Raw genomic sequence first — 144,179 nt, 5'->3', positions numbered from 1 at the left:
TGTTTTGGATTAAGAATATTTTATTTTTGGCAGTTCCTTTAAGCTGTGATATGTAAATAAATTCCGATAGTTGCCATGTTTTGAGATGATCATGCTTGATTAAAAATATTTTCCATGCTCTGATTATTTTGCTTTGATATGTTGATTGGAAAATATTTTCGAATATTTTCAATAGCAACTTCTTGAAGCATCAAAAATATTTTTGGTTGATATGTACTCAATTGCTTTTATGTTTGAGGAGAAAATCAATTTTATGATAACAAATGAGTTTTTCTTATCACTCAAATTCTGCTCATAAATCAAGCATTCAACATTACAAAATTTCATATGTTGAATAACATAGTTGCCTTAAGCTTGATTTCAAAAGTTACAGTTAAAGCTCCCTTGGGAAAATAGCATACATTGAGGGGAAGCCTTGTAACAATTGGAAAGGAAGGAATCCAAGTATTCAAAAGGGAGTACTCTAAATTTTGAAGCTCTTTCCATTTCAATTTTTAATAATGTTTGTCATTAAGGGGGAGATTGATGAGTTTGGAAAACTCTAAGTTAATATTAGTGATGACTAAACATTATTAATATAATTATTTACAAAATTATTAATTTGATCTTAATTCATACTTGTTTAATTAATAATTTTGTTGGTGCAGATTTTGCCATTGGACCGGAAAAATAGCATGCCCAAGATGTTGGAAGTGAATCAGCCTTGATTTCAAAAATTGTTAAGTGTTGTGGCTGAAGCAATTTTTTATTATTGGGTCAGATTGATTTAAGCAAGCCCAAATTAAAATTAATATTTAGCATTGATACAAAATTCCTTTTATCCTTATGGCTGAATTGATTGTTATGTTATTTGGGCCAGAATTCAATCATTACCGTGAGCCCAAATTATTTTGCTTGCTTGGTCTAAAACCAATTGAGAGAGAAAGCAAATGTTTTTTGCTTCATGCTTCCAACAGATTCCATTTCCATCATGTGGTGGATTTCAAAATTTTCTTTGCTTGAGTTAATTACCTTGGAAACATGAAATAGAACATGTCAAAGTGATTTGATGGCAATTAAGTGTAGCTTACACGCTACTACATAAAGCATGGAGAGTTGCACCTAATTAATTTATTTGTGATAACACTCATAGCTTTGCTTTTTTCACTTTCTTCCCTCTCTACTATCTCTTCTTCTCCTTCGGTCATTTCAATAGAGAAGTCATGGAAGCTAAAGCTAGCTGCCGAAAGGAAGAAGAAACAAGCAACAAGACCATTGTAATGATGGCAAGAAAAAGAAAACAAAAAGTATGTTGTTGCTAAGATCTTCAACCAAGAAAGATAAGATTTGGTGAAGAGATCTCAGCCTCTCCATACCAAAAATGGAAGAGAAGATCTCGGTCAGAGGAAGAAGATCCTTGAAGGGATGGCTTGTCTCTGATTCTGCTCAACCACTATAGGAGGTAGCTACAGTGGCTACATGATGGAAGAGGCAGATGATGGAGCAGATGAAGCTGTCATCATCATGAAGCATCAAGGGTTAGGAGTCCATCTTGGAGTGCAAGGTAAGATGGAAGGCTCGGATTCATGATTATTGGTGACCAAGGAAGAACTAGAGGTAATTGCATGTTGGTTATTGCATTCGATTACTTCTCCTCTCTCTCTCTGGCCGAACCAGTTTGCATGAAGAAGAAGAAGATTAGCTTGGTTCTTTTGGTTTCAACTGTGGAGGCTTCTCCCTCTATAAATAGGGAAAATAGCCAGGGCTTGAAGCAAGGAGTGAGAGTGCAAGGCACAGTGTTCTCATAGCTACCTAAGCTAGCAGAGTTTCTTTTCCTTCAATGTTCTTCATTTTGTATTTTTCTTTTTAATTTTGTCTGTCTTGAGTCTCATGGAAAAAGGCAAACAGTGAGGTTTGTATGAAAAAGCCATAGAGCGAAAAAAGGCAGAGTGTGCAAAATTAAAAGAAAAAGCCATAGATGTCCTAGAGGTCCTTTTTACATCTGTGTTGTATTTCATGATTCTGTGGGAATCCCCTTGCAAGTTGGGTTAGCACTTAGCAGTTGAAAGCTTGACAGTGACCAAGTCAAGTTCAGTCTTTGAGTTTAGATTCTGGAGTTGTCCCAAATAGGAAGGGTAGTTCCTAGGGAGAATTGGTGTTTGTAATAAAAAATGATTATAGTGAAATTCCATCATTTTTGTGATGGAGACTGGATGTAGACTGCACTACACTTAGCAGCTGAATCAGGATATATCTGGGTGTAATTTTCTCTCTCTTCTACTCCATTTCTGTTTCTGCTATACAGGAGATAAAACTGAAAAATATCTCGTACCAAGTCACGAGATAAAAAGAAAAGTCTCGTGGCTATGTACGAGACAAAAATAAAAATGTCTCCAGAAATTATTTCAAAAACCAGCAAGTGTTATTAAGTAAAAAAGGGGCTAAGATTCAACTCCTATTCTCTTAACTACTCAAACCATCATAAATTATTGTAACTTGCTTTGACTTAAAAATATTTTAAAACTATTTATCTTAAGGGTAAAAACATGATGACATTTTAGTGATGACTAAAATGCATTGCTATCAAACCATGTAGTTATTTTCTTTAATTTTATTGAACTAAGAAAAAATTTGAAATCATAAAATAATATTCTATTTGTTTCAAAATATATATCTAAAAAAAAGTTGATATTTTCAACATAAGAGTTTATTTCTAATATCAAAATATCATTGATTAATATTTTCAATAGCATCTTTACTTAATTTGTAAAGTAGATATTTTAGGATTTTGAGTATATTCTTAAAATTTTGGTAATTCTATAAACTATAATTCATTTTTTATGATACAACGTCATTTTTTTTATATATAGAATTGTTTGCATTTTGAATATTTAAAAGAATAAATAGTAGTTTATGAATAAAAAAGTTACTCAAATAAAGACGTCTAAAACATCTTTTTTTAAATATATTTTTTAGTAATTAAAATTTAACACATATAATCGATTAAACCGTATTATTTTTATCAAAATTAGACCAGATAAGTTAATTTGACAAAAAAAATAGTGAATTAAACTTTGAACGGGTCTAAATTAATATTTTTTTGTAAAAAAATAATTATAATATATTTATTATAAAAAATAATTAAAACTCTTATTATATATATTAATTTTGAAAATCGTAAATTCTAACTCTTTACTTTTATGTTATCATAGAATTAAAATTTAGAATTTTTAATATATATATATATATATATATATATATATATATATATATATATATATATATGAAATAGAAATATTTTAGTTATTTTTTATAAAAAAATAATATTAATTTAAACTGATTTAAAATTTAGTGATAAATTTTAATTATTAAAAAAATATTTTTTTAAAATAATATTTTAAACGTTTTTATCTAAATAAATAAATAAAAATATAAAATATATAATAAATAAGTGACAGAAGAAGGCGCCAAGTAAAGCATTATCTTCAGGGTATATGAGAGTATCAGGTATCAGCAAAGAGATCAGGTATCAGCAAAGAGCAGAGCACCCCGTCCCCAGCACCACTACCATTTCCTATCTTAGTATGTTATCCATTGAGACATAGCATTTCATAACAATAACAACACTTAAAGGAACACTTTTTGCTTTACCCTTTCGAAGCTTCAATCCTCCGCGACCCCCAAGTGATGAAATTGCACGCTCTAACTCTCATATATCACCTCTTGTGCCCACTGTAGCACTTTTTACCCAAGTGGGGGGTTTCATGTTGTTTTCATGGAGCTCATTGCTGAGCTTGGTTTGATGCACCATCATCATCATCATCATCTTCACTACCGCCACCAGCACCTTTTTCGCTGTGCTAGTAGTCCTTTTTTCTATACCCCTTTTGTGTTTCCTCCAAAGAGGTTCCTCTCACTGTAAGTTTTTTTTTTTTTTTCTACACACCACCTGTTTGATGTGTTGTCTCTGAGGGAGTGTGTCATTGTTTTTTTTATAATTATTGCTGTGCTCTTCCTGAATTTCCCTTGATTATATATTTGTATCGTGGGATGGTATATCAATTCATGTTGTGGTGCCTTGTGCATTTTAATGTTATTATCAATCTCTTGCATGTTGTATAGAAGCTTTCTCTATTTCTTCCAGATTTTGAGGAATACTGTAGCTTAGCCTATATTGGAATGGTTTGTGTTTAGTTTCCAGCACAAGGTTTATGCAGTCTTTGCACAATAGTGTTTTGTGGGAGGTTTACATGATTTTTACCTGAGAGGGAATTATTACTTTCCTATGCATGTATGAGATGGAAATGTGGAAAACTGAGAGCAGAGACAAAATGGGGCTAGATGAAAAGGGTTTAGATTTTCACTCATGGTTGCTTGGTTAAGGGTGGAAAACGAATTTGAATTAACTTTGTTCTATATGGAGTTTCTGAGTTGGAATGTAAACGTCTTGTGCTTTCCCTTTCAACATTACTGCAATTTTGTAGTATGAAGCAATTTGAAGTGTTTTCTACACTTGATTTTTTGCACTTTTCATGTCCTGCCTACTCAAACATGCGTATTTTTTGTTGTAGTTAGTTTGCTGTGGAAAAAAAAGGGGAAAAGAAAAAGAATATTGCGATGGATGTATTTTAGGAGAGGCTTTCCTTTATAGTTGACAGAAATTGATGCTGATTGCAATTTCACCATCTTAGATACTTGGATAGTTATAAGCTTTAGATTCTACATGTGTTGAATTAGAGTTGGTCTCATTGTTTATATTTCATCATATGATTAATGTGTTGAAAGAAAGCAGTGCTCTTGGTTACTAAAATTCATTACCTGTGTCACATCACTCATAATTTTGGCTGAGCACAGCAAATAGTTATGTTGACCACTTGGTAGTTAATTTAATCCATATACCCGACATATGGTTTACATTAAGAACTGAATGTGTTTTAGGGTGACCTACACTCTTGACATATGTACGCTCTTTAAAGCGTCAACACCATGCTCCTTCTTTTCTTTTGTTAGATCTTGGTTGTGCTTATATATCATATTATTTGGACAGGGACATATGCCATACCATACCACTGCATGGCGTATACAGGATCATATACTGTATGAAGAACCACAAATCAGTGAGAAGATTAACAGCATTGCCAGCATCAAAAGGTAATTCAATCATAATTTTTTCTACAAGGAGTTTACGGATATATATCAGTGGAATCTATTTTGTGTTTGGCTTGTCACAGAATCACAGGGTCACAATTCGGATTATGTGCTTCATGTTAAGATATTGTACTTTTTGCAATATAAACCACTAGGTGCTTTACTCTATATAATGGAAGGGTACTGTATTTACACATGTTTGCGGACTATCAAATAAGGGATCTAACAGCCTTATGGATTCTGTGCGGGTGCAGCATCTGCCTTTCTGCATTTATTTGTGATTTCTCCTCAGCATAGAATAAATAATGAATCTTGACAATCTGATATCTCAGGGAAGCAAACCAAAAATGTTGATGAACTATGCAAGATTATTTGGACTGTAGAAGCTGATTTAGAAGATGGTCACCTTCTGTACATAACCGGTGACCCAGCTGTATTGGGCTGCTGGAAACCAAAGAAAGCTGTTCTAATGTCTCCTACAGAACATGCAAATATATGGAAAGCTGAATTTGAGGTAATTTAACTGTTTAATCCTGTTTATTTATTTTTTCTGCTTTTGTGTCAGTAGAAATGTCTGAGATTTGTTGCAACAATGATGGTGGGTTTTAATTGCCACTAAGTTTTGTATCGTCCAGATCAATGCCCCTTGTGTTTATATATAGGTTTATATGAAACTACAATCTTCTTGAAATCTGAATGAAAATTGAAATGCATATTTTTTATGAGTTAGTAACTCGACTATAACTTTGTGCTCACAGATTGCTTCGGGCTTGAACTTCAAATATAATTATTTCATTAAGGGAAAATCGAAATCCTCAAGCAATGTTATTTGGAAGCCAGGACCAGCATTCTCTCTGTCATTACCCCTTACAGTCCTTGGTGAAAATAAAGTTATGGTGAGGGATGTGTGGATTAGGACTAGTTCCCATGTGTCTTCAGCTCATACATGGTTCCCCTGGATAGAGGAAACATATTTTCCGGAGCATCCATCTAGTCATTTACCAGTCAAAGGTACTTCTACATCTTTTTGCAATACTATAAATATATTGGATTTTGCAAATATGTTTTCTGAACACTCAAATGCTTCCAGTGGTTTGACAGATGATGGAGAGATTGCGAGTCTCTTTAAAAATGACGTGTTAAAGTCAGATATATTCAGTTTGGAAGATCAATTGTACTACGACGATGACAATATGGACATGGAGAGCATGGATGATGAGGATTCACATTCTACTAATATTCTTTCTGAGAATTACCAGCCTCTGGAGGAACCCTGGCTACTCCTTTCACCCCCTTTTTCTGTCTCTAAGGATAGAAAGGAATCCAATGAAGTTGAAACTGATAACACTGTAGAAGAGCCAGTGAAGTTGGTTGATACAGAAAAATTATTACCTGAAGACAGTACTAATGTAACTTCAAAAGATCCTGTTTCTACTGTTATACTTATTAACTCTTCAATATGTACTATGCAAAGAATTGCAGTATTGGAAAATGATAAATTGGTTGAGTTATTATTGGAACCTGTCAAGAGTAATGTGCAGTGTGACAGTGTATATGTTGGGGTAGTCTCAAAACTTGTTCCTCATATGGGTGGGGCTTTTGTGAACATTGGGAGTTCTAGACCTGCCCTTATGGACATTAAGCAAAACAGGGAGCCATTTATATTCCCACCATTTCGTCAAAAGACGAAGAAGCAAAAACTTGATATCAAGGATAAAAATGATCATGAGTCTCATGATGCTGATGTCTCTGATGGAATATCAGACATCTATTCTGAGGATGGTTGCTTAAAATCTGTACACAATGCCTATGATGAGCATGAAGGAGAGGATGATTTTTATATTACAGAAGTTCTTAAGGAAAATGTGAATGGTAGCTTGATTGATGATGAAGTAGAAGCTGACTTTGAGGATGACATAGAGGGAAGTGAAATCCATATAGACGAAACTAGCAACAGCCTTCTTGGTTTTGGCATGAATGGTTCAGTCAACTCTCATATATTACAAACAAAAGATACAGAGAAAGCAGCTCATGTGGCTTCTGAAGAAAACAAATGGATCAAAGTTCGCAAGGGAACCAAAATCATTGTCCAAGTTGTTAAAGAGGGCCTTGGTACTAAGGGTCCCACTCTGACTGCTTATCCTAAACTAAGAAGTAGATTCTGGGTATGTATGTTTTTATGCATCCACCTTCTGTAAAGTTTGATTCTATAGCATTCTTGTTCTTTCTCATAATTTTTATTTATCATTTCATGTATTGCTTAATTAAACTCTTTCACCTGCAGGTGTTGATTGCACGTTGTGATAAAATAGGAGTCTCCAAAAAGATCTCTGGTGTTGAGCGAACAAGGTTGAAAGTTATTGCAAAGACACTGCAGCCTAAGGGTTTTGGTCTCACTGTAAGAACTGTTGCTGCTGGTCATTCTTTAGAAGAGCTGCACAAAGACTTGGAAGGTTTGCTCTCAACATGGAAAAATATAGTCGAACATGCAAAATCTGCTGCTCTTGCTGCGGATGAAGGTGTGGAAGGAGCTGTTCCTGTTATTTTACACCGGGCAATGGGTCAGACTCTCTCAGTGGTTCAGGATTATTTCAATGAAAATGTTAGTTATGTTGCTAATTTTATATCACTTTCCAAAAGATCTTATAGCTTTTTAATTGTATCTATGTATATCAGAAAGAAAGTCCGGGTTAGCACTCTGTATCCTGAATACATTTTATGATATACTTCAGGTTAACAGGATGGTGGTTGACTCTCCAAGAACATTTCATGAGGTAATTATTCTGCTAATTGCAGAATGTTAAGTTTCCATGTAGCAGATCAGTTTGTGCATTTAAACAAAATTGGCTTTTTCTTCCTCCGTTGATAGAGGTAATCTAGAAGAGTTGAGTAATTATCTGCAACCAATAGTTTGCAAACCCAAATGTAGGATAGGCTGTCCTAGATTGGTCTGTCATCAATTGCTAGTCAAAGCCTGGAAAACGAGAAGAACTCTATCATTAGCATGCTACTTCTATATTAGTATGATGAACCAGTTGTTTAATCTTATAGTGCTACTTCTATATTGTTAGAGATATAACCATTTATGTGGCTCCTCCTATCAACTTAGCTTTTGCGATAAATGGTTCATGAGCTTCTATTACCAAAAGGTTTAGAGTTCGATATTTGTTATTCCCGAAAAAAGAAATTCAACATAAGGCAAACTATAAAGGAAAAAAAAAGGTTTATGCACAATCATGCTTCAAACCCAATAGTGCCTTTTGCTAAGGGGTGTGTTAGAGATATAACTATACATATGCCTCCTTTTATCAGCTTAACTTTTGAGATAAGTGGTTTCATGGCATATATGAATAGTAATATCTTTTGCGTTGCAATTTGCAACACTTGTATTGGCGACTAATATAAAATTCAGCATACAAACGGATATGATAATTCTGATTTGGTGATTTTTACCTTTTCCATTGAGCCTCAGGTGACCAATTACCTGCAAGAAATGGCCCCTGATCTATGTGATCGAGTAGAGCTGTATGATAAAAAGGTTCCCCTTTTTGATGAATTCAACATTGAGGGAGAGATTGACAATATCCTTAAGAAAAGGTGAAATATTGTTACTTCTCTTCTTACTTAATATTAATCATCATGTGTGGCTTCTAGTGTGTTATTGTTTATTCTCTTTCCTTCCCATCTTCTAGATATGTATTTTGACTCCTCATATGAAACTAACCTAGTGACATACAATATTCTAGAGGATTATTTGGGAAATTTTTAAGCTGATGATAAAAAGTAATGGATGTTAATCATGTAATCACTGATTTTATATGAGAAAAATCATAACTGAGTTTTGTCAATAGCCAAATACAACTGCTTAAGAAAATTTGGTTTTGATTTCTAATGAACCTCCTTATTTGAAGGGCACTGCAAATCCTATATGCTTAACTTAGAATTTAATTAGTTGAATTTTGGGGGGGAGGAGGATTTGACTGTTGACTATGGCTGGTCATAAAGGCTCCAATATCATGTCAAGACTCAAATGAATCCAAAAGCATAAGTGTCTTACATAGGCCAACCTGGTTACGTCTTTGGACTGGCAAATAGGAATTTGCAGATGCTGTACTATAGCTTTGTAGCTATAGTTTTAATCTAATATTTATTTAATTTTTCATTACTTTAAGTCTTTTATCAAACTGAACAACTGCAGTTCAGAGGATATGACTTTCAAAAAACTCGTAAAACAAATAAACCATAAAAATGTGCAAGAGTAGCCTTCTAAGTTCCAGACTTCAAGTCATGTGAATTCCTCTTTTAAGAAAATATTCAGAAACAACAAAGGCAGAACTCTATAGCAAGTGAGTTTATAGTGAGTAAAAAAATGTTCTTTTATTTCAAAATAATCAATTGAAAAAGTGTCTTTCCTGCCTTTAAATTTCTCCTTTCTTGAATTACTTTTCAGTGGAATATTATAAGAAACGAAAGCGAAAGCCCAAACCTTGAACGACATTCTCTTAGCCAATATTCTTATATAAAATGACAAATGTGAACTGATTTAGGCATCCTTGAAAAGCTTAATGATAACATTTCTAACTTGTATTTTGATCATTTTATAGGGTTCCACTTGCTAATGGAGGTTCTTTAATCATTGAACAAACTGAGGCATTAGTTTCTATTGATGTGAATGGAGGACATGGGATGTTTGGTCATGGAACATCACAGCAGAAAGCTATTTTAGATGTCAACCTTGCAGCTGCAAAACGAGTATGTTAGATGTCATTCTATTAATTATTATTTATCTGTACTTCACAAATGCTTTAGGATGACTGGCAGTACATTTAACAATTGTGGCACAGAAGATTTAGATAATTCTATATTTACATTGAAAAATAATATAGGATTTCTTTTCCTTTTATCTTGAGACATTATTTCGCATAAACTCTGCAGTTCAAGCTCTTAATGAAAACAATGTGTTACAGATTGCAAGGGAGTTGCGATTACGGGACATTGGAGGGATCATTGTAGTAGATTTCATTGACATGACAGATGAAGGTAAATAGAAATCTCCCACTTTTTGTGCAATGGAATTATACATCAAGTCATACAAGCTACGAGATCTCAAATATACTTTAGAATATATTTAATATCACTGACTTGAGTACCAAATCATTGCCTAAAAGATTTCTGTCTGCTTAATCCTTTTTTTTTGTGTTGTGCCTCACTATGCAAAATTTGCCAACTTATTCTGTAGGTCATGAATGTGTAATTCATATATGCATAATTCTGGATTGTCATAGTTAGTGTTTCAAACTTGTAAGCAAATGGAAAAACAATGTAAGGGGAAATATTTTGCTGGGAAAAAAAAGTAAATTGACACTAGTAGCTGGTTGACCTAAGCTTTGCATTCCGGTATGTGGTTGCCCTTATACCACAAATAACAGACATCGGGTTATTTTGGGACTTTCTAGTTAAAATGTTACTAATGCCACAAGAGATATAAAGTTTTTTCAACTGTTGCTCTCACAACATACTTTCATGGAGTGATATTTTGAAATTTCAAGTAAAGCAATGATATTTAGATTAAAGATGTTCACCTTTTGTGCCACTCGGAATTGGCATTTCCTGTTGTTAATGTAGTCCATACAAATAATATATTTCTTGAATTTGCAATCTTTATCAGCAAATAAAAGATTGGTATACGAAGAAGTCAAGAAAGCTGTTGAGAGAGACAAATCCATGGTGAAAGTCTCTGAATTGTCAAGACATGGACTCATGGAAATAACACGAAAGAGGGTATGGCGTTGTATTTTAGTGTACCATGATGATGATTCTACTTTGATGTTGCCACTATGCCATAGTTGATTTTTCAAAAAGGAAAAATAATTGACAAATTTAGAAATAGATAGATCGTTTCATGATTCTTCTAATGATTTATTTATGGTTTTATTTAATTTCTCAAACAATGTGACAACTTCACTTCATTTGTGTTATTTTACTGAACATGATCCTTTGTAGTTGACTCAAATCCAAAAAAGAAAACAACTATGGTTTGGAAAAGAATAATGCATAGATTACAACTTCTCAAAGTTTGTTGTCCTCTAATTCTGATTATTGTTTTATTCAAGGTTATTAAAATAATTTTTTAAGGCTTTACTGATGTTTGGCAGGTTCGACCAAGTGTGACATTCATGATTAGCGAACCATGTGCTTGTTGCCATGCCACAGGCAGGGTTGAAGCTTTAGAGACATCGTTCTCCAAAATTGAACAACAAATCTGTCGGTTTATTGTAAGTAGACATTTTCAATCCGAAAATTATGTTTCAGCCTTAAGATGATGCAAAAAGAAACAGAAAGAGAATTAAAAAAAAAAAAACTTTCAAAAGCTCTAATTTATATTATAATTCCTTGAGCACCTGGAATCAACTAGGTTTATGTTTTCTGTCAGATGGATTTCGGCATCTCCTTATGAATTTGTCTTAGTGCATGTCACTTGCTGTAATATTTTATCTTTGTACTATTTCTCCTTATAGTTACTGGCGAATCGTCAATCATTTACTTAGATTTTAACAATGTTTTATCCACTTCCCCTAATCTTGTTAGCTTGTTATCCTTGTAGTGAGTGTGGTTTCTTGTTTCTACTGTGATATCTCAGGCAACAATGGACATTAAGGCAGACAGTATAAGCCCCAAGTCATGGCCAAAATTTATTCTGAGAGTTGACCATCATATGTGTGAGTACTTAACTTCAGGGAAAAAGACAAGGCTTGCAACATTGAGTAGTTCCCTCAAAGTCTGGATTCTTTTAAAGGTATAAATGATCAACAAATTTCTTTTTAATCATTTTTGAAGCTTACTTTATTAAATAACCTGCTATTGCTTAAGGAAATGGATTTACATCACAGTGTGGGAGGAATGCCCTCACTGCCCACTATTTACAAAACAAAACATCTTGTCTTTTGTTTATCACTTTAGCGCCGGTTATTTATACAAAATTGATTCGATGAAGATAAATGGGGTGAGTTTCAGCAAAATGGTAATGTTGCATTGTGACATCTGGTCTGGGTTCAAAGTCTTGACCCAAAATAAGTTTCAACATGGAAATATAACATGTCTCTGAAAGGGTGCAAAACTAACTATGAAGCTGTAGAGTAACCTTTTAAGGTATACGAACAAGCGCTTAAATGACAATGACTTAACCCCAAAGTTGATCATGTAAGGTTTAAATGAGAGCCTGTAGGCAATACTTGTGACATGAAAAACCGGCAGCCGTACAATCTTTTTTGAAATAAGGGGACAAGTATGTATAGTCACTGAATTGCACATATGTTTATGCAAGGTAGTTTAGGTTTGATTCTGTACTAGATATACATTTAATGATGCATGTACCCTCCATGAAGCAAAGAGGGGAGGACGGCCCTGGCACAATAGTAACGTTGCTGCCTTGTGATCCGGAGGTTACAGGTTTAAATTCTTCTGAAAGGGGAGTGAACTCTTTGACCCGACTAGGCAGGTGGCTCGTGCACTTGCTCACTCTTTTAATAAGAAACGAGTGGTGAATTTTTTTAATTTTCAGAAGTTACAAGCCACTATATCTGAATTAAAATTTCATCAATTAAGTGGATACGAGCAGGCTGCAGTCTGATGGGGGTTCATCTACAGTCTTAAGTCAGAAACTCTTTGAAGGACTAGGAATTAAAAAGCTTTTAGTTGGATCTTTTATTTGATGGGCCATTTCTTTTTCCTTTGTTCCATCTATGATATTTGTGGTAAATCCTATTAAATATGGTTTTGGGTAAGATAAAGAACTGCTTTGCTTGCCATTGATGTATCAATTATTTTCAGATACATATATAACATTGCTGAAGATTACATTGACAGGCTGTTTTTAATCCTTCAGGTTGCTAGAGGGTTCACGAGAGGAGCGTTCGAGGTTAAACCATTTGTAGATGACAAAGGAGAGAAAAACCAGCATCAAGCTCCAATTTCAATGCTGAGATCCTCAGAGGCCAGTACCAAAAAACCTGGCCAAAAGTTGACAATTGTTCCAGTTAAGAAATCAAAAGCTAGGGGAAAATAAATATCCCTTTTTTCCCCTGGGGTGGTTCTTGAAACAGGCTTATTCTTCCCCTCTGTACACATTTTTTTTGTTTATGCTATATATATCATGTTAGGATGAAGGAAACCGCAGCTGCAGGTCGAAGATCGGAAACAGATTTGGTTAGACCTTTGAGGGTGAAGTTACAGGGAACAGCTTTGAGGCAGATATATACCATCTACATGTGAGAAAATTTTGGTTGTAAATTGCAATTTGTAACGGTTCATTTCATGAGTAGTTTCTAGCCAAAGTCTAGGCTTTCACTTCACTAGTTATCTACAAAAATAATGAGAAGATTAACTAGAAAAAAAATCAGATTTTGTTCAGGGCTGCTGGCCTTTTATCATAATGAACAATAGCTTGAGTAGAGTCATTCAATGGCATGGCGTTTGTAAATTTGTATAACTAACGAAATTTGAAGACCAGTTACCTTGTCAATGTTTTTTCTGTGCCATCTTTTTGTACATTTTTTTTTTTCAAAAATAGTAGGTTATATTTCATTAATTATTGAAAAATAAAATACAAAAATATCTAAAAGTAGGACAGTATAATAAAAGGTGGAAATTTTCCAAAACAATACATTGAAGATATTCATCCAACGGTGCATGGTTGAATAACGAAGAAAAATCTTAAAGAAAAAAGAATGATAAATCAAATTGAATGAAATTAAGAGTTTATCTCATGGAGATGACGATCTAAATTAGGAGTTCTTTGGATTTCACGGAGTAACTTGACAGAGCTTGCTAGAATGGCAGACGGCATTGAAGTAGAACTTTCAAAAATTAACTGGTTGTGAGCTTTCCAATAGTTCCAACAAATGATGGCAAGCAATTGAGGATTACGGTCATCATTCTTCAATGGGTTAAGCATCTCTGTTATTGCAGTCCACCATGTCCAAAAGTCGTTAGGACTCTGAGGGGGAAGACAGTCACGAAGATAACTTTGAGACCATACTTCTTTAATTCTAGAGCAATCGATCAAACAATGAGTGAGTGTTTCTGTTACTTCATGACAGCAGGGGCATATTGGCGATATAGATGGGATGCGGTGATAAATCTGAGCAAGCACCGGAAGCCGTTCATGGAGAGCTTTCCAGATAAATAGCTTAATTTTGTGAGACAAGTTCAACTTCCATAGATCAATCCACAGTTTTTTCTGCTGCATATAATTAAGGCAAAGCTCCAGAGGCAGATGGTAAAATAAATAGCCAATTCTGTAACTTGAAGTTGTATCATATTGCTTGGATTTGTTCAAATCCCATTGCAATTTGTCCATACTCTGCTGAATTTTAACTGACAAAATTCTGTCTGCCGTCTTGGAAAAATAATTCTTGAATGAGATTCTGATTCCAATTTTTATCTTCAATAATTAGATCTTTAACTCTTAGAACCAACTCAGAAATAGCTTGTTTGTTTGGCATGTCAGAAATCATTAAAGGATACGGAGGAGGCAGCCAAGGATCCTCAAAGGTTCGGATATTCTCTCCAGTACCCAAAGCCCAATTAAGACCTTTTTCAACAACTTTTTGGTCTTTCAGTATGCTCCTCCATCCCCGAGAAAGTAAGACTCCAATTTCTGCCGTTATAGCATTACCATTGCTAAAATATTTACCTATTACGATTTTGGATAGTAAGAAAGTAGGCTGTGTTATGAGTCGCCAAAACTGTTTGCCTAAAGTGCCAGATTTTGGATTTTGAGATCTTTAAATCCGAGGCCTCCTTCTCTTCGTAGGCGAGTCATAGTATCCTAACTAATCCAAGCTATCCGCCTTTCAAAATCTTTTTGCCCCCACCAGAACTGTGAAAGTTGAGAGTGAATTTTCGAAATTAATCCATCAGGCAACTTGAAGCAAGACAATATATAAATAGGAATAGCTTCTCCCACTACCTTAAGCAATACCTGTCTACCACCTGATGATAGAAGATTGCGCTTCCACCCTTGGATTCTTTTTCGAACATTCTCTTTGATCATACTAAAAGAAGCATTTTTCGATTTAGAGACTGTAGAAGGCAAATCAAGGTATCTATCCTGATCCCCAATATGATTAATATTCATAGAGTTAGCCAGTAGTGTACGAGTAGTGGAGGGAGTGTTGTTGCTAAAGAATACAGCAGATTTATTAAGATTTACCCTCTAGCCACTGATGCTCTCATAAAAATTCAATAAATGCAAGATGTTTGAACATGCTTCAGGATTAGCCTTACAGAATAAGATAGAATCGTCAGCAAAGAGGAGGTGATTGACCTTAAGACATCGCTTATATATCTGAAGACCCTAAATTAGTCTGTTTTGTTCTGCCTTGTGTAGTAAGAAGGAGAGACCTTCTGCATAGAAAAGAAAAAGATAGGGAGATAGAGGATCTCCTTGTCGAATACCTCTATTTGGTTTGAAGAAACCATAGGGTTGTCCTTCCACAATGATAAAATAGGAAACAGTTGTCACTAATTCTCGAATTCACATGATCTATCGGGAGTTAAAACCAAACTTCTCCAATATAAACCAAAGAAAGTGCCATTCCACCATATCATATGCCTTACTCATCTAATTTTAGCGTCATTTCATTTTCGAGTCCCTTTTTTTGTTCTTCAAGTAATGCATACACTCATGAGCAATTATGATATTATCAGAGATTAATCTGTCTTTTATAAAAGCACTCTGTGTAGGGCTAATTAGTCTACTCATCATACCCTGAAGTCTATGTACAAGTACTTTAGAGATAATCTTGTAAAAGACTGAGGATAGGCTTATTGGACTTACCTAAATCATATCTTTAGCATCAAAAATCTTGGGAATAAGACAGATTTGAGTGTGGTTAAAACCCTACAAAATTCTGCCCCCTAAAAAGAAGCTCTTAACTGCTCGGAACACATTACCACTAAGTATGTTCCAGAAGCTTTGAAAAAAATTTGCTATCATACCATCATCTCCTGGAGCACTTTGAGGATGAATGCTAAATGTTGTACGTTTCACTTCTTCCATAGTCACTGGTTTTTGAAGCCTACGGTTCATGTGAGCTATAACCTTAGGTTCAAATTCGGTAAATAGAGGTTCAGGGTTCTCATGACAAGTGGAGGAGACGATGTCCTTGAAATAAGATTCAGCCACAGAAGCAATACCAGCATTTGAAGTAGCCACTTCACCATCACTGCCAGTTAGTTGCCAAATTTTATTCCTTCGGATTCGATTTCTAAATTTCGGATGGAAGAAAGTTGTATTCTAATCACTGGATTTGAGCCATTTGACTCTAGACTTATCTTTTCAATAAGATTCCTCATTTTGCAATGCTTTTTCAAGTTTGTCCTCTATTTCTAAAATGATGTCGCCTCCATGAATTCCTGCTAAACGAAGTTCCTTTAATTCAGATTGTAGTAAATCAATCTCCACCTTCAAATTAAATTTGTGTTCTTGCTACCATCTGACAATCTGATGCCAACAGTACTTTATTTTTTAAGTTAGAATATACATGACTGAACCATCAATCTGTTCGTGCCAAACTTCTCTGACAATCTGCCTTATTTCATCATTAGCCACCTTTCTGTACATTAGTCTTTCAATTTCTCACAATTTTATGGTAATGTATAAGTTCTCTGTCCTCTCATAACTATTGGTCTATTGCTCCAATAACATTAGTGTTACCGTTCACACAATGCTAAATACCCGCCTCTTTCTTTCTTTCTTTTTAATTTTTTGGTTGATTGGTCAATACCGACCAATTAAAATAAACAAATACCCTGCTTGCCGCAATAAATCAAATACGAAAATTCAGTTTGATAAAATTTTTAAAATATAATTTTTTAAAAATTGTAGCATATATATTTAATAAATCAAATTAAAAATAATTTTCAATAAGCATAAGTAATAATAATTATATTTGGTAAAATAATTTTTAAAATTTAAAAATACTATAATAATATACGAAATTATATTAGACTTTTTAATTTCGATAAGTACAAGTCAATTTTAAAAAATTCAATTTTTAGTGTTTTCAAAAGTTCGATATCTTTTTAAAACTATAAATATAAATATATTATCTTTTTTATTTATCAAAAATAAAATGAGAAGTTTGTGTTTTTAAAAAGTATAAATACTTTTCCAAACCAAGACGAACTCTTTCGCTTTTGGTTGATGACTTGATGTTGTTGTCCAAGTTTTCTTGGTTTATTTCTTCCGTAAATGTATTGTCCCTTTTGATAGTGTCCAAAGGAGTAAAGAGAGTTATCAAGAGAGCAATTATTTTGTTAAAATACTTATTTTGCTAATTACTAATTAGTGATCTAAAAATATTTTACTTTTTTTTGGTTGTGGGGGGGGGGGGGGGGGGGATTCAACTTTATTCATAGCTAGATCTAATTATATGTTGCTTAGAGGGATAGCTGAAAATGGGTAGGACACTAATTTCTTAAGGTTATACCACTTTTAGATCTTTGCTTTCTTTGGAGGTAGATAATCGAGTTCGTTTTAACTTTTGGAAGGACCCACTTAGTGAGAGATTCCTCTTCGAGTTCTAGTTTAACTTTTCTTCGTCGACGTAATTTATGAAATTTCCCTATATAATTTAGTATTTTAGTTTAACCTTTTCTTGGGATGGAACTTGGTGCCTGCATCTACTTTGTGGATCTTTTTGCCCTTTTGAATTTTTAGCTTTATTCTTATCAATTGCCCAGTTTTCTTATAAATAAATCATAAAATTGACATCAATAGTGAAAAGAGTAGTTTGATGAAAATTGATGTTTTGTGTGCATTTAGTTCACCTACCCCTTAAGATTTCCTTTTAGTATTATAGTGAAAGCTTAACTGACACATGATTTTCTACATATAATCATCAACCTACCCTGCCTGTACCCACCACAAACCTCAGCCAAATATTGAAAAGATATATGTCATAATGGTAACAAGAATACTACTATATCCTTAGTTTCTATGTTGTCTTTTATGATAAATATTTTTCCAAAAAACCACTCAACAACTTTGAAAAGTGCTGTTTTCAAATCATTGAATATCCAGAGAATTGGTATGGATTTAGCAAGAGGAAAAAGAATGAAAATATGATAAAATTGTATAAAACAAAGGATTTACTTTGTATCTATTCAATATAAATATAAAAAATACTATAATAGTATAGAAGAGTTTCACCATTTACGTGACACTTAAACTTCTCAGATGAAAGATTTAGGCACCAAAAAGACTTCAATTTAGATCTATAGAGTCAACGAAAGAAGGTGAAAAGGACTTCAAAAATCTCCAAGTAGAAAAGTAAACACTACTCTTACAATACAAAACGTTTTTACCCCTCATTGCTAGGGACTAGTAACTGTGGTTACAAACTCTCAAATTCAACACAAATAGCAACTAAAAGTACAAGTATATCTCAACCAAAACATTGGAATCTCAAGTTTCTCAGATATTTTAGTTTGTTTGAACATTACAGGTATTGATACCATCCTTGCAATCACTGGTCAAATCGTTGAAAGTTTCAATCTGCTTTTTACCTCTCAAGAACACTTCTGTATCAATGGAGACTCTCATGTAACCATCGAATTCTACCGGAACACCGTTATTGAGCTTTGTTGTATCTGAGTTCCATTCACTGGTTTCATCCCAAAGATCCTTATATTCATCAAGAAAATGAGTGGTATACTTATCTTTCAGGGGATCAAAAAAGGAAGTATCGGGTTCATTTGTTGCGATGTAAAGGTGCCTTCCATCGTCAATCTTGTCCCGCAAGGTTGAGAGAAGTGCGTCCGGGGAGGTATGCGCATCGAGATTTGGCCAAAGCTCTTTGTTCCTCGCCTTTTCCCCTCTCACAATATGAACAGCATCATAGTCCCAGTTCAACCTTGAAGCTATTGCGGACACTATATCCATCAACCTCTTCGATTTCCATATCAAATGCCACGGCCTTTTAACGACAGATTCTGTCTCTCCCTCACAGACCCTGTACCAATAGTTATCCGGTTCAACTTCACCGAACTTCCTCATGATCAAAGAATCCTTCACTTCCTTGAGCTTCATCGGTGTGATTTTGTAATCCTCCACAAGATGAAGACCCATCCCATCCTTTTCGTGCCACTTATTCCAATCTGTCCAAAACTGTTCCTTGTCCAACACAGATGCTGCCTCCTTTAAATGCTCAAAATCAAAGTAAAATCTGAAATCTTTGCCTTCCTCGTCCTGCTTCGACGAAGTGTAAATCGAAGATAGGCAAATGCTCAAATCCATAACCAATGTTCGATTTAGGTACTGAGCTTCCCCAAGAGCACACAAGAAACTCCACAAGTAATGATTCATGCTCTTACACCGATCTCCACCTCCAACATATATCAGGTAATTACCATGACTAAATGAACTCTCAGACTCAACCACGGGGAGGCTGTCGTTAACATTAGTCTCACCAAAAACAGGTAATGCAGTCACCTGATCCACCTTTGGTGGAGCCTTCTCAAGCCCAGGTTTCTGATTCTTCTTCCTCTTCCTAGCATTTAACCCACTATGATATTCACCAATGCTAACAATGCTAAGCGAGCAATTCTCGGCCCTCTGAATAACAAACCTCCTATAATCCTTATAAAATGCAGCAGCCTTCCCTTCCTTTGGCCTGAACCGCCATGCCATATCGCAAGTACTATCATTAGAGCCAGGAACCGCTTTCCCGAACCGGTAGAAATGGATATCCTTAAACTTCTCAATTGTGGCCCTCATCAACATATGAAAAACCTCAGGGTCCCTACAATCAATAGGGCCAGTGGTCTCACATTCAGAGGCCACGGTAGCAGCCTCGCCCCCGGATTCAGCATTAGCCGAGTTATTAACATCCTCCATGTTAATAATCGAGCCGAAAACAGTCTCGTTGGCAGCAACAAAATCCTCCCCGGTCTTAACAACAGTGTTATCGGACTTGAAAGTGGCATTGGATTCAGAAGTGAGGAATGTGGTGATCTTGGTTGAAGGGTGGAACAAAGGGTCCTCAGGTTCATAAGTTGCAGCTATAATTGTGAAAACCAAAACCCCAACAACAAAGACAGAGAAACAAACATTCCCAATCATGGCCAATGCACTGTGACCCAAATTCTCTGGCCTGAAGCTTCCAGGTCTGGAAAACACAGACCTACCCAACATTTCTAATGCCTAAAAGATCAACCCCAATATATGTATCCTACACAAAAATCAACAAACAAGAATACCAAGTTAACTAGAATACAAGAATACAGCACCCAAAGGTTCAAAGTTCTCATTTTTAATTTTGTTTACGCAATGAAGAGGAACAAGAAGTAATGGATCTGAAAAAGCTAAAAAGAGAGAAACATTTTAATCTCGAAATTTGCAAGATCTGAATGCAGATTATGGTGACTAACCTGTTTAGTGTTGCTACCTTGAAAGACGAAGAATGGAGCAAAAGCGCATCACTGAAATCTATCGCGCTATGTTATGTGGCTCACTCACTCACACGCATAAGGTCAAGGTCCCTTGCCTTCATGAGCTGTGTCTTCTTCTTAGCTCAAAATCAGATCTTTATAGATCTAACATTAAAGATAAAAAAATGGTCGTAGAAAAGAAAAATGAAACGCTGTCTTTATACTTTAATAGTAAAAATGAGAAAAGAATAAAAATAGGTACTTGACCCACGGATATTTAAACACAACCATAAGAGAATTTTTAAAATGAGACGAATTAAATTCAAAAATTGATATGTCTAAATTTAAAAAAAAAATTAGTACTTTAAATGTATTTTAAAATTTTAAAGAATATAAATATTTACAGGCCAAAAGATCAAACACTTATTTATTTTTTTTTTTAAATAATTATCAACATTCTTTTATATGCACCAAAATTATTAAATCACTTACTAAAACCAATTATTAAAATAAATATATATTAAAATAAACTAAATTATATATATATTTATATATAATAATTATTTTTAATAATTAATTTTAGTATATAAATAATATTTTTAAATAACTAAATAATGACTTAAAAACCAAATCAAAGTGTTCAAATGAAAATTAACTTATTTAGTATAAAATCACAAGACATAGTATTTGAATTGTTTAAACATCTAAAAATATTACGTATACACAAATAATTAATCATAAAACTAATTATATTTTTATATATAAATATATTTTTAATATATAATTTATATTTAATAATTAACTTTTACTGTATACGTACCATAGTTATTAAACATCCCATGTCTTCAGTTTTCATAGAAAGTGTGTATGTAATATATTTTACAGTTTTTTATACACCAAAAAAATGAATTTAGTTGTGAGAATTTAAATTTAATGACTTAAAATTATTTAATATAAAATATGGATATATTTAAATGTAATACTTTCAACTTGATTTTTTTTTCCTTTTATGACAAAAATTGATTTAACTATAATTTAATCGAAACTTGATTATATGTTTAACTCGACTCAATAACTGGTTTCTAAGATAAAATTATTGGTAAGACTTAAAAAGGTAAAATTATTGCTACTTGCTAATTGAATTGTAAATACAAATTTATTAATGGAAACGTTAGTACCAGAAGAAATCAAACTGATATTGAACATGAGTCACATTAACTAGATTTTGATGAATTTACTTTCAACTGTTGTTTTACGCTAATTAAACACAATTATTTTCAATACTAAAATACATGTTAGGAAAAAAATTAAATTAAAAAGTGTGTGAAGAGAGTAAGATAGAGTAAGCAGCGAGCGAAATGCGCACCATGGAGGCATTGGGATTTGGAACAATGAATCTAAAGGTAAACAAAAATATTACGATTATAGTTAAGGAAACTTTTCACGTGTACTTTCTGGAATATGGCTATTCCATTTGTTGTTACCACCAGATTTAATATAAAAAAATACAGATGATCTAGATTTAAGAAAAAAAATTTTGTAGACATTCACAAAGAAAGTGTATGGTGGGTATGCAACCATTATATCTTTTGGACAGGTTATATATTATATGTATTTTCTATAATTAACATCAACAATTAAAAATTACTAAAATACTAATATATTGATACACTTAAAATTTTTTCTATATTATATATATTAAAACTGCATCATTGGATGAGTTAAGTCGATGGTTTTTGTTACGGTGGGTAACCGGAGATTGATGGACTGGATGGAATTGGATGGCCCAATCGTCCGCGGAGGGTGACTTCTGAGCTAGTCTGCACGTTGGAACCTCCTTCCGACTTGTATTCGTGGATGAATGGGGGGTGGTACCTGCAAAGACACTCCGATGCCTAAGTTAGTAAGGGTGTGAGCAGGTCTAGAGAGTATTGGGCTTAGAGATACCTGAGGGGTGTCAGTGTATTTATAGTGGTGAGCCAATAACCACCGTTGGAGTAGTGCCATATTTTTAGGGTGTTAACCGTCCCATTATCTTAGGGAGGTTAAGATATGGCTCGATTAAAGTAGTTAGAGAGATTTTAGGGGCAGTTACTCATTTGAATGAGTGTTTATCTGCCAACTATTCTCCGTCCCGACTTCTTGGGAGTAAGTCGGGTTTGACACCGACTTCTAAGTGTGAAGATTGGTATTTAGTAAGGCTCAATCCTCTGGACTAGGCCTTTTATTTGGACCTGAGCCTTTATTATTGGGCCAAGGTAGGAACAGTTTTGTTATAAACTTTTTTTTCATATAAAAAATGAGCTTACATATTTGTTTAATAAAAAAAAAGTTGTTTAATAGAAAATGATACTATACTAGTAAATAAGGGTTATTAATTTGTTTCATTGGAAAAAAAATAAGATATATTGACTGGAATTATCACTAAATATATTTTCTTTAAATGCATAAAATAATAAATAAGATAATTTTAATATTAGTATAAATTAAATTTAATTGTTTAAGTAAATACTACTGTAATAACATTAATAAAAATTTGTGCATAAATAATATTATTTATATTTTAATTTTATTGATTAAACTCATTTCAAAGTATGAGTATTAAATTTATTGTGCTAAAATTTTAAGGATAATATAAAATTTCACAATAAATTAAGTTTATCTAATATTCATTAATTAAATAAATAAATTTATTAAAATCTTTTTTAACTAATTAATTAATGATAAGTCTTAGAAAAAAACACCAATCTCATCATTCTTGTTAACTAAATTGTAATATATGATAGTGGATAGTTTTATGAGCAGAAATGATCAAGAAATAACATAGAAATTAATAATGGATAAGTAATAAGGGATTGATAGAAAAAATAAATAATAATTTTGTGCATGGTTAATATTATTTGTGAGAAATATTTATTAAGAAAAATAAAATATTAATTATTAATTAATATCTTTAAGTGAAAAACATATGTAGTCAAATTAAAAAAAAATCAGAACTAGACTCGCGAATTTTTTCAGTTGCCTACGGTATTATCAATGTTTTGAAAATCGGACCGAATCGGCCAGTTCAATCGAGTTAATTGGAAATCGGTCACCTAGTCAGTCCGATCCACCTATAAAATTGTCATGTAAAAATCGGTAAAAATCGGTCAAACCGATGGTTAATTGGCAAACCGAACGAACTGGCCAGGTTTCAGCAAGCACCGGTTCTCCTCCCTAAATAACGAAACAGCATTGAAAGATATAGCATTATCAGTGTATATTAAACTTTCATCATATGACGGTTCCATGAAACCAGGTCCAATTGCAGCAATACCATCCAATGCAAGTTGAAAGTAAGGTGATTGAATTGCATTGAAAGGAATACGTGCATCAACAATCCATTTGGCAAGTCCCAACTTAGCCTTGTGTACAATTTCTTTACTAGCCAAAATATTTTTCAAAGTCGGTTGAGATCGTGGAGTAGTCCTTTCTTTAAAGTAACTTCCAATTTGTGTAGCTACTATAGCTCTTCTCTTTCCTTTGTCTTCCGTTGTTGTAGGAACAGCAACTTGTACAGGGTTAGGCAATTCAGGCTCTTGTGCATGTGTTTTTCCACCATAAGACTCCTCTTCAAATTTTCTTTTTTTCATCTTATTTTTTTTTTTGTTTTCCATCAAAATCCTTTTGAATTGAAGTTCAACTTCTTCATGGACTTTGCTACATACTTTAATTTGTCCATGAATTTTCGCAAGATGATATTTCATCCTATATATCCCCCCTCCATTATAAGTATTCAAACAAAAGATAAATGTATATTGTGCCTTATGATTTTTATCATACTTCACAATGAAATATTCCCAAGCCGGGTCAGATTTTTCTCGAGAGAAACCTGTCTGAGATTCTTGTACCGCATTATGTTGTTGTTGTTGTTGATCATTTTGTGACTGTTCCATCTAAATTCATAATGCCAGAAATCCAGAATCCAGACCAACGTATCAATTCATAGTTCATACAATTCATATGGCATTCAACATAATTAAATTCAGCAATTTATCTAGTTAATTCAATAGAGCAGAATTGAAAAATAAAAAAATTGAACCCACATCAACATAGCATAATTCTAAAATTGAACATATATCAAATTTATTCAACATTACAGAATAATTAATCATATAATAAACAAAATAAAAAATTAAAAAACAGAACAAGAGAGCAGAAGAACTCTGCATCTGAAGAACATGAACCTACTTTAAATCTGCCTTAAATTCTTCCCTGAATAAAAATTTAATTGAAAAAACCACAGTACTCAAAACAAAAACTCAAAAAGATTGAAAAAATGAAAAATAGAAGAACAGAAGAAGAGCTAGAACTAACTGCAAAAGAGCACAGAAGGCCAGAGCGACCCGACGACGCTTCAATGACGGTGACGACAAGAAGCCGACGACCCGCGACAGTGAGGCTTCGACCCATGACGGTGAGGCTTCGACCTGCGATGGTGAGACCTCTTCCCGCGGCAGTGGCGCTTGGCTCCGGCGTCTGTTTCGTTTGACGGTGGTGGTTGTCCTTCGTAGGCAGATGGTCGAAAAGATTAGGGTTGGAAATGGGAGGTGACCAGGAGTCTTTTTCGAAGAGATTAGGGTTGGAAGCTGGCTACAATGCATTCAGACTTCACTTCAGTCTTCTTTTTTTTTTCAGCGCCGCCGTTTCGTTACTTAGGGAGGAGAACCGGTGCCTACTGAAATCCCGCCGATTTATCCGGTTCGTCGGTTAACTATTGGTTCAACCAATTTTTTACCAATTTTTTGCAGAACAATTTTATAAATAGACCGAACTAATTAGGTGACCGATTTTCGATTAATCTAGTTAAATCGGTCAGTCCGATCTAATTTTCAAAATATTGGTTTTATGCATCTTCTAAACAAATTTTTTTTATGAGACTTCACAAACAATATAACTTATAATAAATAAGAAATAAAATTTCTGCACATAGTTTTATTGTGCAAGTTTCTTCGGACTAATTATGTTACCTTTTTGTCTTTTATTCTTTATAATTAAAGGACTATTTTTGTCTTTTTATAAATAGCTACAAAACAAAAAATCAATTTATAACTTAATTTTACATAGAACATTAAAATTCCATTAAAATAAATAAAATACTTAAAAAAATTCAATAATTAATACTAAAAATTAATTATTATATATTTTTATATAATAATATATATTATTTTATTTATTTTTAATATATATTTTATACAAATAATTAATTATTATTAATTTTTTATATATACATGACATAGTTATAAGTAACCTAAACAATCGACGCGAACATGTAAAGCAGTGGCGTAATGCGCAACCATCGCCGGTGCCCATGGAAATGAATATTTTTCTTTTTCTTTTGGTCGAAATATGGATTATTAAATCACATTGATTTATTGATGTCACAGTAATAGTCATGGACATGGACATGCGTATCGTTCTTCAGAAGATAATGACAAATAATCAAATAGAATATATATTGGTCACCGACAGTGGCATCATGGTAAATTTAGATGTTAATTTTTTTATCATTATTTAGATATTAATTAAAAAATATAAAATTTACTAAAATATTATTTTTAATTATTTATTAGTTTTAATATTTAAAATTTATGTAACACCCTAACCTTTAGCACGTCATGATCGTACCAAAAGTAAGGAGTTACTAACCTGTTTTCCTTATTTATTACTTAATATTGAGCCTTTAGGTCGATATCGCGTTTCAGTTTATAAGAAAATACCAAAAAATTATTTGTAGTAATTCAAATCACACAATTATTAATAATAATAAATGCTATACAAATGAATTCAATATAAAACTCAAATACAATACATATCCCTCTGGATAAAATAAAACTTAAAGCAACAAGGGCGAGAGAACTCTATAAAAATAACAGGAATCACAAGTAAATCTACTAGTCGTCTGCATCTTCTAACTGAATCTTCGAACCTGTGTCACTGAAAGGGTGGAAGATTTTGGGGTGAGAACAAACCACACGTTCTCAGTAGAGAATAGAAATGCCGTAAAAGTAATGAATTTAATGCAAATAATTAACTTACTTAGTAAAATTATTTTGTTAACCCTTTGGAAATACTTTTATCTCTACTCTAGATAAATAATTACTTTTCTTTAAATTTCTAAACTCAAAACAAATTTTAAATATAAAACTAGTCACATTTTCTGTCTCTCAGCCACATAGTTAATCCTCAGTCAAATGTCAACTCGTAATCACTTTAATACACTCACAAACAAATAGTGCAAGCAAGAGATTCAATTCAATGTACAAGCAAGTCACAACAAGACAAACAATACAATCACAAAGTAATAAAACAAGCAACCGCAATCAAATGCAAATGTGCAAACAACATGATGCATGTCTATCCCTAACGCAGGCCATGAGCTCATGTGTCGGTTGCCTACCCGCTCCCGACATTACCCGGGCACAAGTCCCAGATATAACTTTCCAGATGCATCAGTGTGCTTATAAGTCGTACGGCTAGGCCGCATCAGTGTGACTTTCCAAATCAATAAGTGTACATCTGGAAAACAGTTCTCAGTGTGTGGGCGTCCCCACTTTACATTTGGCACTAAGGCCCAAACAATGTCACATCTGCTCTCCTGTGGCAGACGCTTCATTAATTAATATATTCCTTTAATCTTTGTTCTCTGCTCTCCTGTGGCAGAGATTCCTTTTCTTAAAAAAACAAACTCAAAACAACACTTAGAACAAAATCTCTCCTTACAAAATTGAATTTAAAACATTATGTTTTTCTTAATAAATCTAGTTTAAAAATAGAATACACCTTTTCTCAACTAAATAAATCTCAAATAATTTAATTTTCCAAAACCAAATCTTTTAAAATAACTTTTCAAATAAAACCTCATATTTTTATAAAATTTCGGCAGCACTTCCCCTAAAACTCGGGGTTAGCCACCCTTTTTCGGGTCCCAACTGAACCATTTTTAACCTCTTTTCAATCGAGAAATCAAATACATATTCATCAAATTCAGTCACAAACACAACTCAAACTCATTATTCAGTCATTTCAAACAATCATAAATTATTTACAAATACCCACTAGACTTCCATGGCATTCATAGTTTAAAAACAGTTAATTTCAAAACAAAATCCCCTACCTCCGTATGAAATCAAAATCAACGAAAGCTCCGGAAAAACTTTCTGACCGAACTGCTGAAGAGGAAAGCTTCAAAAATCATCTGTGCCTCCTAGAACTCCAGTTGGCCGAACTCAAGGGGAAGAAGAGCTACGTCACTGTCAACTTTCACCGATCAAAAGTGACGCCAATACGTAGAGAAGGAGGATACGAACACTTTTACCAGATTAGATTTTTTATTGAAGTTACAGATCTCAAGAAATCGAAGTCGGAAACCTTATGGTCATGGAGGTTCTCTCTTCTCTCTCTCTCAGTTCTTTCTTTCTTCCTTTATTCAAAAATGAAGCGTGCAAAGCCGGTTAGGAGCTAATGATCATGCTTTAGGAAAAATGTGACACGTTAGACGGGTTTAGGTGTCATGCTTACTATGATCCACAGTTCTCTTTTTGGCTTTGGCAAAAAGAATGAATAGAATCAAGGAATGATAATAATTAGTATTATTAATGAATGCAAACGGGGAGGTAGGTGTCACATTGTGTATATATATACATATAGAATCCAAGTCTTAGCTTTCTTTCTTTACTTCCTTAAGGCCTTCGGCCACTTTTCCCCCATTTTTTTTAATAATAATAATAATAATAATAATAATAATAAATTTAATTTTTGTTTTATTAAATTATTTTTGGATAAATAATTTTAAATTTAATGAATAAATAATAATTAAATTAAACTTCAATAATTATAAAATTCTATTTAATTATTTTTGTTAAAAATAGTTTTCTTAAAAATTACATCTCAATATAATATATTAGCTCATAAATAATTAATTATTTAATTTTTAAAAATCTGGAATCTTACAATTTAAATGGTAAAATTTATTATTTTTAATTATTAATTAGTATTAATATTTTAAAATATAAAATAAAATATATTACTAAAATATTAAATTAAAAAATTAAATTAAAAAATAAATTAATAACTAACAAATACTTAAAATTTTAAAATAATAAATTTTGATACTCCTAATATTTTTTCATAATTATTATGATATAGTCTTTTACGGTGGTGTTATAACTTATAACTTCACTTTTTATTTTTATTATTGAGATTGTGGTGGTATTTTTAAATAATGTAGAAAATTGGTATATTTTTTTTGTATGGATGATCACAAATCTCAAATTTTTAGTTTTAATTGTTTTTTTTTTTAAAATTTACAAATCTGATCTTTAAATTTATGCTTTAACATTAAAAATTTTTTGAAACATGTTTGGGGATTTTAAATTTTTTTTTTATTTTTTTACTCAAAATTTATCCTCAATTTTCTCTCCCTACTCAAAACCGATACTTAATTTTTTATTCTACTCAAAATTTGACCCTCAATTTTCTACCTCTACCCAAATCTAAACCTTCGATTTATAATTTTTAATTTAAAAAAATAATTATTTCTATATCCATAAAAAATACACTAATTCTCTATAACTATGTATAACACATCTCTCCAATTCATTGCCAAAAAAATTAGCCCTTATAACTTTTTCTGGTGCAGCTGCTACTTAGTGGCATACTTGTCTGTACATTTTAAATTTGTGCAACGTAGAGTCCTAGGCTATCAAAATAGTAATTAAAATTTAAAAGTCTCTATACATAGTCAAGTAAAAAATTTAAAAAACATACATAATACATAAATTCCCAAAAAACTTTAAATGGGATAAAAATAATAAAACGTTAATTTGTAAATAATAAATTATTTTTATATTTAAAAATATCTTATTTATTTACTTTGAATTTGTATAAAAACTTTTAAATAATTATTTAAAAATACAAATAAAAAATAGATAAAAGTTTTATATTTAAATTTCTTTTCAAAATTTTTTTAAAACTCGATCACTTAAAAAAAATATTCACAAAAATTCATTTGATATAAAACAACCAAATTTTAAAATGAAAATGTCTTTATTTTTTTAATAAAGTAGTACAATGTAATAATAATAGCTTCTGTTATTAATCGAGAAAATCTTAATGATAAAGACAATTTAACACATTTAAAATACTAGTTACTTAAATACAATAACAAATTTAAAAAATTTTGACAATAGAAGTGAAATATATATAATATGATAATTTTTATAATAAAAATAATATGTTTATATAAAAAATTAGTTATCGAATTATTTACTATAAATTTATATATAAATATATTATTTAATTTATTTTTAATGTGTATTTTATATTTTAAAATTTATTCTGTATAAGTGACTATTTTTAGGGTTAATTGTCAAATTGGTCCTCAAAAGATCACGAGATCGTCATTTTCATCCCCGAATAATTTTTTTAATCAAATTAATCCGCAAAAGATTTAACATAAGTCGCATTGGTCCTTCCATTAATTGTTTAACCCATTCCGTTAATGTTATTTCCTGTGTAGCGTTAAGTGAAACGACGCCGATTGTGGTAATAGTGGGTTATGCTTAAAACATCGTCGTTTCTTACTTCCTGAGCCCCCATTACTCTTCACTAAAAATAAACGAAACAAACACAGAGAAGAGGAAGAATCGACGATCGTAGGAACGACAGAGGCACCCCTTCATCGATGACGGTTCACCAACTGCAACTGCGTTTGGGCGGGTCGGTCTCTAGGCCACTGTTGCTTGGGTGTCTCGGGCTCGGTCTTCTCCTCCCAGTCAAGAGAAACAGAGAGAGAAGATGAAGAATCGACGATCATTGAAAGGGTAGAGGTGTTGTCATCGGCTAAAATCATGTTTCTTGATAAATTAGTATTACTCACATGCATTATTTATGATAATTGATTTGTTTCCCTAGCCTTGTACAAAAGCTTTATACCTGACGAGCATAGTCAAATTGGTCAAATTATTCTGCACATATCCATGGATTAAAATTAATGAACATAGCCAATTAATCATGGATAGTATTATTTCTTTGGTCGTCACAATCTATCGTCACTTAAATTAAAAAAAATATACCGAATAACAAAGCAAAAAAAACAAAAAACAGAAAACACAAATTTTAATCAACTTGTAACAAATTAACCAAATAACAAAGAAAATCAATCAAAACCCTAACATTACCATCATGCACCAGCAAAAAAAAAAACAACCTGAAACCCATTGAAGGAAACACTGATTATCTCTCTCGCAGATGATAGTGCCTTCCACGACGGTGAGATGGTAGCCTCTCACACACAACGAATGCAATCGCACTACTCACTGCGTTGCCGATGATAGCACCGTCTTCTTCCCTTTGATCGGAGCTTTGTCGTCTTCTTTCTTCATTCTTTGAGTGGTTAAAGAATAGAGAGTGACAAAGTGAAGCTATAAATGGAAGGAAATGAAACTCTACTAAATGCTAAACGACATCGTGTTTGAACCAGAGACTTATAATAATCAAAACGGCATCGTTTTAATGTCACTGTTAGTAACTTAACATCCACGTGGCCAAATGTTAACGGAATCTGTTAATCCATTGACAGAAGGACCAACGCAATTGATTTTAAATTATACGGGGACTAATTTGATTAAAAAAATTATTCAGAGACGATTTTAAAGAATGACTTATCTTTCAGGAACCAATTTGACTATTAACCCTTATTTTTTATGTATATGTAATATAATTGTTATTATAATTATATTTTGTTATTATAAAATATAATTAATCTTTAAAATATCTAATTATAAATTAAAACACTAAAACAATAATTTAAGTAATCACATATAATTTAGAATTCTATATTTTTATATTTTATATTTTAAAAAGGTTGAATAATCTTTTTCTTGACAATATAATTAAAATGTCTTTATATATATATATATATATATATATATATATATATATATTGTTAAATAATTATTTAAAAATTCACCATTTATATAATTAGTTCTAATCTTAATGATATTTATAGTTGAAAAAATTCATTCAATTAGTGTAGTTATTGTAAAGAAAATTAAATCTAATTTCAAATAAGAAAACATCAATAGATAAATAATATTCTTTCGAGTTAATTTTTAAAAAAGAACAGTAATTTCATTTAAATTTGAGAATTGATCGTTATAATACACATCTAATATAAAATTCTTAAATTGACTATAAATATCAAAAGTTAAATATCAAATTTAATAATTTAATAAAAATAACTGAATAAATAATAAAATTATTATTATTATTATTATTATTATTATTATTATTATTATTATTATTTAAAAAAATTTTAAATTATAATAAGAACAAATGCCTCCAGTACGATCCAAGTAAATCCATCTCTACCTAGATGAGTTTACACATATTTCAGATGATGTGCATTTGAGATGTGCTCAATTTTATAAATGTTTTTCAAACTCCTCGCCAAATCAATCATAGTCTCTCTTTTAGAGAATATCGAATCTTTTTTTAGTTTTTCATGATATCTCTCAACTTAGCAGGTTAAGGACTAATCTATCACAGTATTGAGTTCTATTTAAGCGCATCTATCCCTTTCAAGAATTCTATTCTCAAACTTATCTTTTCTGTAGAGGTTTTTTTCTTAAGTTTTTTTCCCTTATATATTGGAAATGAAACAAAGTGGCTAAGAGAATATAGAGATTGTTAGATTATGCACACCGAATAACGCAATTAAAATTTGTACATAAAAAATAGATAAAATTAAACTAAATAATTTAAATAATAATAAAAATAATAATATAATTAAGAGACAAATATTACAATATTTAATTTCTTTTCTAGTCAAAATACATCTTAATTCTTAACACAAATCCGTTTCTTTTTCATAGGTTTCATATATTATTTTTAGGATAAAACACCTAAATAAATAAACTAAGGAGCTACTAATATTACTCAATAGTTCCAAAATAAAAAACGTTACATAAATGTCCTAATGCATATATTTATGTAAATCGAATTGGTTTAATTCGAATTACACATTCTGGTACTAAATCGAAGTTATTTGATTCGAATTATCAAGGATTGATATTCGAAATATAGTCAATGAGTAGTAAATCGAATAAACTAGATTCGATTTACCATTGAACAATCCATATATAGTAAATTGAATAAGCTTAATTCGATTAGTATTGATAAAGATTATTGACATTTACTACTTTTATTAACTTTAAAACATAAATATCAATAAGAAAATACTCCCATTTGGATTCAAATAAAATATTAAAAAAATCAAAACGAATAAGAATAGGAATCCAATTTTTGTGTTTTAGTTCAAATTCCAAAAAATCTAAATTTTTATAAACTTATAAATTTAAAACGAAACAATAAACAATTTCTAAAAATTCACTAAAAATCATTCTTTGGCTCATTAGTATCTAAAGAATTATTACCGAGACAACTATATTTATACAATATGTAATTTAAAACTTTAAATGTACCATTTCTCAAGGTTTAAATATATTTATACAATATGTAATTTGAAACTTTCAATTAATTTTGAGAAACTTTGAGAAACTTTAAATTTAAAGTTTCAAATTTACATATTGTATAAATATATTTAAACTTTGAAAAATAATATATTTAAAGTTTTAAATTACATATTGTATAAATGTAGTTAGTCTTTTTATATTGTATAACTATTTGTTATTTCTGATTCTAAAAAAAATTTAAGTTTTAACCCCTATGCCACTTTAGAGAGCTATATTTTATATTAACTTTTTCAACATAAAAAATCTCGGTAATGATTCTTTAGATGCTAATGAGTCAAATAATGATTTTTAGTGAATTTTTAGAAATCGTTTATTTTTCCGTTTTAAATTTATAAGTTTATAAAAATATAGATTTTCTGGAATTTGAACTAAAACACAAAAATTATATTTCTATTCATATTCGTTTTGATTTTTTTGATATTTTATTTGAATCCAAATGGGGATATTTTCTTATTGATATATTAACTTTAAAGTAACAAATGTCAATAATCTGTATCAGTACTAAATCGAATTAAACTGATTCGATTTACTATATATGGGTTGTTCAATAGTAAATCGAATCAACTAGATTCGATTTATATAAATCGAATCTAGTTGATTCGATTTATTACTCATGGGCTATATTATGAAAATCAATCATTAGTAATTCGAATCAAATAACTTTGATTTACCAATAACTCTACTAATTCGAATCAAATTGATTCGATTTAGTACCAAAATTTATAATTCGAATTAAATCAATTCGATTTATATAGATATATACATTAACACATCTACGTAATATTTTTTATTTTAGAACTATTAAGTAATATTGGTGGCTCATTGATTTATTTAAGTGTTTTACTTTTATTTTTAGTCATAGCTTTAAACTTGGTACACTTTATAGTTGTTATTGGTCCAGATCTTGTAGTACAGATTATAATATCCCAAAATATATAAATAAATTCATTCTCTTTTATATGATGAAAATTTATTTTAAAAGATTATACATATGAGTAATCATATTAATTTTCTTTTTATTTTCACTCACTCATTTTTATACATACTTGACATCTAATAATAAATATCTTAGTTACTTATATATAGTTTGCTAAAAATAATAATAAAAATAAATAAAATATAATTTTATTAAATTTATTAAATTATATGACAAGCTGATAAAATATTAATTTTTTTATCAAAAAATAAAATATCAACTTGAACCTTTTCATCTAATAAATTATGAAATTGATTAAAGTTAATTATTATTGATTAATTATCTGTATAAGATGTAATGATTATGGTTTGTTCTACTTATTTTGGATTAGGATTTGAGGCACCTAAATAAGATGTAAGGATTGTAATTTGTGCTACTTATTCCGAATTAAGATTTTAAACTCCTACCTAGATAAGATGCAAAAATTGTGGCTCTGTCCTACTTGCTCCGAATTAAGTGGAGATGGTAGTTTCGTCCCGTCGACAGTGAGGATTGTGGTGTTATTCCGTTCACAAGAAAATATAATTGATTAATTAAAAAAGAATTTGGGTTAATGAATCTAATAACTTGTAAAATTGATTAAAGTTAATGATAATAGCTGATTGTGGTCTCGACAAAGATGGAGGTTTGTCCCGCTTGTGTGGCAAGGTTGTGGGTTTTGTCTCGCTTGCGTATTTAGTTTGGCGCCTGCACCCGATAAGGACAGAGGTCTCATTTCGTTTGCTCATGGTTACAGTATGACGTGGGAAAAGTGACAAGGTACTCTTCCTCTGAGACAAGTGACAGGACACTCTCCCTTTGAGACAAGTGATAGGGCACTCTCCCTCTAAATCCAGCTTGTCATAAGCTTGGAATGCTCCTTTTAGGGATGTGGTGGGTTGTTTTGCTCACGTTCTCTCTTATTATAAGGTGACAGGGCACTCTTCCTCTGAGACCGGCTTGTGATAAGTTCAGATATTTTCCTCTTGGGATGCACAATCGAAAGACAACGTCTTGGTTAGCTACTGGATATGTCGGGTTATGCTAGTTTAACCGACATATGAGCTCATGGCCAGTAAGAGCAGCATGTATCGTGTGCATTTGTTTGTAATTGCTTGGATGTGCATAATTGTTTGGTTTGCCTACTTGTTCATCTATCTGCTACTTGTACTACTTGAACTAATTGCATTCTGTTTTAATTAACTTGGATGTTTTGATTGTGTTTGATTCTATTGAGAATTTGACACTAGAAATACGAGATGGAATACGAGATGGATGATGAGACGAGATTTATGAATTTGAATCGTGGCCAAGTTTGTCGAGTTGATAAATGTTAAAGATTGAGATGATTAACGGATGGAAAAGATATTATGGTGGCGTTGGTTTAATGCTAATGAGTAAGTTGTTTGATTTAAAGTTATTAGTCTATAACTGTGAGAGAATTGGTATCACATTAAGAATTTCGTTAATAAATGGCCCGTTTGGTTACTGTCCATGTCTATCAAAGATATAGATACATTGACACACGTCACCTGTTTGTTGTATGAGACACAAAAAAGTGAAAGACACGGTTACACACAAGAATACATGGAATACGTGTATTTTGTGTCTCTTCCAATGGTCAGACACTGATTTTTAAAGGTGGACACAAATTATATCATTTTTTGGACAATTTTATCCTTACTAATTTTATAAAATTCCTAACATTACCCTCCTTCCTACTTTATCTCCTTCCACTTCATCTTTCTCAGTGAATCTGAACTCTTCTATATCCTCACTTCCATCTTTCGCTTTTTCTTCATCATGGTCTATTTCTTTTCCAGAATAGCTACACATTTTTCTCTTCCTCTTTTTCATCTTTGTCTATTTCCCTAATCTCTTTTTTTTTTATTTTTCTTCTTCTTCACCTATTTCTCTGCCTCTTCTACTTCTTGTTATATTTACCTTTGTTTATGCCCAAATCCGTCATTATTACTGCTCCATATTGCATCTATCATCGTCTTTAATGTCATTAACTTCTAGATCTGCTATTCTTCTTCTCCTTTTCTCAATTTGCTTCCACCTTTGTCTCTCTTGTTCAAGAGTTTCATCGTTTTCATCATTTTTGAAATCATGGTTACAACAATGGCTACTGGCCTTGCTGGTAGATCTTTAAACCGAAGACAGAAGGAATACTTTGGTGTTGTTGGAGGCAAATGGTTAGGACTATTTGTTGATGGACTGTTCTTTGCATTTTTAAAAATAAATTATATTTTATTGGAGACTGATTAGGACCATTTGTTAAATATCTTGGGTTATTTTATTTGATTAATTTTTTTATTAGTTCAAGAGTTGTTAATGGTAGTAAAAAAGTGGAGATGATTGTTTAAACAATGATAGAGAAAAAATGGTGATGGTGGTGGTGATATTTTGTGGTAAGGACAATGTTAACATTTTCTGAAGAGTTAATTTATTGTTGTGTCTTGTGCTTACTTATCAAACAAATTAAAAAAAATACATGTATCATTATGTTTATGTCTTTAATGTCTATGTATTTGTGTATATGTCTCAAACTACACTTGAACCAAAAACAGCCAAAGTGACAAGTAAGAGGATTAAGTGAGTTATATCAAACTTAAAGTAGCTATAATATACTTTTTCCTAAACGGATTAGAGAGAATCCTAGGCTTGAATTTGTGTGTTTAGAGACTAGAATTACTTAGAAGGTTCATGTAGTTTTATATAGTCTTTGTTTAGAATTATTACCTTACTGGGAACTTTCAGGTTCTCACCCGTTGTGAAATTTGTTGATTTTCATATACAGGTCGTGACGCTTCTTGTTGAGTGTGTAGGAATTCCTTGTGGCAAGCAAAGAAGACTTATCTTTTGTTGAGATCTATTTACCAAGGTTGCGAAAACTGAACCGGTCATCGAACCGGTCAAGTAACTAGTTCAATGGTTCAATGGTTCAACCGTGGTTGAACCGGTTTAGTTAAATATAGAGTGAAATTAAAAAAAATTCAATACATAATCATAGTTCATAGAATTCATATGGCATTCAAGTATTCAAGAGAGCAGAATTGAAGAAATAAAAAAATTGAACATTGCAGAATTGAAAAACCCAGAATCCAGACCAATATATCAATTCATAATTCATAGTTCATAGAATTCATATGGCATTCAAGTATTCAACAGAGCAGAATTGAACATTAGAGAATTGAACTAATGGAGATTGAAAAACCCAGAATTGAAAAACCCAGAATTGAAGAACCCAGAATTGAAAAATCCAGAATTGAAGAACCCAGAATTGAACAGATTCAAATTTTTGAACATTGCAGAATTAAAAAACCCAGAATTCAGACCAATATATTTCATCATATGGCATTCAAGTATTCAACAGAGCAGAATTGAAGAAATCAAAAAATGAAAAACAAAATTATTCAAGTATTCATTATTGAACAGAGCAGAATTCAAGTATTCAAATTCAAGCTGCAACAAATTTATTCACATTTGATTAATCATATAAAAAACAAAATAAAAAAATTAAAAAAATTAAAAAAACAAGAAGAACAGAAGAACTGAAGTCTGAGGAAGTGAGGAACACAAAGCCAGAACCAAAAATGAAAAGTTGAAAACAATGCCAGAAAGTAGAAACCCAGAACTTACCCGCGACGTGAGTGACCCACGACGTGAGTGAGTAGTGACAGTGAGTGGCCCGCGACGGTGACTGACCCGCGACGGAGAGTGCCCGCGATGGTGAGTGCCCGCGATGGTGACTGGCCCGCGCGACGGTGAGTGGCCCTAGCGCTGGTGTCGGTTTGGATTCAAGGAGGTTGTTCTTCGATGGGGAGTGGGAGTGTTCTTACCTCTTGGCTTCTTAGTTCTTGGCGAGTGAGGAGCGCTGCTGGAATCTGGAGCTTGGTGGGCGGTGGCAATGGTGGCCTTGGTGGATGAGGGGGGAAGAAAGGGGAGGAGGCTGGGAGCTTCGGGGGTTTGGTGGGTGGCTGATTGATTAGGGTTAGGTTAGTTAAGGTTAGTGGTTAACGCGTTCCCTTTTTTTTTTTAAAAAAAAAAAATAGCCAAAACGACGTCGTTTGGCTTCTGAATTTCCAAACCATTGAACTGCAAAAAAACGGACGGTTCTTCCGGTTCGCCGGTTCGACCGGTTTTTTCCCCGGTTCTTTGCCATTCGGTTTTGGAGGTTACCCGGACCGGCTAGGTAACCGGTTCCCAATTTTTCCGGTTGAACCGACCGATCCGGTCCGGTTTTCAGAACCATGCTATTTACACATAGTTTTATTCTCCATTTTTAAAAATATTATTGTACATCCCTCTTAGAGGTTTTATTTTGGAGAAACAGGATTGTATTTTATACTTCTGGTTTTGTAATATTTTCTAGTCGACCTTGTCTTCGCAGGTCGAGACTAGTGATTATTATGTATCTTATTTTGAAACCTATGTATATATATACATTCTGCTTTGGTATACGACGTTCACTCATATTAACGATTTCCATGTGTGAGTATCGGTCATTCAATGTTTTAATTTCTTCAAGGGCTCCTAATTATTCTCTCTCTCTCTCTCTCTCTCTCTATATATATATATATATATATATATATATATATATATATATATATTTCTTTTAGCTGTCGTAATATCTAATCATCTTTGATTTATGACTTAAGCAATGTGTGGTAAAATGCTATAAAATACATGACTTCTTTTTTATAGGGAATATCCATAATTTTCTTGAGCAATCATATGTGAAAGAGACAAAATACTTTACCTTGAGTGATAATTTTAGTGATTCCCATATATTAGAACGAATTAAGTCAACTATGCGCTTTCTTCTATCAATATAGATCTTTCAAACTTCAATTTATGTTGCTCACTGGTGCACGAAATTGTGATCAATACTTTTCAAAACATAAACAATCCCTAGTAATGGCTCCAAAGACTTGGTGCTCAATACCATGGCATAAACACAACTTCGCACAACTAACCAGCAAGTGCACTGGGTCGTCCAAGTAATAAACCTTACGCGAGTAAGGGTCGATCCCACGGAGATTGGTGGTATGAAGCAAGCTATGGTCACCTTGTAAATCTCAGTTAGGCAGACTCAAATGGGTATAGTGATAAACGAATAAAGCATAAAGATAAAGATAGAGATACTTATGTATATCATTGGTGTAAGAGCTTCAGACAAGCGTATGAAGGTGCCTTCCCTTCCGTCTCTCTGCTTTCCTACTGCCTTCATCCAATTCTTCTTACTCCTTTCCATGGCAAGCTCGTGTAGGGTTTCACTGTTGTCAGCAGCTACCTCCCATCCTCGCAGTGAAAGCTAATGCTCACGCACTCTGTCACAGTACGGCCAATCACCGGTCGGTTCCCGCTCCTACTGGAATAGAATCCCTCTTTTGCGTCTGTCACTAACGCCCAGCAGGTTAGGAGTTTGAAGCACGTCACAGTCATTCAATCATTGAATCCTACTCAGAATACCACAGACAAGGTTAGACCTTCCGGATTCTCTTGAATGCCGCCATCAGTTCTTGCCTATACCACGAAGATTCCGATTAAAGAATCCAAGAGATATTCACTAAGCCTCAGATGCTTGTAGAACAAGAATGGTTGTCAGTCACCTTGTTCATAGGTAAGAAAGATGATGAGTGTCAATCATCACCTTCATCAAGTTGAAGAACAAGTGATATCTTGGACAAAGAACAAGCGGAATTGAATAGAAGAACAATAGTAATTGCATTAATACTCGAGGTACAGCAGAGCTCCACACCTTAATCTATGGTGTGTAGAAACTCCACCGTTGAAAATACATAAGAACAAGGTCTAGGCATGGCCGTGAGGCCAGCCTCCCAATGATCTAAGATAGCATAAAACGAAGATAGCTACCCAGATGTCAAATACAATAGCAAAAGGTCCTACTTATAGAAAACTAGTAGCCTAAGGTGTACAAAGATGAGTAAATGACATAAAAATCCACTTTCGGGCCCACTTGGTGTGTGCTTGGGCTGAGCAATGAAGCATTTTCGTGTAGAGACTTGTCTTGGAGTTAAACGCCAGCTTTTATGCCAGTTTGGGCGTTTAACTCCCATTTAGGTGCCAGTTCCGGCGTTTAACGCTGGGATTTCTTGAGGTGACTTTGAACGCCGGTTTGGGCCATCAAATCTTGGGCAAAGTATGGACTATCATATATTGCTGGAAAGCCCAGGATGTCTACTTTTCAACGCCATTGAGAGCGCGCCAATTGGGCTTCTGTAGCTCCAGAAAATCCACTTCGAGTGCAGGGAGGTCAGAATCCAACAGCATCTGCAGTCCTTTTTAGTCTCTGAATCAGATTTTTGCTCAGGTCCCTCAATTTCAGCCAGAAAATACCTGAAATCACAGAAAAACACACAAACTCATAGTAAAGTCCAGAAAAGTGAATTTTAACTAAAAACTAATAAAAATATAATAAAAACTAACTAGATCATACTAAAAACATACTAAAAACAATGCCAAAAAGCGTATAAATTATCCGCTCATCACAACACCAAACTTAAATTGTTGCTTGTCCCCAAGCAACTGAAAATCAAATAAGATAAAAAGAAGAGAATATACTATAAACTCCAAATTACCAATGAAACTAAGCTCCAAATTAGATGAGCGGGACTAGTAGCTTTTTGCCTCCGAACAGTTTTGGCATCTCACTTTATCCTTTGAAATTCAGAATGATTGGCTTCTTTAGGAACTCAGAATCCAGATAGTGTTATTGATTCTCCTAGTTAAGTATGATGATTCTTGAACACAGCTACTTTATGAGTCTTGGCCGTGGCCCAAAGCACTTTGTCTTCCAGTATTACCACCGGATACATACATGCCACAGACACTTAATTGGGTGAACCTTTTCAGATTGTGACTCAGCTTTGCTAGAGTCCCCAATTAGAGGTGTCCAGGGTTCTTAAGCACACTCTTTTTGCCTTGGATCACAACTTTATTTCTTGCTTTTTCTTTCTTTTTCTCTTTCTCCCTTTTTTTTTTTTGAATTCACTGCTTTTTCTTGCTTCAAGAATCATTTTTATGATTTTTCAGATCCTCAGTAACACGTCTCCTTTTTCATCATTCTTTCAAGAGCCAACAATTTTAACATTCATGAACCACAATTTCAAAAGACATATGCACTGTTTAAGCATACATTCAGAAAACAAAAAGTATTGTCACCACATCAAACTAATTAAGCTAGTTTTAAAGATGAATTTGAAATCCTGTACTTCTTGTTCTTTTGTGATAAAAACAGTTTTCTTTTAAGAAAGGTGATGGATTCATATTCATAGCTTTAAGGCATAGACACTAAGACACTAATGATCATAAGACACAAACATAGATAAACATAAGCATAAAAAATTTTGAAAAACAGAAAAATAAAGAACAAGGAGATTAAAGAACGGGTCCACCTCAGTGATGGCGGCTTGTTCTTCCTCTTGAAGGTCTTATGGAGTGCTTGAGCTCCTCAATGTCTCTTCCTTGTCTTTGTTGCTCATCTCTCATGATTCTTTGATCTTCTCTAATTTCATGGAGGAGGATGGCATGTTATTGGTGCTCCACCCTTAGTTGTCCCATGTTGGAACTCAATTCTCCTAGGGAGGTGTTTAGTTGCTCCCCATAGTCTTGTGGAGGAAAGTGCATCCCTTGAGGTATCTCAGGGATCTCATGATGAGAGGGGTCTCTTGTTTGCTCCATCTTCTTCTTAGTGATGGGCTTGAGGTCATGCCTTCTCAGTTGAACCGGCTTTGGATGCCATAAATGGTTATGGAAAAACAAAAAGCAATGCTTTTACCACACCAAACTTAGAAGGTTTGCTCGTCCTCGAGCAAAAGAAGAAAGAAGAGAGTAGAAGAAGAAGAAATGGAGGAGAGAGAGATGGCTTTGTGGTTCGGCCAAAAGAGGGGGAGAAGTGGTGTTTAGTTTGTGTGAAAATGAAGGAGTGAAGAAGGGTTTATGGGGAAGAGGTATTAAGGTGACTGGTGAATGAGTGAAGAAGAAAGAGAGAGTGGTGGGGTTGGTGGGGATCCTGTGGGGTTCACAGATCCTAAGGTGTCAAGGAAAAGTCATCCCTGCACCAAATGTTGCTCAAAATCACGTTTTGAGCTAATTCTGGCGTTAAACGCCGGGCTGGTGCCCATTTCTGGCGTTTAACGCCAGGTTCTTGCCCTTTTCTGGCGTTTAACGCCAGTCTGGTGCCCCTTTCTGGCGTTAAACGCCCAGAATGGTGCCAGACTGGGCGTTAAACGCCCAACTGCTAGGCTTACTGGCGTTTGAACGCCAGCAACATCTTCCTCCAGGGTGTGCTGTTTTTCTTCCTGTTTTTCGTTCTGTTTTTGCTTTTTCAATGGATTTTGTGACTTCTTATGATCATCAACCTTCAAAAAAAACATAAAATAACAAAGAGAAATAGATAAAATATAACATTGGGTTGCCTCCCAACAAGCGCTTCTTTAATGTCAGTAGCTTGACAGAGGGCTCTCATGGAGCCTCATAGATACTCAGAACAATGTTGGAACCTCCCAACACCAAACTTAGAGTTTGAATGTGGGGGTTCAACACCAAACTTAGAGTTTGGTTGTGGCCTCCCAACACCAAACTTAGAGTTTGACTGTGGGGGCTCTGTTTGTCTCTGAATTGAGAGAAGCTCTTCATGCTTCTTCTCCATGGTGACAGGGGGATATCCTTGAGCCTTAAACACAAAGGATTCTTCATTCACTTGAATGATCAGTTCACCTCCATCAACATCAATCACAGCCTTTGCTGTGGCTAGGAAGGGTCTGCCAAGGATGATAGATTCATCTATGCACTTCCCAGTCTCTAGGACTATGAAATCAGTAGGGATGTAATGGTCTTCAATTCTAACCAAAACATTCTCTACAAGTCCATAAGCTTGTTTTCTTGAGTTGTCTGCCATCTCTAGTGAGATTCTTGCAGCTTGTACCTCAAAGATCCCTAGCTTCTCCATTACAGAGAGAGGCATGAGGTTTACACTTGACCCTAAGTCACACAGAGCCTTCTTGAAGGTCATGGTGCCTATGGTACAAGGTATTGAAAACTTCCCAGGATCTTGTCTCTTTTGAGGTAATTTCTGCCTAGACAAGTTATCCAGTTCTTTGGTGAGCAAAGGGGGTTCATCCTCCCAAGTCTCATTTCCAAATAACTTGTCATTTAGCTTCATGATTGCTCCAAGGTATTTAGCAACTTGCTCTTCAGTGACATACTCATCCTCTTCAGAGGAAGAATACTCATCAGAGCTCATGAAAGGCAGAAGTAAGTCCAATGGAATCTCTATGGTCTCATTTTGAGCCTCAGATTCCCATGGTTCCTCATTGGGGAACTCATTGGAGGCTAGTGCACGCCCATTGAGGCCTTCCTCAGTGGCATTCACTTCCTCCCCTTCCTCTCCATATTGAGAGCCTTGCACTCTCCTTTTGGATTTTCTTCTGTATTGCTTGGAAGAGTACTTGGAGGGAGTTCAGTAATTTTCTTGCTCAGCTGTCCCACTTGTGCCTCCAAATTCCTAATGGAGGACCTTGTTTCAGTCATGAAACTTTGAGTGGTTTTGATTAGATCAGAGACCATGGTTGCTAAGTCAGAGGGGTTCTGTTTAGCATTCTCTGTCTGTTGCTGAGAAGATGATGGAAAAGGCTTGCCATTGCTAAACCTGTTTCTTCCACCATTATTGTTATTGAAACCTTGTTGAGGTTTCTCTTGATTCTTCCATGAGAAATTTGGGTGATTTCTCCATGAAGAATTATAGGTGTTTCCATAGGGTTCTCCTAGGTAATTCACCTCTTCCATTGAAGGGTTCTCAGGATCATAGGCTTCTTCCATGGATGAAGCATCCTTAGTACTGCTTGGTGCATTTTGCATTCCAGACAGACTTTGAGAAATTAAATTGACTTGTTGAGTCAATATTTTATTCTGAGCCAATATGGCATTCAGAGTGTCAATCTCAAGAACTCCTTTCTTCTGATTAGTCCCATTGTTCACAGGATTCCTTTCAGAAGTATACATGAATTGGTTATTTGCAACCATTTCAATTAGTTCATGAGCCTCTGTAGGCGTCTTCTTCAGATGAAGAGATCCTCCAGCAGAGCCATCCAAAGACATCTTGGATAGTTCAGAGAGACCATCATAGAAAATACCTATGATGCTCCATTCAGAAAGCATGTCAGAAGGACATTTTCTGATTAATTGTTTGTATCTTTCCCAAGCTTCATAGAGGGATTCTCCATCCTTCTGTCCGAAGGTTTGGACTTCCACTATAAGCTTACTCAATTTTTGAGGTGGAAAGAACTTTGCCAAGAAGGCATTGATTAGCTTTTCCTAAGAGTCCAGGCTTTCTTTAGGTTGGGAGTCCAACCATATCCTAGCTCTGTCTCTTACAGCAAAAGGGAATAGCATCAGTCTATAGACCTCAGGGTCTACCCCATTAGTCTTGACTGTGTCACAGATTTGCAAGAATTCAGCTAAGAACTGATGAGGATCTTCCAATGGAAGTCCATGGAACTTGCAATTCTGTTGCATTAGAGAAACTAATTGAGGCTTAAGCTCAAAGTTGTTTGCTCCAATGGCAGGGATAGAGATGCTTCTCCCATAGAAGTCGGGAGTAGGTGCATTAAAGTCACCCAGCACCTTCCTTGCATTGTTGGCATTGTTGTTATTTTCGGCTGCCATGGGTTCTTCTCCTTTGAAGAATTCGGTCAGGTCCTCAGCAGAGAGTTGTGCCTTAGCTTCTCTTAGCTTTCGCTTCAAGGTCCTTTCAGGTTCAGGGTCAGCTTCAACAAGAATGCCTTTGTCTTTGTTCCTGCTCATATGAAAGAGAAGTGAACAAGAAAATATGGAATCCTCTATGTCACAGTTATAGAGATTCCTTGAGGTGTCAGAGGAAAAGAAAAGTAGAAGACAGAAGTAGAAAATTCGAACTTATCAAAGAAGATGGAGTTCGAATTTTGCATTAAGGAATAGAGTTAGTTCATAAATAGAAGGATGTGAGAAGAAGGGAAGTAATTTTCGAAAATTAAGTAAAAGATTTTGAAAACATTTTGAAAAACACTTAATTGATTTTCGAAAATAAGAGTGGAAAAGAAATCAAGTGATTTTTGAAAAAGATTTTGAAATTAGAAATCAAAAAGATATGATTGAAAACTATTTTTAAAAACTATGTGATTAAAAAGATTTGATTGAAAAGATATGATTTGAAAACAATTTTAAAAGATATGATTTGAAAACAATTTGAAAAGATATGATTTTAAAAATTAATGACTTGCCTAACAAGAAAAGATATGATTCAAACATAAAACCTTCCTTAACAGAAAAGGCAAAAAATGTTCAATCAAATCATTAATTGTTAGTAAGTATCTTTGAAAAAGGAAAGAAATTGATTTTGAAAACATTTGATTGAAAAGATATGATTTGAAAAAGATTTGATTTTGAAAAACTTTGAAAACTTGAAAAAAAAATTGATTTTGAAAACAAAATCTTCCCCCTTTGCCATCCTGGCGTTAAACGCCCAGAATGGTGCACATTCTGGCGTTTAACGCCCAAACTACTACCCTTTTGGGCGTTAAACGCCCAGCCAGGCACCCTGGCTGGCGTTTAAACGCCAGTCTGTCTTCTTCACTGGGCATTTTTGAATGCCCAGCTTTTTCTGTGTGATTCCTCTGCAGTATGTTCTGAATCTTCAATTCTCTGTATTATTGACTTGAAAAGACACAAATAAAAAATATTTTTGGATTTTTAATAATGAGGAAAAATCAAAATGCAACTAAAATCAAATAACAATGCATGCAAGACACCAAACTTAGCAGTTTGTATATGGGAAACAACAAAACACTCAAGTCAATAGAATTCAAAGATCAAAACAAGAAAATCATCAAGAACAACTTGAAGATTAATGAAGACACATGCATGAATGCAGTAAGAACAGAAACATGCAATTGACACTAAACTTAAGATGAGACTCTAGACTCAAACAAGAATATTTTTGGATTTTATGATTTTGTAATTTTTTTTGGTTATTTTTCGAAAATTAGGTGAAAAGGAAAATAAAGGTATCAAATTCTTAATGAGAATTCCAGGAATCATGCAATGTTAGTCTAAAGCTTTAGTCTAAAGGAATTAGACATAGCTAGCTAAGCTTCAGCAAGACATTGCATTCAAGAGCTAATTGATGATGATCAATCAGCTTTGGTGATGATAAGAACATCACCTTGAAACACTAGAATTCATTCTTAAGAACTCTGAAGAAAAATAATACCTAATCTAAGCAACAAGATGAACCGTCAGTTGTCCATACACAAGAACAATCCCCGGCAACGGCGCCAAAAACTTGGTGCACGAAATTGTGATCAATACTTTTCAAAACATAAACAATCCCTAGTAATGGCTCCAAAGACTTGGTGCTCAATACCATGGCATAAACACAACTTCGCACAACTAACCAGCAAGTGCACTGGGTCGTCCAAGTAATAAACCTTACGCGAGTAAGGGTCGATCCCACGGAGATTGGTGGTATGAAGCAAGCTATGGTCACCTTGTAAATCTCAGTTAGGCAGACTCAAATGGGTATAGTGATAAACGAATAAAGCATAAAGATAAAGATAGAGATACTTATGTATATCATTGGTGTAAGAGCTTCAGACAAACATATGAAGGTGCCTTCCCTTCCGTCTCTCTGCTTTCCTACTGCCTTCATCCAATTCTTCTTACTCCTTTCCATGGCAAGCTCGTGTAGGGTTTCACTGTTGTCAGCAGCTACCTCCCATCCTCGCAGTGAAAGCTAATGCTCACGCACTCTGTCACAGTACGGCCAATCACCGGTCGGTTCCCGCTCCTACTGGAATAGAATCCCTCTTTTGCGTCTGTCACTAACGCCCAGCAGGTTAGGAGTTTGAAGCACGTCACAGTCATTCAATCATTGAATCCTACTCAGAATACCACAGACAAGGTTAGACCTTCCGGATTCTCTTGAATGCCGCCATCAGTTCTTGCCTATACCACGAAGATTCCGATTAAAGAATCCAAGAGATATTCACTAAGCCTCAGATGCTTGTAGAACAAGAATGGTTGTCAGTCACCTTGTTCATAGGTAAGAAAGATGATGAGTGTCAATCATCACCTTCATCAAGTTGAAGAACAAGTGATATCTTGGACAAAGAACAAGCGGAATTGAATAGAAGAACAATAGTAATTGCATTAATACTCGAGGTACAGCAGAGCTCCACACCTTAATCTATGGTGTGTAGAAACTCCACCGTTGAAAATACATAAGAACAAGGTCTAGGCATGGCTGTGAGGCCAGCCTCCCAATGATCTAAGATTGCATAAAACGAAGATAGCTACCCAGATGTCAAATACAATAGCAAAAGGTCCTACTTATAGAAAACTAGTAGCCTAAGGTGTACAAAGATGAGTAAATGACATAAAAATCCACTTCCGGGCCCACTTGGTGTGTGCTTGGGCTGAGCAATAAAGCATTTTCGTGTAGAGACTTGTCTTGGAGTTAAACGCCAGCTTTTATGCCAGTTTGGGCGTTTAACTCCCATTTAGGTGCCAGTTCCGGCGTTTAACGCTGGGATTTCTTGAGGTGACTTTGAACGCCGGTTTGGGCCATCAAATCTTGGGCAAAGTATGGACTATCATATATTGCTGGAAAGCCCAGGATGTCTACTTTCCAACGCCGTTGAGAGCGCGCCAATTGGGCTTCTGTAGCTCCAGAAAATCCACTTCGAGTGCAGGGAGGTCAGAATCCAACAGCATCTGCAGTCCTTTTTAGTCTCTGAATCAGATTTTTGCTCAGGTCCCTCAATTTCAGCCAGAAAATACCTGAAATCACAGAAAAACACACAAACTCATAGTAAAGTCCAGAAAAGTGAATTTTAACTAAAAACTAATAAAAATATAATAAAAACTAACTAGATCATACTAAAAACATACTAAAAACAATGCCAAAAAGCGTATAAATTATCCGCTCATCACTCACTTATCACCTAATACTTACTGATTGGTAGATTCACTAATTTGAGCCTTGGAAGGAGATTAGGTTCTTTACCAATTTGAACCTTGAAAGGAGATTATATTCTAAAGAATATGTAGATATGTTGTGACTTGTGGTATATTTTATGATGCAACAATATCGTCGTGTCTTCTGAATTTGCATATGCAACCATTATCTTCATATCTTGAATTAAATTTCTAAATTTTAAATATTGTGATCATATTTCTAACACCAATTTACTTATTTACAATGGAAGATTAAAAAAATAAAGCTCTGATACCAGTGTTGGATTATCTGAATTAATAAGATTAAATAATGCAACTAAAATTTATAGATGAAAAATAGATAGAACTTAACCAAATAATTTAGATAATAATAAAAATGAGATGACTAATTTTCAAATATTACAATTTCTCAAAATATAAAGTTTGTAATACTCTCTTGTATATTATAAATATTCGTAGAAAGAAATTATATATATAAGAAACTTTACTAATTTTTTCTCTAACTTTCACTCACTAATTCTTATAAAAAAAATTATCATTCAGTAGCAAATGTCTTAATCACTGATGAGCGGATAATTTATACGCTTTTTGGCATTATTTTTAGATAGTTTTTAGTATGTTTTAAGTGGTTTTTATTAGATTTTTAGTAGTTTTTAAGCAAAATTCACATTTCTGGACTTTACTATGAGTTTGTGTGTTTTTCTGTGATTTTAGGTATTTTCTGGCTGAAATTGAGGGACCTGAGCAAAAATCTGATTCAGAGGATGAAAAAGGACTGCTGATGCTATTGGATTCTGATCTCCCTGCACTCGAAATAGATTTTTTGGAGCTACTGAAACTCAAATGGCGCGCTCTTAATTATGTTGGAAAGTAGACATCCAGGGCTTTTTAGCAATATATAATAGTCCATACTTTGCACGAGTTTTGATTATGCAAACTGGTGTTCAAACGCCAACTTCCTGCCCTATTCTGGCGTTAAACACCAGAAACAGGTTACAAGCTAGAGTTAAACGCCCAAAACAGGCTGCAAACTGGCGTTTAACTCCAAGAAAAGTCTCTACACATGAAAGCTTCAATGCTCAGCCCAAGCACACACCAAGTGGGCCCGGAAGTAGATTTCTGCATCATTTACTTATTTCTGTAACCCTAGTAACTAGTTTAGTATAAATAGAACTTTTTACTATTGTACTCACATCTTTGGATTATCCTTAGATCCTCTTTGGACGATCTTTTGGAAAATCTTTGAGATCATTTTTAGTCCTTAGACATTGGGGGCTGCCCTCACGGCCATGCCTGGACTATTATAACTTATGTATTTTCAACGGTGGAATTTCTACACACCATAGATTAAGGTGTGGAGCTCTGCTGTTCCTCGAGTATTAATGCAATTATTACTGTTTTCTATTCAATTCAAACTTATTCTTATTCTAAGATGTTCACTCACACTTCAACGTGATGAATGTGATGATTCGAGACACTCATCACAATTCTCACTTATGAACGCGTACCTGACAAACACTTTCATTCTACCTGTGAAAGCTAGAGTGTGTATCTCTTGGATTCATAGTCCATGCGTTTGAATGCCTCTCCTAACAACAGAGCCTTCAATTCCTTGAGATCAGAGTCTTCGTAGTATAAGCTAGAATCAATTGGCAGCATTCTTGAGATCCGGAAAGTCTAAACATTGTCTGTGGTATTGCGAGTAAGATCTGGGATGGGATGATTGTGACGAGCTTCAAACTCATGACTGTTGGGTGTAGTGACAGACGCAAAAGGATTACTAGATCCTATTCCTACACAAGTGAGAACCGACAAATGATTAGCCCTATGTCACCCGTAGCTGGACCATTTTCACTGAGAAGACGGGAGGTAGCCATTGACAACGGTGATACCCGAACATACAGCTTGCCATGGAAAGGAGTACGAAGGATTGGATGAAGACAGTAGGAAAGCAGAGATTCAGAAGGAATAACGCATCTCCATACACTTATATGAATTTCCCACCAATGAATTACATAAGTATCTCTATCTTTATTTTATGTTTATTTATCTTTTAATTTTCAAAACTTCATAACCATTTGAATCCGTCTGACTGAGATTTACAAGATGACCATAGCTTGCTTCAAGTCGACAATCTCCGTGGGATAGACCCTTACTCACGTAAGGTTTATTACTTGGACGACCCAGTGCCCTTGCTGGTTAGTTGTGTAAAGTTGTGAAAAAGAGTTGAGATTACAATTGTGTGTACCAAGTTGTTGGCGCCATTGAGATCACAATTTCGTGCACCAAGTTTCTGGCGCTTTGCCGGGGATTGTTCGAATTTGGACAACTGACGGTTCATCTTGTTGCTCAAATTAGGTAATTTTCTTTCTGTTTCAACCTTTATTTTATTTTCAAAAAAATTTCAAAAATCTTTCCAAATTTTTCTTCTTTTTCGTTTTTTCAAAATTAATTTAAAAAAAAAATCCAAAAAAATTAATAAATCACAAAAACCAAAAAGATTTTGTGTTTTGTTGTTTGAGTCTAGTGTCAGTTTTTAAGTTTGGTGTCAATTGCATGTTTTTAAAATTTGTGCATTTTTCGAAAAAATTCATGCATCGGATTCTTCATGATCTTCAAGTTGTTCTTGACAAGTCTTCTTGTTTGATCTTCATATTTTCTTATTTTGTGTCTTACGTTGTTTTTCATATGCATTTTTAGTTTGTTAGTGTCTAAGCATTAAAAATTTCTAAGTTTGGTGTCTTGCATATTTTTCTTTTCTTGAAAATTTTTCAAAAATAAGTTCTTGATATTCATCATGATCTTCAAAGTGTTCTTGTTATTCATCTTGACATTCATAGTGTTCTTGCATGCATCATTTGTTTTGATCCAAAATTTTCATGTTTTGAGTGATTTTTGTGTTTTTCTCTCGCCTCATTAAAATTTCAAAAATAAAAAATATCTTTTTCTTATTTCACTCATAAATTTTGAAATCTTTGGGTTGACTTAGTCAAAAATTTCTAAAATTAGTTATTTCCTGTTAGTCAAGTCAAGATTTCAATTTTAAAAATTTATCTTTTCAAAATCTTTTTCAAATCAAATCTTTTCTTTTTCTTTTTATTATTTTTGAAAATTCTTTAAAATTAATTTTCAAAAATCTTTTTCTTAATTTTATCTTTTATTTTCGAAATTAATACTAACAATTAATGTTTTGATTCAAAAATTTCAAGTTTGTTACTTTCTTGTTAAGAAAGATTCAAACTTTAAATTTTAAAATCATATCTTTTGATTTCTTGTGAGTCAAGTCATTAATTCTGATTTTAAAAATTAAATCTTTTTCAAAATAAATTTCAATAATATCTTTTTAATCATATCTTTTCAATCATATCTTTTTCAAATCATATCTTTTTCAAAATCAATTTCAAAATCTTTTCTAACTTCTTATCTTTTCAAAATTGATTTTTAAATCTTTTTCAATTAACTAATTGACATTTTGTTTGTTTTACTATTTCTTATCTTTTTCAAAACCACCTAACTACTCTTCTCTCTCTAATTTTCGAAAATCACCTTCCTCTTTTTCAAAAATCTTTTTTATTTAACTAATTGTTTTAACTTTTAATTTTATTTCCTCTCTTAATTTTCGAATTCTAACTAAATTTTAAAATAAAAACAAAAATATTTTTCTTTTCCTTTTAATTATTTTCAAAAACTCCCCCTCTCTCCTTCTATTTATTTTATTTATTTACTAACACTTCTCCTCCACTCATAAAAAATTCGAACCCTTTCCCTCTCTCTAAGTTCGAAGTTTTCTCCTTCTTTCCTCATTCTTATTCTTCTTCTCTTCTACTCACATAAAGGAATCTCTATACTGTGACATAGAGGATTCCTCTTCCTTTTCTGTTCTCTTCTTTTTCATATGAGCAGGAGCAAGGACAAGGGCATTCTTGTTGAAGCAGATCCTGAACCTGAAAGGACTCTGAAGAAGAAGCTAAGAGAAGCTGAAGCACAACAATCCAGAGAAAACCTTACAGAGAATCTCGAAAAAGAAGGAGACATGGCCGAACCCAACAACAATGCAAGGAAGATGCTTGGTAACTTCACTGCACCAAATTCCAACTTCCATGGAAGAATCATCTCAATCCCTGCCATTAGAGCAAAAAATTTTGAGCTAAAGCCTCAATTAGTTTCTCTGATGCAATAGAATTGCAAGTTTCATGGACTTCCATCAGAAGATCCTTTTCAGTTCTTAACTGAATTCTTGCAGATCTGTGATACTGTTAAGACCAATAGAGTTGATCCCGAGGTCTACAAGCTTATGCTTTTCCCTTTTGCTGTAAGAGACAGAGCTAGAACATGGTTGGACTCTCAACCTAGAGAGAGCCTAAACTCTTGGGATAAGCTGGTCACGGCTTTCTTAGCCAAATTCTTTCCTCCTTAAAAGCTGAGCAAGCTTAGAGTGGATGTTTAAACCTTTAGGCAGAAAGAAGGTGAATCCCTCTATGAAGCTTGAGAAAGATACAAGTAGCTGACCAAAAAAGTGTCCAACTGACCAAAAAGTGTCCTTCTGACATGCTCTCAGAATGGACAATCCTGAATATATTCTATGATGGTCTGTCTGAATTGTCTAAGATGTCATTGGACCATTCTGCAGGTTAATCTATTCACCTGAAGAAAATGCCTGCAGAAGCTCAGGAACTCATTGAAATGGTTATAAATAACCAGTTCATATACACCTCTGAAAAGAATCCCGTGAGTAATGGGACGCCTCAGAGGAAGAGAGTTCTTAAAATTGATGCTCTGAATGCCATATTGGCTTAGAACAAAATGTTGACTTAGCAGGTCAATATAATTTCTCAAAGTCTGAATGGTTTGCAAAATGCATCCAACAGTACTAAAGAAGCATCTTCTGAAGAAGAAGCTTATGATCCTGAGAAACTTGCAATGGTAGAGGTGAATTACATGGGTGAAGCCTATGAAAACACCTATAATCCCTTATGGAGGAATCATCCAAATTTCTCATGGAAGGATCAACAAAAGCATCAACAAGGCTTTAATAATGGTGGAAGAAACAGGTTTAGCAATAGCAAGCCTTTTCTATCATCCTCTCAACAACAGATAGAGAATTCTGAGCAGAGCCCCTCTAGCTTAGCAAACATAGTCTCTGATCTATCTAAGGCCACTCTAAGTTTCATGAATGAAACAAGGTCTTCCATTAGAAATTTGGAGGCATAAGTGGGCCAGCTGAGTAAAAGAGTCACTGAAAATCCTCCTAGTACTCCCCCAAGCAATACAGAAGAGAATCCAAAAAGAGAGTGCAAGGCCATAACCTTACTTGGTGTGGCCGAACCTAGAGAGGAGGAGGAGGACGTGAATCCCAGTGAGGAAGACCTCATGGGACGTCCTCTGGACAAAAAGGAGTTTCCAATTGAGGAACCTAAGGAATCTGAGACTCATCTAGAGACTATAGAGATTCCATTGAACCTACTTCTGCCATTCATGAGCTCTGATGACTATTCCTCCTCTAAAGAGGATGAAGATATTACTGAAGAGCAAGTTGCTAAGTACCTTGGAGCAATCATGAAGCTGAATGCCAAGTTATTTGGTAATGAGACTTGGGTGGATGAACCCCCCTTGCTCACCAATGAACTAAATAACTTGATTAGGCAGACATTACCTCAAAAGAAAGAGGATCCTGAAAGGTTCTTAATACCTTGTACCATAGGCACCATGACCTTTGAGAAGGCTCTGTGTGACCTAGGGTCAGGCATAAACCTCATGCCACTCTTTGTAATGGAGAAACTAAGAATCTTTGAGGTTCAAGCTGCAAGAATCTCACTAGAGATGGCAGACAAATCAATGAAACAGGCTTATGGACTAGTAGAGGACGTGCTAGTGACGGTTGAAGGCCTTTACATCCCTGCTGATTTCATAATCCTAGACACTGGAAAAGATGAGGATGAATCTATCATCCTTGGCAGACCTTTCCTAGCCACAGTAAAAGATGTAATTGATGTTGACAGAGGAGAGTTGGTCCTTCAATTGAATGAGGACTACCTTGTATTCAAGACTCAAGGTTCTCCTTCTGTACACATGGAGAAGAAGCATGAAAAGCTTCTCCCAATACAGAGTCAAACAAAGCCCCCACATTCAAACTCTAAGTTTGGTGTTGGGAGGCCACAGCCAAACTTTAAGTTTGGTGTTGAGAGGTCACAACCAAACTCTAACTTTGGTGTTGGGAGGCCCCAACCATGCTCTGAATATCTGTGAGGCTCCATAAGAGCCCACTGTCAAGCTATTGACATTAAAGAAGCGCTTATTGGGAGGCAACTCAATTTTATTTATCTATGTTATTTTATGTTTTCTTTAGGTTGATGATCATGTGGAGTAACAAAAACAACTGCAAAAATCAAAGCAAATTCAAAAACAGCACACCCTGGAGGATAAGTCTACTGGTGTTTAAATGCCAGTAAGAGTAGCAGAATGGGCATTAAACGCCTAGTCTGGCACCATTATGGGTGTTTAACGCCAGAAATGGGCACCAGACAGGCGTTTAACGCTAGAACAGGGCACCAACCTGGCGTTAAACGCAGGAAAGGTATAAAAGCTGGCATTTAACGCCAGAAACAAGCAGCAGTCTGGCGTTAAACGTCAGGATTGCACATTAAGGGCATTTTTGCACGCCTAAATGGAGCAGGGATGAGAAGTCCTTAACCCTTCAGGATCTATGGACCCCACAGGATCCCCACCTACCCTACCTTTCTCTATCTCCCTTACACATCTCTATAACACTCTACCCAAAACAACACTCACCAATCAAATCCTATCATCTTCCCTATATTCTCTTCACCAATCACCTCCATATCTCTTTCCCAAAAATCCCACCTACCTAATCTTTCAAATTCAAACACTTTTCCCTCCCAAACCCTCCCACTTCGATCCGGCCATTCTCCCTCTCTTTCCCTATAAATACCCCTCTTCATTCCTTCATTTTCACACATCACAAACACTCTCATATCCCCTTGACCGAACCTATCTCTCCTTCCATCTCCTCCATTTTCATCTTCTCCCCCTTCTTTCTTTCTTCTTTTGCTTGAGGACGAGCAAACCTTTTAAGTTTGGTGTGGTAAAAGCCATGGTTCTGAAAACCGAACCGGACCGGCCGGTTTAACTGGAAAAACCGGGAACCGATCATCTAACCGGTCCGGATAAGGTCAGAAACCGACTTGCAAAAAACCGGTGAAAAAACCAGTCGAACCGGCGGTTAACCGGTGAACCGGAAGAACCGTCCGGTTTTTTCACGGTTTATTGGTTTGAAAATTAAACTTCAAAACGACGTCGTTTTGAAAGAAAAAAAGAAAAAAAGATAAAAAAAGAGCTATCTTCAGTGAATAGCCACGAACCCTAATCCCTGAATCGCACAAGCCACAGCCCACAGCCACTCACCGTCTCACCCTCTCACCCTCCGACAGGCCACAGCCACTCATCGCCGTCGCACCTCTCCTCCATCACCGTCGCGGAGCTCCGGTCCTCCATCGTAGTCGCCCAGCTCGCCACCTCCACCGTCGCACCTCTCCTCCATCGCCGTCGCCCAGCTTCCCACCTCCACCGTCGTCGCCCAGCTCTCCACCTCCACCGTCGCACCTCTCCTCCATCACCGTCGCCCAGCTCCCCACCTCCACCGTCGTCGCCCAGCTCTCCACCTTGCCCAGCTCGCCGGTAATACTCTTCCTTCCACCTCGGTTCATGTATGCGGGCATGATTCTGTTCATGGTTCTGTTCTTGTTCCTGTTCTGTTCTGTTCTTGTTCTGTTCTTGTTTCTGTTCGTTAAATTTGGTGACTCTGATTTCTTTTATCTTTCATGTGATTTTGGTGTTTGGATGCTTAAGAAGTTTGGAACTTCCTAGTTATGGGTGGTTTATTTCTGTATGCACAAAGTGGTGTACTCTGTTTATTCATGGTATTTGGTTGATCACCACCTTGCTGATTTGCTTATGTAGTAGGTGCTAGCCTGCTAGGTGGGTTTGAAAGAGTTTGTGCTTGAAATAGATCAGTGGTTTGGTTAATAGGCGAGTTCTTTTTACTTATATGGAACTTGTTCGGCATTGTAGTAATTAAAGAGTTGATTTACTAGTAAGTTCTTCTAGTGTAAGACTTCAGTTTTGTGGGTTGTGAATCCTAAAGGTTTCAATAGCATTTGTGAATATTTTTAGTTGAAATGGATTCTACTGAATTCTTCAAATGTAGGATTAGGGAGTTTCTGTTGTTTCTCTTTCTCTTTGGATATGCTTTGAGCCTTCAATTTTAATTGCCGAACTGTATCTGTTAAGCATAGGTATATTCTATTGTCTAAGGTTTTGGTGTTGCTGTAGTGCAAGTTCCCGATAACTTTTAAGCTAAGTTTTCCTCTTTTTTCCTATTGAGAAATTATTAGGAGGACTAATTGGTAAGCCTAATCATATCCTTACCCTATAAAATTGACAATTAGTCAAAATTTTACATATGCCGGTTTATGATGGAGATGTTGGAACACTTAATGATAATTATGATTTTTGATGAGTTGCACCTTTGATTAGTTGAAAATTTGCTAGTAATTATATCTTTTGAATGTAGAACACTATGGATTTGTCATTATGTACGTTTTATTTTTTGTTTAGTTATAAACTTTGATGTTTGAAGTTGTTTGTGAACCTCTAATCTTAAGTAATGGATAATTTATTATGTGAAATATTAAATGTTATTAAGTTATAAATTATTGAATTTTATTAAGTTTAATAATTTTATTTAATATTTAATTAAACCGGTTGAACTCCGGTTCAACTCCGGTCGAACCAGTGAACTATTGAACCAGTGACCTCACCGGTTTATTGACCGGTCCGGTTCTCGCAACCTTGGTAAAAGCATTGCTTGTTGTTTTTCCATAATCATTTATGGCACCTAAGGCCGGAGAAACCTCTAGAAAGAGGAAAGGGAAGGCAAAAACTTCCACCTCCGAGTCATGGGAAATGGAGAGATTCATCTCTAAGGTCCATCAAGACCACTTCTATGAAGTTGTGGCCAAGAAGAAGGTGATCCCTGAGGTCCCTTTCATGCTCAAGAAAAATGAGTATCCGGAGATTCGACATGAGATCTAAAGAAGAGGTTGGGAAGTTCTCACCAATCCCATTCAACAAGTCAGAATCTTAATGGTTCAAGAGTTTTATGCCAATGCATGGATCACTAGGAACCATGATCAAAGTATGAACCCGAATCCAAAGAATTGGCTTACAATGGTTTGGGGGAAATACTTAGATTTTAGTCTGAAAAATGTAAGGTTGGCGTTCAACTTGCCAATGATGCAAGAAAATGCACGCCCCTACACTAGAAGGGTCAATTTTGATCAAAGGTTGGACCAAGTCCTCATGGACATATGTGTGGAAGGAGCTCAATGGAAAAGAGACTCAAGAGGCAAGCCGGTTCAATTAAGAAGACCGGACCTTAAGCCCGTGGCTAGAGTATGGTTGGAGTTCATCCAACACTCTATCATTCCTACTAGCAACCGATCTGAAGTGACTGTAGATCGGGCCATCATGATCCATAATATCATGATTGGGGAGGAAATAGAAGTTCATGAGATCATACCTCTAGAACTCTACAAGGTGGCTGACAAGTCCTCCACTTTGGCAAGGTTAGCCTTTCCTCATCTCATTTGTCACCTATGTAATTCGGCTGGAATTGACATAGAAGAAGACATCCTCATTGAAGAAGACAAGCCCATCACTAAGAAAAGGATGGAGCAAACAAGAGAGTCCACTCATGAACCTCAACAAGAGCATGAGGAAATTCCTCATAAAGAAATCCCTAAGATGTCTCAAGGGATGCATTTTCCTCCACACAACTATTGGGAGCAACTCAACACCTCTCTTGAAGGCTTGAGTTACAACATGGACCAACTAAGGGTGGAGCACCAATAGCACTCCATCATTCTCCATAAGATTAGAGAAGATCAAAGAGCTATGAGGGAGGAGCAACAAAGGCAAGGAAGAGACATAGAGGAGCTCAGGTGTTCTATTGGATCTTCAAGAGGAGGAACTAGCCGCCATCACTAAAGTGGACCCGTTCCTTGATTTTCTTGTTCCTATTTTTCCATTTTTTGAATTTGATGCTTTATGTGTTATCCATGTATGTGCCTTCATTACATGATCATTAGTGTCTAGTGTTTATGTCTTAAAGCTATGAATAATTCCATGAATCCTTCACCTCTCTTAAATGAAAAATGTGCCTAATTATAAAAGAACAAGAAGTACTTGGATTTTAAATTGTATCTTGAAATTAGCTTAATTATTTTGATGTGGTGGCAATACTTTTTTCTTTCTAAATGAATGCTTGAACAGTGCATATTTTTGATAGTGAAGTTTATGAATGTTAAAATTGTTGGCTCTTGAAAGAATGATGAACAAAGAGAAATGTTATTGATAATCTGAAAAATCATGAAATTGATTCTTGAAGCAAGAGAAAGCAGCGAAAAAAAAGAGAAAAAATGGCAAAAAAAAAGAGAAAGAAACAAAAAGAAAAAGCAAGCAGAAAAAGCCAATAGCCCTTAAAACCAAAAGGCAAGGGTAAAAAGGATCCAAGACTTTGAGCATTAATGGATATGAGGGCCCAAGGAAATAAAATCCAGGCCTAAGCGGCTAAATCAAGCTGTCCCTAACCATGTGCTTGTGGCATGAAGGTCCAAGTGAAAAGCTTGAGACTGAGTGGTTAAAGTCGTGATCCAAAGCAAAAAAAGAATGTGCTTAAGAACTCTGGACACCTCTAACTGGGGACTTTAGCAAAGCTGAATCACAATCTGAAAAGGTTCGCCCAGTTATGTGTCTGTGACATTTATGTATCCGGTGGTAATACTGGAAGACAAAGTGCTTAGGGCCACGGCCAAGACTCATAAAGTAGCTGTGTTCAAGAATCAACATACTGAACTAGGAGAATCAATAACACTATCCAAAATTCTGAGTTCCTATAGATGCCAATCATTCTAAATTTCAAAGGATAAAGTGAGATGCCAAATTTGTTCAGAGGCAAAAAGTCTAGAGAGAATCCTAGGCTTGAATTTGTGCGTTTAGATACTAGGATTGCTTAGAAGGTTCATGTAGTTTTATATAGTCTCTGTTTATAATTATTACCTTACTGAGAACCTTCATGTTCTCACCCGTTGTGAAATTTGTTGATTTTCATATGCATGTCGTGACGCTTCTCGTTGAGTGTGTAGGAATTCCTTGTGGCAAGCGAAGAAGACTTCTCTTTTGTTGAGATCTATTTACACATAGTTTTATTCTCCATTTTTTAAAATATTATTTTACATCCCTCTTAGAGGTTTTATTTTGGAGAAACATGATTGTATTTTATACTTCTGGTTTTGTAATATTTTCTAGTCGACCTTGTCTTCGCAAGTCGAGACTAGTGATTATTATGTATCTTATTTTGAAACCTATGTATATATATACATTCTGCTTTGGTATACGACGTTCACTCATATTAACGATTTCCATGTGTGAGTATCGGTCATTCAATATTTTGTAACATCTAACCACCTTTGATTTATGACTTAAACAATGTGTGGTAAAATGCTATAAAATACATGACTTCTTTTTGATAGGGAATATCCATAATTTTCGTGAGCAATCATATGTGAAAGAGACAAAATACTTTACCTTGAGTGATAATTTTAGTGATTCCCATCTATTAGAATGAATTAAGTCTACTGTGCGCTTTCTTCTATCAATAGATCTTTCAAACTTCAATGTATGCTGCTCACTTATCACCTAATACTTATTGAATGGTAGATTCACTAATTTGAGCCTTGGAAGGTGATGAGCGGATAATTTGTACGCTTTTTGGCATTGTTTTTAGTATGTTTTTAGTATATTTAGTTGAGTTTTTAGTATATTTTTATTAGTTTTTAGTTAAAATTCACTTTTCTGGACTTTACTATGAGTTTGTGTGTTTTTCTGTGATTTCAGGTATTTTCTGGCTGAAATTGAGGGACCTGAGCAAAAATCTGATTCAGAGACTGAAAAGGACTGCAGATGCTGTTGGATTCTGACCTCCCTGCACTCGAAGTAGATTTTCTGGAGCTACAGAAGCCCAATTGGCGCGCTCTCAACGGCTTTGGAAAGTAGACATCCTGGGCTTTCCAGCAATATATGATAGTCCATACTTTGCCCAAGATTTGATGGCCCAAACCGGCGTTCAAAGTCACCCTCAGAATTCCAGTGTTAACGCCGGAACTGCACCAAAGTGGGAGTTAAACGCCCAAAACTGGCATAAAAGCTGGCGTTTAACTCCAAGAAGAGTCTCTACACGAAATGCTTCAATGCTCAGCCCAAGCACACACCAGTGGGCCCGGAAGTGGATTTTTATGTCATTTACTCATCTTTGAATTCTTAAGCTACTAGTTCCCTATAAATAGACCTTTGCTATTGTATTTGATGTCTTGGAATCTTGGTAGCTATCTTTAGTCTTATGCTATCTTAGATCATGGGGCTGGCCTCACGGCCATGCCTAGACCTTGTTCTTATGTATTTTCAACGGTGGAGTTTCTACACACCATAGATTAAGGTGTGGAGCTCTGCTGTACCTCGAGTATTAATGCAATTACTATTGTTCTTCTATTCAATTCAGCTTGTTCTTATTCCAAGATATTCATTCGCACTCAAGAACTTGATGAATGTGATGATTATGTACGCATCATCATTCTCACTTATGAACGCGTGATTGACAACCACTGTCGTTCTACAAGCAACAAGGCTCTAATGTTTATCTCTTGGATTCCTGATACACGATGCATGGTTGATCGCCTGACAACCGAGCGCTCGCCTGACAACCGAGCCAGCCATTCCGTGAGATCAGAGTCTTTGTGGAATAGGCTAGAACTGATGGCGGCATTCAAGAGAATCCGGAAGGTCTAACCTTGTCTGTGGTATTCTGAGTAGGATTCAATGATTGAATGACTGTGACGTGCTTCAAACTCGCGATTGTGGGACGTTAGTGACAGACGCAAAAGAATCACTGGATTCTATTCCGACATGATCGAGAACCGACAGCTGGATAGCCATGCCGTGACAGGGTGCGTTGAACACTCACCAATGGAATACATAAGTATCTCTATCTTTATCTTTATGTTTTCATATATCATCCATAACCATTTGAGTCTGCCTGACTGAGATTTACAAGGTGACCATAGCTTGCTTCATACCAACAATCTCCGTGGGATCGACCCTTACTCGCGTAAGGTTTATTACTTGGACGACCCAGTGCACTTGCTGATTAGTTGTGCGAAGTTGTGTTTATGCCATGGTATTGAGCACCAAGTCTTTGGGGCCATTACTAGGGATTATTTGAGTTGTGAAAAGTAGTGATCACAATTTTGTGCACCAGAAGGAGATTAGGTTCTTTACCAATTTGAACCTTGAAAGGAGATTATATTCTAAAGAATATGTAAATATGTTGTGACTTGTGGTATATTTTATGATGCAACAATATCGTCGTGTCTTCTGAATTTGCATATGCAACCAATATCTTCATGTCTTGAATTAAATTTCTAAATTTTAAATATTGTGATCATATTTCTAACACCTATTTACCTATTTACAATGGAAGATTAAAAAACTAAAGCTCTGATACCAGTGTTGGATTATCTGAATTAATAAGACTAAATAATACAACTAAAATTTATAGATGAAAAATAGATAGAACTTAACCAAATAATTTAGGTAATAATAAAAATGAGATGACTAATTGGCAAATATTACAATCTCTCAAAATATAAAGTTTGTAATACTCTCTTGTATATTATAAATATTCGTAGAAAGAAATTATATATACAAGAAACTTTACTAATTTTTTCTCTCACTTTCTCTCACTAATTCTTATAAAAAAATTATCATTCAGTTGCAAATGTCTTAATCACTGATGAGCGGATAATTTATATGCTTTTTGGCATTATTTTTAGATAGTTTTTAGTATGTTTTAAGTAGTTTTTATTAGATTTTTAGTAGCTTTTAAGCAAAACTCACATTTCTGAACATTACTATGAGTTTGTATGTTTTTTTATGATTTCAGGTATTTTATAGCTGAAATTGAGGGACCTGAGCAAAAATCTGATTCAGAGACTGAAAAATGACTGCTGATGCTGTTGGATTCTGACCTCCTTGCACTCGAAATGGATTTTTTAGAGCTACAGAAACCCAAATGGGGCGCTCTCAATTGCGTTGGAAAGTAGACATCCAGGACTTTTCAGATGTATATAATAGTCCATATTTTGCGCGAGTTTTGATGACGCAAACTGGTGTTCAAACGCCAACTTCCTGCCCTATTCTGGCGTTAAACGCCAGAAACAGGTTACAAGCTAGAGTTAAACGCCCAAAACAGGCTGCAAACTGGCGTTTAACTCCAAGAAAAGTCTCTACACATGAAAGTTTCAATGCTCAGCCCAAGCACACACCAAGTGGGCCCGGAAGTAGATTTCTGCATCATTTACTTATTTCTGTAACCCTAGTAACTAGTTTAGTAGTATAAATAGAACTTTTTACTATTGTACTCACATCTTTGGATTATCCTTAGATCCTCTTTGGACGATCTTTTGGAATATCTTTGAGATCATTTTTAGTCCTTAGACATTGGGGGCTGCCCTCACGGCCATGCCTGGACTATTATCACTTATGTATTTTCAACGGTGGAGTTTCTACACACCATAGATTAAGGTGTGGAGCTCTACTGTTCATCGAGTATTAATGCAATTATGACTATTTTCTATTCAATTCAAACTTATTCTTATTCTAAGATGTTCACTCACACTTCAACGTGATGAATGTGATGATCCGAGACACTTATCACAATTCTCACTTATGAACGCGTGCCTGACAAACACTTTCGTTCTACCTGCGAAAGCTAGAGTGTGTATCTCTTGGATTCCTGGTCTGTGCGTTTGATTGCCTCTCCTAACAATAGAGCCTTCAATTCCTTGAGATCAGAGTCTTCGTGGTATAAACTAGAATCAATTGGCAGCTTTCTTGAGATCTGGAAAGTCTAAACCTTGTCTGTGGTATTCCGAGTAGGATCTGGGATGGGATGACTGTGATGAGCTTCAAACTCATGACTGTTGGACGTAGTGACAGACGCAAAAGGATCACTGGATCCTATTCCAACACAAGTGAGAACCGACAGATGATTAGCCCTACGTAACCCGTTGCTGGACCATTTTCACTGAGAGGACGGGAGGTAGCCATTGACAACGGTGATACCCGAACATACAGCTTGCCATGGAAAGGAGTATGAAGGATTGGATGAAGGCAGTAAGAAAGCAGAGATTCAGAAGGAATAACGCATCTCCATACGCTTATCTGAATTTCCCACCAATGAATTACATAAGTATCTCTATCTTTGTTTTATGTTTATTTATCTTTTAATTTTCAAAACTCCATAACCATTTGAATCCGCCTGACTGAGATTTACAAGATGACCATAGCTTGCTTCAAGCCGACAATCTCCGTGGGATCGACCTTTACTCACGTAAGGTTTATTACTTGGACGACCCAGTGCACTTGCTGGTTAGTTGTGCGAAGTTATGAAAAAGAGTTGAGATTACAATTGTGCGTACCAAGTTGTTGGCGTCATTGAGATTACAATTTCGTGCACCAATCACCAATATATAGTTTGCTAAAATTAGTAATAAGAGAAACAAATAAATTATAATTTGTTCAATTTTATCAAGTTATATGACAAATTGTTTAATTTTATCAAGTTATATGACAAGTTGATAAAATATCAACTCGAATCTTATCATCTTGTACAACTTTATCAAATTATCTGAACCTTATATCTTACTTATTTATAACATACGGTTTGTCTTTTGACTAAATAAAAAATTGCAACTAACTAGCTTACCGAAATCATCTCTAAAGTGCTTCAAGATTTTTCATTTAGAAAGCCTTCTTTGTGCTTATCAAGTTGTCTGTTTAACAATCTTATGTTCTAGCATTTGTTACTACTTGTAGTCACAATTTTTTGCTTTAAAACTAAAAGAATAGCCACAATTCTTGTTAGCATAACCAAAGAAGATATACGTTTTGGATATACGTAAACATGAAATTCAAACACATGTAAAAAAGAGAACAATTGGGTGTGTTATCTTGTCCCATCACTATTTACATTTTTAACCAATTGCAGATTGGTTAATCACTAGCAAGCTAGATTTATTATTTTTGTCTAGAAAGACTTTGCTAATCCTGTAATCTGCAACATAGATTGAATTCTTTCTAGAATAATTCTATTAATTATTTCTGGTACACCATTTTGTTGAACTGTATAAGCAATTGTAAATGATTTCTAAAAATTTTATGCTTGCAAAATGCAATAGAATCCCCATTAGTATATTCTCTTCTATTGTCTTTCCTCAAGCACTTGATTTTCTTTTCGATTTCAAGCTCTATTCGTGTTTTTTACTTCTTGAATAATGGAAACATATATGACTTCTTCTTGATGGAGAACACTCACAATCTTTTTGAGTAATCATCTATAAAAGAGAAAAAATATTTTGCTTCTAGAGATAATTTTGGTGATTCCGAACATTAGAATGAATCAAGTCTACTATATACTTATTTCTGTCATTAGAAATTTCAAACTTCAATTTATACTGCTTGCTTGTCCTGTAGTTCTCACTTAATGGTAGATTCACCAATTTGAGCTCTAGAAAGAAATTATGTTATGAAAGATCCTTAGACCATGTTCTGATTTGTGGCCTATTTTGTGATGCAGCAACATCATCGTGTCTTTTTAATTTGCAGATGCAACTGATGCCTCCACGTCTCAAACTGAATTTCTGGCTATTAGGTATTGTGGCCATATTTCTAACAGTAAGTTGCCACTTTGCAGCGAAAAATTAAGAACTTGAAACTCTAATACTAGTGTTGGGATACCTGAGCTAACGAGGTAGAATAACACTAGAATTTGTTTATGAGAAGCGAATGGAACTTTATCAGATGATTTAAGTAATAATGAAAATGGTATGACTAAGTGGCAAATATTACAATCTCTCAAAATATATGAAGTTCGTAATACTCTTTTGTATCTTACAAATTTTTTCTCTAATTTTCTCCCACTAATTCTTATAAGGATAAAGTATATTTTTTGTCCTTGAAATTTGTTAAAAATTTTAAAAATACTCCTAAATTTTATTTTGTTTCAATTTTGTCTCAAAAGTTTTCATTTTGTATTAAATATATCATTGACAGTCAAATTTATGATTAATTTAGCAACAATTTCACCAACCTTCAACACAAACAAATCAGACATAGATGTCATTTATTATTGTTAGATTGGTCCTAAACTTTATGAAAATTTAGCTGTCAAAAGTATATTTGATGCCAATCGAAAACTTCAAAAACAAAATTAAAACAAAATAAAATTTAAGAATTTTTAATATTTTTGACAAACTTTAAAGACAAAAAATATACTTTACCCTTCTTATAAAAAGAAATTTGGCATCCAATAACAAATGTCACAAGTCATTCAACTTTATCAAGTTGTATGACAAGTTGATAAAATATCAACTTGAATCTTATAACTTTATGAAGTTACTTGAACCTTATTATCTTGTTTATAATATATAATTTGTTCTTTGACTAAGTCAAAAATCATAACTAGCTAACTTATCCAAATCACCAACATAGATAGTGCTTCAAGATTTTTCCATTAGAAAATGTTCTTTGTGCAACTAGTTATCTTCTCAATTTATGTTTTTTGATCTATTATTGTTGTTGATTATGGTTTTGGATGTTAATGACGGTGATAAAAGGATTAGAGTTGGTCATTTCGCAGTAGAGGTTGGGGAGGTGGTGGTTGGGGTTGAGGTAGTGACAATGTTTGGTACAATGGTGCTGGTAGTGATGATGATGATGATATCAGTGAATGGGAGGCAATGGGATGAGTAATGACAGATAGATGTGATGGCCAAACTAACGAGTGGAATTAAATCGATGAGGGTGATGATGATGAAAGTGAAGAATTGGTAATTTTCTTAAAATTTAACTGTTGACTGAATAAATTAATCATTGACTAAATATTTGAATCATTTTATTAAATAGAATATATTTTTTGAAAATCAATTTGTCATTACCATCTTTTGAATATTATTTTATCAAACTCGAAATTTTATATATGCCAAAATGACTATTTACTCATATTCATTTTTCATTTTACACAATTTTTTTTATAAGGTTTTCTTCCCCTCTTTAACCTTTAGGCACGAAGTGCTTGTAACAAATTAATATAAAGAATTAAAGACAAGAAGTAACTGAAATATTCGAAGGTTAGAAAAGTAAGAAATAGAAACATTTTGGAACAGATACATGAACACATATTTTTGTAATTAAAAGAAATAAAAAAAAACAAAAGTTATTTGAGTGTTGTTCTTCTTTTTATCAGTGCTGCTCTAACTTCTATATATAAGAACTGAGGTAAAAGAACAAACTGCTTGAAGATGTGCACATTTCCATTATGGAGGTCAAGGTGTACAACCAAATTATGAGTGATGAGGTCAATAGATTAAACCCAAGTTAGCCTTTGTAAACATCACTGGACTAGCTATGCAGAGCAAGATTAAAACTAGATATATACAGATTAAAACTCATTTCTTAGTTGCTTGTTGAGTTGTAAGGAAAAAAGAGTATGCATCAAGTGGAAGGAATCACAGAAGGATTACAAGATGCTGCTCTATGCTGAACGCAGTTCAAGCTTTGTTCCATACTCCTCTGAACCATGTCTTGTAATAACCTTTTAGCTGTTTCAGCAGCTTTGTCTGCTCCATCTACGCGTTCAGCGATGTCATAAACAATTTTCTCCAAAACCGAGGAGGCTAGTCTTCTTTCCGGGGGAGAATCTCTAAGCAAATCCAGAAGCACACGTGCTCTATCTTGTGCTTCTGATGTGCCCTCCACTGTAAGCCGTAACAAACCTGGGATTGCTCCTTCTTTGAGGATAAGTTCCCGGTATTTGTCTCGGCAGCTTAGACACAATGACAGCAGAGCTCCAACAGCATGTTGTGTGCTGACTAGTGATCCATCTTCAACTGTCTCTACTAAGGTTAAAATCCCGCCGTCTGCAACTGAGATTGCGGTTCGTCCCTCTTCAAAGTTGGAGAGAATTTCGAGTAGCGCAGTAGCTTTCTCGGCAAACTTGGAGTATTTCTTGCACTCTTTAAGGAGGTTGATGAGAGGAGAAACAGCACTAGCATTAAGGAGTTCAGTAGAATTCTTCTCGATGATGGTGGAGAGATTATAGAGGGCTGTAACGGCATCAACTCTGCCTTGAACACTTCCAGAGTTGAGGATCTTAACAAGCAGAGGCGCAGCTCCAGAAGCAACAATTATGGGCTTATTGGGAGCTGCAGCTGAGAGTGACAAGATTGCCGCTGTCGCTAATTCCCTTATACTACTATTTTGCGTTTTGAGGAGCTCCACCAGAGGAGGGATAGCACCAGCTGTCACTATTTTGACCTTGTTTCTAACAAATCAAAATAAACATCCATACTTATGAGTTGCATGACTCATGGAATTTAAAAATGATATATATATATATATATATATATATATATATATATATATAGTGAAGAGTGAAGAGAATCAGCCAAAACCATAAATTCACACATGTAATATTAGAGATAGTGGAACATGCCTTATGGTTGTTATGCTCAACATACCCAGTACACATGCAACTTTTTAAAGTTGAAATCGAAACCAAAATAACCCAATTGATATATGCATAACGAGACCAAGCAACGTTGTTCAAAGATATATAAAAGCACTACTGTTGGATTATATAATGACAATTGTCTCAATTGCCAGCACAGTATCACTATAAGATTAATATACTTTAATAAAAAACAGAACATGACTAGCATCTTTATCATAACCACAGAGAAAGTAATCCCACCCATTACAGTTTACACTGGGATGAGATTCACAAGTTAACAATATTGAGTAAACTCAACCAATTTCACACCTAAACATGAACCTTAAATCTCTCTCTGTACTAACAAAGGTAGTAAGTAATCACCCATAGTTCCATACAACCAAATGACAAGAAAAATGTACAAAAGAATCAGCAAGCAAACATACTGCACTGACTTTTATAGTTTTTGGGTAGAAAATCGAGAAAAAGGGTTGTGATTGAGCATTTAGATACAAATTGGAAATAAGATTTACAATTATACAATCCAGATGTATCAACCGATCACAATCTTTTATCATCGAGGTTAGAGGACAGAGGAGCAACATTAAGCAGACCCAAGAGAAAGAGTGCAGGTAAAAATAATTTCAGTGTGTGGAATTATTTATCAACTAGATTTTGTGAAGATTTATTAGTAAAATAGTGCCTTCATTTTGACAAAATTAGTGAGTTCAAGACATCATCATGAGCCGAAGCCATTATCTATGTCCCATTCATCGATGCAATTATCAGGCTGCCTATATTACACCTTTATGGTGCGGCCCTTCTCCGGATCCTACCTTAACATGGGATGCTTTTGCACTGGGCTACCCCTTTATGTTCCACATCCATTCTACATGTTATTCTATAGTTAGGTTTCCTATCGTTATGGTGCTGATTTATAGGTGCAAAGCATGTTACAATTTGGTTAGAGCAGAACTACATTTATTTTTAATGAGGTTCGGTTTAGCTCTAGTTAGTGTAAGAAGCAGGAACTCATGACCCTAATAATGGATTCCAGAAAAAAAAGAATGCCTAATTCCACCAAATTCCTCTTTCATCTTTGCTCCTTTTCTTTCACACACACACACACACACACACTCTCCACTTTTTTCTTCCCTTTTGGATTGGTCTCAGAAATTCCTTTTTCTTAAATTTTGTCCATTCCACCTAAAACTCCACTTAATCACATACACAAAAGAAACAAGATATTAAAATAATTAACAGTAACCAAATCGAAGCACTACATCAGATTCCAACTAGTTTCCTCAGACTCGCACACTACACAATAACACAAAGCATAAACATGTTGCAGAGAGAGGGATGAGTTAGTTACAGATTAGTTACCGTTCGTTGCGGACGGCGAGGTTGAGGAGAGCGAGGAGGGAGGAGTAACGGGCATCGGGGTTGGATGACGACAGCATGAAGACGAGAGGCTGGACCACTCCAGCCGCGCCCAGCCTGGACCTCGTCTTAGAGGACGAAGGCGATTTCCTGACGAGCTTACGGATCTCTCTGGCTGCTTCTATCTTCCACTGAAGGCTGCCGCTCACCAGCTTGTCCGACACCTGCTGGACCACCGCGCACTCCTGCTGCTGCTGCCTCTGCCTCTGCCCTTTCCCCTTCGCTGACAGACCCAATGCTATCGCTGTTCTTGTGTCGGACAAGCCTTCGTCTTCTTCTTCCACGTCGTCGTCGTCTTCTTCTTCCTCTTCTTGGTGGCGGTGAACATCTTTCGGTTCGGGTTCGGGTTCAGGTTCGAGTTTTGTGGTCTCTCCCACGCCCATCTCTCTCTCAGCCTCTTTCTCGCCAATAGTTCAATGTCCAGAGATGCGGTGCTTTCGTTGCTCCCAATTCCGGGTTTTGTTCTGATTTTTTTTTTCTCCCATCAATAATATTAGTCGGACTCGGATAGGCTCTCAGCCTCTCACACACTACTATTTTTTTTTTTCCTTTTTACAAAAAAAGAAGGAACAAATATCCAAAATTTTTGTCCAAAATAAATTTCTGTTTTAAATAGTTATGTAAAAATAAATTTCCATATTAAATTAGCGTGTGCGGATAACATAAGATAGATTAGTAAAAAGCAAGTGTGAAAACTGAAAAGAAATTATTAAGAACGATAATGTTAATGTTATACTATATTTTAATTTAATTTATTTAAAGATATTTCTAATACTTTTCTTAGTTTGTGTATATAATGCTGAGAATGAGACAATAATTCATGAATAGAATCTGCTTGATAAAACTAAGCGGATGAATTTGAGAGTTGAGTTATAACCTAAATTTGAATTTATATATTAAAAGAGTCAAATTTAAATATAAATGTCATTATCTCATGACTTGATTTTTTATTAATTTCTAAACAAAAATAGTGGTTCAACTTGGACAACAATAATAAAAAGTGATAAATACCAAAAGTATACATTAAAAAAATATTAAAATAAGAAAGGTAAATGTTTAATTATTTTGTTGATTCTTATAGTTTCGCAAAATTTTTAATTAGGTCCCTATATATTTTTTTTAATTGGATCTCTGCACCAATTTTTTTTCAATTAAGTCTCTCTTAGTAATAATTGACTTAATTTTATAGAGACCCAACTAAAAAAAATTGGTGCAGGGACCCAAATAAAAGGAAAAAAAGTGTAGAAACTCAATTAAAAAAATGGTACAAGGACTCAATTAAAAGAAAAAAAAGTACAAGAACCTAATTAAAAATTTCGCAAAACTAAAAGGACCAACAGAGAATATGTTCGCTTTTGGAAAAAAATATTAAAGAGTTCAATAATAAGACTTTTTACTGTTGCAACTATTTTTTGTGGCTACATCTTCTTCTCAAAGATTAGTTAATTAGAACTAGACCAGATCTTCCATAAAGTTATTGTAATTATGAATTTCTATCGGGATTTGAACTTTTAATAGCAAACATAACACCGTGCTCTTCTAATACTGTCAGAAATCCAATTCTGCCGTGGGTATGTTCATTATTCCCAAATCTTATCAAACCTTTGTTGCCTGTAGACAATTAATTAAGCAGTGCATGATTGATTCTGGGATATTCTTGCATTTAAGACATATGACTGAAAAATTGGAGATTCTAGCTTGAACACATTAATTTATCAGAAGGTCTCCATAAATAGCTTTCTAAACAAAGAGTTTAAAAGGAGAAGTAGGCATTAATAAGTAATGAATTGCAGTAACCATTAGTCTGAAGTAAGTGTGAAACCTATTGAAGATTCTGGATAAGAGACAATTATTAAGGTCTTTAGATTATGCTGGTATTATGACTCCACACTTCTTCATAAATAGGAATTAGATTACCCCTACTTACTTATCATTTCAAACTTTTTTTTAGAACTCTACAACCTTCCAAGATACTTCTCCATTCTTAGGATAGATTGGTGTTTAGCTAGACTTTCATAAATGATGAGAAAGAAAAGTACTTACTTCTAAGTACTTTATAAATTAGAGAGTTTGTCCTAGAAATTAGTCTTCAATCTTATTTTCCCACATACCTAAGTTGAATACTTTTAGATCTTTAAAGTTTAATTCTCTCTAACTTTTATCCTGGCATAGAATTCTTTTGAACCCACTAGAATTATATCAATTTTTTAAATATTTTTTATTATAATATCAGAGATTTTAAAGCAACTTAAGGTGTAGATATGAATAGCAGTACCGATTGCTTTAACTAGAACCTCCCTTCCACTCGTGAATAGCATTGATTTTTTTCACGCTTGAAATTTTTTTGAGACCTTATCTTCAATATATCTGAATGTGTCTTGTTTCAAATTATTTACAATCGCAAAGAGACTAAGATATTTATCTTGTTAACCAACATAAAAAACCTGTAGGAGCTAAGTTAGGGCCACCTATACATACTCGGGGGTATTTTGGTTAAAGAACACCGGCGACTTATTCAGGTTACCAATCTAACCGTTAACTTGGCTATACTCTTGTAATAGATATAATGACATGTCAGATCTATAGCTTTACTAAATAATATAGAGTTGTCAGCAAAAAATATATGGCTGATAATGGAATCTCTTTGGTTAACTCTAAACTTAGTGAAAAATAACTTCTATTATCCTCTGTGGAGCAGATGAGAAAGACCCTTTGACCAAAATAGAAAAAGATAAGTGAAAGAAAGTCTCTTTAACAGAAATCTCTTGTTGGCTTAAAGAATTTATAAAAAAAACCATCTATAATAACAAAGTAGAAAACCGAAATGATATACTCTTTCATTCAATCTATCCATTTATCATAAAATCCCAATTTTTTCATAATTGCCTACACAAAATATTCATTCTACTCGATCATAAGCTTTATTCATATCAAGTTTCAACGCACATTCAAAATCACTAGTTCTCTTATTCTTCAGATAGTGCATGTACCTATGGACTATCATCATATTATCACTTATTAATCGGCCCTTAATAAATGCATTTTCATTCTCATTGATAATCTTGTTCATGACCATTTACATTTTATATACCGAGACATTAGAGATAATTTTGTAGAACATTGTGCTTAGGCTAATAGGTCTGATCTGACTCATGGTCTCGGCACCTGGGATTTGGGGATCAAACATACCTGAATATGGTTTAGTGCCCTCAGTATTTTTATCCTATAAAAAAAACTCATAACTACTCAGATTATATCTTGTTTGATAGTGTCCCAGTAAAACTAAAAATTTTTTGCTTTAAATCCATCTGCTTTGAAAGCTAAGAAGGGATTGACAGAAAAAAAACATGCTTAATTTTTCTTTCAGTTACTAGTCTTGTAAGAATTCAATTCTCCCTGCTTGTCATCTTAGCTGTCAAACCTTCTAAAATCTCAGTAGGGTCATATGGATTATAAGTAGTGAACAATTTCTCGTAGAAGGATTAAGCAATTCTACCAATACCAATTGTGTTCGAATAATACTCACCATTCATATCTTTCAACTTTTCAATTCGACTGTGTCTAAAATTCATTTTGAACTTGGAGTAAAAGAATCTGGTATTTTGATGTCCCCTTATAACCACCTTACTCTAGACTTCTCCTTCCAATACCTTTTCTCCTTCTCTATAGAATCTTATAGGGCAGATTCCAAAGAGAGGATAGTAGCTCTACCTGCCAGGACATTCTTAGCTTTTTCAGTTTCTAACTTCATCTGTCTCTTCAATTAGCTTCTTCGAATTACTTTGATTGCTAATCTACATTAGACAATGTTGTGACGACACTGTTTTAGTTTGTTAAACAATATGCACATTAGGAAACATGAGTATTCTAATTTCCAAGTCTCCTTGATCATGTTTGAAACTGTAGTTACGTCACACCACCTCTCTCGAAATCAAAATCTTTGTTTTGTCTTTCTACTATTCACAAATGAGTCTAACAAGATAGGGAAGTAGTCTGAGCCTTGGTTTATCAGATGAAGAACATGGCCATTACCGTGATTCCCGAACTAGTTAGATGAAACCAGGCATCTATCAAGACATTCACATATAAGATTGCTTCCACATATTGTACTAAGTGAACTTAGGTCTTTCATATCCCAAATTTCTTAGTCCTCCTCCATTGACAGAATTAGTAAAGCTTTCAATAGAACTAGAGCTTTTAGGCTTACATCCATCCTTCTCGTGATGGAAAAGAATAATATTGTAGTCACCAATAACCAAAAAAGTGATAAGAATTGAGGAAAGAATTTGAGTTACCCTTTCAAATTGTTAAAATTTTAAGATTTTTCTCACTATGAAAATGAACAGTCATCATATTCCATAATTTGCTATTACTGGAATCTAACCAGCTATAGTGTATAAAGAAACCTGCAAACTCAATCACCGAAATTTGAGATTCATCCTTTCAAACTAGTACCAAACTCCCAGCTGTACTTTGAGGGTAAACATAGTAAGAGTTTCTAAAACTTAATCTATCACCTTGACTCTCAACAAACAAAGCACTATTTTTAGTTTCACAAAGAAACAAAAGAATGAAATTGACAAATTCCTTTAATATTGTGAACTACATGGGTCTTTCCTAAACACTGGCAGTTTCACATAAGCATTTTTATTGAGATAGGGGTACCAATTGTGGTTTGACACTCTCCCCTATTTCATCCATGATCATATCCTCCATATTATCTCACTTTTATCCATTCTCTCCTTCTAGTTTAGAGCATCATCATTTAGTTCCTGCTATTGAATTTCCCCCACCACAGTACTCCTTGTTAAATTCTTGAATGAAGTCTTCTGTTAGTTGAAACCAAGCTTTAGCATTTCCTATATCTCAGTTCTGATTAGAATGCAAAGTTTTTGATGCAAAGCTAATTGTTTGTTGAAGAGAAAACTCAATGGTCTTGAGTGATCGATTAAGATTCTGCTCATTGTCTTCCATGACTTTATTTTCTATTGGCCCTTACTGCTAAACCACCACTCAACTTCATTTCACATATTATTATTGCCTCTCCCAGTCTGCAATGCTAGAGGTTGTCCACCTTGTTTATCTCACTTTTTTCCTCCATTGATAAGGCTTCTAAACTTTGAAGCAAACACACCGGAATATGATTCTTTGATCTCTCTCCATGTTTCTAGCCAGATCTCGGCTTACTAGGATTAGTGTTTTCTTTCATAGCCTCAAATCTTTTCTCCGTCTAGTCTACCTTCAGCCATTCCCCATGTTCACCTTCTTGGCTATCACCTTCAGCACCACTCTCGTGAATATTAGAACAACTTCAAGCCTCATGACCTAGATGGCCACATAAGGAAGAAAAGCATCCTATTTTTTCATATCGCAGCTGAATTGTCATTACTCTATCATTAGGGCCTACAATTTTTATTGATTGCTATAGTTTCTGAGTTGTATCTAAGGAGATTCTCACTTTTACTATCCTCTCTTCTTTTCTTTGACAAGGAAGACACCCACATTATGAATAGAACCGAGAGATTCTCCAATTTTCTTTCCTAATTTTTGTATTTTACAATACTCTGGCAGCCCCATAATTGGATCCAGATTGAAATAAAAGAGAAATCCTCCTTTGCCATCTCCATGTCCACCGACCACCTTTTAATATTCAGGATCTAATTTTTGAATAGCCACAATATTTCCTTTTTCACCTCGAATAAATCGGTCTCCTTTTCGAATTTTTTTTTTGGAAAGTATTATCACCATGGTCGAGAACTCGCAGCCCCTTCGATTGCCTCTAGATTGCATACATCGCAGTGTCAATGATGTCAAGGCTAAAAATTTTGTTTGCCAATAATCTACCAACCAAACTTCTCCTACATTCTTCAAATCCACCCTTAACTTTTGATTCATCAAAGAGGATAATCCCTTCTGTTTGTAGTCTTTTCTTATCCCTGACCTTCAGCCCTCTTCCTTCTTGATTATCCATATCACGATCAATGATTCTGAAGAAAAGGCTTAAAAAAGAGGAAGAATTAGGATTCTACTAATAAGGTTTAAAACGAGAGAAGAATTATGATTCCACTTATAAGACTTAGAATAAGAGAAGCAATATGATTCCACAAAGAATTTTCAGACCACGTAAATCCTAACAGAGCACACAGACCCTAAAGGGCACACTGTAGAGAGAATAGTCAAGTGTGCATGTATATAACTAGCTATGAGGGTACGTGTAAATGCAAGCATAACTTATACATTTATATTATCACAAGTGTTCATATCCTGTTTTTTCTACTTCTTTAGTTCTTAGTCTCTCTATTTAAAAATTTATACATGGTATCAAGAGAGTTTTCGATCTACGGTTGAACCAGAAGAAATATCATCTTAGAATAATCAATCTTCCATCACAACCACTCAAGCAATTGCTTCTACTGCAGCAAAACCACTTTTCATTCCTTTGGTTGAGAACCTCAGCAATGATAATTTCTTAACTAGAGACATCTAGTAATTCTTACAATTTTTTGGCTAAAAACTTCAAGATCACCTTGATGTTCAGAAGATTCCTCCAAGATTTTCTTCAACCACTGAAAAATCAACAAATACAAAATCAATGACTTATAAAAAATTGGCACACTAAAGATTATAGTCTCATATCTTTGTTATATATATTTACACATATTCTAATAAGCCTTGTACCAGAATCTATAACTAATTCCAATACACACTTGAATATTCTCTCTACACACACATCATGTAACTTAAGAGCTGGTTTAATAACATATATTATAATTGTTCTCGGATGAATAACCTAGATATAAGCCAGCCCCTGACAGTCGATGCCAAGTTATTGTCCTCAACGCCGAGCTACAGGTTTCGAAGGTCTGAACTCTTCGTCCAGAGATATATCATGTGGTGGAGAGAACAAAAGGGGAGTATACTTGCAAAAGGCACTCCGATGCTTAAGTTAGTATTGTGAATTCAATCTATCTGAAAAAGGTGAGATGTCATACCTTTATAGGTGAAAAGAACAGATCAGTTATACTTCTGGCAATTGTTAATATTGAAAACTGATTATGATTAGGTTGGAAAGTTATGATATATGGTCGGGCGTTTTATCCCAAATTCATACTGTTTCGCAGAGTTATAGCTTATTAAGCCGAGTTGTAACGTATGATGCCGAGTTATGATTTTTGGATTGTAACAGCCATATCATAGCCCCCAAGCTTATCCTGAGAATATTTTTAATGAAGCAGGTTGAGCTTTTGATAAACTATAACTCGGTGAGAAGAATAGTTATGGAGCTCCCAGATCAACATACTTTATTAAAAATAATATGGAATAATAGTTTGGAAAAAGTGGCAGTTTTAAATGAGAGAGAGAGAGAGAGAGAGAGAGAGAGAGAGAGAGAGAGAGAGAGAGTTATTGATGGCATTAAGAGGAGTTTGCTTTCCCAATATCATTTGAACTGTTGAGGTGATTGATGGGATGGTTTTGATGGAACCCCAATGGTCAAGGTGTCGTTTAGTTAACTGCTTTAGAAACCAAATGATTTTTGTCAATCATAATTTCACTTGCGTTAAGTGCTTGCATTGCAGGGTTTGCTGGAAATGAGTAAAAGAGGTACGCATTTACTTTTCATTTTCTCTGTGTTCTTGCTTCTTCATCTTTTCAGATTTTGTTTTTTGAATATAAGTTTTGAGAGAGAGAGAGAGAGAGAGAGAGAGAGAGAGAGAGAGAGAGAGAGAGAGAGAGGGAAAGGGAAAGGTAGATTGGTCATATGATTGGGTTAGTAAAGATGTCAAAATGCGGGCTTCCTTGTTTACTGATGTTGAGGCTGTGAAAGAAATAGATTTGAAGAAGGTAGTGAAGGTAGGATCTGGGGTGCCTGTTAAGTTGTTACCTTGTTCCAGTGAGGATCGTGTGTTTCACAAGGGAGAGGCTTCTGAGTTCTTTTACATACATAGTTGTGTCTTGGAGGAGCTGAGGGTGAAGCTTCCATTTTCTGATTTTCAATGTCAAGTTTTGAACCAATTGAACTGTGCTCCCTCTCAGCTTCATCCTAATAGATGGGCCTTTTTGCAAAGCTTTGAGGTTTTGATGGAGTATTTGGAAGAAGAACCCTCCTTAGAGCTATTCTTTTCTATGTTCCAGGCCAAAGGCATTTGGAAAAGTGGTTGGGTAAATCTGAACAGTTCTCCAGGGTTCGCTTTTCTTAAATTGTATAAGTTATCGTTTAAGGATTTCAAGGTAATGTATTTGAAGGTTAGAAGTGTTGAAGACGATTTCCCCTTTTACTTAGATCAAGACTTAGGGGAGAAGTTTCCTTTGTGGTGGTGTTCGGAGCCTCAAAATATTCTCAAATTTGAGATGATAAGCCCAAGGGTTGAGTGTGTGATTGAGTATTTGGTGGAAGTTATCAACCGAAAAGAATTGATCTCTATTTTTGATTTATTACAATAGGATGATAATAGACAGGTTGCAGATCATAGTGACGATTTGTCTATTTGAGGGAGGGATTTCCCCTTCATGGCCATTGCTGATGATGTTTGTCAATCATCGTCCGATGTATTATTGGCGAATTAAGTTGGGGATGTTGGTGCGGAATTTATAACTCACAAACTAACCGACAAGTGCACCGGGTCGTACCAAGTAGTACCTCAGGTGAATGAGGGTCGATCCCACGAGGATTGATGGATCAAGCAACAATGATTGAGTGATTAGCTTAGTCAGACAAACAGAAAATGGTGTTTAAAGGTTCAAAAACATTAACAGTAATTCAGAGAATCAGAAAAGCATGCAGTAAACAAGTTGTGAATAATATATGGAGAAAACAGTTAAGGCTTCAGAGTTATCTATTTTCTGGATTGACTTTTCTTACTAACTATTTTAATCATGCAAGATTTAATTCATGGCAAACTATATGTGACTAAACCCTAATTCCTTAAACCTTTTTAGTCTCCTCTAAAGTTCATCAACTACCAATTCCTTGGTCACTTAATTCCAATTAGAGGGTGAAGTTCATATCTAGTTTATATGCCACAGAAATCCTAATTACCCAAATATAAGAGGATTATATGTCACGTATCCCGTTAAGTCCAGATAATTCAAAATTTAGGAGAATATGTTTTCAAGCTGTTGTTTAAGTAAAGAGCTTTTCCAAGTTATTCAAGAACTCAATTAGAACATGGGTCATACTTCCGTTCCACCCAAATTCATAAAATAAAGAACAAAAATAATTCTTGAAATATAAATCAGTATATGAATTAAGATAGAAAAATAATAGTATCAATCCATACAATAGATAGAGCTCCTAACCTTAACAGTGGAGGTTTAGTTGCTCATGGTTCAGAGAAAAAACTAGGATTCAGGTAAATTGTAAAGTATGGAATGAGGTCCAAAAAGAAATATCCCTAGAAGAGAAGTTTCTTTTCTCTTTTATATCTAATCCTAATTAATGCAAAACTATATTTTCTAAAACTAAAATAATATATTTTCCTATTTAAAAATAATATACAAATTTAATCAAAATTAATTGATTGTTCGTGCAACCACGCTGACGTATATGGGGACCACGCTGATATTGAGGATCCATGCTGAACTTGGAAAAAGCCAAGTTCAGCGTGGAGGAGGCAGTGTGATATTTAGCGCTCCCCTTTGATTCCATGCTGAACTTGGCTTTTTCCAATTTCAGCGTGGAGTGTTGCGCATGGTTTCCTGGGAGCTTTCAAGTTCCACGCTGAACTTGGCAGGGGCCAAGTTCAACGTGGAGGAGGCAGAGGTTGCTGGAGAAGAAGTGTACACTATTATATATCGTTGAAAAGCCCTGGAAGTTAGCTTTCCAACGTCGCTAAAATAATGTCAATTAGATTTTTTTAGCTCAAGTTATTCCTGTTTGAGTGCAGGGAGGTCGGGATTGACAACATCATTCGCTTTCTTCCTTTTCTACTGTAAAACTCCGTCAAATCCATTCGAATGCTACCTGAAATAAATAGAATTGTGCACAACTCAAAGTAGCATCTATAGTGGCCAAAAGATATTTAAATTTTGATTAAACTTAGCAATTCAAGTGCAAATACATAAGGAAAAGATAGATAAAATGTTCACACATCAGATGTCGCCATTGGTCAGTATATGCAAGTATTGCTTTTTTTGTGAACTTTGTTTGATTATTTGTATTCGGTCTATTGGTTTGAGTATTGGTCTTTGTCTTTGTTAGGTTCTGGGATTGCGACTAGCCAGTTTGGGCCGTAGCCAAGAGGTTAAGCATAAAAAGCTTATTGGACAGAGAAAGGATCTGAGTTTGCTGAAAGAGAAGTTAGCTCTAAAGAAGAGCACTGTTGTGGAGTTGGAGGCTAAGTTGTCTAAAAGTAACAAGGAGTTGAAGTTGATGAAAGAAAATTATGCGAAGGAAGTTGAGGATTTGAAGAAGAAGGAGGCCGATCTTTCCAATATGGAAGCTCGTGTGATCGAGGTGATTGCTAAGTTAAAAGATATGGAAAAGAATAAGGAAGCAGAAATACTTGATTCCTTTGTTGAGGGTTTTGAGCGTGCATCCCTCCAAGCGAAGTTCTTAGCTCCCGATTTTGATTTCTTTGAGATGGACCCGGGGAAGATTGTTCGTGATGGAGCGATGGTGGAAGATGATGGAGCAACCGAGGATGAAGATGAAAATGTTCAATGATTTGTATGTTTGAACTTTTTATTTGGTTTTGTTGGATTGTTTGGATTTGATTGCTCGATGAAGTGCTTTTGACTATTTATACTTTTACTTTTGTTTTGCCGATTTAAAGGGTCAGTTTATCCGGTAGTAGTTTTTTTGTTTGACGATATATGCATAATTGTATGGTTGATAGATGTTGGAGATTTTGTGGTAATATTCATTTTGAATATTTGAAGAACTGAGTGTCTGTTTGATTGGGTATCTCTTTAGAGATATTAATCAAAATTTTGGGTTTGTAATTATAGATCAATTTGTTTGATGGATTAGTTTGGATTTATACTCTAATAATTGTGATTGGAAATCCAGTTTGATCATGAGAGTTTGTTGTGTTCGAGATGTACAAATAATATGGAAACAGCTAAAAATGTGAATTTTATAATATTGATTGACCTTTGCATACAAAGGTACAAGTAGGCAAGCCTTGTTAAAACCTCTCTAAGCAAAATCCATTTTGGAAAAAATCTTGTGAGTAGGAAAAAGAGTACAAGCCTGGCCCTGTCTTTTAACTGTAATAATACTTTAAAGAGGAAACATTCCAAGTATTGGGTAAATTTGTACCATCTAGAGATTGTTGGCGATAAGCTTCGTTTCCGAGTACTTCAATAACTCGAAAAGGGCCTTCCCAGTTTGCGGTGAGCTTTTCATGTGAAGGTGGTTTCCTTGCTTGCTCGATTTTCCGAAGAACCAAGTCATGCGTTTGGAATGATCAGGGGTGGACCTTGGCATTGTGGCGCTGAGCTATGATCTATTGCGTTGCTCGATGCCGGAGAGTTACAGTATCTCTGATTTCTTCAGGTATTTCGAGGTCTATTTGCCGAGCTTCATGTTGGTCGTCTATTTGAGTTTTGATTGAGGATTGAGATACCTCTAAGGGTATCATAGCTTCAGATCCGTATACCAACCGAAAGGGTGTTTCTTTTGTCGTTGAGTGGATTGTGGTGTTGTATCCCCAAACCACTTCCGGTATTAATTCGGCCCATAGTCCTTTTGTATCATCAAGTTTCTTTCGCAAATCATGTAAGATGACTTTGTTGGCGGCTTCTGCTAAGCCATTAGTTTATGGATGCTTTACCGATGAAAAGTGATGTTTGATTTTGAGATTCTACAAAAAAGAGGTAAACCTGTGATCGGCGAACTGGCGAGCATTATCAGTGATAATGTGCCGAGGTATGCCGAATCTGCTGATAATGTTCTTCGATACAAAGGATATCATTTGTTTTGATGTTATTTTGGCTAGGGGATGGGCCTCTATCCATTTTGAAAAGTAGTCAATTGTAACTATTAAAAATTTTACCTGTCCTTTTGCTAAAGGGAATTGGGCTGAGGATATCGAGCCCCCATTGATTGAAAGGCCAGCTTATCTCGGAGCTATGAAGGTTCTTGGCCGGAAGGTGTGTGATTGGGTTGTTCTTCTGGCAATTGTCACAATGTTTTACTTTGTTGTTACAATCTTGTTGCAAAGTTATCCAAAAGAAACCAGCACGTAGTATTTTAGATGACAAGTTTCGTGCTCCAAAATGAGTGCCACATATACCTTCATGTGCTTTGGCAAGCGCAAGCTCGGTCTCCGACCTGGACAGACACTTAAGAAGTGGACGAGAAAAGCCTCGTCTATATAGAGAATTGTTATGTATGGTAAAGAAAGATGCATGCCGACGAAATTGACAAGCATTAGCAATTTTGTCTGGAATTACTCCAGTCTTGAGAAATTCTATGTAGGGTGTATGCCAATCTTCTTTCTGTGTAACACTTAGAATTTCAGTTAGTTTTATGCTCGGTTCATGTAGCACAGATTGATATAAAGTAGAAGTTGGTGTTTGTGTGCTGGCTAGTTTAGATAAGATATAAGCTCGGCTGTTGTGCTCACGAGGTATATGAAGAATCTCAATTTTTGAGATGTTAGAAATAATCTTTTTGAAAATATCCAAATATTTTGCCAATAGAGGGTCCTTCACTTGAAAGAAATCATTTACCTGTTAGCCGACTAGCAAAAAGTCACAGTATACCTTTAAGTCCAACATTTTTAGTTTGGCTGCGAGCCTTAGGCTTGCAATTAGAGCTTCATATTCGGTGTGATTGTTGCTCACCTTGAAGAAGAGGCGTAGAGATTGTTCTAGGACTATGCCATTTCCATCTTCAAGTAAGACTCCGGCCCTATAACCTTGGGGGTTGGATGCCCCATCGACATATAAAGTCCACTGTGGTGCGTTGTTCTCTGAGCCTGATACAGTGAATTCGGCTATGAAATCGGAAATATACTAAGATTTTATTGGACCTCGACTTTGGTATCTGATGTCGAACTCGGAGAGTTCTACAGACCATTTTACCAGTCGGCTAGCCAGCTCTGGTTTTTGTAGCACTTGTCTTAATGGTTGATAAGTTCGGATGTGGACGACGTGGCTTTGAAAATAAGGTCAGAGACGCCGAGCTGAGAAGACTAAAGCCAAGGTTAGTTTTTTTATATTTGGATAGCGAAGCTCGACATTCTGTAAGAATTTACTAATGAAGTAATTCAATTGTTTCTGTTTGTTCCTTTCTGTAACAAGAACAGAACTTATTGCCCAGTCAGTGACAGATAAATATAAATAAAGTTCTTCTCCTGAAGGGGTTTTTGTTAAATGGGTGATTTTGAAAGAATTTTTTTATGCTAGTAAAAACATCTTCACATTCATTAGTCTAAGTTGTTTTTCTTTTTTAGGGTTTGGAAAAAATAGAAAGATTTAGGTGCTAAACAAGGCAAGAATCTAGATAATGCAGTAAGTCTCCCTTCTTTGATTGTTTGTGGGCTTGCCATGTCCAATATAGCTCAGCATTTCTTAGGATTGGCTTCGATTCCCTGGTTAGTAAGCATGACGCCGAGGAATTTTCCTCCCTGTATTCCAAAGGCGCATTTCTCTGGGTTAAGTCGCATATTATATTGCCATATTTGGTTGAAGATCTCTAAGAGGTAGTCGAGGTGGCTATGACCGAGCTTTGTTTTGGCCACCATGTCATCGACGAAAACTTCTAGGTTCTTACCGATTTGATCAGTGAATACCTTATCCATAAGGCGTTGGTATGTTGCCCTTGCATTCTTAAGTCCAAATGGCATAACTTATAACAGTAATTTTTATATTTAGTGATAAATGCTATTTTATTTTGATCAGATGGATGCATTAAAATCTGGTTATAACCAGAATATGCATCCATGAAGTTTAATGTTTGGTAACCTAAAGCATTATCTACTAAACAATCAATAGAGGGTAAAGGATATGAATTTTTTGGGCATGCTTTGTTGAGATCGGTGAAATCGACACACATGCACCATTTACCGTTATGCTTTTTTACGATGACGACGTTTGCCAACCATGTTGTGAAGCGAATTTCTTGTATGAAGCTAGCATTGATCAGTTTTTTGGTTTCCTCCAAGGATGCCTGCTTCTTTTTGAGACCGAGGCTCCACTTTTTCTGGGCTATGGGTCGGAAAGATGGATTTAGTGCTAACTTGTGTGAAATCACTGATGGACTAATGCCGGGCATGTCAGCAGGAGTCCAAGCAAAAAGATCGGCATGTTGCTGTAGAAACTTTTGAAATGAAGCTTTCTCTTCTGAACTAAGCGTGGTTCCTACATAAGTGAATTTGTTAGGATCATTGTTAAGATAAACCTTTTGTAAATCTTCTGTTAGGGTTGATCTTTCGAGAGCATCGGCCCTTGGGTCAAGATCGGTAAGGGTTGGGAGCTCGGCAGAGTTGCAGATGCTATTTACATGCGGACCCATAGTTCGGTTGGGCTTTTTCAAGCTGATGTCATAACACTGGAAAGCTTCACAATTGTCACTGTGAATAGTCACAATGAGTCGTCCTGCATAGGAAACTTAACGCAAAGATGAATTGTAGATACTATAGCGTCGAACTGATTTAAAAATGGTCGGCCGAGGATTCAATTATATGGGCTAAAATAGTCGACAATTAAATATTGAACATCTGAAGTTTTTTACAATGGATGCTCACCCAGTGTGGTTTGTAACCACACAGATCCCATCACTAGGACTCTTTCCCTTGAAAAATCGACTAAATCTCTGTGGAAGGTTGAAGGATGTTGTTGCTTAACTTCATTTTCTGAAATGTAGAGTAGAAAAGAACGTCGGCACTGCTTTCTGGATCCAATAATACTTTTCATACCAAAAGGTCCCCTAGCTGAATGGTAATGACGACCGGGTCATCTAAGTTTGTGGTATTGGTGTTGAAATCAGAGGCTTGGAAGGTTATTTGAGGAAAATGTGAGGGTGCTTAGGTGTTGCTGAGGTTTCCCTCTACCAATAGCATAGCTCGGTATGAACGCTTCCTTGCCGAGTTTGTATCTCCTCCACCTGCAAAACCTCGAGAAATACAGTTAATAACTCCTCGGGGTTGATCGGGGTGACTTGAGGTTGCCCTTTCTATGTCACGGAAGTGTTGTCCTGCTGAGGAATTGTCAACAGGAAATGGGGTACGCCTTTGTATGTGGCCACTAATATACTTGTCCAAGTGACTTTGCCGAGCTAGTCGCTCTAGGAGGTCTTTGGCGATGACACACTTGTCAGTAGTGTGTCCATGCTTCTGATGGAAAGTGTAATATTTGGATTTGTCGACATTTTTTGCATCCTGATAGGTGCCAGCTTTTCGCGGAGGTTTGATTAACTTGGAGTTGAGAATTTCTCTGATGATGTCGTCTCTCTTTGTATTGAACTGAGTATATGACTCATAACGAGGGGTTAGCTTGAAATTTTTGTCTTTATACTGGGGTTTGTCCACCTTCCGAGCTTGTCGAAGTTCCTCAATAACCATTTGTCCTTTTTCTTTTTCACAGAACTCGGCCAGGGTCTTTGGCTTGGCTACTACAATTGCTTCTTGGAATTTTCCTGGTCAGAGTCCACTCTTGATGGCATGCAAATGCACCTCGGGATGGAGATCTGGTATGCTCATGGAGACTTTTATAAAACGAGTCATGTAGTCCTTCAAACTTTTATTCTGGCCTTGTTTGATTGTGTTCAGGTAGTCCGAGTCATGTAAGTAGATTACAGATCCAGCAAAGTGATCCTCAAAAAGCTTTGCTAGTTCCCGTAAACGAGAGATAGAATTTACAGGAAAAGAACAAAACCAATCAAGTGTAGGGTCGTCTAAATAAGATGGAAAACAACGGCATAAGACAGAATCGGAAGCACCATTTACGATTATTATGGATCTGAATTTTTTGAGGTATTTCTTCGGATCTCCTAACCCATCTTAGGGGGTTAAGGTCGGTGGCAAAGTGAACTTTCTTGGTGGCTCGAAATTCATAACTTCAGTTGTGAATGGCCCTACAAAGTTATCGGGCTCAATATCCTTGTTTTCTGGTTGAGCATCCTCGTTCCATGGAGGCCGAGATTCTTCGTTCCGTGGAGGCCGAGCTTCTTCAATTCGAATAGTTTCAGAAATGTGCGTTGGATCAGATTGGTGCTCTTCCTCCTCTGGTTGTTCAGGATGATCATTGTTGTTTTCAATCTGAGCGTTTCGGCAATCTGATTCGCCATTCTTTGATTTTCTTCTATCATGCATTGGTTCGCCTCCGCCATACGTTGGTTGGCTTGTTGTGGCTCAGTTACCATCCGAAGAAGTTCAGATGGTGTAGGTGGGGGTGCGTTAGCCATGGATACACATGACACTACTGAGGCCGATAAATAGGAAATACTTTATGTTCTTAGCACCACGGTGGGCGCCAATTGTTCTCGGATGAATAACCTGGATATAAGCCGATCTCTGACAGTCGATGCCAAGTTGTTGTCCTCAACATCGAGCTACAAGTTTCGAAGGTCCAAGCTCTTCGTCCAGAGATATATCACGTGGTGAAGAGAACAAAGGGAGAGTATACCTTGAAAAGACACTCCGATACTTAAATTATAATTGTGAATTCAATCTATCTGAAAAAGGTGAGATGTCATACCTTTATAGGTGAAAAGAACATATTAGTCATATTTCTGGTAATTGTTAATATTGAAGAGTGATTATGATTCGGGGAGTTACAATATATGGTCGGACATTTTATCCCAAATTCATACCATTTCGCCGAATTATACCTCATTAAGTTGAGTTATACCGTATGATTAATGTTTGAATTGTAACAGCCATATCAACAATTATTTATATGATACTATATTATAAGTTGTATGTTTTTAATTTATAATAATATTACTTTTACACGGATAATTATTTCTATCTTTTTTCTTTAACTTTTAATATGATAAATAAATATATGAAAATATATTATTTTTTATATATGAAATTTAATATCTTTGTTTATTTATTTTAGGTTAAATCAATGATAAATTAGACCATGATAAATCTGAATAAATTATTTTATGTTAAAAGAGAGTAATATATCTATATATTAATATTTTAATATGAAATCTTATAGTTGCTATTTTATATATGATTTTTGCAGAGAATATAAATTATAACTGATAGATTGACAACATATATAATTAATAATTTTTATATATAAATTATAATTTATTTATATTCATATTATTTGAATGAATTCATAAATTCGAATTTGTTGGAAAATTTTTTAGTCAAACTTGGATAAGCTAAGATTATTAATTAGTAGACACGTCGGGCGAACAAAATTCTCGTGAGCTGAATTTAAGTTTGACCTTGTACGAGTGAGTACCTCATCTCACTTCGAGCGCTGTGTTATTAGCGGTAGCCGAATACAATTAATTAGTCAAACAATTCTGGAATGAGTCACTTTCAACGGTAATTGTTATTTTGATCACACACAAACTAACCTGAATCGGTACTAAAAATTAATTATGCTGAAAAATTTGATAAAGCAAAATTGAGAGTCTATATATATATAACTTACAAATTTACATTAGTAAGATAATACTATAATCATAACGTATACACTTTTTTTTGTGAACGGTATAACCTATACCTATACACTTAAGAACATTGCATTTAACAAGCCATAAAGAATATACCCTAAGATTAGTACAAAGCCTACTTTACGTTGTTATTCACGTCGTAGTAGCAATCATAGTGATTTAATTATATTCTCGTACTAAATAACAATCCTAGTTTATCGAGTGACCAGCAACCCTAATCGCATTAATCACAAAATACACATCTAACTTTTAGTTTAAACTTAAATTGCCTTAAATTTTCAATGAGGAAATCAATGAAACAATGGCATCAAAGACTATAGAAATGCCTCAACTCTTGGAAAGGCCAATTTAGCATTCATCACAGGAAAGAACATAACTGGGATTTCAGAAATCAAACATAGCCTAGATCTATATTTAAAAAATAAAAAAATAAAAATGAAGGAAGGAAACTAAAATGCACAAATGTTTCTAAATCCTAACCCCCACTTTTTCTTTTAAACATAAAAAGTTATAAATATATGATGCATCGTTTAGCTGAAACAATAGACAGTTTTTCTTAGCCCATAGCAATACAACAGCTTCAGTAAATAATTTTCTTGCTATCAAAAATTCTCACTTTACAGGTAAGACAAAAGAGGCACCATAAAAAGCTTCCCCCCCAACAACCTAAAACCTTCCAAACCCTATAAACCCACACTAGAAAAGAAAGAATGGACAATTTTCTCAACACTCAACAATACTCTTAATAGAGTTCAAGAACCTCAATGAAAAAGAAGGGAAGGGAGGAAAAAAAAAAAACTTGAAGCTATCAAAGAAGGGATAAAAAACGGCAGGAGCGAAAGCAAAAAGGGAATGCCTGCATACGTTTCTTTTCTAGCTCGTCTAACTTTTTTAACTGTCAATATCGGTTACAGGTGTCCTACCTTTCATGTCATCAACCCAAGCAATCAGAAGCTCCTATTGGCAAATTTTTCCCACCTTGTTACACTCAAATGCAGCCAATTATTGTCATTCGTGTCCTTGTGGAACTCCAACCACAATTTTGGAGTTTTTCTCAAAAATTTTCCCCATATAAGGACTTCATAATATAAATGGTTTTATCCATCACGAAACATGTCCTGACCTTAATAGTTGCTTGGCCAATTGATCTGTGTGTGCTGAGGCTGCTGATAAACATTGCCTCCCGGTCCTACCATATCAACTGCTCCAGCCATTGTCTGAGATTGTTGTAGAAGGGGATGAACTGTTGCAGCTGTCACTGCTTGTGCTGGGTGATAAATGCCGGCAAAGGTGCCATGGCCAGCCTGAGTTGGGGTGAAAGTGACATGCGGTCCCTGCTGTGGGAGGTTGTAGAATGAACTAGTTGGCAAACTGGACATATCTCGACCAGGTGCAGCCACCCACACTGCGGAACCTTCACTCTGCATTTATAACCAAAACATTATTATCAAAGGTAGTTATTCTGGTAGTGAAAATATAAACACTAGTAAAGTAAATCAAAAAATATAATTTTGAAGGAGATGGTATTAAACCTCCGCATGGGAAGGTACATTTCGTCATTCATATTATGATACTTAAAGACATTAATCAAAAGGAACAAACCTGCTGTCCGCCAATGTAAACATTACTTTCCTTGAACTGGGATGAACCAAGATCCTCGTTAGAGGTTGAATTCCCTGCAGATGCTGCAGAACTGTGATTATAACCGGCTGGCGAGGAGCCATATGCACCATAGGCGCCGGGCATTACAAGGTGAGTTGGGTTAGCTGCATTTCCTCCAGGTTTGAATTGCGGAAGAGGATATTTCATCGCTGTGGCAGCCACTGCTGGCGGAGGTGGATACACAGTGCTGGCCTGAGGTTGTTGAGGAAATGCACCATTACCAAGAAAGTGGTGAATTGGAGGCGGGACGTAAAATGGCGAAAAATAGTGACCATATGGAATGTAGTTAGGAGGGTAGTGGGATATGTGAACCCCACTTGGTGGTCTGAAAACAGGTACAGGTTGCTGAGTAACGGCTATTGAGCTTTGCATTAGCCCAGCAGCTTGGGTCACAAGCGGCGTTGGACCTGCTGTGGACAAGACACCTCCCTGCAGAATAGCATAAAGTTTTTGATAAATCATGTTTGCTGCATCAATCAGGAAAAATTATACCTACATTCAACTGTTTAAAGTTGATCTCTTATGGTTTCTCAAAATAGTAAACCACGTTACTATCAAAAAAGATAAGGGTTAATTGAACTTTACCACCAAACTGTATACACGGTGTAAAGTACACATGGTAAACCCCTAAAGTCTAAAAATGTGCAAATCTGCCTCCCGAATTTTCCAAAATGTGCAGATTTTGGAAAACATTATATCTCCTTGAATTTTAGATCTTTCCAAAATATGCAATACCTTAATGAGTTATTTCTGTTAACCATTGACGGGTAAGTCTGCACATTTTAGAAAGTTTAGGGATGGGTTTACACATTTTTAAAATACAAGGGCGCACATGGTGTAACGAAACTAAGGTGAAGTCAGTTCTTACAATTATAGAGAACAAAGCAACTAAGGTTGCTTGCTATTTTATTTTACATACAATAGAATATTGGTACAAAATCTAATATTTGCATAATAGAGGTAAAAATTAGACACTAGGTCCACTTTATAATCTAAGAAACAAAGAGTTTTCTTTTTTTTTGGGGGGGGGGGGGGGGGGGAGAATGTATTCAAAAGACAATGTTCTCTTAAGGTCTTATATGGTTGATTAAGAAATAAATTTGAATAGCAATACAAACCTCTTGTGGAGACTGAGAATTCGACGCAGGCAACACTGCAACATTGCCATTGTACTTTGTAGCAGCCCCAGCAGAAGGAAATGGAGAAAGACGGCCATCACCATCAGCCCCTGAGCGGTAAAACTGGGCATAATAACTAGTTGGATCAAATGGTTGATGGACCTATAACAAGAAAAGAATCAAATTTAACTTTCTAAGAAACAATTATGCATAATAATAACAAACAAAACAATATACGGGTAGCAGATCTCACAACATAGCTAGGAAGCCGGGAAACGTCACGTGTTTCCGAATCAGAATTGTCAAATGGGGCAGCCTGTGTACTCAGAGACATTGGGGGCACAAAACCAAAACTGTAATTTGAAGAAGTATGCACCCCGGAGTATTGATTACCTCCAGATGGTAAAGAATTGTCTTGCTTGGATTCATTATACTCCGGTATAGCACTGGAAGACCCATCAACCTCATTGGATGACAAATTTTCGGCAACATTAGAAGGTGATTGTGGATGATCAGCATAATCTCCCACCTCAGATGTAACAGCAACATTTTGACTGCAAACATAAAAGGTGGAATCAGCCAGAAGGACAAAGTTTAAACCTACACAAAACAAATTAAAAAAAAAACTACTTGTTGCAGCAAAAAAAAAAAAAAAGAAAGGGAAACTACCATCAAGTTTTAGTTTGATCAGTGGTCACTTGTAAGAAAATATCATTATCCAGGGGAAAGATTCACTTCTCAAAAGTGATACCAATGATAACAGAGTTTCAGAGAAGAGAAAGTTGAAAGAGAAACAGAGAGAAGAGAGAGAAGCAGAGAATTGTAGAAATAAGAATCTCTTCATATTAGAGCACTGAACCAGTACTTATATATATATATATGAGAATAGTGTTCAGCACACTAGATGAGAAGGCACCTTACAAACTTTAGTTAGGGACTGTTAGGGAGGAATCTATCCTAGCTGGCAATTCCTATAACTACTCTAACAGCTTCTAGATTCTTCTAGATTCTTTATTCAGCTCACTCTATTAAATGATTACACAGATAAGCAGTTAAAAGATTCTTATTCTCTCCATTCCAAAAATGGAATTACTTCCAGAATTCTAATTCTCTCATGGATTTAATAGAACTCAATGTGATTAGATTCTAAGTGTTTGAGGTACTAGATTTTTCAAAGAAAACAGTTAAGCATTCCTACCTTGAAGCCTGCTCATCCACCGTCTCTTCAACAGCCTGAGATGTTTCCGAAGGAGGTGTGGAACTCTTTTCACTCTCAGGACCACTAACAAAGCTTGTATCGACTCCAAAAGTGACTCCCAAACTTCCAAAGCAAAATTTGTTCTTCTCAGACTCGGGCACAAAGATATGGTTAGGAAGTATAACATGTTGACGCTGTGGAAGATGGAAATCCTCCAGCTTCTTCTGCAGCTCTGTAGTAGCTTCTTCAGAGACAAGGGAACTAGGGGCAGACGATAACTGCCCGGTTACCTCAGCAGAAACGGCACGAGTCTCAGATGCACTAGCTGGCCTAGAGCCCTGATTGGTCGTATTTGTTGGCTTTGGTTTCCACTCCTTAGTAGAACCAGCTGTATGAGTCACAAACTAATCATATTTTGACAGGCATAAAAAGGAAGGAAGGAATAGAAACTAATTATAAATGTTCAGATGTCAATCTAACAAATGCCTAGAAGTTCCTATCCTACTAGGTAACGGATAATTATAACTTCACTGTGAGTCTTCCTCCATCTGCTCCATCTACTCATGGGATCCTAACAACAGAGATGTTTCAGATGGCAAAACCCTAACTATACTATAATAAGAAGAAAGTGGCGTCAACTACAGAAACCAAAGGATGCAATAGTGCACTATTGAAAACCACTTCATGTCTTTAGACAGCATTTAAATAAAAGCCCCTCACAGTAGTTTTATCGATAGATATTACTAGTCTTCCTCTAACTCCAGCAAATACACTACCCTGCATCTAACTCATACATCTTACAAAAGTTATACACGTCTTCTTATATGTTCAAACAAATACCTACATTTTTACCAGATTTTCCTCAATAAGTACTACCCCAATTTTTTTCCAACAATATCCATACATAATCCTATAGTTTAGTGTGTCTAATCATCCAATGCAGCATTATCATCTCTAGAATATTGAGGTTATTCCCTTGTTGGATCCTTAGTGACTGATGATATTACAAGTTTAAGTAGGAAAGGAAGAAAAAAGATTAGGACTCCAAATAATAAAATAATATATTGAAATGCTGTGATATGATGTACTTCCTCCATTTCAATGTATTTAGATGCAAAATAGGTCTAGATACACTAATTTTTAATGTATCAAAACAGTCAAAGTGACAGTTATTTCGAAGGAGAGGGAGTAATGTGCTGTTATACAGGCAGCAAAACACTAAGCACTATTTATAATAATAGAACACTCCTAATCATGAAATACTAGGAAATACAAAAACCAATACTTATCATCTAATATACTCTTTGATATTAATTCTTGTTGACTAGACTTGTTGACAATACAGGAGGCAAAAGTGTACTTGAACTACACAGATATAAAGTACCTTTCTGATTGCCAATTAATTGTTGTGACCTGCTACCGTAATTAGAGGAAGGTCGGCTATTTGAAGAACTCCCATGAGTGGCTGACGATGAAGTGGATGAAATCTCAGAATGGTGATTTTTAGTCACTCCCTGAGATTTGACTTGAATCTTTCCTTGCACAGAAGAGCTACCAGTCTCAGAAGCTGGCATGATGTTGGGGAAATTTTAGTTAATTAAATTTAAGAAAAACTTTAAAACCCAACAAACTATGAAAGAAAGTAATAAAATATCAAGTACCCTAAACCACTGACCAGCAACTACTTTGTTCTCACCAGTGTTACCAGAATTTAACTCCCCAGGAGGACGTTGGCTACCAAGGTCACGTCTGATTGCACCAACAGCACCAGGAACCCATGAATCACTAGATGGAACCAGCACCGGGTCTGAAGAAGAGAAATATGCGGCTGATGAAGATGCAGATCCAGACCCTGAGCAGTTACCGGAGGAGTGCAGTGACCCACTTCCAGATGTAACAGTTGAAACTTTATGTGAACTACTATCAGAAGGCAAAGCACTACCCAAATTATTAATAGGACCTGGTGGTGGACCCATTCTCTCTCCAGCTCCAGCTGATGACGGGAAAGGACTCCCGCCACTAGTAGTTCCAAAACCTTCAGTTTTAGGACCATTGGCAATAGTCGACACAGAGCTACAAAGCACATATACAGGTAGTTATAAAGTTTGAAGAACCAATCATACCAGGATAAAATATAAACAGTCATGATATCAATCAAAGTTACCAAAACATGAATTTTAGTTAATATAGTCACCTCGTTCCAGAACATTTTTCTTTAGATAGCTCCTCTTGAGCAGCTGGCAAAGGCGTCGCAACCTTCTCAGCTGCTTGATGAGTCCCAACATCTTTGGCCGTGCCAGAATTCTTGCTACCTCCAGCATCTGAGAGAAGTCCACAAAAAGAATCACAATCTTAATTAGGTGCTCTAAACCTCTGGCTGGTCAACATAATACCCATATTTGAGTAGTAATGCATACTGGAATAGAGATTTTTGCTACTATGTGGTCTCTAATATATGGATCAAACAATGCCATTGTGCCCTAGCATAAACAATATAAATAAAATAAGCCACTAAAAATTAAGTCCTTTCCAACGGTTTCATCTAGAGCTTTTCTTGGTCTACTTCTACCACTACTTGTTGGATCAACCTCCATCTAATCTACAATTCCTACTGGAGTTTCTTCAGATCTTCTCGTTATATGACCAAACTGCCTAAAGTAGAAACTATCATATTTTCCACATTCCCCAATAGTGTCACCCAAAATTGTGTTTGATGAATTAATTTCTAATTTTATTTCATTTGGTGTATTCCCCTATACATCACAACATCCCCATCTTGGCACCATTGAATTTATTCTCGTTAGTTTTTAATTGCCTGGTATATAGTCCCGCAGATTTGAAAAATGGTGCAAGAAAATGGCCAAATGATGCTACAAATCCAGACTCATCTATCTCTGTCTAAACTTACTAGACATGAAGCACCAAAAGTAGTCAGACAATAACTATTTTAGCTGACAAAGGAAGAGACAAATGTCAGATAGAGCAAAAGAAGCTCAAATAAAAGCAGTTACTCACCATGAGATGCATTATGAGGTGAAAAATTTCCCCGACCACCCCTAGGCCCCCTCCCTTGGGCACCAGGCCTCCATCGTGGCTCCACAGACTCTCTGCTGTTAAGATTCTACAGAATCACAAACAAATAAAAGAAACAAAAGCAGAATCAGCAAACTGAATTGAGTGATTAGAACAATCTCTAAAAATAAGTCCAGCATAAGTAAATTACAGGAGCCACATTACATAAACAAGTGACAAAATTTCTATAATACTGAAAAGTTCCCTCTGTCCAACAAATAAATAACAGAAGTCCTTAAACTCACCAAAAGTGAACTATTGGTGGAAAAGAAAAACATCCACCAAGTAACTTTAATTTAAAGTTTTTAATTTTAAGTGCTGAAAACATCATCAAAACAACTATTTCACCATCGCTGTCTTACAATAAATAACTTACCTCCTTTCTTTTGTCCCTCTTTCTTTTGACCTCATGAAATGTGTCTGTAAAACATACTAACTGTTATTTTCTAAATAAAGATATCACAATAACTATGATACTGGAAACAACCTATAAATTCATATATAATTGACACAAGAAGTTCAGAACCAACAGCCATAGATACCATGCATGATGAAAGGAAGAAAGATTAAATGAACATCCCATGAGAAGGCAAATCAATGCCCAAGCTACTTCAAAATGGCAGCAGAAATACAAATACAGTAGCAGATCGGCAGATCCTTATATGCAGAATGATGCCAACTTGAAACTTCACAAAACAAATAGCTCAAAGGGCAAAGAGATGAGAAAAAGCATTGAAACAACTATAAAGATAAGATATCTCGGCCAGTTAACTACAAGAGGAACTAACCATGTATAGATCCAAGAATTTATAGTTTGCAAAGACAACTAGAACTGTAAGGGCCTGTTTGAATAGCCCTACTTATGACTTTTTTTAACTTTTCAACAGTCAATTTTTCCCAACTTGTTCTGTTTGGCTATTCAGCTTGGCACTATTCAAAAGTAAAAACTCTAATTGTTACTCATTTTTGTTTGTCCTGTTTGGGTATTCAGCTTAGCACTTCTCAAAAAATCATGTTCAATCTTTTTTGGAAAACTAAAACATACAGCTTCTCAAGAAGCACTTAAAATAAGCACTTTTATTACTACATATTCAAATATAGAATAACTTGTGAATACTTCCAAAAGCTCCATTTATATGAGTGCTTTATTGTTTATAACTAGCGAATCCTAACCCTCAAAGAGGAAAGTAAAAGTACATCCAATAATCAAATGGCCCTAGCATACTCTCCTTGATCAAGGTCTAAAACTTGAGTCTTGTGAATGGGGGGGAAGCTAATGTGGGAAGAGCTTTAACCCTATCGTAAGCCAACCTAGCTCATACTAGATTAGCCAGAGTTCAATAAAACCCTGAATACTGGTAGTTCAAAAAGAATGAATCTGTAAAATTTAATAGATATCAAAGAAGATTGATGCATATTAAAAGCATCAAGCTAGATTAATGTAATTAATAGCAGATAGCGGCTCATAGCAGTTAGCAAAAAATCCACTATACAAATCTAGAAGATAGTATTGCGGCCTATACAATAAATACTAACATAAATCACGAATAATAAAAAAAAAGGAGACATATTCAAGATTTCTAAGAAATCAAATTCATCAAACATATCAATAAATTAAATAAACACATAAAAATGTAGCCTAGCTCCAGAGCCAGAAATAAAGATTGTAGATCGCATAAAGGCAGAGAAGGCATTGCAAAACACATGTGAAGAGCGAAAGAGGGACTAGGAAGTGGCAGTATTTTGAGTGGCAGAGTGGGCAACTGGGCATATTTTACAGGCAAAACAGAAACGGTTGATTTTCAGAATCAGAAATTAAAACTGTAGACCTGCCCGCCTCTTTTCTCAAAGAAGGGTCTTTGCCACTATTTCTACAACTGGCCGTGATGGAAAATAGCAGCTGACATGGCTGCAATGCAAAATACAAATGAACTACCCAATTCTCATAGGCTCATAGCATTTTTTGTAAAATCCATGAAACCTCATGCCTCACTATGGTAGATACCAACAAAACAATAATGGAGAATTGCAATTGCTACATAAATTGGCATGAATCTTAGCTACACCAAAATTCTTGTAGCACAGCACTTCATTCTTATGTCATGGATCACCACAATAAGCAGTTATAGCAATATTTAATGAGCTAGTGGCTGCAATACTAACATCATCAAAAGTCTAAGCCAACCTTCCAGCTTCCTCAGTGAGCTTCACCAATTTTTGAAGTTTGCGTTAATCGGCATCTGTAAACTACTTTCAGATCATAAATGACTATGTTAGCGTTGCACACGGCATATTGCTCTGTGAAATTGAAGGTTAGGGCTTCCTCTATAACTCTATTTCATGTCACTTTGCCCCTGACATGAATATAGCATAAACTCCCGAATCAGCATCGCAAATCCTCCTTCGTATTTCTATCTTGCATACAGCTCCTTCTCCTTCAACTGAAAAGGTCAGTTGTCTTGCAGCCATGCAACAGGTGGTGTTATCTGTGTAATTCTTCTACTTCCTTTTGTTTTCTATTGCTTTTCCTAGTTGTGGAATATTTCAAGTTATTTGCATTTGTAATAAGTTCTGCCCTAAATTAGTTAAAGAAATTATCGTTTCCTAGTAGTTTTGCTTTTTCTCTATCATGAGTCTCTAATTATTATATCATTTTATTGTGATAAATGTCCGAAACTACTAGAAGTGTCAATAATGCATATTTTACAAACTTCCCAAGTTTTCTCATTGCAGGTCCTCTGTAATAGTATTGCTCTGCGATCTGCTATGTCGCTACTCGCTACGAAGTCTATAACTGAATTTAAGAAGGCCATTATTTTGAAAACCTAAGTGTATCATGATAAACCAGTCCATGGAAGAAGAATACAGGAACTGCAAGCAAATCGTCACGAAAAAACAGTGGTTGGCTACAACGCAATATCAAATAAAAGCATATTTCCAAACATTATTAAGCCATCTTAGTCCATGAATCTGCACCTCTTGCAAACTCAAAAGGCAAAAGCAATCACTTTCAACGTCCCCCAAGATATATCGCTTGCTTAGATAACTGACTCATTGAAAGTGAAAGCTTTAACACACGATCAGTTCAAGGTACCACCAAAAACAGATTCAGGATGTTAAATAAGATCATACAAACAAAACACTATAACACACAGTCAAGTCCATAAGCTAAACACATTAACCAAATGCATCTAGGTAGAAAATAGAAACTGAAAACTTTGGTCCAAAAACTGAACTTTCTTTATGGCAAACTACACAACGCGCCTCAGAAATCAAAAGGGATATTAAAAATTTTTCTATCATAACCACCAAACAAAAGTGCATCAACAGTAAAGAAATTAAAAAATATTAAAAAGAAAAGGGGACATGGCCTTAATCATATCAAACACAATCATTCAAAGTCCCTACTCCAAACACTACCCCAAAAGAAAAAGAATCAAAATTCCAAAACAAAGCAAAGGGAACCCCAAATGAGAAAAAATAGAGAGTCCCAACACATGGATCACATGGGAACAAACAAAGATTGGGATTAGGATCAAGATCAAAAAAATAAAAAAATATTCAAATCCATGAAAAAGAAAAAACTCATATATATATATATATATATATATATATATATATATATAGAGAGAGAGAGAGAGAGAGAGAGAGAGAGAGCTTAGAATAGCTGAAATGATACCCTGAAGGAGAAGCTTCTGAGTGGTCTCGTTGGGATCCATGGAACATTCCTTGAGCATTGCATAAATGTCCTCATCACTGTGATTCCCTGTGATCTCCTTAATGTTCTGGATCGTCTTCCTGACACTGCTCGGAATTGAAGCCCTAAACCCACCACCGCTCATGTTTGTGACACAAAGTTTCAAACTTTGGAGAGAGAAAGAAAGAGGGGGTGTGTGGGTATAAGGAGAACAGAGAAAGAGAGAGGGGTACCTAAATAGGAAGACGAAGACGAAGAAGAAAAACAGGGGTCAGTGATTGGTTTTTTATGTGGTGTGATTAACAGAAAACCAGAGAAAAAAGGGACTGAGAAATAGATTTACAATGAGGAATTGGGAAGAGAGAGAGAGAGAGAGTTATGATCTGTGTTTTTGAATGGGGCTTTGAATTGATCTATTATGAATTCACAAGTAGCAGAGAGAGAGAGAGATAACCAAGTGTGTGTTGTTTTTTAATTTTTTGTAATTTATTTACAGTGAGGGGCTTTTCATTTTCTTTCTAGGCTCTCTCTCAAACACGCACTGTCTATGGCTTTTTTTCCTCCCACTTGCCTCTTGTTTTCCTTCCTAATTTCCTCTTACTTGCCTTTTATTTTCCTTTTTTCTTCATCTTCGAGTTTTCCTTTTGCTTTTAGATTAATTTCCTTTTTCATTTTATTTTTTATTTTTTAATAAAAATGTTATTTACATATTTAAATGAATTTTACTGATTAGAATGTAGCTCAATTTGGTAAAGATTTTTAAAAGAGTGTTGTATTTTTAAAACATACAAACTCTTTATTTTATATTTAATAAATTAAAAAAATTATATACTTATATTTACAATTTTAAAAGATGAGGTATTTTTATAAACGTTTAAAATTAAATTTTTTAAAGTTAGTTTATACTTATTAAAATTAAAATATTTCATATAATCTCATACATTAATTAATATCTAAATTTAACTCTTATATTTATATTTATTATAATATTTTGAAAATTAGCATTTTTAATATTATATATATATATATATATATGAATATATGAATTAATTATTTTTGAATATTATATTTATTAATTATAATTTAAATAGTTCGACTAGTGACCTATTAGTTAAACCACTAATCCAATAACCAAATGTCTCAAACGAATTTATTATCGATTCCATTTTAATAACTACATACTAAACATAGATGTTAAACTTTTAAAAAACTATATTGTAAGAGCTGATTTTCATTGACTACTTTTAAAAAATAAAAATTTTATCAAACCAAGTTTATAAAGTTACTTGTGAAGAATATATAGATAAAACTAAGTTATGATATACAAATACTATTTTATGATAAATAATATGATATGCAATCAAAGAAAAAGTAATGTATTCGTGATATTTGAAAAATTGGTACAATATGTGTGATCAGTAAGTAAAAATGTGATAAAGAACATGTATACTGATGAGCGGATAATTTATACGCTTTTTGGCATTGTTTTTAGGTAGTTTTTAGTAAGTTCAAGCTACTTTTAGGGATGTTTTCATTAGTTTTTATGTTAAATTCACATTTCTGGACTTTACTATGAGTTTGTGTGTTTTTCTGTGATTTCAGGTAATTTCTGACTGAAATTGAGGGACTTGAGCAAAACTCTGATAGGAGGCTAACAAAGGACTGCTGATGCTGTTGGAATCTGACCTCCCTGCAATCGAAATGGATTTTCTGGAGCTACAGAACTCCAAATGGCGTGCTCTTAATGGTGTTGGAAAGTAGACATCCAGAGCTTTCCAGCAATATATAATAGTCCATACTTTATTCGGGAATTGACGACGTAAACTGGCGCTCAACGCCAGTTCCATGCTGCTGTCTGGAGTAAAACGCCAGAAACACGTCACGACCCGGAGTTGAATGCCCAAAACACGTTACAACTTGGCGTTCAACTCCAAAAGAAGCCTCAGCTCGTGGATAGATCAAGCTCAGCCCAAGCACACACCAAGTGGGCCCCGGAAGTGGATTTATGCATCGATTACTTACTCATGTAAACCCTAGTAGCTAGTCTAGTATAAATAGGATAATTTACTATTGTATTAGACATCTTTGGTCTCAGTTTTGTTTTATTCTTCATCTTAGGAGGTCATTGATCACATTTTGGGGGGCTGGCCATTCGGCCATGCCTGAACCTTTCACTTATGTATTTTCAACGGTGGAGTTTCTACACACCATAGATTAAGGGTGTGGAGCTCTGCTGTACCTCAAGTTTCAATGCAATTACTACTATTTTCTATTCAATTCTCTTTATTCCTATTCTAAGATATTCGTTGCACTTCAACTTGATGAATGTGATGATCCGTGACACTCATCATCATTCTCACCTATGAACGCGCGTGACTGACAACCACTTCCGTTCTACCTTAGACCGGGCGCATATCTCTTGGATTCCTTAATCAGAATCTTCGTGGTATAAGCTAGAATTGATGGCGGCATTCATGGGAATCCGGAAGGTCTAACCTTGTCTGTGGTATTCCGAGTAGGATTCCGGGATTGAATGACTGTGACGAGCTTCAAACTCCTGAAGGCTGGCCGTTAGTGACAGACGCAAAAGAATCAATGGATTCTATTCCAACCTGATTGAGAACCGACAGATGATTAGCCATGCTGTGACAGAGCATTTGGACCTTTTTCACTGAGAGGATAGGATGTAGCCATTGACAACGGTGATGCCCTACATACAGCTTGCCATGGAAAGGAGTAAGAGGGATTGAAGGAAGAAGTAGGAAAGTAGAAAAAGAAAGGGCACAGTATCTCCATACGCTTATCTGAAATTCCCACTATTAATTTACATAAGTATTTCTATCCCTTTATTTTATTTATCTTTTAAATATCTAATCCAATTACATTTGACTCTACCTGACTGGGATTTACAAGATGACCATAGCTTGCTTCATACCAACAATCTCTGTGGGATCGACCCTTACTCATGTAAGGTATTACTTGGACGACCCAGTACACTTGCTGGTTAGTTGAACGGAGTTGTGTCCACACATAGTAAAGAGCTATTATCTCGAATTAAATTTCATACAAGTACAAAGAGTACAAATCACAATTTCGTCCACCAAGTTTTTGGCGCCGTTGCCGGGGATTGTTCGAGTATGGACAACTGACGGTTCATCTTGTTGCTCAGATTAGGTAATTTTCTTTTCAAAAATTTTTCAAAAATCTTTTTCAAAATTTTTCTTTTCTTTTTTTTGTTTTTCCAAACTTTATTTTCGAAAAAAACTAATAAAAATCCAAAAAAATAATAAAACCATAAAAATAAAAAATATTTTGTGTTTCTTGTTTGAATCTTGAGTCAATTTTTAAGTTTGGTGTCAATTGCATGCTTTAAAAATTTTTTCTTGTATTTTTCGAAAATTCATGCATTCATAGTGTTCTTCATGATCTTCAAGTTGTTCTTGATAAGTCCTCTTGTTTGATCTTGATGTTTTCTTGTTTGTTGTATTTTCTTGTTTTTCATATGCATTTTTTGTTTATTAGAGTCCATGCATTAAAGATTTCTAAGTTTGGTGTCTTGCATGTTTTCTTTGCATAAAAAAATTTTCAAAAATATGTTCTTGATGTTCATCATGATCTTCAAAGTGTTCTTGGTGTTCATCTTGACATTCATAGTGTTCTTGCATGCATCATGTGTTTTGTTCCAAAATTTTTAAGTTTTGGGTCATAATTGTGTTTTTCTCTCTCATAATTAAAAATTCAAAAATAAAAAATATATCTTTTTCCTTTTTTCTCTCCAAATTTTCGAAATTTTGGGTTGACTTGGTCAAAAAATTTTTAAAATTAGTTGTTTCTTACAAGTCAAGTCAAAATTTCAATTTTAAAATCTTATCTTTTTAAATTCTTTTTCAAATTATTTTCAAAATCTTTTTCTTATCTTTATATCAAATTTTCGAAATTACACTAACAAGTAATATGATTGATTCAAAAATTTGAAGTTTGTTACTTTCTTGTTAAGAAAGGTTCAATTTTTAAAATCTAAAATCTTATCTTTTTAAGTTTCTTGTTAGTTAAGTAATTAATTTTAATTTTAATTTTAAATCTTTTTCGACCATATCTTATCTATCTTATCTTTTTATCATATCTTTTTCAAAATTTTATTTTTTTTCAAATTTTGATTTCAAAATATCCTATCTTATCTTATCTTCTTATCTTTTCAAATTTGATTTTAATATCTTTTTCAACTAACTATTTGACTTTTTGTTTGTTTCTTATCTTTTTCAAAACCACCTAACTACTTTTCTCTCTCTAATTTTTGAAAATACCTCTCTCTTTTTCAAAAATTCTTTTTAATTATTTTAAACTTTAATTTTAATCATATCTTATCTTTAATTTTCGAAAATCATTAACCACTTTTTCAAAATAATTTTCGAATTCTCCCTCTCTTTTCTTATTCTATTTAATTATTTATTTACTAACACTTCTCTCCACCTCTCTTCATCCAAAAATCCGAACTCACTCCTCCCCCTGTGTTTGGATTCTTCACTCTTCCTTCTTCTATTCTCTTTTTCTTTTACTAACATAAAAGAATCTCTATACTGTGACATATAGGATTCCTCTTCTTTTCTTATTTTCTTCTCTTTCATATGAGCAGGAACAAGAAAAAAGGCACTCTTATTGAAATTGATCCAGAACCTGAAAGGACTCTGAAGAGGAAACTAAGAGAAGCTAAATTACAACAATCCAGAAACAACCTTTCAGAAATTTTCGAACAAGAGAAGGAGATGGCAGCCGAACCCAACAACAATAATGCAAGGAGAATGCTTGGTGACTTCACAAAACCAACGTCCAAATTTGATGGAAGAAGCATCTCCATTCCTGCCATTGGAGCCAACAATTTTGAGCTTAAACCTCAACTAGTTGCTTTAATGCAACAGAACTGCAAGTTTTATGGACTTCCATCTGAAGATCCTTACCAGTTTTTAACTGAGTTCTTGCAGATTTGTGAGACTGTTAAGACAAATGGAGTAGATCCTGAAGTCTACAGGCTCATGCTTTTCCCTTTTGCTGTAAGAGACAGAGCTAAAACATGGTTAGACTCACAACCTAAAGATAGCCTGGACTCTTGGGATAAGCTGGTCACGACTTTCTTGGATAAATTCTTTCCTCCTCAAAAGCTGAGCAAGCTTAGAGTGGATGTTCAGACCTTCAAGCAAAAGGATGGTGAATCCCTCTATGAAACTTGGGAAAGATACAAGCAGCTGACCAAAAGGTGTCCATCTGACATGTTTTCAGAATGAACCATATTAGATATATTCTATTATGGTCTATCTGAGTTTTTGAAAATGTCACTGGACCATTCTGCAGGTGGATCCATTCACCTAAAGAAAACGCCTGCAGAAGCTCAAGAACTTATTGACATGGTTGCAAATAACCAATTCATGTACACTTCTGAGAGAAATTCCGTGAATAATGGGACGCCTCAGAGGAAGGGAGTTCTTGAAATTGATGCTCTGAATGCCATATTGGCTCCGAACAAAGTGTTGACTCAGCAAGTTAACATGATTTCTCAAAGTCTGAATGGATGGCAAAATGCATTCAACAGTACTAAAGAGGCAACTTCTGAAGAAGCTTATGATCTTGAGAACCCTCCAATAGCAGAGGTAAATTACATGGGTGAACCTTATGGAAACACCTATAACTCATCATGGAGAAATCACCCAAATTTCTCATGGAAGGATCAACAAAAGCCTCAACAAGGCTTTAATAATGGTGGAAGAAATAGGCTCAGTAATAACAAGCCTTTTCCATCATCTTCTCAGCAACAGACAGAAAATTCTGAACAGAGCCCCTCTAATTTAGCAAACTTGGTCTTTGATCTGTCAAAAGTCACTTTTAGTTTCATGAGTGAAACAAGATCCTCCATCAGAAATCTGGAGGCACAAGTGGGCCAGCTGAGTAAGAAAGTCATTGAAACTCCTCCCAGTATTCTCCCAAGCAATACAGAAGAAAATCCAAAAGGAGAGTGCAAGGTCATTGATGTGATCAATATGGCCGAATGCACAAGGGAGGAGAAGGACGAAAATCCTAGTGAGGAGAACCTCCTGGGACGTCTCTCAAGCAAGAAGGAGTTTCCTATTAAGGATCCAAAGGAATCTGAGGCTCATATAGAGACCATAGAGATTCCATTAAATCTCCTTCTGTCATTCATGAGCTCTGAAGACTATTCTTCCTCTGAAGAGGATGAAGATGTGACTGGAGAGCAAGTTGCTCAATATTTAGGAGCTATCATGATGCTGAATGCCAAGTTGTTTGGTAATGCGACTTGGGAAAGTGAACCTCCCTTGCTCATTAGTGAACTAGATACCTGTATTCAGCAAATTTTACCTCAAAAGAGACAAGATCCTGGCAAGTTCTTAATACCTTGTACCATAGGCACCATGACCTTTGAAAAAGCTCTATGTGATCTGGAGTCAGGGATAAATATTATGCCACTCTCTGTAATGGAGAAGCTGGGGATCATTGAGGTACAACCTGCCTTGTTCTCATTACAATTGGCAGACAAGTCATTAAGACAAGCTTATGGATTAGTAGAGGACGTGTTAGTAAAGGTTGAAGGCCTTTACATCACTGCTGATTTCATAATCTTAGACACTAGGAAGGAAGAGGATGAGTGCATCATCCTTGGAAGACCTTTCCTAGCCACAGCAGGAGCTGTGATAGATGTCAACAGAGATGAATTAGTCTTTCAATTGAATGGGGACTACCTTGTGTTTAAGGCACATGGCCATCCCTCTGTGACAAAAGAGAGTAAGCATGAAGAGCTTCTCTCAGTACAGAGTCAAACAGAGCCCCAACAGTCAAACTCTAAGTTTGTGTTGGGAGGCCACAACCAAACACCAAGTTTGGTGTTAAGACCCCATATCCAAACTCTAAGTTTGGTGTTGGGAGTTTTACAACATTGACCTGATCACCTTTGTGGCTCCATGAGAGCCCACTGTCAAGCTAATGACATTAAAAGAGCGCTTGTTGGGAGGCAACCCAATTTTTATTTATCTAATTTTTATTTTATTGTTATTTTGTGTTTTATTAGGTACATGATCATGTGGAGTCACGAAAAAAATATAAAAATTAAAAACAGAATCAAAAACAGCAGAAGAAAAATCATACCCTGGAGGGAGGACATACTGGCGTTCAACGCCAGTAAGGAGCATCTGGCTGGCGTTCAACGCAAGAACAGAGCATGAATCTGGCGCTGAACGCCAGAAACAAGCAACATCCTGGCGTTTGAACGCCAGGAATGTGCCTTGAGGAAAGCTGGCGCTGAACGCCAGTAACAAGCATGGAACTGGCGTTCAACGCCAGAAACATGCTACACATGGGCGTTAAACGCCCAGAGTGTGCATCATCTCGGCGTTTAAACGCTAGAATGGTATGCAAAGGCATTTTACACGCCTAATTAGTGCAGGGATGTAAATCCTTGACACCTCAGGATCTGTGGACCCCACAAGATCATCTCAGGATCTGTGGACCCCATAGGATCCCCACCTAACATATTCCCACCTTACCTCCTAATCCTATAACACTCTTCCCCAAAACACACTTCCCAACAACTTCAATCTCTCTTCCCAATTACCCCCTTCACCACTCACATCCATCCACTCTTCCCCATAAACCCCACCCACCTTCAAAATTCAAAAATCTTTCCCACCCCAAACCCACCCTAAATGACCGAAACTACACCCACTCCTCTCCCTATATATACCCTTTCATTCTACTTCATTTTCACACAACACAAACCCCCTCTTCTACACCGTGGCCGAAACACCATCTCTCACTCTCCTCCATATTTTCTTCTTCTTCTTCTTCTCTTCTTTCTTCTCTTGCTCGAGGGCGAGCAATATTTTAAGTTTGGTGTGGTAAAAGCATAAACTTTTTGTTTTTCCATTACCATTAATGGCACCTAAGGCCGGAGAATCCTCTAGAAAAGGAAAAGGGAAGACAAAAGCTTCCACCTTCGAGTCATGGGAGATGGAAAGATTCATCTCCAAAAGCCATCAAGACCACTTCTATGATGTTGTGGCAAAGAAGAAGGTGATCCCAGAGGTCCCTTTCAAGCTCAAGAAAAATGAGTATCCGGAGATCCGACATGAGATCCGAAGAAGAGGTTGGGAAGTCCTAACCAACCCCATGCAACAAGTCGGAATCTTAATGGTTTAAGAATTCTATGCCAATGCATGGATCACTAAGAACCATGATCAAAGTGTGAACCCGAGTCCAAAGAATTATCTCACAATGGTTCGGGGGAAATACTTAGATTTTAGTCCGGAAAATGTGAGGTTGGCATTCCACTTGCCCATGATGCAAGGAGATGAACGCCCCTACACTAGAAGGGTCAACTTTGATCAAAGGTTGGACCAAGTCCTCATGGACATATGTGTGGAAGGAGCTCAATGGAAAAGAGACTCCAAAGGCAAGCCAGTTCAACTGAGAAGACTGGACCTCAAGCCTGTGACTAGAGAATGGTTGGAGTTCATTCAACGCTCCATCATTCCCACTAGCAACCGATCTGAAGTTACTGTGGATCGGGCCATCATGATTCATAGCATCATGATTGGAGAGGAAGTAGAAGTTCATGAAGTCATCTCCAATGAAATCTACAAAATAGCCGATAAGTCCTCCAACACGGCAATGCTAGCTTTTCCTCATCTTATTTGCCATCTATGTTACTCAGCTGGAGTTATCATAGAAGGAGACATCCTCATTGAAGAGGATAAGCCCATCACCAAGAAGAGGATGGAGCAAGCAAGAGAGACCCTCCACGGATCTCAAGAGATGCATGAGGAAGCTCATCATCAAAAAATCCCTGAGATGCCTCAAGAGATACACTTTCCTCCCAACAACTATTGGGAACAACTCAACACTTCCTTAGAAGATTTGAGCTATAATGTGGAACAATTAAGGGTGGAACATCATGAGCACTCCGTCATTCTCCATGAAATAAGAGAAGATCAAAGAGCAATGAGGAAGGAGCAACAAAGGCAAGGAAGGGACATAGAAGAGCTTAAGGACATTGTTGGTCCTTCAAGAAGAAGACGCCACTAAGGTGGATTCATTCCTTGTTCTTACTTTTCTGCTATTCGGTTTTTATATTATATGTTTATCTATGTTTTGTGTCTCTACTTCATGATCATTAGTGTTTAGTAACTATGTCTTAAAGTTATGAATAATTCCATTAATCCTTCACCTTTCTTAAATGAAAAATGTTTTTAATTCAAAAGAACAAGAAGTACATGAATTTCGAATTTATCCTTGAATTTAGTTTAATTATATTGATGTGGTGACAATACTTTTTGTTTTCTGAATGAATGCTTAAACAGTGCATATTTTTTATCTTGTTGTTTATGAATGTTAAAATTGTTGGCTCTTGAAAGAATGATGAACAAAGAGAAATATTATTGATTATCTGAAAAATCATAAAATTTATTCTTGAAGCAAGAAAAAGCAATGAAAAACAAAAGCTTGCAAAAAAAAAGAAAAAAAAAAGAAAGAAAAAGAAAAAGCAAGCAAAAAAAGCCAATAGCCCTTAAAACCAAAAGGTAAGGGTAAAAAGGATCCAAGGCTTTGAGCATCAATGGATAGGAGGGCCCAAGGAAATAAAATCCAGGCCTAAGCGGCTAAATTAAGCTGTCCCTAACCATGTGCTTGTAGCATGCAGGTCCAAGTGAAAAACTTGAGACTGAGTGGTTAAAGTCGTGATCCAAAATAAAAAGAGTGTGCTTAAGAGCTCTGGACACCACTAACTGGAGACTCTAGCAAAGCTGAGTCACAATCTGAAAAGGTTCACCCAGTCATGTGTCTGTGGCATTTATGTATCCGGTGGTAATACTGGAAAACAAAGTGCTTAGGGCCACGGCCAAGACTCATAAAAGTAGCTGTGTTCAAGAATCAACATACTTAACTAGGAGAATCAATAACACTATCCGAAATTCTAAGTTCCTAAGAGAAGCCAATCATTCTAAACTTCAAAGGAAAAAGTGAGATGCCAAAACTGTTCAGAAGCAAAAAGCTACAAGTCTCGCTCTCTAATTAAAATTAATATTCATTGATATTTTGGAATTTATAGTATATTCTCTTCTTTTTATCCTATTTGATTTTCAGTTGCTTGGGACAAACAACAATTTAAGTTTGGTGTTGTGATGAGCGGATAATTTATACGCTTTTTGGCATTGTTTTTAGGTAGTTTTTAGTAAGTTCAAGCTACTTTTAGGGATGTTTTCATTAGTTTTTATGTTAAATTCACATTTCTGGACTTTACTATGAGTTTGTGTGTTTTTCTATGATTTCAGGTAATTTCTGGCTGAAATTGAGGGACTTGAGCAAAACTCTGATAGGAGGCTGACAAAGGACTGCTGATGCTGTTGGAATCTGACCTCCCTGCAATCGAAATAGATTTTCTGGAGCTACAGAATTCTAAATGGCGTGCTCTTAATGGTGTTGGAAAGTAGACATCCAGAGCTTTCCAGCAATATATAATAGTCCATACTTTATTCGGGAATTGATGACGTAAACTGGCGCTCAACGCCAGTTCCATGCTGCTGTCTGGAGTAAAACGCCAGAAACACGTCACGACCCGGAGTTGAATGCCCAAAACACATTACAACTTGGTGTTCAACTCCAAAAGAAGCCTCAGCTCGTGGATAGATCAAGCTCAGCCCAAGCACACACCAAGTGGGCCCTGGAAGTGGATTTATGCATCGATTACTTACTCATGTAAACCCTAGTAGTTAGTCTAGTATAAATAGGATAATTTACTATTGTATTAGACATCTTTGGTCTCAGTTTTGTTTTATTCTTCATCTTAGGAGGTCATTGATCACGTTTTGGGGGGCTGGCCATTCGGCCATGCCTGAACCTTTCACTTATGTATTTTCAACGGTGGAGTTTCTACACACCATAGATTAAGGGTGTGGAGCTCTGCTGTACCTCAAGTTTCAATGCAATTACTACTATTTTCTATTCAATTCTCTTTATTCCTATTCTAAGATATTCGTTGCACTTCAACTTGATGAATGTGATGATCCGTGACACTCATCATCATTCTCACCTATGAACGCGCGTGACTGACAACCACTTCCGTTCTACCTTAGACGGAGCGCATATCTCTTGGATTCCTTAATCAGAATCTTCGTGGTATAAGCTAGAATTGATGGCGGCATTCATGGGAATCCGGAAGGTCTAACCTTGTCTGTGGTATTCCGAGTAGGATTCCGGGATTGAATGACTGTGACGAGCTTCAAACTCCTGAAGGCTGGCCATTAGTGACAGACGCAAAAGAATCAATAGATTCTATTCCAACCTGATTGAGAACCGACAGATGATTAGCCATGCTGTGACAGAGCATTTGGACCTTTTTCACTGAGAGGATAGGATGTAGCCATTGACAACGGTGATGCCCTACATACAGCTTGCCATGGAAAGGAGTAAGAGGGATTGAAGGAAGAAGTAGGAAAGTAGAAAAAGAAAGGGCACAGTATCTCCATACGCTTATCTGAAATTCCCACTATTAATTTACATAAGTATTTCTATCCCTTTATTTTATTTATCTTTTAAATATCTAATCCAATTACATTTGACTCTACCTGACTGGGATTTACAAGATGACCATAGCTTGCTTCATACCAACAATCTCTGTGGGATCGACCCTTACTCATGTAAGGTATTACTTGGACGACCCAGTACACTTGCTGGTTAGTTGAACGGAGTTGTGTCCACACATAGTAAAGAGCTATTATCTCGAATTAAATTTCATACAAGTACAAAGAGTACGAATCACAATTTCGTCCACCATATACTATGAGTTTGTATCACAAGTATGAATAGAATTTGGAGAAAATGGATCATAGGTGAAGACAATTACCTACACATTGAAAGGAAAGATGCTATAAGTAAGAAAAAAGAAAATAACAAGAAGAAAGTTCGAAGAAAAGTCTAAAAAGAAAGAAGACCATGCACAATTCTCAATGTCTCCTTCCAAGTCTTATTCAGTTATTTGATGCTTTTTTCATCATGCTTTCCTTCCATGAGAGTTACTTACATCCACTTGGGTCCTCAGATCCCCTTTCTATTGCATAGTTCTACTGACTGTTCTCTCTCCTCTACTTGTATTAATACTCCCTCCATTGAAACTTGACTTTGCCCTCAAAGTTGAAAATAGGATATTGAATTCACATTACCTCATATGACTCACACGGGGCTTTCTATGCTGATAAGTTTTACCACTTATCATTTCTCTTAATTATTCGATGTCCCATAACTATCTGTAGTTGTAAGTGACATCCTCTTTCATCCACTAATAGTGGGGAGGAAAGGTGCACCTTCACATTTTTCAACAGCGAGATACAAAAAATCTTATGGATCTTAGCTGAAATGAGAAATTTCAATTTGTATGCCACTGATCTTTGTCAGTATAGCTGCAATTTTAGGTAGACAAAGTCTCCTACCACAAATTCCAACTTCCTGTGTATGTTGTCAGCCTAAGCCTTCATCCAAGCTTGGGCTTTTTGTAAATTGTACTTCAGAATAACCAAAACAGCATCATATAGTTGCAGTAATTCTTGCAAAGCTGGTGGATAGTTCGGGTTAGCTTCACATCTTATCAAAGGAGAAAGGTCCATCCCAAACACAGCCTTAAAGGGTATCATACCGATAGGTGAATGAAATAAAGTGTTATAGCTATTAGCTACCTAAGGCAAGAGCTTATACCATTCCTTTAGATTCTCCTGCATATAGCACCTCAAATACATCTTTAGACATCTATTAAACTCTGTGTTTTGGCCTCCAATTCTGGATAATATGCGGAACATCTAGCCAATAATATACCCTGACTTGTGCATCATTGCTCCCAAAATTTATTCATGAAGACTTTATCACAATCTAAAATGATGGATTGGGGCACATGCCGCGTATGCTAACCACATTTCGGATGAAGACTTCAGCAATTTTCGGCGACATAAAATTTGCTAGAAAGAGAATAAAATGGAAAAATTTAGACAAGTGATCGACAATGACCAAGATCACTAAGCAACCATGGGTTGGTAGTAGGCCAGTGATAAAATTTATCGAAATGTCCTGCAAAATTTGAGATAGATTGGGAGGGATTCAAGTAAGCCAGCCGATGGTTGTGTCATATACTTGGTTTGTTGGCAAATAGAGCAAGTCTTAATGTACCTCCTTACTGAGTATGCCATATCTTACCAATAAAACTGGGCAGATAATTGAGACAATGTCTTTTGTACATTTTCACGTCCCTCAACAATGGAATCGTAAAACTCCTTGTTGAATCAAGGCTGAGTGTGTTGGAATAACGAGTTTGTCATTCCAGTACTAGAGCCCTCGTCTAAGTTGCAACTTTCCCGAGTTTAACTCTGCCTACAAAAAATCAGACTTAGGTAGACAATGCTGATGTTCCTGCTGTAACAATCAAATTTTCGACAAGGTCGGATCACTGCCAGTTATTAGGTGTCACCTCCTAGTAATCCTATAAAATTTTAGACTCGATAATATTTACTACCTATGAGCCTTTCGTACTAACGGAATCGCGTATGTTAGCTTATTTTTATCAAATGTTTTTCTTAGTAAACCCGTTAGCAGCAACCAAAACATCATCAGAGATATATAATATAAAGTAAATAGAAAACTAACAGCAAAATTAAAATAGCAACAAGATTACAGAAAAGCTTTTATACATATATACGTCTTTAAGTTAGTTCATACAAACTTGACACACTTAGCTATATATATATATATATATATACTGGTACCTGGACTAACAAAGAAAAAAATATCAAATTCTACCCCTAAAAAATGCTACAAAAGTGAGGGAAGGAAAAGTATAAGGAATAAAGATCATCTATCCTACATTCTTCTCACCGTCGGAGCACAAGTTTGTAGGCATCATGTCAGGATTAGTCTCAAGAATTTTCTGTAGGGTTCAAAAACAAATACTCCTCTAGTACCTCTCTGAATAAAACTCCAGTGGTGGCAGACAAGTTGAGATCTTCTAGCTAGGGGGGAGAGGGAAAAAAAAGAAAGGGTGAAAACCTATATGGTTCTCAGTAAGGCAACATCGTAACAATACATCTGTCTCGTGAAACCTAGGATTCTGGCTCTATCATAATAACTCGCTTGCTAAGTCTCTCGGCTATTTTTGCTGCGTAGCTCTGACATAACTCTATCTTGCCATCTTCCGTTGGGGTTAATGCCGCTCTTTATGCTATTCTCTATGGCTATTGTTCCTAATTTTACTATCTTAATCTAAGCTTTAGAGAAATTGTAATTATACAACTTTAAAACACAAAAAAGAATCAGAGAATATAAAGTTAACAAGAAGCAGATAGCACGTAGCAGAAAGAATGAACAGTAAATAATCACAATCAAATGCGCAATCAATTTATGATGCATGCCTGTTCCTAGTGTAGGCCATGAGCTCATGCGTCAGTTGTTTACCCACAACCCGACGTTACTCGAGGTGAACCCTGTATATGGTCTCTTTACCGTGTCAATCATACACAATTATCATCATGGGCGAACCCATGTCAATTAGGATATCTTGGCATCATGGTAAGAAATAGTGCTATTAGTTAGGCGAACATTCCCACATTAGCAATCTTAGGCTATCAGTCAAGCGGTCACTTTCGCAATAGCAATTTGGCACAAGGCCCATTCAACATACATTATGCTATCAGTTAGACGGACATTCCCGCATTAACAATCTTAGGCTATCAGTCAGGCGGATACTTTTGCATTAGCACTTTGGCACAAAGGCCCATTCGAACCAACAAACAGTTCTCATGAATCATTATCCATTCATGGTTTCTCATTTTTTTTCTTTTCATCATGCCTCCGCATCACCTTATAAATACGCTACCTCTGCATCATCATATACTAAGCATACCTCCTCATCACCATGTTACTAAGCATACCTCCGCATCACTTTTTAACTTTAAACCTTCCTAGGGACAACTTGCATTCTTATTTATTTTCTTGAATTGTCTAGCCTATTGCCTACTTGGCGACTATTCTTCTATTAATAATTAATATAACAAACAAACTCATATTTGTACAAACTTTATGTCCACGCGTTTGTAATGAACTCAAGTTTCTAAAGAACTAAGAATAATATTTTTTTGGGTAGTCTAATGCTAGATATTGAAAAAAACCGAGACTGTTATTCTAGATTCTTGGAACAGCACCTTGTTGTCTTGTTATGTGGTTTTTATGTTGCGAAAGCTTATGCACGGACTATCTCTCTTGGTAAGGTCATTCTAGAGATCTTAATCTTTAATTTGAATTAGGTTTTACTGCATTTGGATTAGAATTAAATTTGATAACAAATTCAGTAAAAATCTGCTGCTACCATTAAGAAGATTTCAGAAAAATACAACAGGCTGCTCTGTATTTGAAAAATCTACAATAAATCCAATTCTAATCCGTTACTTCTAGGTTTTGGTGAGGATACACTCTACACCCTTAAGGTTTAGGAAAAATAAGTTTTGGATTCATAACACCTCTTTTGGTTAATTAAATGTCAGTTGGAAGTGCTACCTTATTTTTAGTAATTGGTTCTGAATTTCTGCGAACAACCCATATTCCAAGAGACATAACTAACTATACAAAATAGCTATGGATGTGAAATTTATACTCACTTAAAATAGACTTATAGATGTAAAATCTTTTTGGAAGCAACGCAAAATATCAAATAAATCAAAAGTTCTAGCGACTAGAAGTTGATACTACAAAGCCAGAAAACCAGAAAATTCTACAGCAACCACTAATTTTCAAAAATTCGCATCTTCCAAACCACTTGGCCAAATCCCTTGAAATTTTTATGGAGAAATCCTGTCGTCTTGAAGTTTATTATAGAAATAATTTTGCTTGTAAAAACTGGCCAGATTACTCCCAGAATTTATTTTAAGTTACTGTCCAATCTGTTTTAGAATATCTGCAGGAAGGCTCCCTAATTTTTCATAACCAAATTTGATCCTCTAAGTTTCTAACTCATACCATATCTATATGAATTATGTCATACTCTGTTCAAGAGACTCAGTTTCATATACATCAAGAATTTACATAATAAACATAACATGATTACACTTTCATAACATTAAAAATCTGCACTACATCCAACAACAATAATTCAACCAGTTAACATAATTTTCAGCAATGTCAATCATATTAGCTTATCATCATCAATCAAGATCACATCTAATAATTACCCATAGCCAATCTACAATCCTATTATTTACCTCTTTTGAAGTTCAAAATTTTATTTGTGCCTCTTCCTTGAATTAGAAATCCTAACCACACGAAATTGAATCTTCAGTCAGCCCCATCTCATGCCATCACTTTTTTTCTCTTGTTGCTCTAATTGATGGAGAACAAGAAGAATTAGAAAGACTCCTCTTTAACTTTCTTTTGGCATCACCCCTGCTCCCTCTGTTGTTCTCTTGCTCTCTCGTTCCTGTTTTTTTTTTTTTTTTGCATTGAAAAAGAATACCCAAAAAAAATGTGTATGCTTATCGTTCGTTTGAATCGAAAAAAAGCGGTTTAATGTGTTGGTTCATATTTAACTAATCTTTAATGATATATTTATACTTCTCTTTAATTAATAATTAAAGATATAATATTCTGTGATGTTTAATAGAAAAATATGGAGAAAGAAAACAAAAACCATGACTTTATAATGGAGAAAAAACCGGTTGATTATGAAGGGGTGGAGTTTGTTTGGTACGATTTTCTGCTTAGAACATGCTTTTATTTCTCACGGTATACCTATTATTTTCACTTATCAAGTCTAAATTTGTCTTATTATTTTATGATGAGGTGATTCTTAGATATTTATCGAATTTCTTATCACAGAATTTTTGAGAATAATTCTATGGAGAATCAGGGTGTTATATCGCATCCACCTTACAAAAAGTTTTGCCCTCGAAATCGAAACTTCGAGTATACCTAAGCATTGAAAATTCTTAAGAAAGACACGTCCTAACTTTGGTACTATATTAACACAATACGCATCTTACACAGAATGGAGTTCGATCCTAAGGACATCCGTAAGCAAAGTTGATGGAAACTATTCACATTTGTGCCTCGTGTCACCATGCTTCCACTGCGCATCACTCACATCAGGCTGTCTTGGATTCATCGTTACCATTTTCGTACTATTCTTATCCCAACATTTAATAGTCAACCGTACTTCTAAGTACAACAGCTGCGTTCCATACAAATGTGGTCATCGACATTTAAAAGTTTTATGATGGCGGTCTATCTGATAACCGCATGTGTTGCGAGAAATCCTATATCGATAAATTCGTCTACTCATAATCATTGAGGTCTTATTCATTCCCAACAATCAATATCAAGGTGATCAACCTTAGCATATCAGGTCAAGTGTGAAATTAATTCTTGAACAAGCGCTCACAGACAATCATGCTAAATGTATCAATAAAGATACCCTAATAGCATAAGAAGACAAAAAGCAGCGCATGCAACGAAGCATAGTCAGTCCATTCCCAAGCTCTATTAGGAACGAACTACTCTAGTACCAAGTTGTAACAACCCAATTTCTGACATGTTCGAATCACTGTCAGTCATCAGGTGTCACCTCCCAGTAATCCTATAAAATTCTAGACTCGATAATATTTACTACCTATGAGCCATTCGTACAAACGGAATCGTGTATGTTATCTTATTTTTATCATATGTTTTTCTTAGTAAACCCATTAGCAGCAACCATAACATCATCAAAGATATATAATATATAGTAAACAGAAAAATAACAGCAAAATTAAAATAGCAACAAGATTAAAGAAAAGCTTTCATACATATATACGTCTTAAGTTAGTTCATACATATATATACAACTGATAACTTTCCAGAATACCTCGTTCATATAGAAAACTCCTAAATTGGTACCTGGACTAACAAAGAAAAGAAAATATCAAATTCTACCCCTAAAAAATGCTACAAAAGTGAGGAAAAATAAAGTCTAAAGAATAAATATCATCTATCCTACATTCTTCTCACCATCGTGGTACAAGCCTGCAGGCATCATCTCAGGACTAGTCACGAGAATCTCCTGTAGGGTCTGAAAACACATGCTCCTCTAGTACCTCTTTGAATAAAACTCTAGTGGTGGCAGACAAGTCGAGATCTTCCATTGGGGGAGGGAAGGAAGGGGTGAGAACCTATATGGTTCCCAATAAGACAACATCGTAAAAACACATCTCTCTCGTGAAACCTAGGATTCTGGCTCTATCGTAATAACTCGCTTGCTAAGTCTTTCGGCTACTTCTACTGTGCGGGTCTGACATAACTTAATCTTGGCATCTTCTGTTGGGGTTAATGCCGCTCTTTATGCTATTCTCTATGGCTATTCTTCCTAGTTTTACTATCTTAATCTAAGCTTTGGAGAAATTGTAATTATATAACTTTAAAACACAAACAAGAATCAAAGAATAGAAAATTAACAAGAAGCAGATAGCACGTAGCAGAAAGAACGAACAGTAAATAATCCCAATCAAATGCGCAAACAATTTATTATGCATTCCTATTCCTAGTGCAGGCCATAAGCTCATGCGTCGGTTGTTTACCCGCAACCCAATGTTACTCGGGGCAAATCCTGAATATGGTCTCTTAACAGTGTCAATCATGCACAATTATCATCATGCGCGAACCTATGTCAGTTAGGATTTCTTTGCATCACAGTAAGAAACAGTGCTATCAATTAGGTGAATATTCCCGAATTAGCAATCTTAGGCTATTAGTCAAGCGGTCACTTTCGCATTAACAATTTGGCACAAGGCCCATTCAACATACATTATGCTATCAGTTAGACGAACATTCTCGCATTAGCAATCTTAGGCTATCAGCCAGGCGGGCACTTCCGCATTAGCACTTTGGCACAAAGGCCCATTCAAACCAACAAACAGTTCTCATGAATCATTATCCATTCATGGTTTCTCACTTTCTTTCTTTTCATCATGCCTTCGTATCACCTTATAAATATGCATACCTCCACATCACCATATAACTAAGCATACCTCCTCATTACCATGTTACTAAACATACCTCCGCATCACCTTTTAACTTTAAACCTTCCTAGGAACAACTTACATTCTTATTTAATTTCTTGACTTGTCTAGCCTATTACCTTCTTGGCGACCAGTCTTTTATTTAATAATTAATATAACAAACGAACTCAAATTCACACAAACTTTATGTCCACACGTTCGTATTGAACTCAAGTTTCTAAAGAATAAAGAATCATATTTTTTGGATAGTCTAACACTAGATATTGAAAAAAAATTGAGACTGTTATTCTAGATTCTTGGAACAATACCTTGATGTCTTGTTATGTGGTTTTTATGTTGCGAAAGCTTATGCACGGACTATCTCTCTTGGTAAGGTCATTTTTGGAGATCCTAATATTCAATTAGGTTTTACTGAATTCGGATTAGAATTGAATTTGATAACAAATTCAATAAAAATCTGCTGCTACCATTAAGAAGATTTCAGAAAAATACAACAGGCAGCTCTGTTTTTGAAAAATCTACAATAAATTCAATTTTAATTCGTTACTTCTAGATTTTGGTAAGGATACACTCTACACCCCTAAGTTTAAGGAAAAATAAGTTTTAGATTCATAGCACCTCGTTTGGTTAATTAAATGTTAGTTGGAAGTGTTGCCCTATTTTTAGTAATTGGTTCTGAATTTTCTGCGAAAAACCCAGCTTCCAAGTGACATAACTAACTATACAAAATAGCTATGGACGTAAAATTTGTACTCACTTAAAATAGACTTATAGATATGTAGAATGTTTTTACAAGAAACACAAAATATCAAATAAATCAAAAGTTCTAGCGGCTAGAAGTTGATACTACAGAATCAGAAAACCAGAAAATTCTACACCAACCACTAATTTTCAAAAATTCGCATCTTGCAAACCACTTGGCCAAATTTCTTGAAATTTTTATGGAAAAATATTGACCTCTTAAAAATTATTATAAAAATTATTTCTCTTATAAAAACTGGCCAGATTGCTCCCAGAATTTATTTTAAGTTGCTATCCGATCTGTTTTAGAATTTCTGCATCAAGGCTCCCTAATTTTCCATAACCAAATTTGATCCTCTAAGTTTCTAACTCATACCAATCAATAATTCTCATTACTCATTACCATATCTATATGAATTATGCTATAACTCCGTCCAAAAGCCTCAGTTTCATATACATCAAGAATTTACACAATAAACATAACATGATTATACTTTTATAACATTAAAAATCTGCACTACATCCAACAACAATAATTCAACTAGTTAACAGAATTTTCAGCAACATCAATCATGTTAGCTCATCATCATCAATCAAGATCACATCTAACAATTACCCATAGCCAATCTACAATCCTATCCCTTACCTCTTTTGAAGTTTAAAATTTTGTTTAAGCCTCTTCCTTGGATTAGAAACCCTAACCACACGAAATTGAAGCTTCAGTCAGTCCCATCTCATGCCATCACTCTGTTTCTCTTGCTGCTTTGATTGATGGAGAACAAGAAGAATTGGAAAGACTCCTCCTTAACTTTCTTTTGGCTTCACCCTTGCTCCCTCTGTTGTTCTCCTACTCTTTTGTTCCTGTTTCTTTTTTTTGGCATTGAAAAAGAATACCCAAAAGAGCGGTGGACATATAAATAGGAGAAGAAGAAGTAGGATGAGGTGGTGAAGAGAGTTACGTGGTTTCTCCTCTAGAGAACACCTAATCAGAGCCCATCATCACATGAGGAAACCAAGAGGTGTAACCTTGGTTAGGGAGGTTTCTCTCTGTTTCGGTTATCAGAGGAAGGATGAAGAAGATTAGGGCTTTAATCATGGTTAGGTTCCTGATGATGTGTATGCTTATGGTTTGTTTGAACCGAAGAAAAGGCGATTTAATGTGTTGGTTCATATTTGATTAATCTTTAATGATATATTTATACTTCTCTTTAATTAATTCATCAAATGAATAATTAAACATATAATATTCTGTGATATTTGATAGAAAAATGTGGAGAAAGAAAAAGAAAACAATGGCTTTATAATGGAGAAAAGCCGGTTGATTATGAAAGGGTGAAGTTTGTTGGTACGGTTTTCAGCTTAGAACACGCTTTTATCTCTCACAGTATACCTATTCTTTTCACTTATCAAGTCTAAATCCGCCTTATTATTTTATGATGATGTGATTCTCAAATATTTATCGAATTTCTTATCACAAAATTTCTTAAAATAATCCTGTAAAGAATCGGGGTCTTATACCTGCTGTATCAGTGGCACTAGATCCCAGTGTAGTATGGTGAGATGCATAAATGAACGGGACAATTCATCCGCGCCTTTATTCTCAAAACTCTTCTTATATTTAATTGAAAAGTTATAGCCAAGCAGTTTTGCTAACCATGTCTATTGTTCAGGGTTTTGAATGGTCTGAGCTTGCAACTCTTTCAAACTATTGTTGTCGGTTTGGATCACAAACTTATGGCCTAGTAGGTAATGGTGAAATTTTGTGACGATAGCCATGAAAACTTACATTTCTCAAGTGTACACCAATTGCTTCTGAGCAGTCCCAGACAATTTCTTTGAAAAGTGAGCTATGGGATGGCTGCCTAACTCAGAATGGCTCCTATGCCGCTCCTTGAGGCATCTATCTCTAACATGAATGGTTTTGAGAAATCGAGCAAAGCCAAAACTAGTGCTTGCGAAAAGGCTTTTTTATCCTCAGGAATGCATCTGTCAAAGCCGAGTACCATGTAAAATTATCCTTCCGTTGAAGATCGGTGAGGTGGACAGCTAAGAGATCAAAGTGTTTAATGAATTTACAATAATACTTGTCAATCCAAGAAAGTCATGTAATTGTTTAAGAGAGGTGGGGGTTGGCCGCTGTACAATGGCTTGGACCTTCAAATCATCTACCCGCACACCTTCTCGAGACATTATATGACCTAATTAGTTTACCTGAATTTGGCCAAAAGAGCACTTAATAGTTTAATGAATAGAGCATTTTCCTTAAAAAGTGACAACACATGCATCAAGTGTCTAAGATGACTAGAACAATCAAGGTTGTAAATAAGAATATCATCGAAGAAATCAGTACAAATTTCCTCAACACAATCGCAAACACTAAATTTATGAGACTCTAGAATGTAGCTTGACCGTTGGTTAACCCAAAGAGCATCACAAGCCACTCGTATAAGCCTTGTTATGTTTGAAAAGTCGTTTTGAAGGGCCTCACTCTGATCTGGTGATACCTAGCCTGTAAGTCTAATTTGGAGAAATATTACGCTCCAAATAATTTGTCCAGTCAACAACAGGTGGCATTAGAAAAGAGTCCTTCACAGTGATGACATTAAGAGCCCTATAGTCTGTGCAAAATCTCGAAGAACCATCCTTCTTCTTGACAATCAAAATGGAGGATGAAAAGGGGCTTGTACTTAGACAAATAATACCTTTGACAAGATTTCACTAAAAATTTTTTCTATTTTAGTTTTCTGACTATGTGGATATCGATATGAGTGCACTTTAACCGAAGCCAAATCGGGTAACAAGTTGATAGCATGATAATGTGATCTCACTGGTGGCAACCCATATGATGTTTGAAAGGCTGCTTTATGAGAGTGTAACAATAAGGCAAGCATTGGCTCTATGTCAAGGGATAAAAATAGCTCAATTGGTGAATCCTGGTAAATTTTCATAATTTTATTGGCAGCTTATAAACGTTTGAAGTGATAAAATTATACTCAGGTAGGTCATTGAGACAGTTCACCCTGTAATGTTACTTACTTGGAGCCATGGAAAAAGGTGATAAATTTCTTCTTATAATTCACCAAACGAGTGTCCATCGTCTCTTGGATTTTCCAATAAATCCTTGACCTTCCCTTCACATTGCAAGAGCCCCCTACTCCATAGTTATCAGAATCGAAACGGACTCGCTGGTTCAATAAAAAACAAAAAAAAACCAACAGTCTCAAGACCATTTTAGGTTAAGGATCAACAAGAACCGGTCAAACTTGAAAAAAACTGATCCACCGGTCAATCGAACTGCTCAGCTGAAAATTCAAAACTAATGTAGATCAGGTTTGAACCAAGTTGTCTTTGTTACTACTTACTACTTTTGCTATTAGGCTATGTTATTCCTTATTATTTTATATGATAATTATTAATTATATAATAAAAATGTACAATAATTTTGTTAGATATTGTTTTAATTTCATACTCACTTATGTTTAAACTAATTATATTTTTTTATTATGCATAATTATTAGTTAAATATAAATTTTATTAAACATGAAAAAGTAAAAATATAAAATATTTTTATTAATTACAATATAATTATTTTTTTATGATTATATGTTATTTATTAATATTATTTTTTCAATAATACATGTAGTATATAACAATATAATAAATATAAACTAATTATTTAGTTATTAAAATTAAAAATAGTTACTTTAATATAAAAATAAAATTAAAAATTTTTTATTATAAAGAATACTATAATTTTATATAATTATTTAATAATAACTAGATTACAACTTGTTTATTATAATTTGTTGAGGCTTAATTGTTCTTAAAATATTAGTGAAAATATGTATTTTAAATTTTAGTTTTAAATTTTTTACTATTTTATATTTTTTATTTACGCGGGACCGAGTCAAACAGTTTAACCCGTGACCTACCGGTAGAACCAGTAAACTAGTAAACCAGCAGCCTGACCAGTTTGATCACCAATTCAATTTTGTAAACTATGCCACACTCCCCACTTGCACTTTAAATTGTGGGGCATGGCGGATTGTAATGGCCAACCATTTAGTCAATGCAGGATGAATAAAATTATCGGAGCTCCCTCCAGCCATCAGAACGTGAATCTCTCGACCGTGAATAGTCCTTATGAACTGCATAGATCTCTTGGTGGAAAAATCAGTCAACTTAATATAAAACAAATGCAGGGGTTCCACTGGTGCTAGATTGGACACTCATGTAAGTTGTTGAATCAACTCATTCTCTTCAGCAACAAGTTTTTCATTGGGGACCGCCTTTAAAGTCTGAATTATGAAATAATGTTTGGTGGGACATTAGTGGCTAGAGGAGTATTTTTCATCACAAGTAAAGTTTGTCTCGATGAAATTGAATTTTTGCAAGTGTTAGTTTGAGGAGGCTACTGGGTTTTAGAAGTGTGGGTAATAATGGTGGGTTTGGTTGCTGTGTGGTAATTGGTGAATGGACTAGGGATAGTTTAGGCTAGGTAGCTAACTAATGTCGTAGTATAAAAGGTTGAAATTGATAAGGAGTAGATAGTCATCTCTATGTATGAGGCATAAATTTATTCTCGATCATTTTAGCCAGTGAAACCGCTTGCATCAACGATATAGAACACCTTGATTTCACATCGTGCTTAAAATCAGGACTCAAAGTACCAAAAACAATCCAACAATATAGTATCATCTAAACCATATGCTCTAGCAGCCAAGTCATTGGATGTATCAAAATAATTCTTAACAAATAAAAACTATTTCAACTTGAACAATTCCTCTCTAGGATTATCAAATTGAGACGGTTCAAATTAGATTTGAAGAGCTATAGATAGAGTAATCCAATTTTTTCTAATTTTAGAACTAAGCTAGTGCCCTTCCTTCGAGATTCATAGCAACTAGGTCCAACTTCTAGCTATTAAGAATATCATAATTTCGAAAAGAAAAAAATAATTGTCCCAAAAGATCCACTAGATGACATCATTCCCATCAGAGAAGCGAGGAAATTCCATTTTCATTTGTCGTGGAGGCACGAAGATAGAGTGTGGTGAGGTGTGGTGTGACGAGGATGCTGTGAGTCCCCTAGCCTCTATGTGAGCTGAAAATGAATTGACGCCAAAGATTGGGTGATTGTTGCAAGTTGCTCGTGATGACCGTCTACTTACTCCGCCAATTTGTTGATCATTATTTGCATCATTTGCAACCTAGTATTCTCATCTATGAATTAATAAAAGCACCAATTTGATATGAAATCAAAGAAAAAATGAAGCATTATTGAGGTATATGAAAAATGGGTACAATATGTGTTATCAGTAAGTAAAAGTGTGGTAAAGAAAATGTATGCTATGTTTTTGTATCACAATTATGAATGAAATTTGGGAAAAATGATCATAGGTGAGGACAATCATCTCCACAAATGCACATTAAAAAGGAAGATGCTATGAGTAAGAGAGAAGAAAATAACAGAGAGAAAAAAAATTCAAAGAATCTAGAGAGAAAGAAGACTACTCACAATACTCAATACCTCCTTTCAAGTTTCCTATGAGCTTCAGCTATGTGATACTTTTCTCATCATGCTTTCTGTAACACTCTATTACCCTAAGCCTTACCTCTAGCTGTAAAGAGAAGGATAACAAGGTGTCACGACAGTTCTAAAGCTCATACATTAAGAAATATAAGAAGAAATAATAATACTAAGAGCCTGATGAAGGAATAAAGTTTGAAATTGCATAAAGCATATTTACAAAACGTGAAGCGTTTACACACGACAATTAGAAGCGTAAGGCACAAGATACAACATGAGACTTAATATAATAATAGTCAAGGTATATGTATATAAGTTTGATAAACAAAAGAACTCTATTCGTGGCCTGCGAAGTTTAGGCCGACTAATTACACGTAGAAAATACAGAGTTTTTGAGTTAAAATAACTTATACAACTTATCTCTCAAAGTAAGCCTCTAAGACAACCGAGTATAATAACAAAAGTGAGAAAACTACAACATAAAAACCAAAATACAATGATAGCAAAAGAATCTCCGCTCTGTCACCATCCGCAAACTCACCGAGGTAGGTTGCGACCTGCATTTGAAAAGCAACAACAACATATGGTATGAGAACCGGAGGCACTTAGCATGGTAACAGTGCCCAATATATAATATATAAGGTTCCAGGATGCCAAAGGCAATCTTAGAACTTCGCATCAACAGATTTTCAAGCTTAACAAAGATAAATAACTTAAACAAAGTACCATAAACAGGGTTATCTAAACTTAGTGGGGTTTCTAACTAATACTAATCACACCGCTGTATCCCATAGCCATCACCAATCTGACATCCATGCAATCCCATCGCCACCGCCTACCTAACCTCCTCAGCACCAGACAAAAACAGATAACGCATGTAACACCCTACCACACTTAATCTTATGCTTAAGTCATAAAACTAAGATAGCAAGGTATTACGACCTCTAAAAGTAAAAATATATATTAATAGTGAAAGAGATATTTAACTAGGAACCTTGAAAAACAGGTAAAACAAAAACGCAAAGTAAAAGCGCAACGCTCAGAAAACGAGATAACTTGCATGCAAAGAAACCAAAAGTCAACGAACATAATATAACAGAAACTAGGAGTAGAAAGCCCAAAAGATACATAATAACGAGTTTCTAACTTAGCCTGCGAAGTCAAGGCTGGCCGCAGAATATTTACATACATATATACATATCCCAAAGCCCAAAATACATAACTGAAACCCTAACTCTCCTTAAAACCCTAAGAGGGACAAATAAACAAGTTTCTTGGAGAGAAAGCTAAGTACATATATACATAAGCTACATAACAAAAGAACCCAGAAACCGCTCTGCTTCAGGAATCCATACGCCTAGCGAAGAGCCTATCGACCTGCATCTGAAAAATATAACACAGTATGGGGTGAGAACTAGAGGTTCTCAGCATGGTAAAGGCGCGACGCATATAAGATATAAGGTCCTGGGAATGCCAGAGACAATTCTAGAACACCGACACTCAGATTATAAAGCTTAAGATATTAAACAGAAACCATAAGAGGTGGCCTTCTAAGGATTCCAAAACTTAACTGAAATTTGACCTAAACAGTAGACCCTTCTATCCTTCCTCCATTCCTCCATCTCCAGTGAATATGCACAAATAGATAAGCAAACAAGGCAAACACAGGTAATTTACAGGTAATGCATATAACAATTATAACAAGTAGCAGATTATAATCACGTAGGCAATCCCAAATAATTCACAAGCAAGCAATTCAAACAATAAGCACATGATGCATGCCTGTCCTATGGCTGTTGATATCAACTGTCGGTTACATAGCCATCCCGACATGTCCTCAAGCTCAAAAATACATCATGGGAAGGATCCCCAAGCTGACATGGGGAAGAGAATAACCCAAGCTCAATAATATCCATGGGTGGAGACCCAAGCTGACATGGGGAGAAGAGACAACACCCCAAGCTGACATGGAGTAAATAATACCCCAAGCTGACATGAGGGAGATAATACCCCAAAGCTCAAAATATTCAATCATTTCTCATAATTGCCATTTTCATTCTCGATACTAATTAATGTCTTATCTCATCATTCTCAATTTCACTTAACTCATTTATGATACATTTTATTATCCTTGATTAATTAATATCATCAATTCTCAATTTCTTACATTACACTCTTACTTGTCTCATACATTTCAAAATACTTGTAGAAAATCAATCATTCAGGCTTTAGCATTAGAACTCATTCATACATGCACCTCCTCTACTTCATTCCCAAGTTATCTCTGTTTCCTAGCTCCAACTTATAACTACGTTTATCATTATGTTCTAGGGCTAAAAAGAGAAAAATAGAGGTTTGGAAGTTCAAAATTGAGTTTTAAAACACAAAATACCTTTGCTGAAAATAGGGGAGGCACGCGTACGCGGAGGCCATGCGTACGCGTGGGGGCGCAGATGGCCCATTACGCGGACGCATTCCCTTATTACATGTACGCGTGGGTACCTAACAAAAGTATCCAATCGCGCAAGGATATTTCGCGTATGCAAGCACCTCATGTCACGCGTATGCGTGGACATGCAATTCTGGCCCAATATGTGTACGCATAAGCTTCTTCGCGTACGCACATGGGGAAGTCAATGGCAACAGTCCGTGAATGCAGTGTATGCGTGTGCAAAATTTCCATGCCACGCATACGCGTGGATCTCGCGTACGTGTGGGCGTACGCTTTTCCAAAAATTGGCTACGTCTGAAATCTGCAGAAATTGGATTTAAACCCTCAAACTTTCGATGCATATAACTTTTCCATTTTAAATCATTTATCCTCTGTTCTTCGAATGACGTGGACTTTGCGAATCAAATTTTTATATAAAATAAATTTGGAATCATTTGGTGGTCCGAAAGCCAAGTTATGTCTCACCGAAGTTTGGCCAAAAACCAATTTTTACCAAATCTCAAAAACATCCATTTACATTAAAACTCAACTTATCACCTTTATATTCATCAACACAACACATCTACATCAATACCACAATAATCTCCTTGTCCTTACCATTCCTCAAGTCACCTATATCATGCATTAACATCTAAAATAATTAACAAGAGGAACATATTCCTATCCATTATATATATATATATATATATATATATATATATATATATATATATATATATATATATATATATAGACACACACACACACACACACACATCAATATCAACTCATCATTAATCCCTTATCCAACCAGCATTAAGCTCACAATTTATCAATTAACATTTATCCAAGAAACACCAAATCCACATCACAATTCTCATCAAAGTCACTAAGCATTAATTATACTCATACGTTTCAGCCTATCCTATGGTCACCTAGCCTAAGTTTTCGCATAACATTATATATTAAATACGCAAAACCTAAACCATACCTTAGCCGATTTCAACTTATTAACCAACGCAAACCACAAGGCAAAATGGCAATGCTTCAATCACCAAGATTTAACTCTAACTCGACCAAGCTCTCAAATCAAGCTTCCAATGATTCCAAGAATCTCCATATCATGCATTCAGACACCTAACACATATATATACATACATATATCCAACAATTCAATATCCAACATAATCCAAACACGAAAAACTAGGGTTTAGGACTCACACCGTGCCCACGAACTAAACGAGCTAAATCTGTCAAACTCCACAAGCTAAATTGAACCTAGAGTACCAAATTAAATAAAATCTCAACATCGGTTCCCTTTAATTTCAAAAATTGAGGGATGGAGAGGCTGGGGTGAGATTGAAGCTTACCTATGAAATTGATCCGATAGCATCGTAGATCTCAATGCAGTGGACGCGTGGCCGCAAATGGTGCGGCGATTGGAGCTCTTATGAAGAAGTTATGGTGGATTAAGGTTGTGGTGAGGGTTTGGAAGCTCTCTTCTGTCCTTGGCTATTCAGCGTTGGTTTCTGCAGAAATAGAGAAGAAGATGAGCCCTAGGTTCATTTATTTGATGGGTTCAGTTGGGCCCACAGGCTCGGTTTGGGCCTGGTCCAACTGATTCGGTCCGTTCAGCACAATCTTAGGCCAAATTCTTCGAAATTTGTGTCAAAATTCTCATTTTAAAGATCTCTATCCTATTTTAATATAAGATTTTCATTTGTAATTTTCTTTTTTAAAATTCAACTTATTGACTAATTATGTGCTAATTTAGCGGGGTTTACATCCTACCCACCTAATTAGGAATTTTGCCCCCATAATTCAAGTTTAGTAATCTGAGATAGGCGCATTGGTCGTTTCTCTTCTTAAGTTCAAGTTCTCAGGTGTGTTCTCGCATTCCAATTCTTAATCTGTATTAACATTATAAATGGTTCAATACCTCCCAAATTTAATTCTTTAGTCTTAATCGCGCACCGATTTTTATCCTGTCAAAGTAATATTTAAAGAAGCGTAACTAGTTTCTCTCGAGGAAGTTCAAAAACCGTTTCTGCTTTCAAGCATCTAAACCGTAATGTTTTCTAAGATATGGAAGAATATTAAGGGACCGACATTCTTAATGGTTATGGTTAGGCGTTATACGTGATGCTAACTCAAGCTTGAAAAGAAAATAAACCGAGAAGTGATTGAACTACTAGAATGGTGTTTGCTGTAAAATAAAGGGATGCTCTACATGGTGGGTACAACAAGTTCTTGAGATTAACAAGATATACAAGAAGAAGTTAAAGTGCACTCTCAGAGATGAATTGAAATTCAAGCTGGTTGAGGAGAAGATATAGTGCACCAAATTAAATAAACCTTAGTTGATGTCAACAAAATATAAGTTTTACAAAATAGAGCAATTCGACTCGCGACAAGTTCCTAAGATTCACGAATTTACATTATTATGACAAGACAAACTCGGACTCATTTGGAAAAAATGAGATTCGTGCAAGTCAGGGATATGATTAGGAGTTGATCCATTCATTATTTAAGAAGAAGTTCGGAGAAGAATTCTATTATGAGCTACAAAAGAAGGTTAGGTCGACTCGGACGGATTCATTAACGCGCTCTCCGGTCCAATTGGTATTTCATACCGGGAACACTTGATTGAATGGATTTCGTCCTCTATTTTATAATCTTTCAAGTTTCTGAGTTCCATCGATTCTAATAGTGTTGTTGCACCATTCTTAACACTCTCGATCCCTAATCTATGACTCAAGTTGTATGCTTACTCTTCCAATCCTTTTCTACTACATAACTCTTGTTATTATTCTTCAAGAACTTAGTCACCCCTCAATGCCAACCAAATGTTGTTTTATCTTACTAATTGAAAGTCATCATTCGATCATTCCCTTGGAAATCACACTTCTTATAGCTCGATAGTGGATTATGATAAGTGCTACAGGTCATCATCATGCAAAGCAGTCAAAGTTTTACTTACTAATTCATAATTACCTCTAATTGGAGCATCTGGGCTCTCAGCACCATCCGTCACCATAGTGTACACTCGTCCGCCTACAGAGCTCTTCTAGCTTCCTGACTCATCTTTTCTGAGCAATTCCAAGATATATGTCCGACGCTTCCACAGTAATAACATACATCCCAACCGGCCCTACATGGAGTGTTCAGGTGGTACCTTCCACACCTCCTACAAGTCAAGTCGTCCTACAAAAACTGAGCCTGTTTTTCGCGTCCTCTTCCCGGGTTATTGTTATTATTGAACCTCCAGAAGTTATTCTGACCTTGATGTTGCTGTGAAATATTGCCGCCTCGCTTGAAATCTTGATCTCTAGGAGCAAAATTTCTTCCTTGATCTTACCTAACAGATCTTTAGTGGTCACTCTTATCTAATGCCACCTTTCATAGACATTCTTCAGTAACACTGGTTTTGTTTACCAATTCAGAGAAGGTTCAGATCTCCATCGGTGCGATGGAGCTCAGAATATCGCTCCTAAGGCCTCCCTCGTATTTGATACACTTCCATTCAGTAAAATTCCTTGGAACACCTTGGCAGATGCGGGAGAATCGGCACAGCTCTTCAAACTTACTAGTATACTCAATGACAGTCATTTGGCCTTGTTTTAGATGAAGCAGTTCAAGTTCCTTAGCATTTTTTACTGAACTGGGAAATTATTTCTTATAGAACTCTATTCGAAACAAGTCCCAAGAAATCACGACACCATCTGGCTGTAGGATTTACCGTGTTCCCTGTCACCAGTGCTGGGCCTCGCCTTGCAGTTGATAAGATCCAAACTCAACCCACTGCTTTTCAGGAACATGTTGAGCTTGTAATGCTCGCTCTATAGCTTGAATCCAGTTGTCCACATTGGTGGGGTTTGAGGTTCCTCTGACGGTTGGAGGATGAACCTTCAGGAAAGAGGAAAGCGTCATAGGGCCCTCATCGCCGTTATTGCCATTATTCCCATTGTTCATTTGGTTCCCCAGAGCTTCGGCTTTCGCCTGCATAGTTGTAGCCATGTTTCCCAAGGCAGCCATAAAGTCTACAGGGTCATTCTCTGTCGGGCCAGGATTAGCATTGCCTATTCTACCTCTACCTCTCCCGCGACCGCGTTCGCGAGTTGACATCTGGTCCCTATACACACCAAACAAGTGATATCAAGTTGATAAGTCTCAATATCGCAAGTCTAGTGCTTTAAGTTCCAAATGCATGCTCATGAATGTTTATGTCACATATATCAGTTAGATATCCTAATAGCACATAGACACATACACAGAGAATGCACAGAAGTATAGTCAGTCCGTCCCTCAGGCTCTACAGGAACGAACTGCTCTGATACCATAATGTAACACCCTACCATACTTAATCTTATGCTTAATTCATAAGACTGAGATAGCAAGGTATTATGACCTCTAAAGGTAAAAATATATATATTAATAATGAAAGAGATATTTAACTAGGAGCCTTGAAAAATGTGTAAAACAAAAACGCAAAGTAAAAGCGCAATGCTCAGGAAACGAGATAACTTGCGTGCGAAGAAATCGAAAGTCAGTGAACATAATATAACAGAAACTAGGAGTAGAGAGCCCAAAAGATACATAATAACAAGCTCCTAACTCAGCCTACGAAACCAAGGCTGACCGGAGAATATTTACATACATATATACATATCCCAAAGCCCAAAATACATAACTAAAACCCTAACTCTCCTTAAACCCCTAAGAGGGACAAATAAAAAGTTTCTTAGAGAGAAAGCTAAGTACATATATACATAAGCTACATAACAAAAGAACCCAGAAACTGCTCCATTTTAGGAATCCAGATGCCTAGCGAGAAGCCTCTCGACCTGCATCTGAAAAACACAACACAGTATGGGGTGAGAACCAGAGGTTCTCAGCATGGTAAAGGTGCGACGCATATAAGATATAAGGTCCTGAGAATGCTAGAGACAATCCTAGAACACCAACACTCAGATTATAAAGCTTAAGATATTAAACAGAAATCATAAGAGGTGGCCTTCTAAGGGTTCCGAAACTTAACTAAAACTTGACCTAAACACTAGACCCTTCTATCCTTCCTCCGTTCCTCCATCTCCAGTGAATATGCACAGACGGATAAGCAAACAAGGCAAACACAGGTAATTTACAGGTAATGCAGATAACAATTATAACAAGTAGCAGATTATAATCACGTAGGCAATCCCAAACAATTCACAAGCAAGCAATTCAAACAATATGCACATGATGCATGACTGTCCTATGGCTGTTGATATCAATTGTCGGTTACGTAGCCATCCCGACATGTCCTCAAGCTCAAAAATACATCATGGGGAGGATCCCCAAGCTGACATGGGAAAGAGAACACCTCAAGTTTAATAATATCCATGGGTGGAGACCTAAGCTGACATGGGGAGAAGAGAAAACACCCCAAGCTAACATGGAGAAAATAATACCCCAAGCTAACATGAGGGAGAAAATACCCGCAAGCTCAAAATATTCAATCATTTCTCATAATTATCATTTTCATTCTCGATACTAATTAATGTCTTATCTCATCATTCTAAATTTCACTTAACTCATTGATCATACATTTTATTATCCTTGATTAATTAATATCATCAATTCTCAATTTCTTACATTACTCTCTTACTTGCCTCATACATTTCATAATACTTGTAGAAAATCAATCATTCAAGCCTTAGCGTCAGAACTCATTCATACATGCACCTCCTTCTTATACAATTCATCATTTTTAACATTTACATCATTCCCAAGTTATCTTTGTTTCCTAGCTCCAACTTATAACTATGCTTATCATTATGTTCTAGGGCTAAAAGGGTAAAAACAGAGGTTTGGAGGTTCAAAATTGAGCTTTAAAACACAAAATACATTTGCTAAAAATAGGGGAGTCACGCGTACGCATGGACCATGTGTACGTGTGGGCGCGCAGATGGCCCATTACGCATACGCATTCCTTTATTATGCGTGTGCGTGGGTACCTAACAGAAGCATCAAGTCGTGCAAGGACATTTCGTGTACGCAAGCACCTCATGTCACGCGTACGTGTGGGGCACGCGTACGCGTTGACATGCAATTCTGGCCCAATATGTGTATGCATAAGCTTCTTCGCGTACGCACATGGGGAAGGCAGTGGCAACAGTCCACGAATGCAGTGTATGCGTGCGTGAAATTTCCATGTCACGCGTACACGTGGGTCATGCATACGCGTGGGCGTACGCTTTTCCAAAAATTGGCTATGTCTAAAATCTGCAAAAATTGGATTTAAACCCTCAAACTTCCGAAACACATAACTTTTCCATTTTAAATCATTTTTCCTCCGTTCTTCAAACTTTGCAAACCCAATTTTTGTATAAAACAAATTTGGAATCATTTAGGGGTCCGGAAGCCAAGTTATGCCTCACCGAAGTTCAGCCAAAAACTTGTTTTTACCAAACTTCAGAAACCTTCATTTACATTAAAACTCAACTTATCACCTTTATATCCATCGACACAACACATATACATCAATACCACAACAATATCCTTGTCCTTACCATTCCTCAAGTCACCCATATCATGCATTAACATCTAAAATAACTAACAAGAGGAATATATCCCTATTCATTATATATAGATACAACACACATCAATATCTACTCATCATTAATCCCTTATCCAACCAACATTAAGCTCACAATTTTTCAATTGACATTTATCCAAAAAACACCAAATCCACATCACAATTCTCATCAAAGTCACTAAGTATTAATTATACTCATGCGTTCCAGCCTATCCAATGGTCACCTAGCCTAAGTTTTCACATAATATTATATATTGAATACGCAAAACCTAAATCATACCTTGGCCGATTTCAATGTATTAACCAAAGCAAACCACAAGGCAAAAGGGCAATGCTTCAATCATCAAGATTTAACTCTAACTCCACTAAGCTCTCAAATCAAGCTTCCAATAATTCCAAGAATCTCCGTATCATGCATTCAGACACCTAACACATATATATACATACATATATATATATATATATATATATATATATATATATATCCAACAATTCAATATCTAACATAATCCAAACAAGAAAAACTAGGGTTTAGAACTCTCACCGTGCCCACAGACTAAACGAACAAAATTCGTTAAGCTCCACAAGCTAAATTGAACCTAGAGTACCAAATTAAACAAAATCTCAACATGGGTTTCCTTTAATTTCGAAATTGAGGGATAGAGAGGCTGGGATGAGTGATAAACACCATTTGTAAGGTTTATCTTGTGCTTGATTTAGGGAATTTTATAACCTTTTACCCACATTTATCCATTGAAATAGCATGGTTTTATAACTTCTCCTTTAATTGTGCTTAAGAGTGAAAATATGCTTTTTAGGTCTTAAAATAGATAAATTTAATTCACCTTTGATTCCATTAGATGCCTTGATATGTTTGTTAAGTGATTTCAGATTTAGGAGGCAAAGATTGGACCAAGGGAATGAAGGAAAAGCATGTAAAAATGGAGAACTCATGAAGAAATGAAGGAATTGCAAAAGCTGTCAAGCCGACCTCTTCGCACTTAATTGACCATAACTTGAGCTACAAAGGTCCAAATAATGAGGTTCCAGTTGGGTTGGAAAGCTAACATCCGGGGCTTCGAAACGATATAAGATTTGCCATAGTTGCTATACGTATAAGGATGTGTACGCGCACTGTACGCGTACGCGCCGTTGGTGCACGTGATTCACTTCATGCAAACTCGTGGCTAGCGAATTTACAAGCCTTATGGGCCCAATCCAACTCATTTTTGATCCTATTTAAGCCAAGGATTGAAGAGGGATGGACATGTTAGTTACCATTAGTCATAGTTTAGTTTTAGAAGTAGTTTCTAGAGAGAGAAGCTCTCACTTCTCTCTAGGATTAGGATTAGGATTAGGTTTAGTTCTTAGATCTAGATTTTAATTCATCTTCTTCTACTTCTATCTTCTCAATTTCTTGTTGTTACATTCATTCTTCTTCCATTCTTTTGTTGCAATTTTCTTTATGTTGTTCTTGTGTTTTGTTGTAGATATACTTTTGTTTCTTCTACTCTCTTTCAATTCAATCAAGGTAATTCATAATAAATGTGTTTCTTTTGATTGTTGTTGTTAATTCCTTTCAATAATTGTTGTTAGATTTCATTCTTGTTGTCAATTTACTATGCTTTTCTTTTGTGCCTTCCAAGTGTTTGAGAAAATACTTGGTTGGATTCTAGAGTAGAGTTTTATGTTCTTGGCTTGGAAAGGTAACTTAGGAACTCTTGAGTTACTAATGTCCAAGTAATTGATGATTGGGATCCATTGACTCTAGTTCTCACTAATTGAATTATGGAGAGTTAGGACTTATGGACTAGGATTGATATAGCTCATTTGACTTTCCTTTACTACTAGTTAGAGGATGATTTAATGAGATTAATCCTTGCCAATTCTCATATTGTGGTTAGTGATTAGGATAGAGATCCTTGACCACCAACCCTTGCCAAGACCTTTTTAGGCCTTAGTTTACTTTCTTGCCATTTATCTTTCATGTTTCTTATTAAAACCCCAAAAATAACTCACAACCAATAACAAAACACTTCATTACAATTCCTAGGGAGAACGACCCGAGGTTTGAATACTTCGGTTATTAATTTTAGGGCTTTGTTACTTGTGACAAACAATCTTTTGTATGAAAGGATTATTGTTGGTTTAGAAACTATACTTGCAACGAGAATTCATTTGTGAAATTCTAAACCGTCAAAAATCCAATCATTAATGAGATTGAATCTTACCTATGAAATTAATCCAATAGAATCGTAGAGCTCGATGCAGTGGATGCGTGGCCGCAAACGGTACGGCGATCGGAGCTCGGATGAAGAAGTTATGGTGGATTAAGGTTGTGGTGAGGGTTTGGAAGCTCTCTTCTCCCCTTGGCTATTCAGCGTTGGTTTCTGCGGAAATGGGGAAGAAGATGAGCCCTGGGCTCATTTATTTGATGGGTTCGGTTGGGCCCGGTCCAACCGGTTTGCCCCGTTCGATCCAATCTTAGGCCAAATTCTTTGAAAATAGTGTTAAAATTCTCATTTTAATGAGCTCTATCCTTTTTTAATATAAGATTTTCATTTCTAATTTTCCTTATTAAAATTCAATTTAATGACTAATTGTGTGCTAACTTAGCGGGGTTTACAATGCAGGCAAGTAAAACACAAGTAATATACATGTACATCAAGTAAAATAACTAGCAAATAAGCATATTATACATTTAGGCAAAAGATGCAATTAGGCAAAGTAAAACAAAACACATAGAAGATGCACATGATAAATGCCTGTCCTATTAGCTCGTGATATCACTTGTCGGTCCATAATTGCCAACCCGATACATTCTTTTGGATGTCGCCTTTCTGCCGCGTCTGAGGATATAGCGCTTGGCACGCTTTTGTTCCAAGGATATATTGTCCCACACACTTGTATGCTCATTCTGAGGATATAGTGTCTGGCACACTTTTGCGGCAGAGAAGGAAAATAACAACAACATCTATTTCATCATAAATCATTTCAGAGATATAGTGCCCAGCACACCATTACTCAAAAGGATCATCATTCTTTTCTGAATTCTCAACTCATCATACCCATCACCAGCTCCCAATTTCTCAAATTATTATCAACTATCGTCACCTCTTAAGTTCTCTGAGTCATTACCAATATAATACTCTACCCGCGCACCCACAACTTCAGAAACCTAAGTCTCTGTCTTCTAAATGCATACAAAAATTCATCCATTTAAGTCTCTAACTCACCTTTAATAGTATTAGAACCTAAGCACAAGATAGTATTCTTAAACGACATTTAAAGAATGTTTAGAAAGCTAGATAACATTTGAAAATGAAGAAAAATAATTTTTCAGCAAAACAGGGGTCTCGTGTACGTAAGCCCTTGTCTCGCGTACGCAAGCTCCTGTCTCGTGTATGCATGCAGTTAAAAATGGGTGGTCGCGTACGCAACACCCTACTCGCGTACGCAACCCCCTGCTCGCGTACGCAACCCTCCCAACCTGAATGGAATGGCCACGTCGCATGGACTGTGTCGCGTACGCATGCTGTATCAGAATCAGAAAAATTGTAAAGTTGCAGAAAATCAATTTTAAACACTCATAACTTCCTCTACAAAACTCTATTTTCCTCAAACTTTATATCATTTTAAAGCTCTTTCAATGATCTTCAATTTGAAACCAGTATCAATCAATTTTGAAAATTGACGCTCAAGTTATGATCCACCAAAGTTCATCAAAATTATATTTTTACCAAAAAATGACATTTCTCTAGGTTTTCAAAACTTCAAAACCAAACCAAATCAAACACACCCAAAACCAACACAAAACCTCATACTAACATTTATCGACCATCTCTCATTCATTCACTATTAAAATCATTTATCCCTCTCCATCCTCAATTCAACCTATCTCATGCATTTTAATTTCATAATTCACATCATAAAGTCCTATTCACCACCTCAATTCACATACGCATAACCACAACTAATATTTTACAACCACCATTCTAGCATAACCAAATCACATATACCTGAATTCAATCCTTTACAAATAACATTTATCCACTCACCATCCCATTTATTTCAAATTCATCATCATTCAGTCCACAACAACATCATCATTCATCATTAATCATCTACATCATCATTTAACATCAAAATTCATTAACAATTCAAAACCTATCCTAAGATCCACTAGCCTAAAGTTCATGAAACATTACATATTATATAAAAGAAATCGAAACCATACCTTGACCAATTATCTTCCACGCACAAAACCACTTCACCACAAGCTTTCAAGCCTCCACTCAACACCATACAACAATAAGAACACTATATACCATGAAAAATAACAATAATCAAAGCTAGGGTTTATGATATTCAACTAAACACAAGAGTTTAATGATATGTTACCTTGTCCAATGAGTTTTAGGGTAAAACCCATTACTCTCCCAAGCTAGATTACACCTAAACAACAAGAACACAAAGAAACTTAACAACCCAACAAGCCATTTTCGAAAATGAAATAGGGCAGAGAAATTGGGAAGAAAAGAGTGATTTTCCTACCACTTTGTTTAGATAAAAATGAAGAGCTCGACGAGAGCTTTGTATGGCCGCAAACGGCTCGTCAATCGAAGTTCTGTAACTTAAGATATAGCCAAAAGAAGGAGGAGACGAATAGTGCTCTTCTTCCTCTCTTCTCTCAAAACCGGCGCCCCTCTCTCCCTCTATGCGCTAAAATTGAGCTTTCTTGACTCATTTAAGGCTTTATGTATGATGGACTTGGGCTCAATTTAGGTCCGGTCCAACCGCGTAGTATTTTTGGTTCGTTTAGTCCAGTTTTGGGTCAAAACCTTTAGAATAAGTACTCGGTTTGCTATTTTAAAAACCCTTCTAAGGTTTTCTACTATTTTATTCTCTCTCACGCAGTACTAGATAGACTTAAGTCGGCACTGCCGGCTAATCTATCGGTACGAATTTTTACGCAAAAATTTTCAAAAGATAATATTTTTCCACTCAGAAAAATCCACTGAATCCAAATTTCACACTTATATTTAAAAAAAATACTTTTATATTTTGAACCTATTTTGAGCAATTAAATTATTCTTTTCTATTTAAGCAGTTTTACCTGAAAACTCTGGTTCTTACACTTTCCTTCGATGGGAGTTAGTTACATCCACTTAACTCCTAGTATCCTTTTTTGTTGCACAACTCACCTAATTGTTCTCTCTCCTCTACTTATATCATAATATCATTTTTAAATTGATAACGTTACTTTTTTTTAATTACAATATTTTATTTTTTTAAAAATTATCTCTAATTTTTATTTTTTATTTAAATATATGCAAAATAATAATAATAATAATTAATGATTCAAAAAATTGATAATCAACTAAATCAAACTTACATATTTCTCTCTCTCACAACAAAATCACTATCTATAATGTCACTTATATAATGCATGTAGTGTTTTTATTAGTATATATTTAAATAAGTTCTTAAAAAATTTTGCATCAAACATTTTTATTCTCAAATATTTTTTTTTACGTTAAGATTCTTAAGTTTTACAAAAGTAAAATATATAAGTCATTTTATCATACTTTTAGGACTTATTTAATTAAATTCAAATTCGTATGAGATCAGGTGTTTTTCAATTATTCACCAAAAAAAAACTTCACTGAAATCTGTCTCACACACAACCTGAGTAACTTGTCGATTCTTTGTCAAAATCAAATCACACTATATAATACTTTATTTTGCTTAAAATGACTGCTGTGGGTGTCTTTTTCAGAGCTTCCGTACATACAATTTTCAAGATGATCTCAGATGAAGCAAGTAAAATGATTAGTTATTATTTTTAATATTAAAATCAAATTAACCATTAAATTTAATTAATTTTTTAAATTTTTTATTGCAATAAATATTATGTTTTTTGTTTAAAATATTGAAAAAAAATATATTTTTTGCATATTATCCCGGCATAATACGAATAGATATATTAGTAGTAGTTTATAGTTTACTTAGCTGACTAGATTGAATTGAACCAAAATGTCTTCTAGAAGTAATATTAAAATCAATCTTTTCTTTTCTCTTTAATTCCAATTTAATATATAATTTAGAGTAATTATCTAAATCAGTCTTTAAAGATTTTAAAAGTAGACATTTTAATCTCTAAAAAAAATTAATACACAAAAACATCCCTAAGGTTTTATTTCAGTAGACAAATCAGTCTCTAGTTCATTTTTCGACAGAATAATTACCCAAATCAGTCTCCAAAAAATTTAAAAGTAGACATTTTAGTCCCAAAAAAATTAATACACAAATCAATCTCCAACATTTTTTTCGTCAGACATAATAGTCTTTCGTCTAAAAAAAGTAAAATAAAATTATTATTATTATTATTATTATTATTATTATTATTATTATTATTATTAATTGTACAATAATAATACCATAATTTTTTTAATTTTTTGGACAAAAATAATAATAAATTTATTCATTAGATTCTTATGTATGCATTTATAATATAAAAAGTATATATATAGTCACTCAATAATAATAATAATAATAATAATAATAATAATAATAATAATAATAATAATAATAAAATTATTAGAGATTATTCTATAAGAAATTTAAAGTTAAAACTATTTGATATAATCAAATGATGTCCTATTCTAAAAAACATGTTTGTATTAAAAGAAAATGTTTCAATTTAGATTTCAAAGCATCATTATTCACCTTACTTGTTTTTAATGAAAATAGTGTATTAATATGTTAGTGTCATCGTCGAGATGCACAAAGCTATGTTAATAATAATAGAAGTTGACATATAGTAAAAGTAAAATAGAAGGGGGATTGTTATGTCTAACAGGGAAAAACGTTGGAGATTGATCTATCTATTAATTTTTTTGGGGCTAAAATGTTTGGTTTTAAAATTTTTGGGACTGATTTAGGTAATTACTCTATCAAAAAATACACTGGAGACTGATTTATCTGCCAGAATAAAACCTTGAGAATTGATCAGTGTATTAATTTTTTTGGAACTAAAATATTCACTTTTAAAATCGTTAGGGACTGATTTAGATAATTAGTCTATAATTTAATGGTACAATTCAATTAATAGGAATAGATCTTCTCAAATTTTTTTTTTCCAATTATTTTGTCAAGTATAATTTTTTACTATTTAATATCCTTTTTCACATATTTTTCTTAATCCTACTTAAAAAGTGTATATTAAAAGATCACATCTTACCACAATAATTAAAAAAATTAAAAAGATCTATTTCCTCTGATTAATACTGAGTTACTTGTTCAATAATATATTAATTCATTTATATTTTGTCGTAGAAAGTGAATTATAAAAAACTAAATACATTATTACATTCACGTAGTGTTATCTTTCTTTATTTTTGGATTGGTAGAATTCTGTTGAAAAATTATCAACTATGTTAAGTTTATATTGAAATTAGCTACTAAAAATAGTTGCAAGTATAAAATAATATTTAAATATAAAATATATATTAAAAATAGTTAAACAATACAAATATTTATGTATAAATACATGCTAGATGATTTCGACAATTAATTTTAGTATACACATAATATTTTTGAAAAATTATTTACCCAATATCAATATAGATATATGATTGTTGGGTAACAGAATCACTAATTTAAAAAAAATAATATAGTTTTTTTAAAAAATGCAAAGAAATATAAAAATGTTAAAGTTTTCTCATGGGTATATATGTATTTGTAGGTCTAAATGAAATTTCAGATTAAAAATCTAATTAAAAATTTCAAAAATTATTATATTTCTTTAAAAAAAAATAATATATCTACAATCTTTTATATATTTTTAAAGAAAATTTAAATTAATACGAACAATAATAAAGTTAATTTTATAATAACAGTAATCTAAATAAGGATAAAGTGAAAAGAAATTTTATTAAATAGGTTTCTCTCTAAGCATTATGTTGAATATTTATTGTTTGTTTGAATTATGTTAATATGTATTTGAAACTTTAGCTTGTGTTATCTTGTGTGTTATGTGTTTTGTAGTAATTATTTTTAAAAAAGTTTAAAAAATTTCTCATGGATATCTGCGGGTATTTGCAATTTTCGCAGACACAATTAAATAGGAATTTATAGTAGGAATGTGATGAAAGGGAACATTTTTCATAAATAGGAATAGAAGGTCGGAGAGTGGTACCTACCCTACAGATACCCATTGCGATCTTTGGCAATGTTATTAAAAAAAGTTCAAACAAATTTTATCTCATGTTAGATCATACTTACTAAAATTGGTTTTAACATAAGAATAAGAGGACTTGAAAGTTTTACTCATGAATCATGACGAAATTCCTACAAATTCAACTACCAATATTATTTAAAGATAAGTCTTTGAAACGATAGGATCCTAATGTAAATATTTCAGTTTAATCACAAACTATATATTATTATCAATAAGTAATTATTCTTTTCTTGTGGTGACATAAAATCTAAAAGACAAAGAAAGAAGAAAAGAGAGAATAAGAAGAAAAATAACTCCCACAGAACGCCTATCTCTAACAAATGCAACCAGAAAGGTGTTAGAAGAATCCACTTGACTAATTCTACAACTCCTAAGGCTCTAAGTTAAATTAGTTAATCTGGTGGCTTATTTGCATCCCTTTAAATCAACACACCAATCCTGCTACAGTCTCAGCTCAAACACCTTTTTTATTAAATTCAAATTCGCATGAGATCGGGTAATATCCAATTATTCATTGAAAAAAATTTCATTAAAATCTATCTCACACAGAATCTAAGAAACTTATTAATTCTTTGCCAAAATCAAATCACACCATATAGCACTTAATTTTGATTGAAGAGGATTGTTGTTAGAGATTTTTTCAGAACTCAAGCGCAGCTAATACTCAAGATGGTCTCAGATGAGCAAGTAAAATAATTACTTAATATTTTTAATATTAAAATCAAATTAATCATTACATTAACCATTAGATTTAATTAGTTTTATAAAATTTTTATTGTAATAACTACTATATATGTTCATTTCGGTTTAAAATATTCAAAAATCTTATTTATATATTTTTGTATATTATCTTATGTAAAACATGGATAGATACACTAGTTTATAGTTTAATTAGTATATTAGGCCGAGTTGAACAAAGATGTCTTCTAGTCAAGGTTTTGAGAACCGGACCGGTCAATAAATCAATGAAGTGACTGATTCACTGGTTCAATGGTTCGACCGGAGTTCAACCGGTTTAATTAAATATTAAATAAAATTATTAAAAATTTAATATATAATTTTAAATATTTAAATTTCAATAAAATTTAACCTCATAAAATTTAAAATTTAAAATTTAAAATTTTAATTTATAACCTAATAATAAAAAATAACAAACAAATCAGTAATACTAATAACCACTAACCATTAAATTTGCAAAGATAATCATAATTTAAATTTGGAACAAACATAATCATAATTTAGAACAAACAAACAGAATTACAAAAATATATAAAATCAAACTACAGTAACAAATTAAAAACAGAACAAAAACATAATTTAAAACTTACAAAAATAGAATCACAAGAACTTGATTAATTTATTTAATTAACAAAATAAAAAAAGCTAAAAAGCAGAAGACAAGGCATCATCAACAGCAGCGAAGGCTTTTTCATCATCATCATTGTGACAATGGCTAAGGTTGAAGGATCCAAGAATTATTAGGGTATCAAGTACATTTGGAGGAAAAAAATAAAAAAATAAAAAAAAGCAGAAGACAGCAGCACTCAACAGAAATCAAATGCAGAAGATAGCAATGAAAAAATAATAATTAACCCAGATAAACAAACAACAATCAACATAATCAAATCCAAAAAATAGCAATTAACTCCCAAAAATAAAAACTGAAGCAGGGTAGGGATCTGCTTACAAACTAAAAAATTCAGAAACTCAAGCTAAGCAGAAATTAACAAACTCAGAATCAGAAATCAGAAACCAAATAAGAGTACAAAAGCAAGCAAAAGTAAATTGAAGATCGGCGGCGAGGGAGGAATCCAAGTGACGACGATCAAAGAGGGGAAGTGAGCTCGGGCACAGAGGGATTGAAGACAGGCTTGACGCGCGAGAGAGAGGGATCGACGATGAGGATGGACCGACGGAGACACGATTTCAAGGTGGCCAACGACGACGAAGACAGAGGCGGTGATATCAACAGCGAGCATACCTGGCAACGCGAGGTGAAGTGATCCAGGAGAAGAGAATCACGACGGCGGGGCTCGACGCTGGCTGAGGAGAAGAGAAGAGTTCGTCGGTGATGGCGGCGCTGGTCGCTGGCTGCTGTTGCTAGCGGTCTGGGAGAAAGAGAGCGGCTAGGGTTTCGTGTGGAGATTAGAGACAGAGAGAGAGGGGCTGGGTGGTGAGTGGTGACTGAGTTAGTGGGTTGTAGGTGTGTGCGAGAGAGAAGGGAGGGGGGTTATATATATATATTTTATTTTTTTAACTAAAAATCGGTAAAAAACTGTCCGGTTCAAGCGGTTTACCGGTTAATCGCCGGTTTGATCGGTTTTTTTACTGGTTTTTTCCCAAACGATTTTTCACTTCAACCGAACCGATTAGGAGACCATTTCCCGATTAACCCAGTTGAACCGGCCGGTCTGGTTCGGTTTTTAGAACCATGCTTCTAGTGGAGGAATATTAGAATCAATATTCTCTTTCCTCTTTAATTACAATTTTTTATATAATATAATAGTATTTCAAACCAAATAATAGAAATAATTTTTTCAATTTTTTCTCTCAATTATTTTGTCAAATATGATTTTTTATATAATATTTTTTTTTCACAATTTTTTCTTAATCCTACTTGTAAAATCTAGTCAAATCATAAATAATTAAGTAATTAATTAAATATAAAAAAATGAATGAAAATTTTAGAATTCTAATTTAACAATTTAAATAGGATATTTGGACTCAATAGATTTTTTTAAATCAGAAAACGTAGTTTTCTGCGTAATGTAAAATCCGGTCAAACCGTAATTAATTAAATAATAAATTAAATAGGAGTGAACATGGTTAGAAAATTTAGCAATTGGAATTTGATAATTTAAATATGATATTTGGACTTAGTGGATTTTTCTGAGTCGGAAAACATAGTTTTCTGCGTAAAAATGTGCACTAAAAATTTGACCGGCAATACCGGCTGTGATCTATTCGGTACTGCAGCTGAATAAATTAATTATAAGTGAATAAGGTTAGGAAAGGAGAAATTATAATTTGGGAAGCTAGAAATATTTAAAATACGGTTTAAAACTCTAATATTAAAAGTTTTGACCTAAAGTTGGGCCAACGGACTAAACTAAGTGAATCGAGCCCAAGTAGGCCCAAGACCCAACATATATAAACGTTAGTTATGAGCATTTCAGCTCATTTACCCTAGAAAATAAGAGAGAGGCGCAGCTATGGAGAAGAGAGGAAGAAGAGAGAAAATCCTACCTCCATCAAACTTCAAATCACCATAACTTTTGATCCGGAACTCCGATTGACGAGCCGTTTGGGGTCACGCATCACTCTTCTCATCCTCTACAATTATATCTAAGTTTTGTGGTGAGTATTTTACTGTCCTCTACCCAGTTTTTGTTTTCCCCCTTAAATTTAAATTTGGTTATAGGTGTTTCTGTCCATAGTTAGCTACCAAGACGTGTTGGGTTGGCTATATAACCGACAGATGATATCATCAGCCATAGAACAGGTATACATCATTTGTATATATTTGAATTGTTTGGGTTTGCCTATTTGTTTTAGATTGTTATATCATATATGCTATGTTACCTGATTATGTGCTACTTGTTCTACTTGTACCTTATTGTGTATTACTTGCCTGTATTACTTGTATTTGTACAACTGGGAGGTCCCTCACGCTGGGGTTGGTTGACACTGAGGGCTGTTCTTGATGAGATGAGTTGATGATAAAAGTGAATAATGATGACGATTATTGAATGAGGTAATTAAGCTCCCTGGGTAGACACAGTGAAGTGATTTCACTTGCTCCAAGTAGAGAATGAGATAATTTGAGCTCCCTAGATTGACGCAGTGAAGTGATCTCACTTGCTCAAGGAGAGGATATGAGGTAATGATATAGAATTGCTGAGACAGAATAGTTGGGAATGGTTTTGTTTATAATTCTAATTGTGGATTGTCAGAGAGTTTAAAAGTTGGGAAGCATGAGGAATATGAAATAGATTTAGCATTTCCTTATAACAGTTG

General features: G+C 35.1%; 4 protein-coding genes and 1 non-coding gene across 9 annotated transcripts; 2 read left to right on the top strand and 3 right to left on the bottom strand.

The window, feature by feature from the left end:
• The first annotated feature begins 3,480 nt into the window (after window positions 1-3,480).
• LOC130940381 (ribonuclease E/G-like protein, chloroplastic) lies at window positions 3,481-13,655 on the top strand. Of its 3 annotated transcripts, XM_057868491.1 has the most exons (14): window positions 3,481-3,897; window positions 5,027-5,130; window positions 5,460-5,641; window positions 5,886-6,138; window positions 6,229-7,292; window positions 7,412-7,729; window positions 7,860-7,901; window positions 8,600-8,724; window positions 9,732-9,879; window positions 10,095-10,167; window positions 10,796-10,908; window positions 11,283-11,402; window positions 11,768-11,923; window positions 13,013-13,655. In XM_057868491.1, the coding sequence occupies exons 1-14, from the start codon at window positions 3,755-3,757 to the stop codon at window positions 13,190-13,192; spliced, it is 3,021 nt and encodes a 1,006-aa protein (XP_057724474.1). In that variant the 5' UTR covers window positions 3,481-3,754; the 3' UTR covers window positions 13,193-13,655. The 3 variants fall into 3 exon arrangements, with proteins under 3 accessions (XP_057724474.1, XP_057724475.1, XP_057724476.1); XM_057868492.1 differs by lacking the exons at window positions 3,481-3,897; window positions 5,027-5,130 and adding an exon at window positions 5,160-5,375; XM_057868493.1 differs by lacking the exons at window positions 3,481-3,897; window positions 5,027-5,130; window positions 5,460-5,641 and having other exon boundaries at window positions 5,903-6,138; window positions 6,218-7,292.
• A 4,723-nt stretch (window positions 13,656-18,378) lies between these two features.
• Window positions 18,379-20,754, bottom strand: LOC130941229 (uncharacterized). Its single transcript, XM_057869648.1, has 2 exons — window positions 20,563-20,754; window positions 18,379-20,363 (listed from the first exon to the last, which is right to left on the bottom strand). The coding sequence occupies exon 2, from the start codon at window positions 20,324-20,326 to the stop codon at window positions 18,617-18,619; it is 1,710 nt and encodes a 569-aa protein (XP_057725631.1). The 5' UTR covers window positions 20,327-20,363; window positions 20,563-20,754; the 3' UTR covers window positions 18,379-18,616.
• Window positions 20,755-44,274: 23,520 nt separating this feature from the next.
• On the top strand, window positions 44,275-44,382 carry LOC130942418 (small nucleolar RNA R71). The gene has a single exon (XR_009070988.1). It is a non-coding gene; the product is annotated as a small nucleolar RNA R71 (small nucleolar RNA).
• Window positions 44,383-66,583: 22,201 nt separating this feature from the next.
• Window positions 66,584-69,745, bottom strand: LOC130941978 (U-box domain-containing protein 3). Its single transcript, XM_057870639.1, has 2 exons — window positions 69,179-69,745; window positions 66,584-67,627 (listed from the first exon to the last, which is right to left on the bottom strand). The coding sequence occupies exons 1-2, from the start codon at window positions 69,616-69,618 to the stop codon at window positions 66,799-66,801; spliced, it is 1,269 nt and encodes a 422-aa protein (XP_057726622.1). The 5' UTR covers window positions 69,619-69,745; the 3' UTR covers window positions 66,584-66,798.
• A 17,656-nt stretch (window positions 69,746-87,401) lies between these two features.
• Window positions 87,402-98,044, bottom strand: LOC130940772 (GBF-interacting protein 1-like). 3 transcript variants are annotated; one of them, XM_057869005.1, is made up of 12 exons: window positions 97,913-98,044; window positions 97,552-97,802; window positions 94,249-94,292; window positions 93,816-93,921; window positions 92,995-93,121; window positions 92,476-92,873; window positions 92,185-92,367; window positions 90,801-91,188; window positions 89,856-90,156; window positions 89,603-89,764; window positions 88,425-88,913; window positions 87,402-88,243 (listed from the first exon to the last, which is right to left on the bottom strand). In XM_057869005.1, the coding sequence occupies exons 2-12, from the start codon at window positions 97,712-97,714 to the stop codon at window positions 87,947-87,949; spliced, it is 2,658 nt and encodes an 885-aa protein (XP_057724988.1). In that variant the 5' UTR covers window positions 97,715-97,802; window positions 97,913-98,044; the 3' UTR covers window positions 87,402-87,946. The 3 variants fall into 3 exon arrangements, with proteins under 3 accessions (XP_057724988.1, XP_057724986.1, XP_057724989.1); XM_057869003.1 differs by having other exon boundaries at window positions 97,552-98,038; XM_057869006.1 differs by having other exon boundaries at window positions 92,497-92,873; window positions 97,552-98,035.
• Window positions 98,045-144,179: the final 46,135 nt, after the last annotated feature.

Source organism: Arachis stenosperma, chromosome 7 (genome assembly GCF_014773155.1).
Source record: "Arachis stenosperma cultivar V10309 chromosome 7, arast.V10309.gnm1.PFL2, whole genome shotgun sequence".
NCBI classification, from domain to species: domain Eukaryota; kingdom Viridiplantae; phylum Streptophyta; class Magnoliopsida; order Fabales; family Fabaceae; genus Arachis; species Arachis stenosperma.
This window is presented reverse-complemented; position numbering and strand designations above follow the sequence as displayed.

Excerpts from the sequence above, each read along its gene's own strand:
- LOC130940381 (XM_057868491.1), top strand. The coding sequence starts at position 3,755 with ATGGAGCTCATTGCTGAGCTTGGTTTGATGCACCATCATCATCATCAT. Across the intron at positions 6,139-6,228 it reads TAGTCATTTACCAGTCAAAG|ATGATGGAGAGATTGCGAGT; the intron begins GTACTTCTACAT and ends GTGGTTTGACAG. Across the intron at positions 8,725-9,731 it reads GACAATATCCTTAAGAAAAG|GGTTCCACTTGCTAATGGAG; the intron begins GTGAAATATTGT and ends ATCATTTTATAG.
- LOC130941229 (XM_057869648.1), bottom strand. The coding sequence starts at position 20,326 with ATGTTGGGTAGGTCTGTGTTTTCCAGACCTGGAAGCTTCAGGCCAGAG.
- LOC130941978 (XM_057870639.1), bottom strand. The coding sequence starts at position 69,618 with ATGGGCGTGGGAGAGACCACAAAACTCGAACCTGAACCCGAACCCGAA. Across the intron at positions 67,628-69,178 it reads CTCGCCGTCCGCAACGAACG|AAACAAGGTCAAAATAGTGA; the intron begins GTAACTAATCTG and ends TTGATTTGTTAG.
- LOC130940772 (XM_057869005.1), bottom strand. The coding sequence starts at position 97,714 with ATGAGCGGTGGTGGGTTTAGGGCTTCAATTCCGAGCAGTGTCAGGAAG. Across the intron at positions 93,922-94,248 it reads AGAGGGACAAAAGAAAGGAG|AATCTTAACAGCAGAGAGTC; the intron begins GTAAGTTATTTA and ends GTGATTCTGTAG. Across the intron at positions 93,122-93,815 it reads ACCTCATAATGCATCTCATG|ATGCTGGAGGTAGCAAGAAT; the intron begins GTGAGTAACTGC and ends GACTTCTCTCAG.